At 41.2% G+C, this 137,488-nt stretch overlaps 2 protein-coding genes, 1 long non-coding RNA gene and 1 pseudogene across 4 annotated transcripts; 2 read left to right on the top strand and 2 right to left on the bottom strand.

Annotated features, from left to right (window-relative positions):
• The first annotated feature begins 13,558 nt into the window (after window positions 1–13,558).
• On the top strand, window positions 13,559–13,976 carry LOC129654254 (60S acidic ribosomal protein P1-like; annotated as a pseudogene).
• A 6,494-nt stretch (window positions 13,977–20,470) lies between these two features.
• On the bottom strand, window positions 20,471–30,553 carry DEGS1 (delta 4-desaturase, sphingolipid 1). Its single transcript, XM_055581969.1, has 3 exons — window positions 30,352–30,553; window positions 23,813–24,555; window positions 20,471–20,958 (listed from the first exon to the last, which is right to left on the bottom strand). The coding sequence occupies exons 1-3, from the start codon at window positions 30,431–30,433 to the stop codon at window positions 20,812–20,814; spliced, it is 972 nt and encodes a 323-aa protein (XP_055437944.1). The 5' UTR covers window positions 30,434–30,553; the 3' UTR covers window positions 20,471–20,811.
• Window positions 30,554–30,633: 80 nt separating this feature from the next.
• LOC129652891 (uncharacterized) lies at window positions 30,634–57,149 on the top strand. Its single transcript, XR_008714828.1, has 3 exons — window positions 30,634–30,859; window positions 56,601–56,679; window positions 56,882–57,149. It is a non-coding gene; the product is annotated as an uncharacterized LOC129652891 (long non-coding RNA).
• Window positions 57,150–58,488: 1,339 nt separating this feature from the next.
• FBXO28 (F-box protein 28) lies at window positions 58,489–86,450 on the bottom strand. Of its 2 annotated transcripts, XM_055581967.1 has the most exons (5): window positions 86,151–86,450; window positions 75,634–75,743; window positions 72,309–72,447; window positions 64,531–64,726; window positions 58,489–63,107 (listed from the first exon to the last, which is right to left on the bottom strand). In XM_055581967.1, exons 1-5 carry the CDS (start codon window positions 86,415–86,417, stop codon window positions 62,713–62,715), a joined length of 1,107 nt encoding a protein of 368 aa, XP_055437942.1. In that variant the 5' UTR covers window positions 86,418–86,450; the 3' UTR covers window positions 58,489–62,712. The 2 variants fall into 2 exon arrangements, with proteins under 2 accessions (XP_055437942.1, XP_055437943.1); XM_055581968.1 differs by lacking the exon at window positions 64,531–64,726 and having other exon boundaries at window positions 62,935–63,107.
• Window positions 86,451–137,488: the final 51,038 nt, after the last annotated feature.

Genomic DNA, 137,488 nt, shown 5'->3' with positions numbered 1-137,488 from the left:
GCAACCATTTTGCCTTTTTGCATTTCTTTTCCTTGGGGATGGTTTTGATCACCACCTCCTGTATAGTAATATGAACTTCTGTTCATAATTCTTCAGGTATGCTATCTATCAGATCTAATCCCTTGAATCTATTTGCTACTTTCACTATATAATCATAAGGGATTTTATTTAGGTCATACCTGAATGGCCTAGTGATTTTCCTTACTTTTTCAATTTAAGTCCGAATTTTACAATAGGAGTTCGTGATCTGAGCCACAGTCAGCTCCTGGTCTTGATTTTGCTGACTGTATAGAGCTTCTCCATCTTTGGCTGCAAAGAATATACTCAGTCTGATTTTGGTATTGATCATCTGGTGATGTCCATGTGTAGAGTACCAAGTACATGTATGCTTATGTACAGACATATCAAATAGAATGAGAGGTAAGTGCTGCTAAGAAAAAGGAGGGAAGGGGCAGAGCCCAGTTTGTGGGTCTGTGGGTCAATGGTTGTTTTACGTAGATGAGTGGGAACAGGAAGCAAGAGAGAGGCAGGCAGCCTTTGGGGTTAAGGGTGCTGGACCACACTGCCATTCATCAGGAGCTCCTTATTCTTCCCCATGAGGCCTCAGAACCTAAACTTCCATCAGTCAAAGGCATTTATTCCCCACTGGGCCACTGTGCCTTCACTTTCTACCTACATCTTCATTAGACCTACACACAACATAGTGACCCCTGGGCAGCCTCTTCCTGCTGGATGTGCGGCTCCTCAGATACTTTCTAGCCTCCTAACAGGCCAGGCTGGTGGTCTGGTCCTGTCTCTGTCCTCCTCACTCGCCAGTGTAGGGCATGACTGCGTTGCGGCTGTCTCAAGCTCCATCTGTGGCATCAGTGACCCCTAACCTCTGCAGGGAAGGAGGTGTGCCGAGCTGTCACACCTGGATTCCTGTGGCCTCAAGGGTCATGACCTTGAGGCTGAGGGGCAGTGAGCTGGCTGCCTTCCCAGATTTTAGCTCTTTCACTTCTCCCTGTAGCCCTGGGAGGATGGTGTGTCTATTATCCTCAGTTTGCAGATGAAGGTAATCACCCACGGCTAGAGGCAGAGTTGGGCAAGTCTTATCCATAAAGAAAATCCCTTTCTTTAGGGAAACAAAGCACAATTATAGAAAGTTCAAAGGTCTAGGGTTTAAATAACGCCCCGAGTGTAGTCACAAGGCAAAAAATGGTGACTTAGGAAAGGAGAGAGGACTTAAGTACTCTTAAATACTGCCTGTGGGTTGGCACAAAAAAGGGTTGTTTGTGAGGAGCCTAGATAGAATGACCAACTTAGGTATGGGAGAGCCATTTAATACACCTGTGGATAGCTTTGTTCATATATCTTTTTGTTGCTAAAGGAATTTGTAAAAAAAATTACAGAGAGTTATAAAAAGTCATCCAGAATCAGAAAAATGTCCACAAACTGACCACACACCCCACAACTCCCCTCCCTCACCCTCTTTATAAACCTTTCCCTTAAAAAAAAAAAACCTTTCCCTGAAAGCCTTCGAGGAGTTCAGTCCCTTTGAGCACTCGCCACCTGGACTCCTTGCTTGCCGCCTGCAATAAATGCTGCACTTTTCCTTCACCACAGCCTGGTGTCCGTAAATCGGCTTTTTTGGGTGAGTGGTCCTGAATTTGGTTCGGTAACAGTGCCATGCTCCATGTATCCCAAATGTCCTTGAAAGTCAGTTAAAAATAAGAGAGAATAGGTCCAACCAGTCAATTTACATACTTATTGTTCAAGGAAAGTTTAGTGAGCCCTGCCAGGCTCTGTTAGAGAGTTGGGGACGTGGTGGCAAATACGGCCCTTTCTCTCCCAGAGCCAACGTGATGGTTCATGACTGAAGCAAGCACGTATCTGGGTGGGACACCTGTGGTAGCAATGCGTACCTGGAAGGAAATAAGTTGGGAATGGGCGGGGGCAGGTCCCAGTTGTGGATTGTTTTGGATTTTTTTTTAAAAGATATATTTATTTACGGGCTGTGGTGGGTCTCCATTGCTGAACGAGGGCTTTGTCTAGTTGTGGTGAGGGGGCTACTCTTCGCTGTGGTCCATGGGCTTTTCAATGCAGCGGCTTCTCTTGTTGCAGAGCATGGCTTCTAGGATGTCCGGACTTGAGGAGTTGAGGCACGTGGGTTCAGTCGTGGCTCCCGGGCTTGGTTGGTCCTCTTGTGGGATCTTCCTGGACCAGGGATCGAACCGGTGTCCCTTGCATTGCAAGGCAGATTCTTAACTACTGGGCCACCAGGGAAGCCCCAGATCCCAGTTTTGTGGAGGCGGAAGCTTATCTGAGGGCCATCTTTTAGAAAAAGAATACACGAGCTATTAATTTTCCAGGGCTGTCATGAAGTATCACAAACTGGAGGCTTCAACAATAATTATCTCAGTTCTGGAGGCTAGAAATCCAAGGTCGGGTTGATTCCTTCTGAGGACTCTGAGGGCAGGTCTGTTTTAGCTCTCCTTGGCGCATCCTTGGCTTACAGATGACACACCACTCCATCCTCCACCTTCCCATGGCATTGTCCTGCACTGACATCTTCCTGTACATCTTGTTGGATTAGGAGCATGACTTTGCCTTTTGTTTTTAATTTTATATTGGAGTATAGTTAATTAATGTTGTGTTAGTTTCAACTGTACAGCAAAGTGATTCTGTTATACATATGCATGTATCTATTCTTTTTCAAATTCTTTTCCCATTTAGGGTATTATAGAATATTGAGCACATTTCCCTGAACTACACAGTAGGTCCTTGTTGGCTGTCTATTTTATACATAGTAGGGTGTACAGGAAAGCCCAAACTCCCTTTTTAATTGTGCATACCCACCCCACCCCCACCAGCATCAACTCATTTTAACTAATCACGTCCTGTGACCCTACATCCCATAAGATCCCGTTCTGAAACGGGCAGCCTTCAGCATGTCATCTGTGGGGGACAAAATTCAACCCCAACACAAGGCTAGGGCTCTTCCCAGGGCTTACAGGGCCTTGTGCCAGCGAGGGGCTCTGCAGCATAGCTTCTTCAGCGTGGCAGCAGCTGTCCCCGTGGGATGCAGGTGAGCAATGGTGTGACGGGGGTGGACGCACCATCCCTGGGGTGGAGGGGACATGGCCGACCCATCACTGCCCCTCCTGTCTTCTCCACCCTCCTTGGAGGTCCCAGTCCCTCTTTTGCAGAAGCCCTCCCTGGGTTTCTCAAGGGCTTCCTCTGTCCCCACCCTCAGCAGCCTAGAAGTGGCCCCAGGAGAAACCATCAAGCAAAGAGGGTCAGGAGTTGGTGAACATACCCCTCAGCCTCCTCCTCCCTCAGAGGGACTTTTTAAAAAATCTTTTATTGTGAGTGCAGATGCAGAAATCGAGGGCTTCATGGATTACTCTAAGGCAGACACCCCATGACCACTGGGGGACTGTTCTCAGGTGCAACCCGTCCAGTCTCAGGAGGCACCAAGGTGAGACTTTTCTGACTCACTTCTCCATTGCCTCATTGTGCTCCTGGCACCACGTTCCAAAGAAGTGGCTTGCACCAGCTTCTTGTCTCTGGATCAGTTTTTGGTGAAACGCAAAGCAGGCTGTTGGTAAGGAGAGGCTTCTTTAGAGAAATGGCATCTGCGGTGGGACCTGGCTGTTGAAAGGACATTGGCCATGCAGGAATGTGGCCAGGTGTTTCAGATATTGGTGGGGGGGGGTGCCCATGGAGGCCCCAGGAGAATGGGCCCAGGTGCCCAGGCAACAGAAAGAAGCCTGCTATGTGGCTGCGACACAGGCACAGGAGAGGCAGCAGAAGCCTGGAGATCCTGTGTGTGTGTGTCTGTGTGCGTATGTACGTATTTGAGTTGTGTGGGTGGTGGGGCAAGGGCTCTGTGGGGAGAGGCCCTGCCTCCTTCCCTACCCAGCCCCCGCCCAATCCAACCTGAACATCCACAAATGCACACACTCACCGGAAGCAGAGCTTTGAAAACCCAATTCCATTTCCCCATTCACAAGTATTTATGCAAATCAGGTCATTCGAAACCAAATCATCTCCCCATGAGCCACACTAAGTGTGAAGATACCTGAATCACCAGGATGCCGCCTCAACTGTGCTCTTCTGGCTAATGATGGAGATACGACCGTGCTTGCCCAACTGCAGCCCTGGAGCTGAGATGCCCCTTCCTGGGGGCAAGTCTCTCCAGCAAAGGGGAGTGAGTCAGTGTGTGGAGAACTGCCCCGACCTGAGGCTGGGGTGGGTGTGGCTCCCCCTCTAATGAATACCTTTCTTTGTTACTCTACTGTGAAACAGGCCTGCCATGGAGTGCTTGTCGTGTGGATTGACATGCACAGTGAAAGATTTTGCTGGAAAAAAAAAAACCACTCAAGTCAAACTCAGAGACAGAAAGTAGAATGACAGATGCTAGCGGCTGGGGGAGGGAGACTTGTTCTGTGGGTACAGACTTTCAGTTTTGTAAGGTGAAACAGTTCTGGAGACTGGTTATACAGCGTTGTGAACGTTGTTTTTCTTCAGTCTCCAAGTCATGTCTGACTCTTTCTGACCTCATAGACTGCACCTTGCCAGGTCTCCCTGTTCCTTACCATCTCTCAGAGTTTGCCCAAGTTCATGTCCATTGAATCCGTGATGCCATCCAACCGTCTAATCTGTCACCCTCTTCTCCTTGTGCCTTCAATCTTTCCCAGCATCAGAGTCTTTCCCAATGAGTGGGCTGTTCGCATCAGGTGGCCAAAATATTGGAGCTTCAGCTTCAGCATCAGTCCTTCCAATGAATATTCAGGGTTGATTTCCTTTAGGATTAGCTGATTTGATCGCCTTGCTGTCCAAGGGACTCTCAAGAGTCTCCAACACCACAGTTCAAAAGCATCAGTTTTTCAGCACTCTGCCTTCTTTATGGTCCAACTTTTACATCGATACATGACTACTGAAAAGACCGTAGCCTTGACTACACGGACCTTTGTCTGCAAAGTCCTGTTTAGGTTTGTCATACCTTTTGTTCCAAGAAGCGATCGTCTTCTAATTTCATGGCTGCAGTCACCATCGCGGTGATTTTAGAGACCAAGAGGAGGAAATCTGTACAGCTTCCACCTTTTCTCCTTCTATTTGCCATGAAGTAATGGGGCTGGATGTCATGATCTTAGGTTTTATAATACTGAATTTTAAGCCACTCTTTCCACTCTCTTCTTTCACCCTCATTAAGAGGCTCACAGTGATGTGAATGTACTTAATAATATTTAAGGATGGTTAATTTGGGGGCCTCTCGCCTTCTGAGATGGCTCACACTCTGTGGAGTGTATGTCTCTCTAAGTAAATCCACCTCTTACCTATCAAAAAAAAAAAAGACTGATTAATATGGGTAAATTTTGTTATGTGTATTTTACCACAATTAAAAAAAAAAAATTCTAGGACTTCCCTGGTGGTACAGTGGATAGGAATCCACCTGCCAATGCGGGACACAAGTTCAATCCCTGGTCCGGGAAGATCCCACAGAGATGCCATGGAGCAACTTAGCCCGTGTGCCACAACTACTGAGCCTGTGCTCTGGACCTTGGAAGCCACAACTACCGAGCCCATGTGCCGCAAGTACTGAAGCCAGCACACCCTAGAGCCCGTGCTCTGCAACAAGAGAAGCCACCACAGTGAGAAACCTGCACACTACAACTGAGAGTGGCCCCTGCTCGCCGCAACTAGAGAAAGCCTGCCCATAGCAACACGGACCCGGTGCAACCAAAAGATAAACAAATAAAAAATATTTTTCTAAAAATTCTCGGGACCTCCCTGGTGATTGAGTGGCTAAGGCTCCACGCTCCCCATTCAGGGGGCCCAGGTTCCATCCCTGGTCAGAGAACTAGATCCTACATACCCCAACTAAAAGATTCCATGCGCTGCAACTAAGACCCAGCACAGCCAAATAAATAAAAATAAATATATATTTTTTAATTCCTGAAAAAGCTCAGATATCAGACCATAGTTGAGGCAGCGGTTCTTAATTGCTCTGGGTTGGAACTTTTTTGGTTTCTGGCGCTGTTCCAGGTGGCCCATTCCAGCACCTTGATGTTCCCAGGGGCGGTAGTCATCATTCCTAGTGACAGTGCCTACATATTTAATTTCCACAATCCAGCCCAACAGTCCAAGAGGTAGATAGAAAGATAAAGAAACCAGCTCTGAGAGGTTAGTTTAACTGGCTCCAGGCACATGAAGGTCCTGTTTTCTTCCTCACTGCTGTGACTTTCCTCCAAAAGCCACAGAACATTGGTGACCCAGTCAAGATCCCTTTCCAGGTTTCCCCCTCACAGGCCCGTGCTCTGTCCTGGGCCCTGGCAACTAGGGTTTACAGCTGAGGCTTATTAAGTAGCTGACAGTTGTCCTCCTGTCAGGAAAAGGAGTCACCGTTTTAAGGAGCTCACAGCACCCAGCTGTCCACCTTCCTTTCTTGTTGGCAAATCAGGCCCAGGTTTTGCCTGCTTTTGCTGGAGCATCTAATCTGGGCTTTGTAGGACTGATTATTTAGAAAATCATAACTGCTGAGAAAGCTCTTAAAAATGTGTGGTTAAGTGTGAGCTCCAGGCCACAGGCTCCTGTTCTGACTTTTGCTTAAGTACCCTGTGACCTAGGACATGTTGAAATAGCTTGAGGAGTTTACAGGCCAAGCCTTCCCCCTCATGGCACCCTGTCACTGAGCCTGCTGCCCAAATTCCTGGGAGGGTCGAAATTGATAATATCTTAAAAAAAAAAAAAAAAAACCTTCACATGTTACACTAATTAGGACAGGGCTCTGAATTCACCAGTAATGTTCACTGTGAAGTCCAAATGCAAAAGTCACGAACTTTGATTTTTAATTTTCATTTTTTGGCCATGCTGATCAGCATGTGGGAACTTCCTTGATCAGGGATCGAATTCCCACTTTCTGGGCCTTAACCACTGAACCACCAGGGAAGCCCCAGAAGTCATGGACTTTCAATTTAGACACTGGATTCAGGCTGACTGTGGCTTTAGACAAGTTACTTATTCTTTCCTATTCATTCATTTCTTGACTGAGAAATGAGACTGATGCCAGCGTAAAGCAGAAAGTATTAAGAAGCGGTGGCAAGAATACACAGAAGAACTATACAAAAGAGATCTTCATGACCCAGATAACCACGATGGTGTGATCACTCACCTAGAGGCAGACATCCTGGACTGTGATGTCAAGTGGGCCTTAGGAAACATCACTAAAGCTAGTGGAGGTGATGTAATTCCAGCTGAGCTATTTCCAATCTTAAAAGATGATGCTGTTAAAGTACTGCACTCAATATGCCAGCAAATTTGGAAAACTCAGCAGTGGCCACAAGACTGGAAAAGGTCAATATTCATTCCAGTCCCAAAGAAAGGCAATGCCAAAGAATGCTCAAACTACCACACAATTGCACTCATCTCACACACTAGCAAAGTAATGCTCAAAATCCTTTAAGCTAGTCTTCGACAGTATGTGAACCAAGAACTTCCGGATGTACAAACTGGATTTAGAAAAGGCAGAGGAACCAGAGATCAAATTGCCAACATCTGTTGGAGCATAGAAAAAGCAAGAGAATTCCAAAAAAACATCTACTTCTGCTTTATTGACCATGCCAAAGCCTTTGACTGTGTGGATCACAACAAACTGTGGAAAATTATTCAAGAGATGGGAATACCAGACCACCTTACCTGCCTCCTGAGAAACCTGTATGCAGGTCAAGAAGCAACAGTTAGAACCAGACAAGGAACAACAGACTGGTTCCAAATTGGTAAAGGAGTATGTCAAGGCTGTATATTGTCACCCTGCTTATTTAACTTCTATGCAGAGTACATCATGTGAAATGCTGGGCTGAATGAAGCACAAGCTTGAATCAAGAATGCCAGGAGAAATATCAGTAACCTCAGATATGCAGATATGCAGCACCACCCTTATGGCACAAAATGAAGTAGAATTAAAGAGCCTCTTGATGAAGGTGAAAGGGGAGAGTGAAAAAGTTGGCTTAAAACTCAGCATTCAAAAACTAAGATGATGGCATCCAATCCCATAAGTTCATGGCAAATAAATGGGGAAACAATGTAAACAGTGAGAGACTTTATTTTCTTGGGCTCCAAAATCACGGCAGATAGTGACTGCAGCCATGAAATTAAAAGCCGATTACTCCTTGGAAGAAAAGCTATGACCAATCTAGACAGGATATTAAAAAGCAGAGACATTTGCCAACAAAGGTTCATCTAGTCAAAGCTATGGATTTTCTAGTAGTCATATGTGGATGTGAGAGCTGGACCATAAAGAAGGCTGAGCACCAAAGAACTGATGCTTTTGAACTGTGGTATTGGACAAGACTCTTGAGAGTCCTTTGAACAGCAAAGAAATCAAACCAGTCCATCCTAAAGGAAATCAGTCCTGAGTATTCATTGGAAGGACTGAGACTGAGGCTGAAGCTCCAAACTTTGACCACCTGATGTGAAGAGCTGACTCATTGGAAAAGACCCTGATGCTGGGAAAAATTGAGGGCAGGAGGAGAAGGGGACAACAGAAGATGAGATGGTTGGATGGCATCACCGACTCAATGGACATGAGTTTGAGCAAGCTCTGGAAGATGGTGAAGGACAGGGAAGCCTGACGTGCTACAGTACATGGGGTCACAAAGAGTTGGATACAACTGAGCAACTGATCAACAACAGCAACAACCAACATAAAGATTAATAGTGCATGAACAGACTGGTCCAGTGCCTGGCACGTGGCAGGAGCCTCATCAGTACTGTCAGCCCCCCAGTTAGGATTCTCTGGGAGCATGTATGCTTATGGCCCTTATATCCTTAGAAACAGTTTGGCTTCTTACCATGTAATTCTGTGAAGAGGATTAAGGTTCTTCTTACACGTTTGCTTACATAGTTTTCTCAGCAAACTTTTACGGGCCGGCCAGATCCAAATGCGTCTGGAGCAATGTCACTTTTCCCCTAGAAGGGCAACCATGGGCCTGAGTTGGTAGCAGAGACAGCTGGTGATATTGTTAGCTGTTTCTCCCTGGAATGTGGGGAGGGGATTGGGGCATGGGTGGGTTTTAGCCCTCTGTGGTGGAACATTCAGAAACTCTAGGATTCCAAACTGGATGGCACTATACCCCAACACCTTTGCTTCACATGGGAACAAACAGATATTCTTCAGAGAGAAGTTAGTAACTGAAGGGAGGGGTCCTACTGTGCTGGCAAGGGCTTGGACTGGGAGTAAGCTCATTAACATCTGGGTTGTGGGAGATCAAGCTGGCCAACCCAACCTGAAGCAAGTTACTTAACTTCTTTGATTCTCAGTTTCCTCCTCCTGTAAATGCAAGTAAGATTAGGGACTGTAATCAAGTGATTTAAAAAGAGATAATGATGCTAAATGGAAATAAGACAGTGACTATCCTAATCCGACAAAGGTCTGTCTAGTCAAAGGTATGATTTTTCCAGTAGTCATGTATGGATGTGAGAGTTGAACCATAAAGAAAGCTGAGCACTGAAGAATGGATGCTTTTGAACTGTGGTGTTGAAGAAGACTCTTGAGAGTCCCTTGGACTGCAAGGAGATCCAACCAGTCCATCCTAAAGGAAATCAGTCCTGAATATTCAGTGAAAGGATTGATGCTGAAGCTGGAGCTCCAATACTTTGGCCACCTGATGTGAAGAACAGACTCACTGGAAAAGACCCTGTTGCTGGGAAAGATTAAAGGCAGGAAGTGAAGGGGACCACAGAGGATGAGATGGTTGGATGGCATCACCGACTCAACGGACATGAGTTTGAGCAGGCTCCAGGAGTTGGTGATGGACAGGGAAGCCTGGTGTGCTGCAGTCCATGGGGTCACAAAGAGTTGGACACGACTGAGCGACTGAACTGAACTATCCTAATACATGATTACTCTTGTCTCTGATCCTTTAAGAAAGGAAATAACAAAGCTATCAAACAGATGAGTGAGACCATCAGAGCGCACTTGGGGTGGTGCCCCCACTACTTCCCAGGGAGCCTGGCCTGTGAGCTCAGGGGTGGCAGAATCCCACACATACTTGGAGAAATCTCCTGACTCTACAGAGGAAGAGACTCTAGATCAGTCAGCTAAATGCCAACTTAGTTCCCAAAGGACTACGGAGATTTTCAAAATCTGTCTTTTCCTCTGGTCAAGCCCCTCCTTCTGTTGCAAACAAACAGCTCTGGTCAAACTACTTTAAGATCCAGCTTGTTTGATGGCCCCAGGGACTCGGGCCCCAGAGGGAGTCAGGTACTCAGAAAGGAAAGAAAGAAATCTTCAGAAATTTGACGATGCTGTCATTCAGACTTGATTTTTGGTGAATTCTCTTGCTTTCACTTATCTGTTTTTGAGAAGGTAGCAGGAGATGAAAAGATTGGTTTCATGAAATTTAGGGATGGCAGAATTTCAACTGGAAACTGCAATTGTTTTCAACTCTAAAAGTCCTCAGAGTAGGGGCATCGTGGGTGAGCTACCAGGCTTATTTATGCATGTGGAGGGAAAGCAGCCACACCAGCCAGGGAGCACTTAGAGGATGGGGTGTGTGCCAAACAATGGGACATACAGGGTTTAGAAGCCTGGCTTGCTAGGCTAGCACTTCTTTGGTCAACGCTAAACCAAAAAGCAAGGAAAAGTGACATGAAAGTACTTTCACTCAAGGCTACAACAGAAAAGAATTACTTTCTCACATGTTTAAGGCCCAGCCTGGAGGGGAAACCAACTGTCATGATGTGTGTTTATTAAGTCAACTATACTCCAATAAAAATTTTAAAAATAAAATTTGCTTGCAAAATTGTGATGAAAAAAAGCTGTGTGATTATTATGGCTTATGGCTTAGATCAGACTGCCGTTTGGGGGGGGGTTGGAACCCCAACCTAACCCCCACAAAGTGCCAAAAAAAAAAAATCTCAACTACTAATTGGAAGGGAAATTTGAGGCTTAAACCACAACCAAACCAATGAATGCACCCCCCCACCCCGGCCTTTTTTTTGACTAATAAAGGGTTACTCTTGTTCTGAGGGTCTGTTCCTGCAGTCCTGGATCATAACCTCACAGGGAAGGGATATTAGTGGCCATCCTTGGATTAGCAACTTGCTGACCTATGAGGATTTAGAACCCAACATCGAGGGCAGCTCCATTCCTCCAGGTCTTTTTCACAATGCAACTATTCTGTGCCTTTGCTGAGGATTGCAAATACAGGAATGTGTGCCTAGTAACACGGAATCCACTCTTAATTCTACAAATGCTGCTTGGGTTTCTTCGGGCTCTGCTTTTCAAAGAAAGTTCTAGGTGTGTGCCCTGGATCACAGAAGGGGTCCATTACAAAGAACCCCCTCAAACCTGCTCTTTTTGATCTGTGTGTGCCAGTTCACACACAATTGTTACAGCGGCCACCTTCTGAGTGGCAGGGATACATTCTTTGTCCACATCTGAAAGCTTCCCTCTTGCTGGGTCCAGTTATTGGCCTCAGGAGCCATATGGCAATCTGGATTAAATTTAACAAAAACAAAACTCCAGTTTCAGATGACGCTCCGCATTCTTCTTCCTCTAACATGTGATTCATTTTCCAACCAAAAAGTACCTGCACGTCCCTCTGTTGTCAAATCTTACTCCTTTTCCCACTCTTTGGGTTGTCACCACACCCCTTTCTGCTAATCCCCACTGCAGACCTCGCCCACAGCCCAGTGGGGATCTCTGACTTTGATGTCTTTAGGCCTCAGTTGCCCCTTCTCCTCCACTCTGAGACCCCCCTTGCAGGTGCTACCCCTGTCCTTATCCTGTTTCAGAATCAGATACACAAAGAGGATCTCAGGGTTTTTGTGCTTTGGGGTTTCTGCGGGTACAATTTTTTTAGGACCTTCCCAGCCCAAGGATCAAACTATCCTTGCTTCATTCCAAATGACTAAGGCTTCTGGAAGGTTTCCCTAAGAAAACACTTTTTTTTTCCCTTATCCAAACAGATCTTCCAAGTCAGCTGACGAGTGGAACAGCAGCAACAGCCCTGGCTTGGACAGCTCACAGCGCTCACCTCGGGCTAATCTCTTGGAACCTCCCTGTCTTCATGGGAATTTACAAGGGATGATATTTGCCTCCCCAGGCCAATATGGATGAAAACGATAGCCTGCAGGGATGGTCTGGCAGAGTTTAGACACCTGATACTGTTGTGGACACCAGCCACATCGTGACTGTCCTATTTTTTTTTTTAATATTTATTTTTATTTATTTATGGATTTGGCTGTGCCCGGACTTCATTGTGGCATGGGGACCTCTCATCTTCATTGCAGCATTTGGGATCTTTGATCTTCCATGCGGCGTTCGAGATCATCAGTTGTGGTGTGCAGGATCTAGTTCCCCAACCAGGGATTGAACTCGTGCCCCCTGCTTTGGGAGCACAGAGTCTTAGCCACAGCCCCACCACAGAAGTCCCGTGACTCTCCTAGTTAAGGCATTGAGTTCTTTATTACTGAATTTTTTTCTTTTTTCAACTTTTATTGGAGTATAGTTGATTCACAATTTTGTTAGTTTCAGGTGTGTATAGCAAGGTGAATCAGTCATGTATATATGGATATGGATATATATATACTCATTCTCTTTCAGATTCTTTTCCTGTATAGATTATTACAGAATATGGAATAAAGTTCCCTGTGCTATACAGTAGGTCCTTGTTAGCAACCTATTGTGTATATGTTTATGTGTGTGCTCAGTCATGTCCGAGTCTTTGTGGCCCCATGGACTGTAGCCCACCAGGCTCCTCTCTGTCCATAGAATTTTCCAAGTGAGAATACTGGAGTGGGTTGCCATTTCCTACTCCAGGGAATCTTCCTGACACAGGGATTGAACCCAAATCTCTTGTGTCTCCTGCTTTGGCAGGCAGATTCTTTACCACTGTTCCATCTGGGAAGCCCCTATTTTATAATATATAATAGTGTGTATGTATTAATCCCAATCTAATTTATTACTTCCTCCTACATTTCCCCTTTGGTAACCATAGGTTTGATTTTGAGATCTGTGAGTTTGTTTCTGTTTTGTAATAAAGTTCATTTGTATTTTTTTATTAGCTTTCACATATAAGTGATATCATATGATGCTGGTCTTTCTCAGACTTACATAAGTATGATAGTTTCTAGATCTATCCCTGTTACTGCAGATGCCTCTATTACTGAATTCTGATTCATTTGCGTATCCCAGCACTAGGGCCTCAGCTCCTTAACTTGGGATATTTTGTCTTTGCGTCCTCTCTGCCTAATGTAGTGCTTAGCCAAGTACCCGTAGAATGAATGTGCTTAGTCTAATCAGTTGTGTCCGACTCTTGGCGACCCACCAGGCTCCTCTGTCTATGGGATTCTCGAATACTGGAGTGGGTTGCCATGCCCTCCTCCAGGGGATCTTTCCAACCCAGGATCTTTCCAACCCAGGGGATCTTTCCAACCCAGGGATCAAACCCAGGTCTCTGGCACTTCAGGTAGGTTCTTTACCATCTGAGCCACTAGGGAAGCCCCTAGAATGAATAAGTAAGTTCTTTTTTACTTAGGATTTAAACCAGTGTTTCATATAAGAATTTAGATGGGTTCTTTGCTCAGCTTCTGTGAAGGCAGTGTTGGAGTGAGGCCCTTGTTTCTGGTGCTCAATGCACCTGGCAGTCATCCACTTGGCATTCGCCCCTCCACGGCCTCCATCTCTGAGCTTACCTGCATCTACCCAGCCCTCATCCTGTGCAAGGATGAGTTGCCACTCACGTAGAGTATGGCCAACGCCCTCATTAGCAGCAGCCAGTGTGAATGTCAAGCCTTTCTGGCCAGGTTTGTTTGCAAAGGCCCTGGCCAATGTCAACATCGAGACTCTTATCTACAACACAGGGCTGGTGGCCCTGCCCCAACAGGAGGTTCTGCCCCTACAGAGGACAAAGTGGGAGCAGAGAAAGAAGACTGAGGAGTCTGAAGATGACATAGGGTTTGGTCTTTTGATTAAATCTCTGGTGTAATATTTCTATTTTGTAATGTTCAATCCAAAGCTGACCTCTAGAAAAAAATAAAAAAGAATTTTTGATTGTCAAAAGTCAAACCCCCTCCCAGAAATATAGCCCAAACTGCTAGCACACAGGAAGGGGTCCACCAGGCAGTGGAATGAACACACATTTGATAACACATGGGAACATGTGTTCCTTCATGCTCCCGCTGCAGGACTAGGGCTCATTAGATAAGCCCCGTGAAGCTCGGTAGAGTCTGGGTTCTCCAGTCACTGTCTCAGTCTCACATCCTGTCTCTAAGTGTGACCTTGTGCCAGTTACTTAATCTCTCTGAGGCTCAGTCTTCTCATCTATAAAATGAAGATATTAATAATGTTAACTGCTTCCCTGGTGGCTCAGATGGTAAAGAGTCTGCCTGCAATGCAGGAGACCAGGTTCGATCCCTTGGTCGGGAAGATCTCCTGGAGAAGGGAATGCCAACCCACTCCAGTATTCTTGCCTGGAGAATTTCATGGACAGAGGAGCCTGGTGGGCTACAGTCCATGAGGTTGCAAAGAGTCAGACCCAACTAACATTTTCAACTTTTTTTCTTTCCTACATCACAGCCATGTTGAGAATAAAATAATTAATTAAAAACCTTAGTTCAGGGCTAGTGAATAATAGAATTCTCAATAAATGTCCACTGTGTTCAGTATACCACATTCAAAGGTTATCCAAGTGCCCTCTATCTTTAACTTTGCCTCTGTTTTCAATGAAAAGCTTCTGAAGTTTTAATAACCTCTATTGGTCTCCATTTATCAAGCACTTCAAGCCAAGCACTGACCCTGCTAGGCTTGGGCAACAGAGAAATAAAAGATCATCCCAGCCCTTAAGTTACAGCGTCAGGGGGAAAACAAACTGTGTATTTAAATAGTACATGGTAAGCACAAATGTTGGAAGAGGGTGTTTGCTATGACCAGTGCATTCTCTTGGCAGAACTCTATTAAGCCTTTGCCCTGCTTCATTCTGTACTCCAAGGTGAAATTTGCCTGTTACTGTTATTCCAGGTGTTTCGTGGAGAAGGCAATGGCACCCCACTCCAGTACTCTTGCCTGGAAAATTCCCATGGATGGAGAAGCCTAGTAGGCTGCAGTCCGTGGGGTTGCGAAGAGTCGGACACGACTGAGCGACTTCACTTTCACTTTTCACTTTCCTGCATTGGAGAAGGAAATGGCAACCCACTCCAGTGTTCTTGCCTGGAGAATCCCAGGGACGGGGGAGCCTGGTGGGCTGCCGCCTATGGGGTCGCACAGAGTCGGACACCACTGAAGTGACTTAGCAGCAGCCAGGTGTTTCTTGACTTCCTACTTTTGCATTCCAGTCCCCTATAATGAAAAGGACATGTTTTTTGGGTGTTAATTATAGAAGGCCTTGTAGGTCTTCATAGAACTGTTCAATGTCAGCTTCTTCAGTGTTACTGGTCGGGGCATAGACTTGGATTATTGTGATATTGAATGGTGTGCCTTCGAAACGAACAGAGATCATTCTGTCATTTTTGAGATTGCATCCAAGTACTGCATTTTGGACTCTTGTGTTGACTGTGATGGCTACTCCATTTCTTCTAAGGGATTCTTGCCCACAGTAGTAGATACAATGGTCATCTGAGTTAATTTCACCCATTCCAGTTCATTTTAGTTCACTGATTCCTAAAATGTCAATGTCCACTCTTGCCATCTCCTATTTGATCACTTCCAAATTGCCTTGATTCATGGACCTAACATTCCAGGTTCCTATGCAATATTGCTCTTTACAGCATTGAACCTTGCTTCCATCACCAGTTACATCCACAACTGGGTGTTGTTTTTGCTTTGGCTCCGTCTCTTCATTCTCTCTGGAGTTATTTCTCCACTGATCTCTAGTAGCATATTTGGCACCTACCGACCTGGGGACTTCTTTCAGTGTCCTATCTTTTTGCCTTTTCATACTGTTCATGTGGTTCTCAAGGCAGGAATACCGAAGTGGTTTGCCATTCCCTTCTCCAGTGGACCACATTTTGTCAGAACTCTCCACTATGACCCGTCCATCTTGGGTGGCCCCACATGACATAGCTCATAGTTTCATTGAGTTAGACAAGGTTGTGGTCCATGTGATCATCTTGGTTAGTTTTCTGTGATTGTGGTCTGTCTGTCCTCTGATGGAGAAGGACAAGAGGCTTAAGGAAGCTTCCTGATGGGAGATCCTGACTGAGGGGGATACTGGGTCTTGTTCTGATGGGCAGGGCCATGCTCAGTGAATCTTTAATCCAATTTTTTGTTGATGGATGGAGCTGTTCCCTCTCTGCTATTTACCTGGGGCCAAACTATGGTGGAGGTAATGAATGATGACCTCCCTCAAAAGATCCCATGCATATACCGCTACAATCCATGCCCCCAACCCTGCAGCAGGCCACCACTGACCCACGCCTTCACTGGAGACTCCTGGACACCCACAGGCAAGTCCGGGATAGTCTCCTGTGGGGTCACTGTTCCTTTCTCCTGGGTTCTGGTGAACAAGGTTCTGTTGTGCCCTCCAAGAGTCTATTTCCCAGTCCTGTGTAAGTTCTGGCAGCTCTATGGTGGGGTTAATGGTGACTTCCTCCAAGAGGATTTATGCCATACTTATGCCAGGACTTATGCTCTGGTGTGGACCCAGAGCCCCTGTCCCTGCAGCAGACCACTGCCGACCCGTACCTCCACAGGAGACGCTCACACACAGTTCAGTCTCAGCGTCTCTGGGTCCTGGTGTGCGCAAGGTTTGTTTGAGCCCTCTGAGCATCTCTGGCGGGAAAGGGGTTTGATTCTAAACATGAATTCGCCCCTCCTATCATCTTGCTGGGGCTTCTGCTTTGGCCTTGGATATAGGGTATCTCCTCACAGCCACTCCAGTGCCTACCATCTGTCATAGCAAACACCCTCTTAAAACAACACAAGGGAAGACTCTACACATGGACATCACCAGACGGTAAACACTGAAATTGGATTGATTATATTCTTTGCAGCCAAAGATGGAGAAGCTCTATACAGTCAGCAAAAACAAGACCAGGAGCTGACTGTGGCTCAGATCATGAACTCCTTATTGCCAAATTCAGACTTAAATTGAAAAAAGTACGGAAAACCACTAGACCATTCAGGTATGACCTAAATCAAATCCCTAAAGGTTCTACAGTGGAAGTGAGAAATAGATTCAAGGGATTAGATCTGATAGACAGAGTGCCTGATGAACCATGGACAGAGGTTCATGACATTGTACAGGAGACAGGGATCAAGACCATCCCCAAGAAAAAGAAATGCAAAAAAGCAAAATGGCTGTCTGAGGAGGCCTTACACATAGCCGTGAAAAGAAGAGAAACAAAATGCAAAGGAGAAAAGGAAAGATATACCCATTTGAATGCAGAGTTCCAAAGAATAGCAAGGAGAGATAAGAAAGCCTTCCTAAGTGAACAAAGCAAAGAAATAAAGGAAAACAATAGAATGGGAAAGACTTGAGATCTCTTCAAGAGAATTAGAGATATCAAGGGAACATTTCATGCAAAGACGGGCTCAATAAAGGACAGAAATGGTATGGACCAAACAGAAGCAGAAGATATTAAGAAGAGGTGGCAAGAATACACAGAAGAACTGTACAAAAAAAAATCTTCACGACCCAGATAGTCATGATGGTGTGATCATTCACCTAGAGCCAGACATCCTGGAATGTGAAGTTAAGGAGGCCTTAGGAAGCATCACTACGAACAAAGCTAGTGGAGGTGATGGAATTCCAGTTGAGCTATTTCAAATCCTAAAAGATGATGCTGTGAAAGTGCTGCACTCAATATGCCAGCAAATGTGGAAAACTCAGCAGTGGCCACAGGACTGGAAAAAGTCAGTTTTCATTCCAATCCCTAGAAAGCCAATGCCAAAGAATGCTCAAACTACCACACAATTGCACTCATCTCACATGCTAGCAAAGTAATGCTCAAAATTCTCCAAGCCAGGCTTCAATAATACATGAGTCGTGAACTTCCAGATGTTCAAGCTGGTTTTAGAAAAGGCAGAGGAACCAGAGATCAAATTGCCAACATCCGCTGGATCATCGAAAAGCGTGAGAGTTCCAGAAAAACATCTATTTCTGCTTTACTGACTGTGCTAAAGCCTTTGACTGTGTGGATCACAATAAACTGTGGAAAATTCTTCAAGAGATGGGAATACCAGACCACCTGACCTGACTCTTGAGAAATCTGTATGCAGGTCAGGAAGCAAGAATTAGAACTGGACATGGAACAACAGACTGGTTCCAAATAGGAAAAGGAGTACATCAAGGCTGTATATTGTCACCGTGCTTATTTAACTGCTATGCAGAATACATCGTGAGAAACGCTGGGCTGGATGAAGCACAAGCTGGAATCAAGATTGCTGGGAGAAATATCAATAACCTCAGATATGCAGATGACACCACCCTTATGGCAGAAAATGAAGAACTAAAGAGCCTCCTGATGAAAGTGAAAGAGGAGAGTGAAAAAGTTGGCTTAAAGCTCAACATTCAGAAAACTAAGATCATGGCATCTAGTCCCATCACTTCATGGCAAATAGATGGAGAAACAGTGGAAACCGTGGCAGACTTTATTTTGGGGGACTCCAAAATCACTGCAGATGGTGACTGCAGCCATGAAATAAAGAGATGCTTACTCCCTGGAAGAAAAGTTATGACCAACCTGCTAAGTCACTTTAGTCATGTTAGACTCTGCATGACCCGGTAGACGGCAGCCCACTAGGCTCCCCCATCCCTGGGATTCTCCAGGCAAGAACACTGGAGTGGGTTGCCATTTCCTTCTCCAATATGACCAACCTAGACAGCATATTAAAAAGCAGAGACATTACTTTGCCGACAAAGGTCCATCTATTCAATCAAGGCTATGGTTTTTCCAGTAGTCATGTATGAATGTGAGAGCTGGACTATAAAGAAAGCTGAGTGCTGAAGAATTGATGCTTTTGAACTGTGGTGTTGGATAAGACTCTTGACAGTCCCCTGGACTGCAAGGAGATCCAAGCAGTCCATCCTAAAGGAAATCAGTCTTGAATGTTCATTGGAAGGACTAATGTGGAAGCTGAAACTCCAGTACTTTGGGCACCTGATGTGAAGAGCTGACTCATTTGAAAAGTCCCTGATGCCGGGAAAGATTGAAGGCGAGAGAAGGGGACGACAGAGGATGGGATGGTTGGATGGCATCATCGATTCAATGGACATGAGTTTGGGTGAACTCCAGGAGTTGGTGATGGACAGGGAGGCCTGGCGTGCTGCGGTTCATGGGGTCGCAAAGAGTCGGACACGACTGAGTGACTGAAGCACAAATGATTAGGTAAGCATTGGTTGGAGAGTCCAAAAGTGACACCTGACTTGATAGGAAGGGGGGTGGGCTACTGAATACCGGTGTGAGCCTGGTAAGGCCAGGAAGGCAGAAAGGGAATCTAAGCAGAAGGGTAAATGTGGGCAAAGCCACAGAACCTTGTCTCAGGACCTGTCCTTGTGCCTTCAAGGCTCTGCAACCCAGCCTTCCTATGCCCTCTCCCTACCCCCGACTCCTCCTCCCTTTAGAAAAGTCACTGCCAGTGACAGAAAGAATGGCCATAGTTTGCAGATGGGAGCCAGACTGGCCCAGAGATGCTAGGAGGCCGAAACCTCCACCAAGCAAGAACCAACAGGTTTGGGGAAGGACAACGAGGCACCCCCTCTCCAGACCCAGCAGAAAATGGAACCGAGAGAGGGCTGACCCAGCGGGAGATCTAGGGGCTTTCAGCACTGGTCTGGCAGCTGCAGCCAGAGTTGTACAGGCGAAGGGAGTGCAGGGTTCAGTGAGAACGTAGGGCCCACTTAGCATCAAACCTGTCGGTAGGTTTTACCAGATACTTTTACTTGACTCAGCGTGTACATGTGAATCGTAAAGTTGGTTCTGTTATGACTCTAAACTTGTACTTTGTCCCCCAAAATTAGATCTGTGAGAAACCAATACTTTTGAGGGTGAATATTGTGCTTTTCACCACCATTAGGCAAAAGTATAATACAGCTGAGATTACACAAGTAGGAATTTTATAGTATCTTGTCTTCAGTACACCGGAGGGTTGGTGTTTTGTACAAATTGTAGACTATTTGACTTCTTTGATACTGAAGATTACTTTTAAAATAGTTCACTGTATTACAATAAATATACCCGAGTGACATGTTTCAGGTCACCAGGAATACCAGCCTAACAACCCCCAATACTGGCTACTTGACACCAGCCATCTACCATCAGACCCAACCAGTTTCTGCTGAAATGAAATGACATAAAATTATCAGTAAAGCTACTTCTAATCTGAGAGTCCACGCAGAAAAGGAAGTTGAGTTGTTGGACATGACTGAATTCAATAATGTCCTTATTTATGAGTAAGCCTGTGCTGGACTCAGTAAGCTCACCCCAGTCTGTGATTATAGTGTAAAGATAGTCAATTAAAAAAAAAAGTGATAAACGCTATGTATTGTGATTAATAGCTCAGTTTATTAGCGATTTTAATAAAGTAAATCCTTATAGTGAAAACAACATACTAGAAAGAGCTTTTTAAAAGCTTTTTTTATGATATGCTTACAAAGGGTCAGACCTAAGTGAAAACATCCACCACAGTGGTAATACAATGAGTACAGCTGAACACTGCGCAGATGGACTCTTTAAAGCCCGATTAGCTTCTTGACACTATGAAGATCACACTCTGAATTTGTATGAGGGCAGCTTCTAAACATAGTTGGTCTTAATAATGCAAAAATTCCACTTTCTCAGTTATGATCAAGTTTCAGAGAGGAGTTCCTTTGGTTTTAATGACATTTACTCCTGAACCTCGTTGCCTTTCAGATGCCTCTTCATTCTCGAATAGGGACTTATTGTATCATCTGTCACAAAATCATATAGCACTTTTATCCAGGAATTGTAGTGGGGGAGGTTGTCATAGTACTCAGCAGCTATTTTCCTTACCTAGAAGGGAAAAAATACAGCAAGATGAATAATGAGTGTTAACAGAGTCCTATTAAAGATGACAGATGGATGTCTGACATGCACACTCAGAAAAGAAACTATGAGACTTTCTCCTACCTCCCTCTTAAATAAATAAGTAACAGCAGCAGCTTTGGGAATTCTAAACAGAAAGCAGTTTACATTTTGGGAATAAACCATCCTTGACCCTCTAGGATTACTGACTCTTTTCAACAAGCTCTGAGGGATTAGTTTACTTGTAAATTTACTTGTAGTTTACTAGCTTACTTGTAAATGTGGCACTTGCCATCTTTTAACAACAAATACTTTCAATCCAATCAACTTGATGTTTTTTAAATGTCATACTGAATGACTGGCATTGCAGGGTTTAAAGGCACCACTTGATGCTGCCATTAAGGAACCTGCCTGCAAATACCGATCAATTATTGTGGCATGCCAGTAAGAAATTAATCACTTATCAAACGTACAATTCAGCCACCTCACATTAAGGATGTCTTTTTAAAAAAATGACTATGGCCAGTATGATTAGCAAGCAAGACTAGTTAGGGCAGAGTAAAACACTGATTTCAACAAAATGTGATTGCAGTGATTTTTTAAGGCTCTGAACAATCTAAAAACCACTGAATTGCACATTGTAAGTGTATGAATTGTATCTATGAGTTACATTTCAATAGAGATGTTGAAAGAAACCTTGTTATGCATATCTATTAACTAACCATGTGATCGTTACATGGAACATAATTACTGCAACACAACTATTGCAGAACAAGGTACTTCTTGGCATACACAATAGAACAGGCAGGAAAGGAAGACCAGAGAACTTTGAGAATGTCTATTAGTTCAGCTATGTGTGGAATGGAGTGGGAAATAAATTCTCACTGATGAACCATGAGCAGGTAATGTTTGAGCTGACCTAAGTTTTCAGTTTACAGACTGCTCAAGAAAATTACAAGTCAAAATATGTGGCTTATGTTGGAAAAGGTGAATTATTTTGTTCAAAGGTGACCAGCTTTCTCCTTAAACCATGTCATGTCCAACTCTTTTTGCGAGCCCATGGACTGTAGCCCACCAGGCTTCTCTATCCATGGGGTTTTCCAGGCAAGAATACTGGAGAGGGTTGACATTTCCTTCTCCAGGGGATCTTCCTGACTCAGGGATCAAAACTGTGTCTCCTGCATTGCAGGCAGATTCTTTACCAGTGAGCCACCTAAGAAGCCCTAATCTCTTAAAAATACAAAAATGTACTTTCCCTAGGCAGGGAAGAGGTGAGCAAAGGTGGGCACACTCTCCAACCAAAATGACACAAAGTAGCCACACAGGCACATCACACCACGTTCAAAACTGTTTTCAGCCAGCTGTGTGGTGATTTCCCCCATTTTATTTTGAAAACACAAAACCGACAGAAAAGTTGAAAGAACAACAAAACCATCAGCCATATGCTCTTCATTTAGGTCCACCAATTAACACTATGCCACAGCTACTTTCTCTCTCTCTCTCCATATATGATATAGACCACATACTTTGCTCTTTGCTGGAAGAGAAGTTGCAGATGTTATGTGCAAACTTACCCTGAATATTTCACCCTAAATATTCAATACATATCTCCTAAAAAAAAGTTATGTCATCAGTCGTGTCTGAGTCTTTGCAACCCCATGGACTGGTGCCTGCCAGGCTCCTCTGTCCATAGGATTTTCCCAGCAAGAATACTGGGATGGCTTGCCATTTTCTCCTCCAAGGGATCCTCCCTACCCAGGGATCGAACCTGCATCTCCTGCACTTGCAAGCGGATTCTTTGCCACTTAGCCACCTGGGAAGCCCAAGAACAAGGACATTTCCCGACAAAACCATAATAGCATTCCACACCCAAGAAACTTAACACTGACACAATATTACTATTATGTGGTTCATATTCCAAACTTCCCACTAACTCAATGTCCTTTCTAGATTTTTCTTTCCTCAACTAGTAATCCAATCAATAATCAAATGTTATATTTAGTTGTCATGCTGTATGCAAGTTTGTAAACAGTCAACAGTTAAAAACTTAAGAGGAAATCTATAAAATTTGGGTGAGTAGATATGCTAGCATAAAATATCTGGTTATGGTTTCCTTAATATCACAGCTAAAAAAATAAAAAATCAAGAAAAACTGATACTACATCTCCTACAACTTCCCTTTTTTAAAATTACAGAAACATTTTTTGGTAATGGAACTGTAAAAGCTATCCATTCTGAGGATGGAAAGTCTAATAAGCTAATTCATCAGAAATATAACTGAAGTTTGGAGAGGATTATCCTTTGGGGAAGGATGAAAGTCAATATGCTGCCTTTCATTTACTCCACAAGCAGTAAGATAAAAGTCTACTGTGACGGGAAACGGATGGTCCCTGCTGTGGGATGTCTGCACCACTGGAAACTGACATTCACTTATTTTGCAGAGCAATTATACAGGGTATCTGTATTTCACAATAAACCAACACAAACTTTAGCTAAGTGTATTCAGTTTAGCAGTGATAAAGGTTATGTAAATTTTTGCTGCCTCCACAGAGGGAATTTCATTTTCCATTTCTGAATTACTTTACATGTCAGTTGATTATACAGACCCCCACCCCCCAACATTCTAAACTTCATGTGTCACCACAAAGCTTAGGGATCCAGGACAGTGAGCTCTGTAAAATTAGGCTGCCCAACTCATGACTTTTAAGACTTTTGCTGTTTTCTTTGATGAACTGCCTAGATGGACAAAATATACTACATTTCATTTTAAATGAGCAAGTCAAGACTAATTGTGATCACAGAACCATCAGAAATTAGAACATGTATAAAATCCTTTACTTACCAGGGGAAGGCTTTTTCCGGGAATGTTGGGAAAGTCGTGGTGTTCATTATGGTAACCCACATTGAAGGTGAGTAAATTCAGAGGCCCATAATATGAGTAAGTTTCATGTCCCTTTAAGAACATATAATGTTCAGCTATAAAATGTCCAGAAATTGGGTGCAAACCTAGGCCAAGTAAGGAGGCTGCCAACATGTAGACTAAAGATTTAACTCCCAAAACATAGTAAATCACGATGTCAAAAGTGATCTGGATCACAGTATTGATTATTTCCAGATAAGAGATTGGTTTGGGGTTGATGAACAGAGGTCGAAAAGCATAAAAGAGAGGCTGAAGGATGACCCATATAAACTTTCTGAAAGTAGTACAGAAGAACCAGCCTTCAAAGTCGGTTGGAATGTCCACATCGATGCCGTCGCCTCCGAGGTATCGATGATGATCCATGTGATATCTCTTAAAGGAAACTGAATATGGGACACCAATAGGGAGATTGGCAAATATTCCAAACCAACGATTCCACATAGCTTTGCAATGGCCAAAGGCACTGTTGTGGGAAACTTCATGAATAGCCAGAGTCATTGAATGATTAATGCAGCTGCCAAAGGCATATGCCCAAAACAGGACCCATTTCCAGTCTAAGTCCTTTACTAAGTAAAATGCAACAAACTGAGTGAGAACCATCATAATTACAATCCATATCAAGTTGGAATCAGGTTTCATTAAGGATTTTATCTCTGGATACTTTGCTGTAAGGAAAAACACAAACAAAAAAAATCACAGAGTGAGAAAACTGCATAACAGTTCTGCAATTAAACTAATATCATTTTACACATCAACTAATTTTTTCCAAATCATATGCTCTCTTTGAAACTATCAAATATTCATCTACTACAGGGAAGGGGTATATTCTTTTTTAAAAATAGGTATATTTTGATGTGGACTCTTTTTAATGTCTATTGAATTTGTTATAATACCACTTCTGTTTCATCTTAGCTCTCTAACTAGGGATGGAACCAACACCCCCTGCATTGGAAGTCTTTTTTTTTTTCTTTAAATAGAGTATGCATGGGTTCTAAGTCCCTTCTGACTCTTTGCAACTCTGGACTGTAGCCTGCCAGGTTCCTCTGTCCAGGGCCCAGGCAAGGATACTGGAGTGGCTTGCCATGCCCTCCTCCAGGGTGGAAGGCGAAATCTTAACCACTAGACTGCCAGGGAAGTCCCAGGAAGAAGTATATTCTAACAGTAAAGTTACTAAATATCATGTCACAACAAATTTGAGAATTTTTGTAGGAAAAAATTAGCCTCAAAATCTAGACCCTCATACATTAACAGAAAGATAGTCACAACATGAATAAATGTTATCTAGTTCCCTTTTCTGGAGAAGGCGATGGCACCCCACTCCAGTACTCTTGCCTGGAAAATCCCATGGATGGAGGAGCCTGGTAGGCTGCAGTCCATGGGGTTGCAAAGAGTCGGACACGACTGAGCGACTTCACTTTCACTTTTCACTTTCATGCATCGGAGAAGGAAATGGCAACCCACTCCAGTGTTCTTGCCTGGAGAATCCCAGGGACGGGGGAACCTGGTGGGCTGCCGTCTATGGAGTCACACAGAGTCAGACACGACTGAAGTGACTTAGCAGCAGCAGCAATTCCCTTTTCACTCTTAAAAATTTTTGTATGTTAAATTTGTAAGTTTTACATAAGTGGCAATCAGAGTCTGATAAACTGATGTATCTGATTTAGGTTTTATAATTTCCTTATACTAAGTCACTTCTGCTTGCCAGTTTGTTGTAACTTCTAACCATTTCTGTATTTTCAGATGTTTAGATGTATAAATTTCTGCCAATGTAGACTTTTAGTTATCTCAAATTAGTGTAAATTCTAAAGAACTCTATCGATTCACAATGCCTCTTTCTTTCCTTTCCTTCTGCATTAGAACTGAACAATGCTAATTTGTGTTAGATTATTATTTGTTGACTTCACACGCAAATATCTAACCAAGTATTATGGAATATGCTAGTAATTCAGGGAAGTATTGCCTAGAGGCAAATGCAGATTCTTCTCCATATCCTGCCACTCCAGGTAATGGAAGCCCAGGTACACACTTTGGTTTTGTGGGTTGGCAAGTATGTTTAACCCAGCACAGCAAAAAGAAGAGGAGCAGCTTCACCTTCTTTTCTCTAAAAGTGAAATGAAGAATTCTAGCTTAAAATACAGGACAGGAAGGTAAGTCCAGTTTCACATATATAAGGGTCGGGTTAATTCAAGGTAATTCTTCTTGTTCCTTTCCTTTCCCCTCTCCTATCCCTAACTTCTCATCTTTCTTGCTGTTAGTCCATTTCATCAGTGTTAACAATTTTGTAGGCAATGGGTCAAAAAAAGTAATCTTATGGGTTTTGAGTCTAAAACTAATTATCCTGGGATAAATTAAAAGCTCAAATAAGTCTTTCATTTAAATATGGGTACGTCCAACAGTTGTTCAAACATAAAATAACAAAGTATTCAGTTCATTGGTGAATAAGTAGTAATTCTTTTGTATTAAAATGTTATTTCTATTTAGAGCTCCAGCATTTTTAGTTTAAATAAAATTTGATTAAATGGACATATCTGATAAAAGATAGAAGATAACACACGTTTTGCAGGTGTGCTGCTGCTGCTGCTGCTAAGTCACGTCAGTTGTGTCCGACTCTAGTATATAAAAAATCAACACTAGGATGCCAATATAATTAAACAGGAAAAAGAATAGTCTTTTCAACAAATGGTGCTGGAACAACTGGTCATCCACATGTAAAAGAATAAAACTGGACCTCTCTCTTACACCATACACAAAAAGTGAGTGAGTGAAGTTGCTCAGTCGTGTCTGTGGACACATGGACTCGTGGACTGTAGCCCACCAGGCTCCTCCGTCCATGGGATTCTCCAGGCAGGAATACTGGAGTGGGGTGCCATTTCCTTCTCCAGGGGATCTTCCCGACCCAGGGATCGAACCCAGGTCTCCCACATTGCAGGCAGACACTTTAACCTCTGAGCCACCAGGGAAGTCACAAAAATTACTTAGCTACAAAAAGGAATGGAGTACTGATACATGCTGCAACATGTGTGAACCTTGAAAACGTTGTGCTATGCGAGAGAAGTCCATCACGAAAGACCAAGTATTATGACCTCATTCATAAGAAATGTCCAGAACAGTAAAATCCACAGAAACATAAAGATTAGTGTTTGCCCAGGACTGGGCAGTGTGAGTGAAGGATATACTCAATGCTAATGAATATAGGGTTTCTTCTTGGGGTGACAAGAACTTTCTAAAAATTAGATTGCAGTACCGACTTGATGGACGTGAGTTCGGGTGATCTCCAGGAGTTGGTGATGGACAGGGAGGCCTGGTGTGCTGCAATTCATGGGGTTGCAAAGAGTTGGACATGACTGAGCGACTGAACTGAACTGAACTGAATGGTTTAAAACTGTGAGTATATACATAAAAAAAAAAAAAAAAAACACCCCACTGAATTGTACACTTTAAATAGGTGAGCTTTTGGGATTTCCCTAGTGATCTAGTGGTTAAGACTCTGTACTTACAATGAAGGGGGCTCAGGTTCCATCTCTGGTCAGAAAACTAAGATCCCACATGCTGTGCAGCAAGGGCAAAAACAAAAAAGGGGAGGGGGAGGGGGAACTTTACAGTTTGTGAATTATATCTTAATAAGACAGTTTTTAAAAAAAAAAGTTTCCCAGCAGAAGTACAGCAGTAAAAGGAACATTTCTTGCAATTATATGACCTACTAATAATCATCCTTTCCCTGATAGCTCAAATGGTAAAGAATCTGCCTGCAATGCAGGAGATCCCAGTTCGATTCCTGGGTTTGAGAAGATCCGCTGGAGAAGGGATAGGCTACCCACTCCAGTATTCTTGGGCTTCCCTTGTGGCTCAGCTGGTTAAGAATCCACCTGCAATGTGGGACATCTGGGTTCGCTCCCTGGGTTGGGAAGATCCCCTGGAGAAGGGAAAGGCTACCCACTCCAGTATTCTGGCCTGGAGAATTCCATGGACTGTACAGCCCATGAGGTCCCAAAGAGTCAGACACTACTGAGACTTTTACTTTCACTTCACTTTCACTTTCTGATGGCTCAGTGGTAAAGAATCTGCCTGTCAATGCAGGAAATGCAGGTTCAATCCCTGGGTGGGGAAGATGCCCTGAAGAAGGAAATGGCAAACCACTCCAGTAAGCTTGCCTGGGAAATCCTATGCACAGAGGAGCCTGGTGGGCTACAGACCTGGTGGGGTTGCAGAGAGTGGGGCATGACTGAGCGACAAAACAATAGTAATGGTCCAACTAAACAACAATAAATGGTCCAATCAATAGCTTTCATTAGTTTTGTACATAAATTTTGTAAATTTAGTGTATGGATGTTGGCTGTTATATCCATGTTCTCTTGTGCCTCTCTCCCTGTCAAAACCTGACACATTTCAAAAATATCTCATCATTTAAGTATAATTTAAACAAATCTCCAGATTCTTATCTTTTCTGAGGTTATTCCATCTCCACCGCTGATATGGAACACTGAGCAGTATTTACACCTGCAGAGAAAATGATTGGCATCTTCATCGGGAAATACTGTAGTCCTTTTACTTTCCAAATGAAATGGTCCAGTGATAAGTTTGTGGAAAAAAGGTTCATGTTGAGATAAGCATGGACAAACACCTTTTCACTTCCTTGATTTTCTGAGTATTAAACAGATAGCTATGTTCTGGTATTCAGGCGTTGGTTTTTACAGAGTTGGAGACCAGATTATTCTTATGCATGTATTGATTAGGCATAGATTAAAATGTACTATATGCCATCTCTTATGTGTGATTTGCAAAATACACATTTCGATTAAAAATAGTAAAGAAAGCATCCACGAACCAAAGTCTCTTAAAGGGGTAGCCTTAATAGCAACTATAAATGTTCACGCTCCCAGCTTATTGATTCGATTTTTTAAAAATCCATTTCAGTAGGATCTACTAATGCTTTTTTTTTCTTTTTACAATTTATAAATTTATTTAACAGAGTCCCTAGTGTCAGAAGGATATGGGTTTAAATCTAGATTCATCCATTTATTAGTTATATGATCACGTGTTACCCAACTCAGGTTCCATTGTTTGCTAATACTTGAGAGACAAGTATTGGTTGGAAAGGAACAGCCGGCAATCTGGAGAAGGTGAACTGCTGTTCAATAGCCAACTTTGAAGAGTCTGCTCGACTGTGGAAGTTTTTAAAGGTCTAATTCCTTTCCTTTTGTGAAAATATGACATTTCTACCTTATTCCAGCGAAGAGCAGGGACTTACTTGCCTTTTCTTTTCACTTGGCGAATGGATGCTGACAAGAACAACTAGGCGGATACTCTGTATGAGAAATAATTCCTCCTATTCAACTTGCCACCCATTAGTTTCCAGATTTTCAAAACAAGAGCAAACGTTGTGGTAGAATCTAACCCAGATCAGAATGCCCCTCTAACAGTTATTCACTCCTACCACATCTTTAAAATAGGGGTAACATCGACATAGTCACTGGGAAGATTAAATTGGGTAATGTTTGTAAAGTACTCAACACAGTACCTAACACAACCCTGGGAGAGATGAGAGAATTCTCTATATAATATAGAAGCTGCAAACAGCTGAGCGCCTGACACCTCCAGAGAGTTGTTAGGGCCTAGTTTAACCTGATGTAAAGGCCCTAAATTAGCAGTCAGGGAACCAGAAGGCTAATCTTGGCAAGTCTTCCACACACAGCCTTTTTGTCCAAAAAAAACTGTGATGGATGAAAAATAAACATGAATCTGCCCCTCTCGCATCCCAGCCTTATTTGTCAGAATTCACGAGATCAGCGTGAGCACCCCAGGACCCAGGCCCTGGAAAGGTTACCCTTCCGGTCCGAAAGGCCCCTGGGGGCAAACGGGTCGGATACCATCAGCCCCCTCCCTGGGCCCAAGGCTGCAGCCGCCGGCGCCGGGATCGCTAGCGGGCGTCGGCCAGCGTCCGCGCGCCCCGCGTGTGGGCCTCTAGATGCTCCGGGACCACGCCCTGCCTCGCACACGCTCGCAGCCTGGCTTCGCCCGGGGCCGCCGGGCAGAGGAAGAAGGGAGAGGAAGAGAAAGAGGCGGGGGAGGGGGGAGACGGGGAAGGGGGAAAGGCGGAAGGGAGAAGGGAGAGGAGATTACTGCGCCCACCGGCAGCACGAGTATCTCTGGGCGAGAGGATATACTCGAGCGCGGTCTGGCCGAGGGGACCCGGCTGAAGGAAACCCCGTCCCCGAACGGACGCCCGCGCTCGGGGGCGCGCCTGTGCCTCCCCCGCCGAAGGTTCGGGTCCGCGCGGCCAGGCGGGGGCGCGCGGGGGAATCCCTCCCTCACGAGCCGGGCCGGGGCCCGGGCGGCGGCGGGACGCGGCCGGGAGCGGGCTCTTAACGGGCCTCGGGCGCGCAGGGGCCGCCGCGGGGAAGGCGCGTCCAGGTGGCGGGAGGCCGCGCACGCACATAACGGGGCGCGGGCCCGAGCCTCACCCAGGATCTCCTGGCGCCGAGTGGCGTGCGGCTGATCGGTGTAGACCCACTCGAAGTCTTCCCGCGAAACGCGATTCCCCATGGCGGCGGCTCACGGGCCAGCGGCGGGCTCTTGCTCCTACCCACTCTCCTCCCGGGCGGCGGCGAAAGCGAAGACTGCAGCTCCGCAACTCGTGTCAGCCGGCGGCGGAGGGGCGGGAGAGGAGACGCAGGCCGGGGCGGAGTCCCGAGGCCCCGCCCCCCAGCCTGCAGCTGGGTGGGGTGGGCGGGCGCCCCCTCCGCGGGGCGGGATTCCGTTGCTCCGGGGCGCTGGTTACTGCTTTTTATGTGACTCGGCGACAAGCCGGGATGCCGAGTTCCTGCAAGTCCCAGCTCCCTGAGGCCTGTCCTGCGCGGTGCTGGTGCTGGTGCCCGGGAAGAGGTGAAAAAGGCAGGAAAGGTCTCAAGTGAAATGAGACTGCGCTTTAACGCCTCGCGGGGAGGCTGGAGCTTGAGTCAAGAATCCTTGGTCAGTAATCAGTGGCAACTTGCCCAAGTTTTGTTTAATTTTGAAAAGCAAATTATTTACTGAGCTGTTTTTGGCTGCCTCCTCGAAATAATACCTCAGGAAAAAAATGCGGAGCGTGTGGTGATTAAGAGCTAATTAAGAAAAAGGAAATCACTCTCGTTGAGTGTGAAAAATCATGAGGAATTTGTTGTTCTGCCTGAATTATTCTAGTGTGACCATTTCTCTTGTAAATTCATTGCTCAACTTTACATCTATCACAGGTCGTTTGAACCACCGCCTCTTCCTGAAAGAGAGGACATTTTGTCTCAAAATTAGTTACCGCTTCTCCAATAAAAAAGAAACTGACTAAGATTACAATAAGGAAGATAACCAACAGGATATTCTCGGTAAAACACCACATCCACACATGCACAGTACAGCCAAGTGTGATCAAATACCTAGAACCAAATGCTAATGTATAGAAAATAGAACAGAGGAGCATGTTAAACTACACCACAGAGATAGAATCAGCAAGATCTTGACTGTGGGAAATTCTGTAGGGCAACATCCTGAGTACTTTAATAAATAAAATGCAAGAGAAACAAAAGAGGGAAAACCGACAGATTAAAAGGGCTGCAAAAAACGTCAATCAACTGCAATTTATTGATTTTGTATTTTAAGTCGTTTACAAACTGTATTTACAGCATTTTAGTTTGTGTGTGTGTGTGCGCGCGCGGCTGTTCTGGGTCCTCCTTACTTTGCAGGCTCTTCTCTAGTTGCAGTGAGCAGGCTTCTCATTATGGTGGCTTCTCTTGTTTCAGAGAACAGGCCCTAGGGCCCCCGCGACTTCTGTAATTGCCACTCCTCAGCTGTAGAACACAGGCTCAATACTTCTGACAAGGGCTTAGTTGCCGGAGCCATGTGGGATCTTCCTGGGTCAGAGATGGAAGCTGTGTCTCCTGCTTTGGCAGGTGGATTCTTTACCACTGAGCTCCCAGGGAAGCCCACAGCTTATTCATCTTATTTAGATTATGATTCAAATTGTGAAAAGTTTTAAAAATTGACACGTGATCATTTCATTCAGATATTGATTAGATATGTGGTGATATTGAGGAGTTGTTAATTTAACTGTGATAATAGTGCTATATTATGATTACAGTTTTTTTTTATGGTTACAGTTTTATTTATTTATTTTTTTTTAAGACCGTATCTGTTAGTGTTTCATACCAGAGGTAAAAACCTCAAACAAACTAAAACAAATAATGGTGCATGCAGTTAACCATACAATGTTATACTATGCCTCACTAAAAATAAATGAGGAAGGTCTTTGTGTGTTAATATGAACTAATCTTCAAAATACACCATTAAATGCAAAACATTGAGCAGGAATGGGGAGTGTATGCATAATGCATATATAATATGTTTTTCCTTGGATATGCACAAAATAGGTTTAGAAAGACACTCAAGAAATGATTATATTTTAGGAGAGTAAGTAGAAATCTGAGGGAAAGGGTTGGGAGGGAATATTTTCACTTAGTTCTTTTCACCTTTTATATTTGAATTGAATATGGATTTTGACATTCTAGAGAAAAGGAGAAGAACTCAGTTACAGGCTTTTTGTGGGGATTAACAATATTTTAATTACACATAGGCATGCACACGCACTCAGCAGTGGCCACAGGACTGGAAAAGATCAGTTTTCATTCCAGTCCCAAAGAAAGGCAATGCCAAAGAATGTTCAAACTACTGCACAATTGCACTCATCTCACACCCTAGCAAAGTAGTGCTCAAAATCCTTCAAGCTAGGCTGCAACAGTATGTGACCAAGAACTTCCAGATGTACAAGTTGGATTTAGAAAAAGCAGAGGAACCAGAGATCAAATTGCCGACATCCATTGGATCATTGAAAAGGCAAGGGAGTTCCGGAAAAACATCTACTTCTGCTTTATTGACTATGCCAAAGTCTGTGACTGTGTGGATCACAACAAACTGGAAAATTCTGAAAGAGATGGGAATACCAGACCACCTGACCTGACTCTTGAGAAATCTGTATTCAGGTCAGGAAGCAACAGTTAGAACTGGACATGGAACAACAGACTGGTTCCAAATAGGGAAAGGAGTATGTCAAGGCTGTATATTGTCACCCTGCTTATTTAACTTATATGCAGAGTACATTATGCAAAATGCTGGACCGGATGAGGGACAAGCTGGAATCAAGACTGCTGGGAGAAATATTAATAACCTCAGATATGCAGATGATACCACCCTTACAGAAGAAAACAAAGAAGAACTAAAGAGCCTCTTGATGAAAGTGAAAGAGGAGAGTGAAAAAGTTGGCTTAAAATTCAACATTCAGAAAACTAAGATTATGGCATCCGGTCCCATCACTTCATGGCAAATAGATGGAGAAACAATGGAAACAGTGAGAGACTATATTTTCTTGGGCTCCAAAATCACTGCAGATGGTGACTTCAGCCATGAAATTAAAAGACGCTTGCTTCTTGGAAGAAAAGCTATGATCAACCTGCTGCTGCTGCTAAGTTGCTTCAGTCGTGTCCAACTCTGTGCGACCCATGAGACAGCAGCCCACCAGGCTCCCCCGTCCCTGGGATTCTCCAGGCAAGAATACTGGAGTGGGTTGCCATTTCCTTCTCCAATGCAGGAAAGTGAAAGTGAAGTCACTCAGTCGTGTCCGGCTCTGAGCAACCCCATAGACTGCAGCCTATCAGGCTCTTCTGTCCATGGGATTTTCCAGGCAAGAGTACTGGAGTGGGGTGCCATTGCCTTCTCTGATGACCAACCTAGACGCATATTAAAAAGCAGAGACATTACTTAGCTAACAAAGGTCCGTCTAGTCAAAGCTATGGTTTTTCCAGTAGTCATGTATGGATGTGAGAGCTGGACTATAAAGAAAGCTGAGTGCTCTTTTGAACTGCAATGTTGGAGAAGACTCTTGAGAGTCTCTTGGACAGCAAGGAGATCCAACCAGTCCATCCTGAAGGAAATCAGTCCTGAGTATTCGTTGGAAGGACTGATGCTGAAGCTGAAGCTGAAACTCCAATACTTTGGCCACCTGATGTGGAGAACTGACTCACTGGAAAAGACCCTGATGCTGGCAAAGATTGAAGGCGGGAGGAGAAGGGGATGACAGAGGATGAGATGGTTGGATGGCATCATCGACTCGATGGACATGAGTTTGAGTAAGCTCTGGGAGTTGGTGATGGACAGGGAAGTCTGGTGTGCTGCAGTCTGTGGGGTCACAAAGAGTCGAAAAGGACTGAGGGACTGAACTGAACTGATGCACATACATACATGTTTCTTTAGTTTGGGCTTTTAAAAGATCTTATTGTGTTGTCTTACTTTCATATCTTTTTCTTAAAAAAAATTCTGAATATCTTTTTCTGTGGGTCGTATATTGTACACTCTTTAAAAGATTTATTTATTTTTGATTACACTGGGTCTCGGTTGCTGCACACGGGCTTTCTCTAGTTGCAGCAAGTGGGAGCTGCTCTCTGGTTGCGGTGCTCAGGCTTCTCATTGCGGTGGTTTCTTTTGTGGTGCATGAGCTCTAGACCACAGGCGCTTCAGTAGTTGCCACTCCCAGCCTCACAACTGGCTCAACAGTTGTGTCTCTTAGGCTTTGTTGCTTTGTGGCAAGTGGAATCTTCCTAGACCAGGGATTGAACTGTTGTACCCTGCATTGCAAGGTGGATTCTTAACCACTGGACCACCAGGGAAGCCCTCATTTTCTTACTCTTGCCAGGGAGTTTGTCTTAAAACAATCATACCAGACATTCTAGAAAGGCACTACTATCCAGTCTGCTCTCAGAAGTTGTGGGTAAATCCCAATAGCTTCTGATGATAATTGGGAAATGTCAGACAATGTAGTTTCAGAAGACAATAATCATATTTTTGAAATCAACCTGTTCTTCCATTTGAATTTTTCATTTTCCATTAAAAAAAATTTTAATGAGAATTCATTTTTAAACATTGAAGCATAACTGATTTACAATATTGTTAGTATATTTCAGTTTACACTATTGTTTTGTTATACAACAAAATGATTCAGCTATATATATTTATCAGACTATTTTCCCTTATAAGTTATGACAAGATATTGAATGTAGTTCCCTATGTACATTCTTTTTCTAAAAATATTTATTTATTTATTTGGCTATCCTGGGTCTTAGTTGTGGCACGAAGAATCTTTGATCTTCATTGCAACGTGCAAATTCTTCATTTCAGCAAGTGGGATCTAATTCCCTGACAAGGAAACCTGCATTGGGAGAATGGAGTCTTAGCCACTGGACCACTAGGGAAATCCCCCTTGTGTAAATTGTTGTTGAGTATCTGTTTTATATATAGTAGTATGTGTTAGGAGAAGGCAATAGCACCCCACTCCAGTGCTCTTGCCTGGAAAATCCCATGGACAGAGGAGCCTGGTGGGCTGCAGTCCATGGGGTCGCTAATAGTCGGACACGACTGAGTGACTTCACCTTCACTTTTCACTTTCATGCATTGAAGAAGGAAATGGCAACCCACTCCAGTGTTCTTGCCTGGAGAATCCCAGGGACGAGGGAGCCTGCTGGGCTGCCGTCCATGGGGTCGCACAGAGTCGGACACAACTGAAGCGACTTAGCAGCAGCAGCAGTATGTGTTAATCCCATACTCCTAATTTATCCTCCCTCCATTTTACCCTTTGGTAACCACAAATTTGTTTTCTATGCTACAAGTCTGTTTCTGTTTTGTTAATAGATTCATTTGTACTATTTTTTTAGAATCCACATGTAAGTGATATAATATTAGTCTTTCTCTTTCTGACTTACTTAGCGTGATAATCTCTTGGTCCATCATATAGCAAATGCAATATTTCATTCTTTTTTTTTTGGCTGAGTTATATCCCATTGCATATAAATACCACACCTTGTTTATCCATTTGTCTGTTAATGGATAATTTGCTTCCATGTCTTGGCTATTGTACATAGTGCTGCTGTGAACTTTGGAGTACATGTATCCTTTTGAATTAGAGCTTTCATCTTTTATGGATATATGTTCAGGAGTGGGCTTGTTGGATCAAATGGTAGCTTTATTTTTAATTTTTTTTAAGGAACCTCCACACTGTTATCCATTGTGACTGTAAAAATTTGCATTCTCACCAACAGTGTAGAAAGATTCCCTTTTCTCTACACCCTCTCCAACATTTATTATTTGTAGACTTATTGATGATAGCCATTCTGACTGGTGTGAGGTTATACTTCATTGTAGTTTTGATTTGCAATTCTCTAATAATTAGCAACGTTGAGCATTTTTTCATGTGCCTGTCTTTCATGTGCCTGACATACATTTTTTCATCTGTATGTCTTCTTTGGAGAAATACTTATTTAGGTCTTCTGCCCATTTTTGTATTGTGTGTGGTTTGGTTTTTTTAATATTGAGTTGTATGAGCTGTTTGTATATTTTGGAAATTAACCACTTATTGGTCGTATTATTTGCAAATATTTTCTCTCATTCTGTAAGTTGTCTTTTTGGTTTTTTTTTTTTTTGATGGTTTCTTTGCTTTTAAGTTTGATTAGGTTTCATTTCTTAATTTTTGTTTTTGTTTATTTGCGTTGGGAGACTGATCTAAGAAAATATTGCTATGATCTGTGTCAGAGGATGTTTTGCCTGTGTTCTCTCCTAGGAGTTTTACGGTCTTATATTTAGGTCTTTAAACTATTTTTTGGCCACCTCATGCGAAGAGTTGACTCATTGGAAAAGACTCTGATGCTGGGAGGGATTGGGGGCAGGAGGAGAAGGGGACGACAGAGGATGAGATGGCTGGATGGCATCACTGACTCGATGGACGTGAGTCTGAGTGAACTCCGGGAGTTGGTGATGGACAGGGAGGCCTGGCGTGCTTCAATTCATGGGGTCGCCAAGAGTTGGACACGACTGAGCGACTGAACTGAATTGAACTATAGTCACCATGCTGTACATTATATTCCTGTGACATTTCTTTTATAACTGGAAGCCTGTACCTTTTGACTCCCTTCAAATCTTTTGTGTTTTTATAAACAGTAACAACCAGTTAAATAATGCAGTCAAATAGAAAGATACATTTATAACATAAAAAAGGACCTAAAAGCAGAAAAAGGACCTAAAAGCAAATCTAACAAAAGATGTATAAGATCTTTAAAAGAAAATATTAACATTTTATTGAAAGACATTAAAGACAAATGGTGAAATAGGCTCATAGATTGAAAGACTAAATACAACAAAGATGTCAGTTATTCCCACTCCTACGATTGATCTACAAATTCAATGTAGTTTTATTCAAAATTAGGTTTTGGTGGAACTTGATAAATTTGTATTAAATTTATGTAGAAGAGTAAAAGCAGAGAAGGCAATGGCACCCCACTCCAGTACTCTTGCCTGGAAAATCCTATGGACAGAGGAGCCTGGTAGGCTGCAGTCCATGGGATCGCTAAGAGTCGGATATGACTGAGCGACTTCACTTTCACTTTTCACTTTCATGCATTGGAGAAGGAAATGGTAACCCACTCCAGTGTTCTTGCCTGGAGAATCCCAGGGACGAGGGAGCCTGGTGGGCTGCTGTCTATGGGGTCACACAGAGGTCAGACACGACTGAAGTGACTTAGCAGCAGCAGCAGCAGCAGAAGAGTAAAAGGGTCAAGAATAGCCAAAACATATCTATAAAAGAACAGGTAAGAGAACTTAGTTCACCAGCTGAAAAATTCTTATAAAGCTTTAATATATAGTTTGAAGATAGCATATTAATAATATAGTGTAGTATAATAGATAGCATAGTAATAATTCAGGGATAAATAATATAATAATGAGACAGAATAGAGGGTACAGAAATAAGTTCTATCAGTATATAGAAATATAAGATCAGTGAGGAAAAGGAAAGATTTTCAGTAAAAATAGTGCTGGGATAATTGGTTATCAATATGAGAAAACATGAGATTGAACTTATATTTTATACTAAAATTAGTTCAGTGTATCTTATAGACTTAAAAGTGGAAGATTAAACTAAGAAGATTTTGAATAGAAGATATTTAGGGAAGTTTAGGAAGTGATTTCTTAAAAGAAGATGCAAAAAGCACAAACCACCAAGAAAACATATTTTAAAAGTAGACTACTTCATTAACTCTAGAAACTGTTCATCAGATGTCATCATGAAGGCTTCCATGGTGGCTCAGTGGTGAAGAGTCTGCCTGCCAATGCAGGCGATGGGGCTTTGGTTCCTGATCTTTGAAGATGCCACATACCGAGGAGTAGCTAAGCCCATGCCCCACAACTACTGAGCCTTGTGTTCTAAAGCCTGGGAGCTGAAACTACAAAGCCCACGTGCTGCAACTACTGAAGTCCTCATGCCTTAGAGCCCACAACAGGAGGGGCTACTGCAGTAAGAAGCCCGTGCACCACAATTAGGAGCCCCTGCAAATCCCATGGACGGAGGAGCCTGGTGGGCTGCAGTCCTTGGGGTCGCTAAGAGTCGGACACGACTGAGCGACTTCACTTTCACTTTTCACTTTCATGCATTGGAGAAGGAAATGGCAACCCACTCCAGTGTTCTTGCCTGGAGAATCCCAGGGACGGGGGAAGCCTGGTGGGCTGCCGTCTTTGAGGTTGCACAGAGTCGGACACGACTGAAGCAACTTAGCAGCAGCAGCAGCAGCAGCTCACCACAACTAGAGAAAAGCCTGAACAGCAACGAAGACCCAGTACAGCCGAAAATAAATAATAAAGTAAACAAAACTATTTTAGAAAAGTCATCGTGAAGAGTGAAAAGACAAACCATAAACTGAGAGATTTCCAACACATACAAATAATAAAGGACTAGTATAAAATACATACTTTAATATATATAAAGAACTCTTAAGAATTAAAAAGAAAAAAAGGAGGGGAGACTATAAGATAAAGAAGTAAAAACTAAGACTTTAACAGAAAAGGAAGCAGTAGTGTTGTCTCAGAGTCTAATCTGACATGCAGATACCATGTCAAGTATTTACAGCAGAGGGAATTTAACATAGGGCACGAGTTATACAGGTGATGGAGGAGTTGGGAGGCAGAGGGAATAGGGAGGACAATGTGGGAAAGTATTCCCATTCCCGCAGCTGGAAGGAGACAAAGGCAGGAGAAAGTGTTCTAGGGCCCCAAAAGGTAATACTACACAATGGAAGCTGCAATTGCAGTGAGCATGTCTGGGAAGAGCTCAAGCCACAGTCGCAGCAGGCAAAGCCCGGGGTAGAGAAGGGAGGGGAGAACGCCTTGGCTTCACCCTTCTGCCTTCAAGTGTCCTCCCCTTGGTGTTTCCTATTAACCAAACTCAGCCAGAATCCAGTTGACATGGGAGCCCATGGAGTGAGCCCCTCTATAGTACACTGCAGGAAAACATGAGGAATGGATCTGAGGGCACACGGGCATAAACTAGCACAAATGACCCAGGATGAAGTGAAAAATGTTCAACCTTATTATATCAATGACATGCAATTAAAATCTACAGTAAGATACCATTTTAGAAGTTCTCACTCCCAGCCAAACAACTACAACTGGTGGATGTTTTAGAGAACAACAGCTATTTAAAGTCTGTGGAAATTGTCCTAAGGACATACAGCAAATAAAATATTTATTCAAAAAGATCTACTAAATTTCAGCAAAAACAGCAAATGTCTACAGCACTGGAATGATGACCTGCTTTTACTCCCGTCAACCCAATCTCAACATAACAGATGCACCTCTCCAGGCAGCTGTGGCCAAGAAGATAAGGTTCCCTATTCCCCAGCTCCCAGTAAAGGGCTATAGTGTCTTCCTAGGAGGGACAGGTTGCCAGCATTTTTCATGCTTCCACCTACTGCCTCACCACAGTTCCATGTTGCAAAGGCTAAATTCCAAGAGAAATGAAGCAGGAAGTCAAGAGTATTCATCCACTTGCCATCTCATGGAGTGGGAGCTCTACAAAAGCTGAGGCAGACTGAGAATACTGGGCTCTCAATCATCCTCACATCAACTCGTTTGTATCCCTGGAAAGGGCCTCACATTTAACTGAATCAGATTGTGGAGCAACTTATGCTCGAGGACATTGTCAATAATAAGAGAGTTATCAGCCAGCAGTTAGACAAACCTAACAGCTGGGTGTAATACCAAAAGAAGCAGCCAACACATCAGGGAAAGGTATAATCAAAAAGTGCCCTGTGGTCTTCCCTGGTGGAAGAGTGGATAAGAATTCACCCGCCAATGCAGGAAACATGGGTTCGGTCCCTGGTTCGGGAAGATCCCACATGCCATGGAGCAACTAAGCCCATGCGCCGCAATTACTGAGCCCATGCTCTAGAGCCCATGCTCTGAAACAAGAGAAACCACAGCAATGCGAAGCCTGTATACCACTACAAGGAGTAGCCCCTGCTCGCTGCAACTGGAGAAAGCCAACGCACAGCAATGAAGACCCAGTGCAGCCAAAAATGAAAAAAAAATATTTTTTTAAAAGTACCTTGCTAATCACATTCTGAAGGAGATCAGCCCTAGGATTTCTTTGGAAGGAATGATGCTAAAGCTGAAACTCCAGTACTTTGGCCACCTCATGCGAAGAGTTGACTCATTGGAAAAGACTCTGATGCTGGGAGGGATTGGGGGCAGGAGGAGAAGGGGATGACGGAAGATGAGATGGCTGGATGGCATCACTGACTCGATGGACGTGAGTCTGAGTGAACTCTGGGAATTGGTGATGGACAGGGAGGCCTGGCGTGCTGCAATTCATGGGGTTGCAAAGAGTCGGACAAGACTGAGCGACCGAACTGAACTGAATCACTGAGTGACTGCAGAACCTCAGGGAAATGCCCCATGGTGAGCAACATTAAGGCCTTCACGATGATAGAGAAATAGGATTTACTAAAATAGTCCAGCCAAGGGACTTCCTGCGTTCCCAATGTAGGGGACCTGAGTTCCATCCCATCAGGGAATTAGGTCCCACATGCTGTAACTAAGAGTTCGAATGCCACAACTGCATCTAAAATATCCCAAGTGCTGCAGCCAAGACCTGGTGCAGCCAAATAAATTAAAAAAAGAAAAAGTCCAACGAATTCACTTAACAAACAGCTACCACAACAAACTCTGAGGGATAGGGGGAGGAGAAATCAGTATTGAGAGCTCCTATAATTATATTACCCAAGCTGTCCGTTTTTCAGGATTAAAAAAAAGAGAGAAGACATGCAAAGAAACAGGAAAGTGAGTATCATCCACACAAGGGGAAAAAGCAAATGACAGAAATTGTCTGTGAGAGGGCCCAGACTAAACAACACTTCACAGCTGTGACAATAAATATGCTTAAACAACTAAAGAAAACTGTGCTTAGAGAGGAAAAGGAAGGGGTGATGAAAATATCTCATCACATAGAGAATATAAATGAAGAGATAGAAATTATAAAAAAGAACTAAAGGGAAAGTCTGAAGTTGAAAAGTTTAAGACCTAAAATGAAAACTGCACTAAAGAGGCTCAACAGTAGATTTAAACTGACAGGAGAAAAATCTGTTGAATTTATAGATAGAGATGACATGACCTGAAGAATAGAGGGGTTTTTTTTGTTTTTTTTTTGTTTTTTTTTTTAATGAAGAAAAATGAGCAGAAACAGGGCAATGCCATGTGAATGTGAAGATAGACATCTACAAGCTGAAGATAGAGTTCTAGAGCAAATCCTTCCATCAGAGCAAAAGGAATCACCCTTGCCAACAGCTTGATCTCATGGTGTTAGCCTATAGAACTGTGAGATAGTAAATTTCTGTTAAGTTTCCCAGTCAATAAGTTTGCAGTAGAAACTAATACAGGCGCCAATCTGTCATCTGCTGCTAATCTCTCCAAAGTGAGTCTGAAAAATGTTTTAGCATAAACTTTGATTCCGCAATACGAGGGAGCTTTCAGTTAAGAAAAGTGTAAAACCTGTACAGGTTGGTCTTTTTCTTTTTAATTTGTCTGTGCTGAGTCTTTGTCTTTAGTTGAGCCGTGTGGGACCAGGCTCTGACCAGGGATTGAACCCAGGCCCCCTGCATTGCAAGCATGGGGTCCAAACCACCAGATCACCAGGGAGGTCCCTCAGGTTGGTCTTTGAAGTCATGCTCCATAAGCAAAAATGCTGACCTACGAGGGGTTCATGCACAGAACATACAGAACAGAGTTGCTTGCATCTTCTTTCACCTATGACACTATTTGGAAAATAGGTAACGTGATACTTTTCTGTAGCAAAACACTTCAGAAGAAGCTACTCTTGTGGCAAAATTGCTGAAGGAGTAGACTGGAGGAAAAAATCATTGTATTTCCCAAATGTATTTCTTTCTGTCAACCCTAGAGGTATTGAAGAGACACAGACTGTAAATTATAGTAAAACATCAGCGTGTCAGGAGGCAATGTATGGGAAAGCCCTGCAAGCATGACTCTTCCTCGCATGCAAGTAGACTTTCACTTGCTTCTGCTGAAGTTGCCAGATGCCTTCACTCCTTGATAGTCTGGTGCCAAGAAAAATACACATGTGTTTTCAGTGTAAGCAGAAATCTGTGTGAAGTCTCTGCTCATCTGCAGACATGGGATCAGAGAGAGGAATTCAAACTTGTGGAACGTGTGATCGATTTTGTGAGAACCTTCTCAGGCAACAGGTTTAAAAGCATAATCCTAAGTATATTAATGTTGGATACAAATTTGACTTTTCCTTTCGTTTAGGTGTTTTATCAGAGGCTTCAAAACTGTGAACGGGAGGGGATCAGGTGCTCCATGTCAGTCATGCCCAAAGATGATGCAAACTGCAAAGACTAGAAAGAAATGTCCTGGACTTCAGACTTCTGATAAGAGATACGTCACATGCTCCCCACGTTGTTATATATGAGGAAACTAATGCCTGCTGAGGGTAAATTTTGTTATTATTAGCTTATCACCCCCCACCCAAGTGTCTGTAAGAAGAAGCAAAGAGAATAATCAAGAAAAGTAATAGAGAGGATTCCTTGGGTGGTTCTGTGGTCCAATGCAGGGGCCCAGGTTCAGTCCCTGGTCGGGGTAGATTCCACATGCTGCAACTAAAAGACCCTGAGTGACACAACTATGACCCAGCTTAATCCAGTAAATAAATTTTTTAAAAAGTAATAGAACTTCTTAAATTTCTTTTGAGTGAGTTAGTGGTGGTGGGCTGGGCTTCTCTTCTCTGGTACACGAAGCAACCACATGCTCTGCTGAAAAAAAGCATTGTCACTTTGTAAATCCTGGCCAAGTGAGGAGGGTTTCATGAAACCATCCCTAGAGCTTGACTTTTGTGTCTGGGGACACACAAGGGCTAGTCCCTGCCTCGGGACTGACAATACCCAAAGGTTAGAGGTGCTTAGGAGCTGTCTGTGGACAGAAAGTCTCTGCAGGTAGTGGCTTTGCCAGCAGAGAAATCAGGTGAAATGGGTCAGAGTATAACATTTGACAAGGGCTGGATCTGCACCTTCATGGTTGCTGGCATGGCAGAAGAAAACTACCAGTAGTGTGGGACTCTGTCCTTTTAAAAAACCTGCCTATCACCCCCTCGCCTTCTCCCACCTTCCTCACCCTCCTCTCCTCCAGGTTGCTGCTACTGCTGCTAAGTCACTTCAGTCGTGTCCAACTCTGTGCGACCCCAGAGACGGCAGCCCACCAGGCTCCCCCATCCCTGGGATTCTCTAGGCAAGAATACTGGAGTGGGTTGCCATTTCCTTCTCCAGTGCATGAAAGTGAAAAGTCAAAGTGAAGTCACTCAGTCGTGTCCAACTCTTAGCGACCCCACAGACTGCAGCCTACCAGGCTCCTCTGTCCATGGGATTTTCCAGGCAAGAGTACTGGGGTGGGGTGCCATTGCCTTCCCCCAGGTTAGATGCCAAGAATCCTGCAAGAGGGGGTAGAGGAAAAGCCAGGAAGAAATATCCTCCTCCCTGCCTTTCTCCTCTGTAAACATCTAAGCCTAAATCAGGCCTGACCAGTAGAAAGAGGAAAGAAGCTTTTAGTCTAGTGAAACAATATCATGTTTACCTGGATCAGACTGGAGTTTTAAATACCCAAATAAAGGGAATTAATTTATTAGTGACCAAGAGAAACTGAAAGGCTCTGGGCTCTGCCTGAGTCTTCATCTGAGTCAGAATTCAGCAGAACAGTATAAAGGGCAGCTAAGAAGGAAAACATACTATCTACTCCTGTCAGCACTCTTCCACGTCCAGCTCCTCTGAAAGCAGTTGCGCTCTGATGACTCTTGTATCCTCCAGTGTCTCTGGTTGATGAGAAACAAACATCATGACTCAGAACAGGGGCAAAGGGCAAAGACTCGAAAGAAACGTCCCAGACTTCAGATCCCCTGATGAGAGATATGTCACACGTTCCCCATGTTTTGTATGAGGAAGCCAATGCCTGGGAAGAGTAAGTGGTGTGTCTTAGCTCATACAGCTTACAAAATGTCAGTAGCTCAGCTGGTAAAGAATCTGCCTGCAACGCAGGAGACCCTGGTTCGATTCCTGGAAGATCTACTCCCTTTGATTCCTGGAAGATCTGTTGGGACGATCTGCTGGAGAAGGGATAGGCTACCCACTCCAGTATTCTTGGTCTTCCCTGGTGGCTCAGCTGGTAAAGAATCCACCTGCAGTGTGGGAGACCTGGGTTCGACCCCTGGGTTGGGAAGATCCCCTGGAGAAGGGAACGGCTACCCACTCCAGTATTCTGGCCTAGAGAATTCCATGGACTGTATAGTCCATGGGGTCACAAAGAGTCAGACACGACCGAGTGACTTCCACTTTCACTTTCAAGAAGGAACCAAGGCTATCTGGCTCCAAATCCCAAATGGAAAAGGGAATGATCTGGAAGGGACTTGCACTGTGAGGAAGGTGGGGCTCAGGACCCTGTGAACACCATGAACCTGAGACAGAACGGTTCACAGGGTGAAGTAGTTGCCAACCATACCCATGAGTGGAGGAAATGGTGTGTAGCTTTTATTCTTTCCGAGTCTGGATTTTGCAGACTGAGTGACTGTTTTGTATATTTGTAATAAATATACAGGGGACTTAGAGCTTTTCAATGCGTTGAATTTTCTAGAAAACAGAGGCTGTTTTCTAGGCTTTTATTGATATAAGGCATGTCCAAAATAAAACCATAAAAGGCTCATGTCTTCCTAAAAATACTATGTTTCTGGTCCGCTGATGCCTGGAGAAGCATTAGAATTGGTACAGACCATTTCAGGGGGGGGAAAAATAGGAAGAAAGAAAAAGAGGAAAGAGTTTTTACATTATTGCCCATAAAATGTAGAGAGCCTGAACATGAACATACAGAAATTATTTCTTCTGGCAGATGTGTAAAGGAGCGTCTTTACTGTTTTTAGCCACAGCACTTCTGACACCAAATGAGAGGCTTTTTTTTTTTTTTCTCCTGACATGAAAGAGGTGGTGTCTTTTCCATCATTTCTTCTTCAACTTGCTGACATGACCTACCGAGAATTAGCATCAGATTCCACAGATTTAAAGGTTCAGTCCCCTCAGTGGTCCTCCACTTCAGATGTCAATCACAAGTCCTGGGCCTCATGAATGTTTGACCAAGCCCAGCTATAAGTTGGGGGTTCCATAGCCCCTCCTCAGGTTTGATAATTTGCTAGAATAACTCACAGAACTCAGGAAAGTGCTTTACTTTTCTCTTTTTTTTGGCTGCATTGGGTCTTCGTTGTGGCTTGTGGGGGTTTCTTCTGTTGCCGAGCATACGCTCTAGAGTACTCAGGCTCTTTCATTGAGCTGCTTTCAGCTTAGTTGCTCTGTGGCATGTGGGATCTTAGTTCTCTGACCAGGGATTAAGGCTGAAAATTCTAACTCTCTAATCATGCCCTGGCCTTTCTGGTGACAAGGCCCATCCTGAAGCCATCTAGAGCCCTGCCAAGAAACACTTCATTAGGAAAAAAAAAAAATACACAGGATGACTCAAGGAATTCCAAGCCATTTAGGAGCTCTAAGTCAGGAACCAAGAATAAAGATCAAGTTTCAGTTCAGTTCAGTTCAGTCGCTCAGTCGTGTCCGACTCTTTGCGACCCCATGAACTGCAGCACACCAGGCCTCCCTGTCCATCACCAACTCCCGGAGTTCACCCAAACCCATGTCTATTGAGTTGGTGATGCCATCCAACCATTTCATCCTCTGTCGTCCCCTTCTCCTCCTGCCCTCAATCTTTCCCAGCATCAGGGTCTCTTCAAATGAATCAGCTCTTCGCATCACGTGGCCAAATATTGGAGTTTCAGCTTCAACATCAGTCCTTCCAGTGAACACCCAGGGCTGATCTCCTTTAGAATGGACAGATTGGATCTCCTTGCAGTCCAAGGGACTCTCAAGAGTCTTCTCCAACACCACAGTTCAAAAGCATCAGTTCTTCGGCACTCAGCTTTCTTCACAGTCCAACTCTCACATCCATACATGACCACTGGAAAAACCATAGCCTTGACTAGATGGACTTTTGTTGGCAAAGTAATGTCTCTGCTTTTTAATATACTGTCTAGGTTGGTCATAACTTTCCTTCCAAGGAGTAAGCGTCTTTTAATTTCATGGCTGCAATCACCATCTGCAGTGATTTTGGAGCCCAGAAAAATAAATAGGTTAGGGTTAGCTGCTCTTGCTAAAAAAAGATTCTCCACATCAAACATTTAGAGGGACATATACCCTCCCTCAGTCCTCAAAAGGATGCTATTTACCCATACCTATCAGGCTCAGGAGGTAAAAGTGCTCTAATAATTTTTAAAAAACTTTTTAATATAGCCTTCCTGCCCCAGATTATTTTACGTATGTATGTACGTATGTATTTGGCTGCATTGGGTCTTAATTGTGGCATGCAGGATCTTTATTGCATCATGCAAGATCTTTTCTGCATTTACAATGGAGAAAAGACAATCTCTTTAACAAGTGGTGCTGGGAAAACTGGTAAACTACCTGGAAAAGAATGAAACTAGAACACTTTCCAATACCATACACAAAAATAAACTCAAATGGATCAAAAAGATCTAAATGTAAGACCAGAAACTGTAAAACTCCTAGAGGAAAACATAGGCAACTCTCTAACATAGGAAAACTCTCTAACATAAATCACAGCAAGATCCTTTATGACCCACCTCCCAGAGTAATGGAAATAAAAGCAAAAATAAACAAATGGGACCTAATTAAACTTAAAAGCTTTTGCACAATGAAAGAAACTATAAGCAAGGTGAAAAAAAAGCTTTCAGAATGGAAGAAAACAATAGCAAATGAAGCAACTGACAAAGAATTAATATCCAAAATATACAAGCAGCTCATACAGCTCAATACCAGAAAAATAAATGACCCAATCAAAAAATGGGCCAAAGAGCTAAACAGACATTTCTCCAAAGAAGACATACAGATGGCTAACAAACACATGAAAAGATGCTCAACATCACTCATTGTCAGAGAAATGCAAATCAAAACCACAATGAGGTACCATCTCACACTAGTCAGAAAGGCTGCTATCAAAAAGTCTACAAACAATAAATGCTGGAAAGGATGTGGAGAAAAGGGAACCCTCTTACACTTTTGGTGGAAATGCAAACTAGTACAGCCACTATGGAGAACAGTGAGGAGATTCCTTAAAAAACTGGAAATAGAACTGCCATGTGACCCAGCAATCCCACTCCTGGGCATACACACTGAGGAAACCAGAATTAAAAGAGACATGTGTACCCCAGTGTTCATCGCAGCAGTGTTTACAATAGCCAGGACATGGAAGCAACCTAGATGTCCATCAGCAGACAAATGGATAGGAAAGTTGTGGTACATACACACAATGGAATATTACTTAGCTATTAAAAAGAATGCATTTGAGTTCTAATGAAGTGGATGAAACTGGAGGCTATTACACAGAGTGAAGTAAGTCAGAAAGAAAAACAACACCAACACAGTATATTAACGCATATATATGGAATTTAGAAAGATGGTAACGATGACCCTATGTGCAAGACAGCAAAAGAGACATGGGAATAAAGAACAGACTTTTGGACTCTGGGGGAGAAGGCAAGGGCAGGATGATTTGAGAGAATAGCATTGAAACATGTATATTATCATATGTGAAACAGATGACCAGTCTAAGTTCGATGCATGAAACAGGTGCACTGGGACAGCACAGAGGGATGGGATGGGAGTTTGGGATGGGGGGACACATGTACACCTGTGGCTGATTCATGTCAACGTATGGCAAAAACCACCACAATGTTGTAAACTAATTAGCCTCCAATTAAATAAATTAATTTACAAAACCTTTTTAAATAGCCCTCCTGCCCCAGATTATTTTATGTATGTATGTATATAAGTACGTATGTGTTTGGCTGCATTGGGTCTTAGTTGTGGCATTCAGGATCTTTATTCCATCATGCAGGATCTTTCACTGTGGCATGGGTGCTCTGTAAGTTGTGGCTCTTTGACTTAGTTGCTCTTCAGCATCAAACCCAAAGGCCCCTGTATTGGAGAGTGGATGCTTAGCCACCAGACCACCAGCGAAGTCCCTGCCCTAATAATTTTTGAATGCATTTACTGGTGACATGTTTTGAAATGACTTTGATTATAATAGGAGCTTCTCTTCATAGCCAACCAACCTATTATTTGAAAACCATGTTAAGTCTTGTGCAAAAAACTCTTTCATCATATCATCTTACAGAAAACAATTGATATAAGCAGTAATTCCTTAAAACCACAAACTTTGAGGTTCATAATCTTTGGGAACAAGAGCAGACAATGTACTCAGGCACCATTCCTTTCCCTGGGCTTGCCCTTGAAACTGTTCATCTATGCTGTGTGATCAGATAAGGGAATCAACTAACTTTATATAACCTTTGCTAATTTAAGCTGAGATTTGTCCTACTGATCAACAAAGATATTCTGGAGTGCCTGGTGAGATGAATCACCACCATTCCCAGTGGCCACTGGCTTGTATTTGTTTTGTTTTGTTTTTTTCCCTAGGCAGTTATTTTGTCAAATTATATATTTAAGCCAAAGAATTTCCCCTCCTTCCCTATGTGAACGTCCGACTAAAAAGGGAGCTGCTGTGGTTAAAGTTTAAAAGTTGACCAGCTGTAGAGACATAAAAAATAATAGATGTTAACAGAGGAAAAGGAAGAGAAGAATGGGCAGTTATTTTTGATGAGTACAGAGTCTCTGTCTGGACTGGTAAGTGGATAGCAGTGATGGCTGCATAACATTGTGTGTATACACAGGGCCACTAAATTGTACAGCTAAAGATGGCTAGAATGGCAAATTTTATGTATATTTTATGACAACAAAAGAAATGAATAGGGCCTCAGAGAAATATGGGACACCATAAGCTCATCAACATACATGTACTGGAAATACCAGAAGGGGAGGAGAAGTAGGAAAAAAAATTTTTTAAAAAGCTGAAAACTACCCAAATTTGATGAAAGACAAAGAAATCTAAGCTCAGTGGACTCCAAGCAGAATGAACACAAAGCAAAGAGATCCTGACCCAGGCACATCACAGGAAAAATGCTAAAAGACAAAGAGAAAACTTTGAAAGAGCAAGAGAAAAATCACACAAAAGGAGACCCCAAAGGATTAACAATGGACTCCTCATCAGAAACAATGGGGACTGGAAGGCGGCGGGATAGCATATTCCAAGGGCTGGCTGGGCAAAACACTGTTAAGCAAGAACTAGATCCCAGGGACTTACTTCCCTGGTGGTCCAGTGGTTGAGAATTTGCCTTGCAATGTGAGGGACGTGGATTTGGTCCCCGGTCAAGGAGTTAAGATCCCACATTGCTGTTGGTTAACTATGCCTGGTGCTGCAACCACTGAGCCCATGCATCACAACTAGAGAGTTCACGCACTGAAATGGAAGGTCCCGAGTGGCGCAACTAACATCCCACGTAGCCAAATACATACATAAATCAATCAATCAATATTAAATAAAACAGAAGGTCCCGCGCACCACACTAAGGGAACCTGTGGGTCACAGCAAAGATCAAAGACCTTTGCAACTAACACCTGGCCCAGCCAAATAAATAAATATTTAAAAAAAAAAAAAAAAAAACCAACAAACCAGATCCCACATGCAGCAGCTAAAAGTTTGCATGCCACAACTAAAAAGATTATGAATGCCACAACTAAGACCTGGCACAGCCAAATAACAAAAAGTAAATAATATTTAAAAAAAACTATCTTTCAAAAGTGAAGACATAATGTAGAGGTTTTCAGGTAAACAAAAACTGAGAGAATTGCTACTCAAAAAGCCACTTGCTAAGAAGTATGGAAAGAAGTGCTTTAGGCTAAGAGCAAACGATCTCAGAATGTAACTGAAGTCCACATGGAAAGATAAATAGCCCCAGTATATGTCAAATAATGATGAAAGACAGCATAAATGCTTATTTGTTTTCCTTGCTCCTCTTAACTGATTTTAAAAGCAATTGTGTGTGTTTGAGTGTGTGTGTGTGTGTGTGTATATATATATATATATATATATATATATATGTAAATTGTATTATTGGGCCTATAACATATAAAAATGTAAAATATTTGACAACAACAGCACAGAAGATATAATGGGAGCAAAGCTGCCTTGGATTAAGGACATGACACCAGATGATAACTCAATTCCACAGAAGCAAAGGAAGAGAACTAGAAATGGTAAATAAGGAGGCTAGTATAGCAAACTTTATATGTAGTTTCCTCTCAGTTTCTTTATAGGCATAAAATTATATAAAGTAACAATTATAAGTGTATTTTTGTAATGTATATAGATGTAACATGTAACAATAATATTAGGTTGGGGCAAACATAATTGCAGTTTTGGACCATGAATTTTAAATCACTGTAACGAGGCTCATTATAACACATCTTTATTACTCAAAATAGGAATCATTACAATCAACGCATTTTTGCCAATGAGAAATAAGTTTGTTTATTCCTGTGTCATAAAATCCATGCATTTTCTTCATCCCAGTGGTTGTGGAAGCGTTTTCCTTGCAAAAAGTTGTCAATATGCTTGAAGAAGTAGTAGTTGGTTGGCGAGAGGGCAGGTGAATATGGCAGATGAGGCAAAACTTCGTAGCGCTATTTGTTCAACTTCTGAAGCGTTGATTGTTGTGATATGAGGTCAGATTTGTTGTGGAGAAGAATTTGGCCCTTTCTGTTGACCAATGCCGGCTGCAGGTGTTGCAGTTTTCAGTATATCTCATTGATTTGCTGAGCATACTTCTCAGATGTAATGGTTTCATTGGGATTCAGAAAGCTGTAGTGGATCAGACCAGCAGCAGACCAACAAACAGTGACCATGACCTTTTTTTAGTGCAAGTTTGGCTTTGGGAAATGCTTTGGAGTTTCTTCTCAGGCCAGCCACTTAGCTGGTCATTGCTGGTTGTCGTATAAAATTCACTTTTTGTTGCATGTCACAATCTGATTGAGAAATGATTTGTTGTGGTTGTGTAGAATAAGAGAAGACGACACTTCAAAATGACAATGTTTTTAATTTGTGCTCAGCCACGAGGTACCTATTTATCAAGCTTTCTTACCTTTCTAATTTGCTTCAACTGCCAAACAACCCATTGAATGGTCAACTTTGAGTTCTTTGGCAACTTCTGGTGTAGTTTTAAGAGAATCAGCTTCAGTGATGGCTCTCAATTGGTCATTGTCAACTTCTGATGGCCAGCCACTCTGCTCCTCCTCTTCAAGGCTCTGCACTGTACGTTTGTTAGCAGTTCTTGGGCCAAATGCGTTATTGAAGTTGCAAGTTGTCTCTACTGCTTTATGACCCATTTTGAATTCAAATAAGAAAATGCCTTGAATTTGCTTTTTGTCTAATATAATTTCCATGGTTTAAAATAAATATAAAATAAACAGCAAGTAATAAATCATTAGCAAAAAAGAGAGATGCACATTAAAATGATGTATAACATAACCACATTTATTTAAGAATGTATTCCAATGTCAAAGGGCAAAGTTCAACAGTGCAAGAACTGCAATTACTTTTGCACCAACTTATCAGCATGAAATGGAGGAAAAAGAAATAGCTATATATTTCTACATCTTACTGGAATTAAATTAGAATAAATTTAAAATATTCTAATTAGTTAAGATGTATATGTTAAGTTCTAGTGCATCTACAAGAAACATAACAAAAACACACAGTGAAAAACTTAATGGAATTAAAATTTTACATAAGAAAATATTTATTTAATGCAAAAGGAAGCAATAAAAGAGGAATAGTGTGAAAAAAGAGATGGACCATACAGAAAACAAAAATTAAAAAGCAAACATAAATTCAAGCATACCAATTTTATTATTAAATGTGAATGGATTAAACAATCCAATAAAAAGGTAGAGATTGACAGATTAGATTTTTTTTTAAAAAAAGATCCAATTACATGGTGACCACAGGAGACACACTTCAGATTTAGAGATACAAATAATGAAAATAAAAGAGTGAAAAAAGATATGTGTGCAAACAGCAATCATAAGAAAGCTGGACACAATAGACTTAAAAAAATTGTTACTAGAGTTAAAAAGGGACTTTTTTTAAAATGGGACATTTTATAAGGATTGAAAGGTTAATCTATTAGGATATCCATCTAAGAACAGAGCCCCAAAATACGTGACGTGAAACTGATAAAATTGAAGGGACAAATAGAAACTCAATAATAATAGCTGATCGAGATGACAATACCCCACTTCCAATAATGGATAGAACAACTACACATATGTTCCACAAGGTAATAGAAGAACTAAAACTTCAAACCCACTTTAAACCTCAAAAGCCATAGAACACTCCATGAAAAAACAATAGAATACACATTCTTCTCAAGTGCACAAGAAACATCCTTTAAGATATACCACATTTTAGGCCATAAAGCAAGCCTCAAAATGTTTGTAAGGATTGCAACATGCTAAGTAAGTTTTCTGACCACAATCAAATGAATTAAAGTCAAAAGTAGAAATTTTGGGAATTCACATGTGTTCTGGATATTAATTCCTTATCAGATATATGCTTTGCAAGTATTTATTCCCATTCTGTGGGCTGCCTTTTTAAAAAATATTTATTTCTTTGGCTGCGTCTGGTCTCAGTTGTGGCACGAGCAGTCTTCATTGTGTCTTGTGGGATCTTTTGTTGTGGTGCAGACTCTCCAGTTGTGACACGTGGGCTCTGGAGTGTGAGGGCTCAGTAGCTGCGGAGCTCAGGCTTAATTACCCAAGGTATGTGGGATCTTAGTTCCCTGACTAGGGGTCGAACCGGAGTCCCTGGCATTGCAAGGCAGATGGTTAATCACTGGACCACCAGGGAAGTCCCCAATACTAGCATTTAGACTGATTTTTTTTTTAATTTTTATTTTATATTGGGGTTTAGTTTTACAATGTTATGTTAGTTTTGGGTGTCCAGCAAAGTGATTCAGTTATCTATCTATTTATATGTATATCCATACATATATCCATTCTTTTTCACATTCTTTTCCCATATAGATTATTACAGAATATTGAGTAGAGTTTCTGTGCTACAGAGTAGGTCCTTGTTGATTGTTATATATGGTAGTGTATACACATTAATCCCAAATCTTTTTTAAAATTTTTATTTTTATTTTTTTAACACCAAAAACATTTTGTCTTGGGTATGAATGGATACATGTATGTATGGCTGAGTCCCTTTGCTATTCACCTGAGACTATTGTTAATTGGCCATACCCCAATCCCAAACTCTCAATTTATTCCCCCACCTTTCCCTTTTGGTAACCATAAGTTTGTTTGTGAAGTCTGTGATAGACTAGTTCTTTTTTCTTTTTTTAATTTTAAAAAGTTTATTTATATTAAAAATAATTATTTATGGATTTTTGGCTGCACTGGGTCTTCGCTGCTTTGTGTGGACTTCTCATTGTGACGGCTTCTCTTGTTGTGCAGCACAAGCCCTGGGCACGAGGGCTTCGGTAGTCGCAGCTCATGAGCTCAGTAGCTGTGGAGCTTTGTTGCTCCGCAGCATGTGGAACCTTCCCGGACCAGGGATTGAACCCATGTCCCCCGCATTAGGCAGGCAGATTCTTATCCACTACACCACCAGGGAAATCCCTTTGAGCCTCTCTAAAAAAGTTATTTTAAAATGTCTGTCTAGTATATCTGCCATTAGGCCTTTTTAAGTTCTGTTGATTTATATTTTCCTCTTTAATGGGCTGTAAGTATAAGCTTACACTTATAAGTATACTTATATCCTGTTTCTTTGTATGCCTTGTGGGCTTTTGTTGTTGCTGAAAACTAGACATTTGAATCTAATAATGTGGTGACCCTGGGAATCAATTGTTTTTATATGTTTATTTTGATTGTGGTAGGCTCTTTCTGTGCTGAGGCTCTGGCTGAGGTGTAAACTTAACGTCTTTTCAGTTCTTTATTTGAGCCTTTCCCTTGGCATACCTCGTCACTTTCTAATTTTCTCTGTACATATCGAGGTTGTTAAATGTCTTAGTCTTTAAAGTGTGGCTTTTAGACAGTAACAAAGAGAAAGATGAAGGAGTGTTGGGGAAAGGAGTGCTGGCTTTTTAAATCTCAGGGCTTCCCTTGTGACTCAGATAGTAAGAATCTGCCTGCAATGCGGGAGACTGGGTTTGATTCCTGGGTCAGGAAGATGCCCTGGAGAAGGAAATAGCTACCCACTCATACTACTATTCTTGCCTGGAGAATTCCATGGACAGAGGAGCCTGGTGGGCTACAGTCTGCTGCTGCTGCTGCTGCTAAGTCGCTTCAGTCGTGTCCGACTCTGTGCGATCCCAGAGACGGCAGCCCACCAGGCTCCCCTGTCCCTGGGATTCTCCAGGCAAGAACACTGGAGTGGAGTGGGTTGCCATTTCCTTCTTCAGTGCATGAAAGTGAAAAGTAAAAGTGAAGTCGCTCAGTCGTGTCCGACCCTCAGTGACCCCATGGACTGCAGCCTTCCAGACTCCTCCGTCCATGGGATTCTCCAGGCAAGAGAACTGGAGTGGGGTGCCGTTGCCTTCTCCGGGGGAAGTTCTGAAGAGGCTCCTCTCTTTATTCTACCAGGTATAGCTCAGGTCCTCCTTCCTTTTCAGGTCCATCAGCCCAAGGTGGAGAAGGATGAGGGCTGCCAGACTGGTTTCTGTCCCATGGCTCTCAAGGAAGTACTGTTGTTGTTCAGTCACTCAGCTGTGTTTGACTCATTGTGACTTCATGGACTGCAGGACGCCAGGCTTCCCTGTCCTTCACTATCTCCTGGAGTTTGCTCAGATTCATGTCCATCGAGTCAATGATGCCATCCAACCATCTCATCCTCTGTCGTCCCCTTCTCCTGCCCTCAGTCTTTCCCAACATCAGGGTTTTTTTCCCCAGTGAGTCAGCTCTTCGCATCAGGTGGCCAAAGTATTGAAGCTTCAGCTTAAGTCCTTCCAATGAATATTCAGGATTAGTTTCTTTTGGATTGACTGGTTTGATCCCCTTTCTGTCTGTCCAAGAGACTCTCGAGAGTCTTCTCCAGCACCACAATTCAAAAGCATCAGTTCTTTGGCACTCAGTCTTCTTTATGGTACAACTCTCACATCAGTACATGACTACTGGAAAATCCATAGCTTTGACTATGTGGATCTTTGCTGGCAAAGTGATGGCACTGTGGGGCAGTGCAAAAAGTCCTGTGAAATATTAAAAATATCAAAAGCAAAAGTTTTAAAATATTAAAAATAAGCTTCTCCAGGAGGCTAGAAAGGCTGTAATAGCAAATTGTTTTCTGTGGTTAAAAAAATATATATACATACTTAAAGTAGGACTTAGAGGAAATACATGTAGCCAGTGCAATATATATTCTATACTTCTATTTCCTTAGTCATATCTATTGCTCTATATAAACCACGATTTATTATTAATTACCTGCTTATTATGCGCTGAGCACTGTTAACTCCTTGACATTCATTGCTTTATTATCCTCTTATAAGTAAGACACGGGCTTCACTGGTAGCTCAGCTGGTAAAAGAATTCACCTGCAATGCAGGACACCTTGGTTTAATTCCTGGGTGGGGAAGATGCGCTGGAGAAGGGATAGGCTACCTGTTCCGGTGTTCTGACTCAGACAGTAAAGAATCAGCCTGCAATGTGGGAGACCTGGATTGGGAAGATCCCCTGGAGGAGGGCGTGGCAACCCACTCCAGTACGCTTGCCTGGAGAATCCCCATGGACAGAGAAGCCTGGCGGGCTACAAAGAGTCAGACACGACTGAGCAACTAAGCACAGCACAAGGGAGGCACAAACTGCATTTGCTTTGGGAATGAAAGGCCACTGTTGTGGCAGCACCTAGGGTTATAGAACCTGGATATCTAAAGAGTTAAGGCACTTTCTTGAAAGCTTGCTGCAATCCTTCAAAGGAAGAACAAGCATTTTAGGTCCCCTTCCCTTCTTCCCTCACTCCATCTTCTGTTTAGCCTTGAAGTTTTAGCAGTTTTCCCTGTGTCTTAAGACAGAGAGACACACCTTAGGTCATCCCAGGAGCCAGTATTACTCGTTACACTGCTGCTTCAGATTCCAAGTAGAAACTGACTTTTGTTCAATGCAAAGAACCCAGGAAAAAAGAATCGAAGGAAATGTAAGAGTTGAGGAGATTGAAAGCTCTTTGGTTGAATATTTTTCTATGAACAAAATTGACTGAATTTGGGGGAAGTTCATCCTTGATTTGTACTCCTTTTCCAGGCGTAATTTGGACTTTGTGCTCAAACATCCACATTGTTTTTTCTCCTTACAATTTCCTATAATTTTGCTTTCAGGAAATGACTCACCAATACCAGAGCAACACAAGCAAGTTAAAATATTTTCTGGATGAAAGAATCACCTTTAATGGATCCTGTAAGTGTTGTTTCAGGAATTAACATGAGAAAGGTCATGAGTAGAGACATCCTTTTATTTTTAAAGCAACAATACTGGTGAAGTTCGTGGTTTCCCAAAATGTGCTTTCTACACAACTGAACCACCTGAGGGGTACAAAGAATTCCATCCTGATCCACCCTCCAAAGACGGGGAGATACACAAGCTGTCTTTCTTCTTCTAGGTTTCTATGGTAGCTTGATGACCAGAATGCAGTGATGGTGTTGGAGTAACTGCTAACACTGCTGTCGTCCTCATCTTTCAACATAAATTCATCTGTGATCTCTTTTCTGAACATCTAAGTTATGAACAAAGTAGGTAAAGTGTGTCTCAAAGAGTGTTTCCAGTCATGTCGTTTCTAGTAATTCCTTATCAGTTACATCTTTGTGAAACAGAGGTGAAATTGATTTGCATGGTTTTATTTCATTGAAATTTTGAATACTTAGTTTTGGAGCTGGAAGGAATTTTGAAAAGAGAACTAGTCTTCTTCCCCAGCAGGGCAAGAGAATTGGTATCACTTCTTTTGTATTGATCGGTAGCCAACTTTGTAATAAAGTGACCGTGTTAGTGGCCTCTGACCACATCTATTGCCAGGACTGCCTTATTTAAGATTATGGGTTCTCAGAAGTTGGACACGACTGAGTGACTAAGCACACACACACACACACACACACACAGAAGCCTTAAAAATATTTTTTACCCATATGCCTAATGTAAATGCATTACCAAAAAACTTCAGGACAAAAGTTGCCTCCTTAAAGCCTAGTCTTTCCATGATTTTAAGCTTTGTATATTACTCTTAACATCAGTGATTCTGGCATAGACTGTTTCTGGTTGATGTATGAAATCTATATATTTATTGAATTTGAAGAATTAATGTAATCTAGAGTCCCACAGCTCCCAGACATTTTAGAATGTAGCAGAGTGTAGCAGCGGAGAAGGCAATGGCACCCCACTCCAGTACTTTTGCCTGGAAAATCCCATGGACAAAGAAGCCTAGTGGGCTGCAGTCCATGGGGTCGCTAAGTCAGACACGACTGAGCGACTTCACTTTCACTTTTCACTTTCATGCATTGGAGAAGGAAATGCCAACCCACTCCAGTGTTCTTGCCTGGAGAATCCCAGGGACGGGGGAGCCTGGTGGGCTACCGTCTCTGGGGTCGCACAGAGTCGGACACGACTGAAGAGACTTAGCAGCAGCAGAGTATAGCAGGAATACATAAGCTTAGGAGGCAGGGTTCAAATCACACTTAGGTGACATTGTGGCTATGTTGCTTAACCTGAGTTTAACTTCCTTATAGACAGTAAAACCTGCTTTATAAAGCAGCTACTGTTTTGTGCTTACCCGCTCAGTCATGTTCAACTCTTTGTGACCCTGTGGACTATAGCCCGCCAGGCTCCTGTCCCTGGGAATTCTCCAGGCAAGAATACTGAAGTGGGTTGCCATGCCCTTCTCCAGGATATCTTCCCAACCCAGGGATCGAATCCAGATCTCCCACATTGCAGGCAGATTCTTTACCATCTGAGCCACCAGGGAAGCTCAAGAATACTGGAGTGGGTAGCCTATTCCTTCTCCAGGGGATGGATCTTCCCTACCCGGGAATCGAACTGGGGTCTCCTGCATTGCAGGTGGATTCTTTTACCAGCTGAGCTACCAGGGAAGCACTTACAAAGCGGCTGTGAGGATTAAATTAACAAAATAAACTGCTTTTAAGAGGTGGTAGCTATTAGGATGGCATTTAAGATGGCTCCGTCATCTTCCGTGTATGAAATACAAAGAAAACAGGTAGCACTGGTAACAACACATTTATTTACGTACCCTGTTGTGTGACCGGGAGGTGTTTTTCACTTTCCAGTAATTAAATTAGGTTATAACAATTAAAATTCCAGAGATAAACTACGGTAATTTATTGTTGCTCATGACCATAAGTAAACAGACATGGCACAACATAAAGGAATTTTAAACGCATCAAATTTTAGGTATAGCTTTGAATACGGACCAGTATCTACTTTGGCAATGGACCTAATGGATTACCAATATGCTTCTAAATCTCATGGTTCTCTTCAGACACAACAGGAAAAATTTCAGTTTTTGACCTTTGAATTTCAGAAATTTAACAAAGATTCTTAGGAAGCTGGAAAAGGCCATTACTTAAGCCTATCATATTTATCACAAATATAAATATATTGCTATTAAAAATAAACTCATGGTAGGCAGCAGTCAACTAATTGCTAATTTCATTTTGTAGATTATATAGTATTTCTTGAAAATAATTCACCTCAAGATGGCAGGCTACAGAGCTTTTTGAAGTAGTTCTTATTAACCTTTTGAGACTAGTGAAAGAAATTCAGATCCCAAGCCAAATCACTGCATGTACTGGATTTTACATTAGGAACAGCCATTTTTCAAGAGACTGCATCGTACAAGGCAGAATGCCTTTATTCCTGGTTTCAAATTTTACAACGTATGATTATTCTGAAGGACATTTGGTAAGTGTTAACAAATGGGTACTCATTGCTAGAGCAGTATATTAAGAATGTGCTGATCACCAAGTGTGAGATTTTAAATTAAAATTATATACTGTTGAAAATAAGACAAGATAGGGAGTTCCTAGATCCTAGAAAATATTATGGCTAAGGAAATAGAGAACTCAAAAGAGGAATCTACCTCCAAGAAACTACTTCGGTATAGTAAAATAGAATTAAGTGCCCTGTCTCAGGAAACAGTTATTAATAAGGAACAACTGGGACATCACACATCATTTCTTTGGAGATTAAAGTGCAGGCTATGAAATGGCATATAAAATAATGCATAAAATAGTGCAATCTTAAGGTGCCATTATTTTTATTACACATAGCCTATGTTCATATGTCCATTTTCTCTCAAAAATCCAGCTGTAGTGACACCTTTTAGCTTATTTATTTAGGCATTACTTATACTGTCTTACCCACCTTAGGGGCTACATAGAATATTTTAACAAGTAGAATAGCGCATATATCTTGAAACTACTAAATAGAGATTAAGGCAAGCCCCTGTAAAGTTCAGTACTCCAAAAACATGTTTTACTGAAAAAAAAAAAAAAAAAAGAAATTTGTTTCCAAAACCAGTGGCTTTAGACCTGATGGCACCCCAAGTTTTTAAAACAGTATGATTACTGATTACTCTGATTACATCTGTGTTTGCCCTTATTTCCAGGCTCTGTACATCAAAGAGGAGCTTGAAAAACAACAGGTTCTATATCCTCATGCTCTGAAATAATACATAGTTCAGAATACGTGAAAACCAAGTCAAGTCCACGTGGGAAACAAGCAGAGACTCCTGTGGGGGGCGAGCGGGCGGCAGTCCTTTCCATTTTTCATCCGCCTTTCCACATTTTATCTGTCTGTAGTGTTGTGATCAGTTTGCAAGTGGGACAACTTTAAGTATCCTCTGAAAGACTAGTCAAGGAAGATGATGGGAATACTTTATGAAATGTCCTAACATTTAACATATTAACATACAGTATTTAAATTACTGCCCTACAATCCAGAGCAGAATAGTTCTCTCTCGGGTTGCTAACTTACAATTTTCCTGTAACATATGTCAGTTTTAGGTGATGGAAATATTTTGTGATTTGTTGACACTTAAAAACCATTATACTACCCAAATGCAAGTATAACAGCTATCAAACTGGCCAAGGCAATATCCTAACATATTTTAGCTAGTTAAGATTTAAAACAACTGTAGTGCTTTATTTCCTACTGTTATGCCACATTCACCCATTAACAAGTGCAACTCATTAAATTTGTGGGCAGATGATTACAAGTATATATGGTAGAAATTTGGATTTTGAAACAGAAAATCTATCTTTTAATAGTGTGAATGTTTATTATGGAAGCCAAATATTCATGTTAACTAAGACTGTAGATACATTTAGGGTTATCTAGCTGGAGTTTAAAAAGAAACCCAGGAAACTTTAAATAACTCATTAACATTATTAAAAAAGATCATCTGAGGTTATATCCCTTTGATGCATCAAGATCATACTTTATAAACCTGTAGACATGTACTGTTACTTAAAAACATCTTCGTATTACCAGGAAAGCGAACTATTAAAGGCCATGAGCAAGTATTCCAGTAGGCCTCCTCCAAAGTTGTGAGAATATGGCTAAATCCTATGACTACACAAATGAGACCTCCTGAGAAAATGAGTTCCAGACAGGGACTTTTATGGATGATCTTGGCTGACAGATGATTTTTGGAAATTGTTTATTTTAAAATTACCTTCCCAACAAACCATGAAAACACTTGGACGTTATTTTATGGTTTTTCATTGAAAACATAACTACATAGTGAATGGAGTTTTAATGTTAGACAAAGAATTGATCAAAATCTAAGGACACTATTAAAAATGGATAAGAAGTTTCATTTGGTGAAGTTAATCTCAAGGATGCATAACCATATCATGTTGGACGGATTAAAAAAAGGTAGTGACCTTGTGCTTTTCTTCAACTAAGGTACTTACCAAAACCTTAGGTTTTATACAGGTGTCAAACTCCCACCTGGAAAGGGATAGTATTCTATATTACACCTAAGTTTACCTTAAATAACTGAAGCCCAAGGCAACAGTTGTTTAACTTAACAGTCAAATAATGACTACATAATTTAGTACATTAAAATAAAACTAGACAGTAATAGTTGACTGTTTCAAAAAATACACAACTGGGGAAAATAATCACTGTACAGGTGTTAAAGTGACCACTCAGAAGGTTGACAGTGCAAGACATGCTTTTCCAGTTACAAGCTCAAAACAGGAGTGCAAACAAAATTAAAGCTTTTGTTGAAAGTTGAAGGATAAGGAAAGCCTGAAATTAATATTAAAAAGCTTCCCTCAGGTCACCCCCCAGAAATGAAACAATCAAAATGCTTTTTCATAGTACAATTTTCTTCAATGAACAGTTTTTCAATGGCAAAACAACTGCATCCCATAAGTTGGGTTCCCTACTCACACCACTGGTCATGGCCACAATGGATCAATAAGCATACACAGTGGTGAGTCAGGAACAGTAATAGTTACCAGAGGTCTGATATCAACATAAAGAATTTGGGGTTCTGTCTTAGCCAGTGTACCTGAACCCTACAGAGAACAGCTAAAGCAGCGGGCTTTAATACTCTTATCCTGTAAAACCGGAGGACAAATGGACATACAAATACCACTCCCCCTCACCCACCAAAGCAAGCTGTTGCAGTGGAAGATGTTAAGCGCTTAAATGAACTAAGACACTGCTCTAAAAAGTGGAGAAGTATAGAGGTTCAAGATCAATACCAGTGCAAGAGCTTTTTTAAGTGAGTTGACTAGGCAATGCATGCATGCATCCATGCAAATGTAGGTCATGGCCCCAAAAGAGAACTGAAAACATGTATATAACAACTGGATAAGTCCCTTGCCAGTAGTTTATAAAAATATATAGTCAATACTGTAGAGGCCCCTTCTACAGTCAATACTATGGAAGTCCGTTTTAGTTACCCATTACTTCAATACCAAAAAGCATTTACTACTTTTCAGACATTCCAGACAAAGGTCACTTATAACAAAAAGTCAACTTTTTTTTTTTTTAAAAACAAGATACTGTCCATTTAAAAAGTAGGTCTTCTCTTTCAAGTGAACAGGACATTTTCTGTATTAAACTTAGTTTCTAGTCTGTCAAGACTGGTTTAAGATCCTTATGTAATGTGCATATATGCAGAAACAAATTTGCTTTAAACATTATCTGCACACAAAAAAAGGTTAACTTCTCAAAACATGATAGAATAGGTCTGGTTAGTACAAATCTATTGCAAAGTAAAAAGATTCTGTGCATCAGTTCAACGAGGAGAAGCAGGAAAAAAAAAAGTCCCAACCATGAGAGTTCAAGTTTAAGTTGTGTTCTGAAAGCCTAGAGCTGAGGGACACCGTGTCGCGCGGTGTCCAGATACGCAGAACTGGTCAAGCTACAAAGCCAGGTCTTCCTCTGGCGCTAGAAGCACATTCCGATTTACTTTCTATTCCGGAGACGTTTAGATTTCCTAAGACAGTCTATGGCTTCTGCGGCCTTTTTTCGTTTCCGAGGAGACTCTTCGCTCTGCCCAGACCCTGAGGAGTTTCCCACTGCACTCTCCATTACTTCTCGCAATTTGCGCTCCAGCTCTGCCAACCGTGCGTTCTGTTCACCTATGATCTGGGTCTGCTCTAGCAGTTTCTGGTCCTGGTCTTGAAGCTGTTTCTGCTGTTCTTGCACTTTGGTGCGAAGCTCAGAAATTTCACGCCTGAGAACAGTCACTCCAGCACCATTTGTCTTAACCTGCTGCTGGAGTTTGGTAACCTCTTGTCTTGAAGGGTTTTGCTTGGAGAAGAGTTGCATTGTAGTCAAGGCTGCAGACGGTCCTGGAACTATGGAGAAATGGTTTAAAATGGTCAATCACTTCAATGGCTCACCACCAGTAATAATTAATGAGACTTCTTAAAAAATGGAATGTCCTCAGTAATATCACCTCTGCAGATTTCTTCTTTGCAATCTACTTGGTCTAATGAATTAATCAAATACTTTGTATTAACTATAAATGAGTCTGAATTCTGATTCTCATGTTCATGTGGCAATATGTGGATTGCCAGCAAAAGCAAAGAGTGCCCAGGGGTGTTAACTTGGATTTAAAAATATTATAAAACTTTTTTAGAACCTAGTTAAGAAAATATAAATGTAAAACTAGAGTAGAATTACTTTCTATCTTATTACACACAAGGAAACATAAATATCTGAGTCAGACGTACAGACCTATTAGGTTCATAAGTCCTGTCTGCACTTAGTTGAATGTTTGGTGTCAACATTAGCCAAATAATTGGGATACCACCAAAAAGGGTTACATCACACTCGATGACCAGGAAGAACTTCTGACATGATGTAGGAAGGCTTTGGAACTATTCTGTTTTAGGAATAACAATGTACCATGGGCATAAAAATCACTTTTAAACCCTATCTCTGAAGCTTTTCTAAAACCCTATCAAGAACCATATGGATCCATCTGCACCCTAATGCTAATTTTCTCCTCATACATTTAAATAACCAGAATATTTTCCTTGACTGATACATTGTTTTTTCTCAGCTTACCTTTAGCCAACTAACAAGGCTCAGATCAGTTTCTCACCTCTTGTGAAGTCTCAATCAGACCAGCCAACAATGATTTTATCTTCCTTAAGATTTTTCTCTCTACTCATTTGGCATGTAAATGGACACTCCTTTAAACTATTCTCTTGCCTGCAATAATTTGAGTCATGATTATGTCTTACCCTATGAAATAATAAGATTCTTGAGAGCAGATATCATGTATTACAATTCTTTTTAGTCTTCATAGGACACAGTATAGTGCTGTCCGCATAATAGTACTCAATAAGTATTAGATATATTAATGCTGAGATGCCATAAGCTTTATTATTAAATTACAGACACCCACTCACTCTACTGAGTACTCCAGGGAGCTAACTAGTCTGAATGAAACAAATGTTTTACTAAAAATTGCTCTAACAAATTTATGCCCAGTTAAAAATTGTGGATATGTATAAAGATTCAGCCATAAGATTGTTCTTCAGTGTGGTTCAAATACTGAAAAACCTGGAGACAAATGTGCATAACAGCAGTGGATGAACTATGTAAGATATGGTCTGTAATGTAATCTGTCATTAAAAATGATGCTGCAGATACACAGTTACAGACCCAGAAAAGTTCAAGATACACAGTTAAGTGGGAGAAAAAAAAGGCAAGTTACAAACCTATGTATGAACATGATTATAAACTGAAAGTATTATAAACAAAAGATACCTGGAGGAGAGCCCATGAGTCTTCCAGATACATCTGATCCTGGCAATTTCCTCTTTAGAATTGGAACAATCTTTTCATCAAAGTATTCCATTGCCATGGAGGAAATATCCCTTAACTCTTGAAGTACTTCATGAGCTCGCTGAGGGGCTCTGGTAGAATTGACATATCTCAACACACGATAAATCTCATCAATCACCTAAAATAATGAGCTCTCATTAGCACTTTATCTTTTTTAAAGAATATAGGTAAACAAGGAGTAAGGTGACTGCTTGTTTTGCAAATTCTACAGAGATCTACAGGGTGACTTAACTGATACACTGACCAATGGTAACATTACCACCTGTAACACCTGGCTTTGGGCTTGTTATAATACTATATGTTTCATATTTATATTTATTAAGCATCTTTACTGTTCTGGGGCTAAAAAAAATTACCTAATATTTATATATAAATACAAAATGGTCAAATTACAAAATATACACTTATATACGTTAGCAGTAGTCCCTCATGTTACTAGTCTGTCACATTCTACTACAAAGAATCTGCTAGTGATAGGATATTAACCGATCCATAGTAGCGCTACATGTGTGTTGTAAGTAAGCAAAGTACTGCAACACTCCAGTATTATTTGATGTCTTCCTCAGTGCTAGTACATTCCACCTACAGGTGCAAAGTAACCCTCAGCTCTCTGACCTAAAGCAAACCCTCTCTCTCTCTGTTGCTCAGGGTTTTGCACATTATGAGCTCTTTTCTGTCATGTTCTCCCTGCATATCTCCCCTACCTTCTCCAGCCCCAAATTTCTAATTCACACTTGAGGTCTCAGTAACACTTTCTCAGAGTAAGCAGTCTTTTCTGAACCCTCTTTAAGTATGTTAACACCTTCATCAAATCCTTTATTTTTTCCTCAGAATACACATTAGAAGGTTTAAGTACTACCTCTTCCTGTTAATTTCTTTTTCCCATAACATAGTAAGCTCAATGAGAGAAGAGACCATACCTAGTTTCCACTGTCAGATCCCCACAGCCTAGCAGTATCTGGCACATGGCAGACACCCTAATCAACGTTCGTTAAATGAGTGATAAAGATGGTCAAATAACATAAACTGCCTAATACTGACACATCTAAATAAAACTGGTTAGGGACAAGCCACAAGGTTAAAGTCAATACAAGAAGATGATTTTTAGAGGCTAGATATTGTTTTGAATACAATGGTCATTGTTAACAGAATTTTTACTGAGAGGATAAATGGACCTAATAAGTTTATGTACATAAATACTGGTAGACAGAAGAATATTTACAGTATGTTTGACCTAGACTAGAAATGACTGCTACAATGACTCAAGCATGAATAAGACATACATCTTAACCTGTGCAAGATGACTTAGTGAAAGACCCATACACAGCAAAGACTAGTTCAAACTGAGTAAGTTCAATGTACAAGCAAAGCACTGTGTGAAAAAGGAAGCAGACAGGGATAAGATTTGTTTGAGCATTGAATAGGCCTGATGAAGGACTTGGCAATGAGAAGTAAGCAGAATTTCAATGAGAAGAGAAGTCTGAGCAGGAGGGTGTACATGACTAAAGAGGAGCGCTGCAGTGAGGAGCTGGCTAGGAAATCCAAATGTATGTAGTGTTACTATGTACCATGGGCTTCCCTGGTAGCTCAGTCGGTCAAGAATTTACCTGAAATGCGAGAGACCGGGGTTCGATCCCTGGGCTTGAAAGATTCCCTGGAGAAGGAAATGACAAACTACTCTAGTATTCTTGCCATGAGAATCCCATGGACAGAGGAGCCTGACAGGCTACAGTCCATGGGGTCGCAAAAAGTGAGACAAGACTGAGCAACTAACACTTTATTATGTACCATGCATTTATTCTAGGTTTTTAAAATAAATTTATTATGTAGTGAATCCTCTTCCATAACCCTGATTCTTCAGAATTAATTTCATATCAAAATATCGCATAGGGATTACTAATACTAAATGACAACTGTAAAGCAAAATGTGAAATATTCTTATCTACCGTATTCAGCCTTCTAAATACAGTGTGAAAACAAGGTGTATCTCTCTCCCTTTGCCCAAGTGTTCTATTAGGAAATTTAGTGTTTTTAAATCTTACTACATAGAGGTTATTTTAATTAAGTGGACTCATCCAATCCATGTTTTCAATAAAATTAAAAACATTTTCTTTCCTGTGTCCAAAAGTTATAAGCAAAGGACAAGGTGAAGAAAAAGACAGCATGTTAGAACCAAACCACTTCTAGCATTCAGAGTCATCAGTGGCTGAAATGGTTGTAGACATACATGTTAAGAAAAGCACAGTATTTACCTGATTTTTAAAATTTTTCATTTTCTCAATAGGTTTAATCACTTTCTGAAAATTACTTTAGCAACCAGAATGTAATGGTTTGAGTCTTATATCCAGTGTAAAGACCACAGGTCTTAGGCAGGTCATTGAAACTCTTTAATGGCTATTTATACACTTTTCAAGTAATATGCCACTGCTGAATACTAGAGATAATTAATACTTATGAAAAATATTTTTAAGTTTTAAGAAAGAATGGTAAGAAACCAAATGTGAACAACTATCACATTCCCAGCACATACAGTTTACTCTATCATGTTTATGTTTAAATTGGCAGAGTAATAAATGACATACTATGAACATCATTTAAGGCTTTCAACTATTATAGATGAGAGAATTTCTATCTTATTTAATCTACTGTTTAGCAAACAAAGTAGTGCAAGTGAGACTCTTTGGGACTCCATGGACTTCTCTAGGTCAGAATACTGGAATGAGTAGCTGTTCCCTTCTTCATGGGATCTTCCCATCCCAGGGACTGAACCCAGGTCTCCTGCATTGCAGGAGGATTCTTTAGCAGCTGAGCCACCAGGGAAGCCCAAGAATACTGGAGTGGGTAGCCTATCCTTTCTCCAGCAGGTCTTCCCGACACAGGAATCAAACCGGGGTCTCCTGCATTGCAGGCAGATTCTTTACCAGCTGAGCTACCAGAGATGCCCTTAGCAAACAAAGCTCCCATTAGAATATTGAACCTTGTATGTTCTCATTTTCTGTTTCTTTTTGTTCCACTTGCTGATGTGCTCAGCCATGGCTGACTCTTTGTGACCCCATGAACTGTAGCCCATCAGGTTCCTCTGTCCGTGGAATTTTCCAGGCAAGAATACTGGAGTGGGTTGCCATTTCCTTCTCTTTGCTCCACTTGAGATTTCCTTAATTTTCCTCTCATTTATTTTTTCTTCCATATTTGTAATTCTTTATATGGCATGTGTTTGTCTGTATTTTTCTGATTAATATTTCTCTTAGACTATTAGTCACAGTTTGTTCAAGTTTTATATCCTTGTATTGCTTTCTCAAAGGTCTTTTGTTCTCCATTTGTTTTACTTTGTGTTTCTTATTAGCCTGGTGATTCTCTACTCCTTGCTTATATTTAAAAATGCAGCACATAAAAAGCTGATCAGATCTTGTTAGCCAAACTGGTAGTAAAGGTGGAGTTTAGGGGTGTAAGAACAGGGACCTAAAAAATTCAATGAAAATAGATTAATTTTTTTTTCATTTTAAAGGTTCAATGACTGCATGTATTTCCTTGAGGACCAGCAAAATGAAAAGAGGAAATGCTTCTAAGCCAGAGTTATTTTTAAGAATGTCTTCACACTAAAACCAATTTTAAAAGAAACAAAAATACAACATTCTGGAAACATTAGATAAACTCAAATTGAAGGATATTTATTCCTCAAAATAACTTCAAAAACTTGAAGCCCAAGAAATACAAAATGTAGGGAATTATTCCACATTAAAGAGAACTAACAAATTCATGTGTGATCCTAGATTGGATTCTGGACTCAGAAATAAAAATAGCTAGGAAAACTATTATTGGGATAAGAAATGAACCTTGAATATGGACTGCTGATCAGTGTATTGGATCAATGTTAAATTCCCTAAGCTTGTTATCTGTACTGTGGTTAAGCAAGAAAATGTTCTAGTTCTTAGGGAATACACTGAAATATTTCAGAATAACGGTCACAGTATCTCCAACTTTTCTTCAAACGGTTCAGAAAAATAAAACACATATGCAGAGAGAGAACAAAAGGAAATGAGACAAAAGGTAAATAACTGCTGATCTGGATAAAAGAAATATGGGAATTCCTTGTCATATTTTTTGCAATTTTTGTGTAAATGTGAAATTGTATCAAAAGAGTGCTACCCCTCAAAAAAAGAATAAAGAATGACCATCACCAGTTCCCTCCCCCCACCGAAAACAGCATTAAAAACAAACCAGCAATACAAAATCTACAGATTTTTAAGTTCTTTCAGGGAAATCTAGCTTCATGACAATCATTTATACCATGAAACCACTGACTTTTGGAGACCACTATATTTCAATAAGCACAAAAGGTTTACTGGGGTTGTTAGTAATAATGAAGAAAAGAAATTATTCATGTCTTTTTTCATTATTATATCTCCTGGAATGATTAGTTGGCCTCTGCTCCATGTGGTTTTCAGTTTGTGTGAACTGCTGATACTGATCAAGAACTTACTATAAAAAGTTTGACTTCTGTATGTCAGTCAGAAGATTTGAGAAATATATATAGGAATAAGCCAAGAATCTATACTTGATTCTGAGAAAAGATGAATGGAACATCAATATAGTGGCCAGAGTCTGCAACTATGGCCCTAACTGACCTGTGCCTATTTCTGTAAATTAGGTTTTTATTAGAACATGAGCACACCCGTTCATTTACCACATGTAGAATCATGGCTGTTTCTCAGTTGAGAAACAGACCATGACATGACACAGACCACACGGTCCACAAAGTCAAAAATATTTATTATCTGGCCCTTTACAGAAAAGTTTGCTGATCCTTCCCAGAGCTCATAGTGGCAAACTCCCAACCAGTCTGAATTCTTTAGACAGACCTTTAAATGCCTTTGTTGTTAGTACGGTATCCTTGTCAAGAGACTCCATTTTAAACCCCTCCCATGAATAAGCCTTAGATTTTCACTGGGTAGAAGGGCAATGATTTAGCTTGTTTGGAGTTGGAGAGGGGACCTACAGATTTAAATCATTCCTAAATACAGATTCTCAACCAATCTTTTTGTTTTAGCCCCATTTTCAGAAGTGCTTTCAACTCTAGAATTTTTTAGAAGTTCAGCTGTGCATACTACATTGACTCCCAGCTTCCCCCACTGACAGGTTAGGAATTAACTTCCTCAGTTCTTCTAAGTCAGTTATCATTTGTTCATCTACTTTCCAACTTCCAAAATTCTGCTGCTACTGTCTACTCTCTTGATCTCCTTTTCATGGGGCTTTATCTTTTCTTCCTTTTAAAAATTACATCATTTACTTTACTGAGTCGAGTATGGGGAGGAGTTAAGAGGTAAACATACATTTAATCTTCTATCTTCATCCTACCATTTAATTTTACAAACGAATTTGATTGTTCTTTCAGAGAATAATTAAAAAAAAATTTTTCCCCCATCTGTTAGTTTAAAAGTCCAAAATTCTGGTATATATCAGGCAATCTAATTTAAATGAATGTTGCTATTACCCAGATTCACTTAAGTAACTTGTAAAAACTAATTTGTGAAATGAACCCAGGAGCAAGATGCTGGAGAAACCAAGAATAAACTACTATAGAAATCATATACAAAATCAAGATTATACACTAAACTGAAAGAAAAGTATTTCATAGAATATCTTCATTTACGGATGTGATATTTAATGCCATATCCTTATGTTCTGAAGACAGAATATGAAAGTTTAAGGATGAGAAAGTTCAAAAAAGAATAATGATAAAACAACCCAAATATTGCAAACTATGTTAAGTTAGCAGTTTAGACTTAGCCTAAGCTAAAAAGTACCAGTTACATAAAAATAAAAAGTATTAATCTAAGTATACAGTGTTGATTTAGGCAAAATATAAGCTATGAAGATGGCAGAAAAAACCAAAGTGATAATCAAAACAAAAATTATTTGTTTTTCCAGTTCAGACTTGTAGGAGAAAAATAAATTAGAATAAGATCTTGTGAAGAAATGGGTAATATTAAGGAAAAATGGAAGACTTTTCCACTGCAGGTAAGGTAAAGGTCTCAGTTAAGGAGCAAATGCCCAAGGGGATACACATAAGCTTCAAAACTGAAACACCCTCCACTGCTACCACCTCCATTAGTACTAGAATTAAAAGAGAAAACAAGTGGTTTCCAAAAAAAAAATAGCAAGACTCAGCTGAATTTAACCTCATTTGTTTAGACAGTAAATATCATCATTTCAATCATATGATCTTGATCAACTAGAACAACAGATAGACAACTTCTGTAAAGGCTGGTACTAAAATATCTTTGGCTTTGCAGGCCATATGGACTTTGCTGCCAACTATTCAGCTCTCATTAACAATAACTGGTTGAACTGTCTCTTGAGGTTATGAAACATAGAGAGGTGTCTTAAACATTCATAATCTTAACATTTTGAGATATGCAATAAAAACTATGAGGCTAACTATAGGAGACAACCTATTTTAGTTCAGTGAACATCACTGAATTAAGACCTATGAATTAGACCTGGATAAAATCTGGTCTAAGAATTAGAATCTAAAGTTTCTAACTGGTCACCTTTTTATAGAAAAGCATCAGTAGCTAATATGAGGAAAGTGAGCTATACCAAAGAATACTTTAAATAAGAAACAGGACTCCTCTGGCTCCCAACAAACATTATAGAATATTGAAAATGAAGAAAATAATAAAATACTGCCAATGTTAATTATCAATGGAAATAACAAAAAGAGAGCATTCAAATTTTACTAAGTATTAATTAGTTCCAACCATGTTAAGGGAACCTTTTGCCAGTAGCAGCTAAATAGCAAAATGATCTTTAATTCTATCTCCATCTCTTCCACATAAAAAGATACTGAAGTTATTTCATTCTGAATTTACACTCAATTCAGGAAGCAAGGTATCAGTGAAGGTATGAGCAGCATGTTGAATTCTGGGTCCTTTATTAACTTAGTCACAGTAAATACACCACAATAAACTTATTTCTGTGTTAAACAGCACTATTACTTAGCCCAGAGTATACTGCTATACAGTAATTATCTATTCTTGTCCAATCTGGAAGTTTTTAAGTTGTTTTCATGAAACATTTCTCAAACAAAACAAAACCAGCTTGTCTCTCCCAACTCCCCTCCCTAAAATGGTAACAATCTTGAAGGCAGAGACAATACCTATTCTTGCTCATTGCTGTATCTCTGGCATCTTTACAAAAAGTAAAAGCTTAAAAATTTTTCTTTGCGTATGAACCCTTAAAAAACTTTCCTGAAGAATTGTAGGGCTTTTATAGCATATTTCATAATCAAAAGTTTAAGTATACAGATCACATAAATGATATATATTTATATAAGTTATTGCACAGAAGCTAAACAAATCCATTCCTAGAAACCCACTCAAAGAAGTAGCAATGGGACTTCCCTGGCAATTAAGGAAGACTGCACTCCCATAGCAGGGGGCTTGGGCTGGGTCCCTGCTCAGGAAACTAAGATCCCACGTGCCTCATGTGGTGGCCAAAATTAAAAAAAAAAAAACAAAAGTCAAAAGCCCACAATTATCTATACAACTTACCCTTTAATATTGTGATTACTGAATTCACAGATGACCAAAGAAGTAGGAGTGATTCTGTCATTTAAAAAAATCACTCTATAACTTCATAGTAATTTGAAGTTTAAACAGTCCAATCCAGCTGTTACTAAGTAAGCAATTCTATTTTACCTTTCCTGGTATGAAGCAACAGAGATTGGAGTCCACATACTTCATGAAAGTCATATTTAATAATGACAGCCTTGTTTCAACAGCAGCGAGGATGTCTGCATGCCGAGCTAATGAATGGTTTCTCCTTTCTGACTCTCTCCTACCAAAAAAAAAAAAAAAAGCAACCATTAAAAGAAGTACTGTGGACTAAAATGCTAACCAAACAAAGTACCTTAATGTAAGCCTAACATTTATTTACATGTTAATTTAGAAATCTACAACTGGGTCATAATTTAACGCAACGATAAATGAATCACTATGTTTAGAAATCCTTGCTAAGGATCAATCAAATATTTATTGATAAAACATTTGAAAAAAATTATTTTTTTATGTTTTGCCCTTTTGCTATATGGATTCCTTAGTGGCTCAGTTGGTAAAGAATCTGCCTGCAATGCAGGACACTTGGGTTCAATACCTGGGTTGGGAAAATTCCCTGGAGAAAGAAATGGCAACTCACTCCAGTACTCATGCCTGGAGAATTCCATGGAGAAGCTGGGCAGGCTGCAGTCCATGGGATTGCAAAGAGTTGGACACGACTGTGCAACTAACTTTTACTTTCACTTGGGTATATCAAGCTCAAGCCTAATGGCTATTAGAATCAGAGAAATGAGATAAATGAAAGAAGTATACATGGACATAAGGACAAGAGACCATGTATTTTTGCTCCAAGATCAGCTCATTTTAACTTTTCAAAAGTTTTGAGACATAATTCACATATAATTCACTTTTCAAGGGTACCATTTAGTGATTTTTACTATATTCACACTTGTGTACCCATCACTACCATCTCATTTCAGAACATTTTCATCATCATGAAAAGAAAGCCTGTAACTATTATTAATTACTCTCATTATCCAGCCCTTGGCAACAACTAATGTACCGTTTCTATGGATTTGCCTATTCGGGACACTTCAGATAACTGGAATCATAACAGTACGTGTTTTGTGTCTATCTTCTTTCACTTGGCATGTTTTCAAGGTTCATCCATGTAGAAGGATGTCTCAGAGTTCTTCATTCCTTTTTATTGCTGAATATTATTCTATGGACATTCCATAATTTTGATTATCCATTCATCTGTTGCTGGACTCCTGGGTTGTTTCCCCTTTCTGGCTATGATGAATAATGCTGCTGTGAGTACCTGTGTACTTTGTGTAGACATAGTTTCATTTCCCCTGAGTATCTACAGCGGTGAAATGCAGTATACAGCAGTATATGCATATAAGCAGCATATGCCCGCTGCATCTTTTGTTAACTCTGTATTTCAATTTTTGAGAAACTGTTTTGTAAAGTGGCTGCAACATTTTATTATCCCACCAGTAATATGTGAAAGTTCCACTTTGTCCATCTCCCTCCCAACTTTTGTCCTTTTAAATTTTAGCCATCCATCCTGGTGGGTGTTCACTGGTATCCCATAGTATTTTGATTTGCAATGCCCTTATGACTAATGATGTTTGGCCTTTAGTACATCTTCTTTGGAGAAATTTATATCAAATTCTTTTCCCATTTTCAAATTGGGGTTATTTACCTTTTTATTGTTTATACCTTAAAAAAAATATTTTGGTCACACCAGGAAAATGTGGGATCTTAATTCCTGGACCAGGGGTGGAACCTGTGCCCCTTGCATTGGAAGGGTGGAATCTTAACCAATGGCCACCAGGGAAGTCCCCCTTTTTATTGCTGAGTAGTAAGACTCCCTAATATAATCTGGATACAAGTCCCGTAACAGATACACGGGCTGCAAACATCTTGTCCCATTCTGTGGCTGTCTTTTTATTTTCTGGATGGTGTCCTTGGAGGCATAGACATTTTAAATTTTGATGAATTCTAGTTTGTCTACTTTTTTCTTTTGTTACTTGTCCTTTTGATGTTGTATCTAAAGAACCTAATCCAAGTTAATAAAGGTTTACGACTGTTTTCTTCTCAAGGTTTTATAATATAGCACTGACATTCACACTTAAGTCTGTGGTTAATTTTCAGCTAATTTTTGTATATGGTTTGAGGAACGTCTTCAACTTCATTCTTTTGTCCCAGCATCATTTGTTGAAAACACTATTCCTTCCTCATTGAATTTTCCTGGCATTTTTGTTGAAAATCAATTGACAAAAAATGTAAAGGTCGACTTTCCGGACTCTCTTCCATTGATCTGTATGTCTATTTTTATGTTAGCACCAGACTGATTATTGTGGCTAAAGCTTTGAAACTGGGAAATGGTAGTTTTCCAACTTTGTTCTTTTTCAAGATTGTTTTGATTATTCTGAGTTTTTTGCATTTCCATAGGAATTACAGGATCAGTCTGTCAATTTCTATAAAAAGACAGCTAGGATTCTGATAGGGGTTGCTCTGTGTGCTAAGCTGCTTCAGTCACATCTGGCTCTTTGCAACCCCACTGTAGCCTGCCAAGCTCCTCTGTCCATGGGACTCTCCAGGCAAGAATACTGGAGTGGGTTGCCATGCCCTTCTCCAGGTGATCTTCCCAAACCAGGGATCAAACCTGTATCTCTTATGTCTCCTGTATTGATATCCAGGTTCTTTACCACTAGTGCCACCTGGGAAGCCCAAGGGTTGCACTGAATGTATATATATATATATATAAAAATTGGAGGAATAGTGCCATTTTAATGGGCTTCCCAGATGACTCAGTGGGTAAAGAATTTGCAATGAAGGAGACACAGTAGACGCAGATTCAATCCCTGGCCATCTTAAAATGAAATCTTCCAATCCATGATCACAGAATGCCTTTCCGTTTATTTAAGTCTTTAATAACCGTGCTTTCTGGTTTTTAATAAACAAGTTTTGTACTTCTTTTGTTATATATATATATATTACTATCAATGCTATTGTAAATGGAATTGTCTCCATTTTTGGATTGTTTATCGCTAGTGCATAGCATTATACAATTGATTTTTGTATACTAGTCTTTTATCTAGTATCCTTGCTGAACTTGTTTTTAGCTCTGATAACTAATCAGTGTATTTTATATATAATATCATGTATATACAAGATGATGTTATCTGTGAATAGAATTTTATTTCTTCCTTTCAATCTGGATGCCTTTAATTTCATTTTCTTGCCTAAATGCCCTGGCTCAAACTAAAATGTTGAACAGATATGGCCAGCGTGAACAAACCATAGTAAAATCACTTATGGTGATCTGTGTATATTTTCCTACAAAAACTTGGAAACCATTTAACATGTAAACCCTTACTTAGATTAAAAAATAATAATAATCAAGAAACAAATAAAATCCCCAGTTGTAGAATTACTGCCACTGCTAACCATAACATACCTTGGGAGTTGTGCTTTAACTTGTTTCTGACATAGATTATGGTACCTTTCCACCTTTAGAAATCCCTGATTCAACATTCTCTGGCAGACCAAGTCCATTCTTTTACAAACCTATGGGAAGACAGAATGAGAAAGAATTTTAAAAGTAAAAACTTCAGAAAATGTCTGTGGTAACCTAAATATAGAGGAAATCTAAAAAGGGGATATATACGTATATATATAACTAATTCACTTTGCTGTGCAGCAGAAACTAATACAACATTGTTAAGCAACTATACTCCAATAAAAATTAATAAAGGGACTTCCCTGGTAATCCAGTTGTTAAGACTCCATCCATGCTTCCAATGTAAGGTGTGTGGGTACAACCCTTGGTCAAGGAACTAAGATCTCAGATGCTGTATGGTGCAGCCAAAAAAGTATATAAAAATTAATTAAAAACAAATTGATAACAATTAACTTAGACTCATTAACTGATGGTTCAAAGTTCTCTGTGCTAGAATCGTTCTCCAGTTTGCTATCTGAATCTTTAAATCAGTATATGTGAATTCCTCCTTGTAACCTGCAATACTACATTTAAAAATTAATATTATATGTAAGCAAGGAATAATTTACTCTTTTTTAAAAAAGAGAATATATATGTTTCCTTGTTTATTTATATATTTGACTTTTTCTTGGTTGTGTGACATGGCTTGCAGGATCTTAGTTCCCTGACCAGGGATCAAACGCATGGCTCATGCAGTGGAAGCTCAGAGCCCCACTTGATTCTTCACTTTAGGTATCTGTTGAAATGTTCTGAATGTATCCCCACTATTATGCTCAAAGTCTATAATTCTGAAGATCATTAAAACAAAATATTTGAAGGCTTTTAATGGTTTGAAACAAGAAAATTCTTCTCTGGCCAAAAATACATATTCAAACTTGAGTCTAACCCCTCACAAAGTTTTTATCATTACCAGAATGAAAGTTTTAAATCATTTCTTCTAGTGGCTTGGATGAAGTATGACAGTTTATAATGGCCAAAGCCTCTACTAGATACTGTCATATCCTTCAAAATATTTTAACATGTATAGCAGACACTTAACTTTAAAAATGGTATCTTTATACAATAAAAGCATAGGATCTGAAGTCAGAACACCTAAATTTGAGTCCAGCCATTTTATGTCCTTGGGCAAATCAGTTTCTTTTTGAAAGCCTGAATCAGACATCTGTAAAATATGGATAGTACCTCATACACAGGGATATCATTAGGATTAAAAGAAATAGACATTAAATCACGGTAAACTATAAATTGCTATATAAAAATTGTTTAAACAATTTTGTTAACAATTTTAACTTTACCACTAATTTGAAAACTTTGCTTTATATACTTAGCTCTTATATTTCTGAAATATCCCAGTATCTTTCTTATCTTAATGAAACCTACTACACAAAATATGTTTGTTGTTTGTTTCCTGAGTATTTTGCATTGACTCAGAGGTATCAACCTGGACCTCAATTCTCACTGTATAGGTGTGGATGTTGAGAGCACAATGCTGAGATAAAATTGAGATAAATCTACATCAAGACTAAGTTGATTAGACAATGGCTGTCTTAACGCTTCTTTCTATCCCTCACAGCACCCAAATACAAATGCTTGAAAAATACTTGCTAAAACCAAATACTGATGAAACTCAAAAGTAGCTTTCTCCTGAGATTATACAGACAAAAGTTCCGGTAAACTGGGCTGAGCTGATAAAGGTTTTGATACCCTAATACTAAATACTAGCCATTCCCTACATAGTAGTACGCCAGATGAAAGGTATGAAGGTAAACAGTTCTTTTCAATTTCAAAGTAGATGAAAACATAATAAAGTACTGATACTTTACTGATAAATCATATTTTAAAATACAGTGGAATCTATTTCTAACTGAATAAGTTATAAACATTTGTTCAGTGTCCATTGAAAAAATAATAAACCCAATATGTACTGATATAAATGTTTCTAAAACAAAATATTTAATGAGTACATCTACAAATCTCTTTAATTTAGTTTAGGTCTAGTAGTTTAATAGAAATAAGTGAATTTTCATATCTGCTTCTTTTGCATTAATCTACTGAGGTATTCTTACCTAAGAAAATTCTAGAAAACACAATATACAAGTGCACATTTCATTAGCTGTATGATGGTACCATCACATATCACAGAACTACTGGAAAACTCCACTGGACCTTTGTGAAAGAATGAGAGTAAAAAATGCAAACAATACCTTAGTACAGTAATGAAAATATTTTAGATTATATAGACTCCCTGAGTCTTGGGAATCCTTCTGGTAAACCTGGACTGCATTTGAGAACCACATTGCCATAAACAATGGTACTGAACTTCGTGTGAGGAAAAAAGAAACTTTTATCATGTTACTGGAGGAAGAAAAAGAAAGTATGTCTTTGTATGTGTGATGAGGGGATATAAAGCTGGCTAAATTCTAATCTGTCATAGGAGAAAGTCAGTTCAGTCACTCAGTTGTGTCTGAAAGTCAACAGACATTATCAAGTAGGAAAAAAAAAAACCCCACCCAAAGACTTCAAAATGAACTCTGAGGAATAAAAATTGGGGATTTCATTGTTGTTAAAACTATTTAATGTGAGGCATCCCCTAAGACAACTTTGTAGAAAAATACTCTTTTGTTCTGTGGACTCTATAACCTCTTTGATAATTTCTGAGTTGAATAATGGAACTAAATCCACTGTGGTAATGATTTCCTAATTTTTTTTAAGTCAAATCATTATTTCGTACATCTTAAACTTATACAGTGCCATCTCTATAAAACTGAAAAAAAATGTTTATTTACAAAGTAAAAAATTAAGTCAGGAGGGGCTCAGTCACAAAGAATCCGCTTGCAATGCAGCAGGCACATGAGCAGCAGGTTCAGTCCCTGGGTTGGGAAGATTTCCTGGAGGAGGGCATGACAACGCACTCTAGTATTCTTGTTTGGAGGATCCCATGGACAGCGGAGCCTGGAAGGCAACAGTCCACAGTGCTGCACAGAGTAGGACATGACTGAAGTGATTTAGCACACCGCACACTGCTGTAATAACTTCCAAGGTACTTTCTAAATTATTTCATTATTCTAAAACTTTGCTGCACTAAATCTAGCTAAATACTCAATTTAGAAATCTTTTAATGATCTAGTAATGCAATGGAATGAGTACTGACTCGTATGAGCATACAATCGGCTGAGTAATTTGTGATAAATAAATAACCAGGTAAGGTCAACCAAGGAAGACTTAACGTGATCCTAGGCTTTAAAAGAAGAAAGGACAGGACTGCTAAGTTAATGCTGATGGGACAAAGGCACAAAGCCTGGAATGAATAAACCATTAGCAAACTACTTCCGAAGACAGATCAGATACGCAAGCAAGGCTGAGAAGAATAAAAGCTCCCGTGTTTTGATCAGGAAAATCAGACAGTAATGAGAAATAAATTGAAAAGGAAAAAGAGCATCCATTTTGGGAGAGACCTGGTATTGGGACAGTTGACTGGTCATTTTCCATAAGCAACTATACTGTTACAACTAAAGATAAGGTTCTGGAGATCTCACACGAAGAGAGCTGAAACCACCGCAGATGAATCCCAAATAAAGAGGTAAAAGACAAGAAAAAAGATTTATCAATGAGTCTTAACTCATCATTCTAATTAAAAGCTGGCAAAAAGATCAGAAAATATACATCTGAAACAAATACTGTAAATCAACCATACTTCAACTAAAAAAAATTAGAAAATAGGAGGTAACAAAAGCAAACTAGAATAGCACCACAAAAACCAAAAAGATCTGAAGCATTAGTTGATATTATAAGAACAGTATTTAATGTAACATTCTTCCTTTCATAAATGTTTTATAAGCACTGACTGACCAATAAAATAAAAACAAAGACACCATAGAGCATATAACTCTCTTTCATTCAGAATTCAGAAGGAAGCAAAGTGACCTCTGAAAAAACAGAAATATATTAATTGTCCCCAAGGTGAGCAGTATAATTATAACTGCTATCAATGCATATTCACTTGCAAAACAAAATTACCTTATTTAAGTGTAGCTCTAAATTTGGGGTTACTTTAATTATTTCCCAAGATTACAGAAAAGAAATATCATTTCCCCAGTTATTAAAACAAAACAAAAATCCTAGCAGTTTGGCAATTTACTCAGGACAGAAAAATTCTAGAATCTAATATACAAAGATGATGACTATGTCAAAAACGATCAATGTATTTAGAGATTAGGAAAATACATACTATATAAACAAAAGGTAACTAATGGAATAAGTATACAATAGAGACATTTAACTTGCCCCTCTGTTATCTGCTGTTCTAGTATGAAGAACAGATTTGTTTTCTTTGTTAATTATTTCAAGATTTAAAATGCCATGTTTATTTTTTTCTCAAATGAACTGAACAGTCAATGCATGCATGCTAAGTCGCTTCAGTCGTGTCCGACTCTTTGTGACCCCGTGGACTGTAGCCCACCAGGCTCCTCTGTCCATGGGATTCTCCAGGCAAGAATATTGGAGTGGGTTTGCCACGCCCTCCTCCAGCGGATCTTCCTGCCCAGGAATCAAACCTGCGTCTCTTATGTCTTCTGCATTGGCATGAGGGTTCTTTACCACTAGTGCCACCTGGAAAGCCAATAGTTTCCCCCAATTAATAAGGAAGCTATTATCAAAGATTAGGCTGCTTAGACCCTTGACCTGAAAGGGACAGAAGACACCAGAATCTACCCTTTCTTTTTACAATGAGAAAACTGAGGCCTTAGGAACTTATATAACTTGTTCAAGGTCATAATCATTAAGTGCAAAAAGTGAAATTAAGAATTTGGGTCTTCCAGCAAATAGTGATTCACACACACACACACACACGTTTACTCTCAGTTTCCTCATTTTTTCATACTGGCTACACATTTCAAGGGTTAGCAAAGCACCTAGGACGGCACCTCAATAAAAATCAAGCTATGTTGGGGGCGGGGAGGGGAGGGAACAATCCAGGTCTTTTGATCTGTGTATTCCCTCCCCTAATTTTGTTTATTTCTTTTTGGCTGTGCTAGGTTGCACCAGCTTTTCTCCAGTTGCAGCAAGCAGGGGATACTCTTTTGTTGGGGAGCATGGGCTTCAGGGTGCTTGGACTTCAGTAGGTGCAGTTCCTGGGCTCTAGAGCACAGGCTCAGTAGTTGTGGTGCAAGGGCTCAGCTGCTCCGAGGCATGTGGGATCTTTCTGGACTAGGGGTTGAACCTGTGTCTCCTGCACTGGTGGGCGGATTCTCTACCACTGAGCCACCAGGGAAGCCCTGATTTGTGTCTTGTTAAATTTAGTGATCAGTAGCTATGTAGACTGAAATGTTTATCCTAATTATTCTCAATTGATTAGGGTCTCTAATACTCTCCTGTTATAGAAACTGCTGGCACGAGTCTAGAAAGCAGGACTTCAGTGGGTGGGGGTTTTTTGCCACACCACTGAAGTTTTGCGATGGAGCTAGACCAAGATCTTCCTATAATCCTCTCAATTAGACAAATCTGTGCAGAATATTTGACAGCCATCTGGGCTGGATTCTTTACAAAGTCATGAAAGAATGAAAACAGTGAAAAGGCGGGAGAAATGTTCCAGATTAAAGAGACTAATGCTTTATTAGATTTAAGAACCTTAACTACCTCCCCAACCCCTCTCCAAGCTATCAAAACACATTTTGGTGACAACTGAGAAACCTGAATATAAAATGTAATATTAAATACCTTGGAAGTGATGATATTGTGTTTATATAGAAGTATTTTAGGGGTAAAATGTCATTGTATTTGCACCTTACTTTCATATGGTGAATGAGCGTACAAGATAAAGTAAATGTGGCAAAAAGTTAATGACGGGTACATGCATGCTCAGCCGTGTCCAACTCTATGTGATCCCACGGACAGAGGTGATAAAATCATTTAAAAAATGAACAATGAATGAGCCAGTCCTATACAACTTTCCATCTCTTTCACAAGAACACTTTAATCTTTTATAAGAAAGAATTCTATCCTCTTGGTATGGACCATTTAAGATATAATACTATATAGAGAGACAGAGTTAATTCTCAATTGTCTGTTGGTAAAATTACAACAAATTAAAAATTCCCTGTGTGTCCCTCCTAAATATGCACTTGGAAAGAAAATGTAAATTTAATATTAGCCTGAACAAAACAATTAGGATAATTACATATCTTTTTTTTTTCCTACTGGGAATGTTCTTCCATTTTTACTGACTGGATAAAAATTCATGACCCTGAGGAAGCCTCTGCTGATCAACCTCAACACTCTTGTATTTACTACTCTGCATTTGTTATCCTGATTCTTTGTAAATGTGCTCAAGGAAGGTGTGTACATTCTGTCTCAGAGATGATATTGTGGACAGGGTTACTGATTAGACACCTTTGAGAATCTGCCGGAGTGAAGTATTCCCAAAATATAATTTCTTACCTATACTTAAGAACTTGTTAATAAAATAAATAACCTGATGATGACATGGTAGGGGAGAAAAACCCCAGCAGTATAGACAGTGTATTTTCTATAATACAGCGATACAGAGCAATGGTTCTCAAACTGTGGTTGAGGGACCCTTGGGGTTCCCAAGACCCTTTCGAGAGTTTCTGAAGCTAAATCATTTTCATAAAACCAAGATATTATTTGCCATTTTCATGCTTATTCTCTCACAAGACACAGCAGAACGTGTGTGGCAACATGACATGTGATGACAGCTAATGGAATTATGCACTGTGCATTCTTGTGTATTTTAGAATCTTCAAAGGTAAGCAAATTGGGTCCTCAATAACTTTTAAGAATGTAAAGGTGTCCTGAGACAAAATTGAGAACTACTGATATAGAGAAAGAGATATAAGGAAAACATCTTGCCTACTTAAAAAAAAAAGGTAATACTTTCCCATTTTCCTTCATATTTTCTACCAGTCAACTCTCTCTACAACTGAACTTTTCAAACACATTTGAAGAAAAGATGTGAAAGGAACTATAAATGAGTTAACCAGCTAGAGTGCACCAGAGAAATATCTTGGGACAAAAACATAGATTTACGTATTTTGCTGTCAAATGGAAAATTTCATTCCAGATAATAAGCATGACACTTGAATTGAACTTTTAATCAAATCTGTCCTGAACCACTAATAGGATTCCATTAAATTTACAGGAGCTCCACTAGAACCACAGAGGAAAAATCTATAGGAGATTTTATATATCTCTTTATAAAAGTGGCAGTCCACTGGGCTGCCAGGGAATTCTCTAAGACAACTTTTAAAAAGCCTTGCATACTTTTTTTTCCCAGTGAGAATTCTGTACTCACAAGTCAACGTTATATGTTCCAACTTGGCTGTGATGTGCTCTGCAACTAGGTGCAGGACCTTCCTTAACCTTTGCCACTTGTTTCAAAAACTCTCATACCTATGAAGGGGGCCTTATGTGACAGACTAATGCTGCATCAGCACAAATTTATGTGATTTACTGGAAAACAACTCAAAGTACACATTTTGTCATTTCAAAAGGTATCTTCATCCAAATAATTTTAAATATATTAGAGCCGGGTACATTCTGGGAGCAATAGTCAACGGTAGAAAAAAACAAAACAAAATCCAGTTCAATAAGGGATCTGGACATTCCTTTGGAAATAACCAGACTGGAGAGTCAAATTTCAATTATTCATGGTGAGAGGAAGCAAAAATAATTGGAAAATGTTATTTTAGCAATGTGGGACAAACTGTATAAAGAAAATATAGAGCAGTAAGTACATGGACCCTGCACCTGTCCTCTAATTTAGGTGTTAACAATAGTTATGACTGAGGCCTTAATGTGTGTGCTCAGTTGTGTCCGACTCTTTGCTACCCTTTAGACTGTAGCCCGCCAGGCTCTTCTGTCCATGGGGTTTTTTGGGCAAGAACACTGGCTGCTACTGCTGCTAAGTCGCTTCAGTCGTGTCCGACTCTGTGAGACCCCAAAGACGGCAGCCCACGAGGCTCCCCCGTCCCTGGGACTCTCCAGGCAAGAACACTGGAGTGGTTGCTATTTCCTCCTCCAGAATATCGTCCATGACCCAGGGATTGAACCTGAGTCTCCTGTGTCTCCTGCATTGCAGGTGGATTCTGTACCCCTGAGCCATCTGGGAAGCCCAAGGTTCTAAAAGGGCAAGTAAGCTGAAGGAAGAAAAAAATATGCACTTGACAAATATGTAAACTAGCTCATTAACTACTGAATGGTTGACATTTAGCTTTATGGAAACTAATTCTGTTCTTAATTAATATCACTCTTTTCTAAGTACACCCAACCTTAACTCTACTCAAAAAAATACTTGACAATAAAAGAAACTATGTAATTTATATGCCAGTTAGCAGCATACACACTGGTATTGATTTTCTCGCAAACAGTCTGTTAGGTACAAACGGTCACTTACATTAGGAAAGGCTTTACATACTACGCACTATCGCTAGACTGCCAATTTCATTAATGATCATAATTAAATTAATGCTGACACCTAGTGGCAAGAATCTTTCATGTTACTTGAATTGCACCTTATGACATATGAACCAAAGAATTTAAAACCAAAGACACTTCCAAATCGCCACAAAAGGTTACCCACTTAAATCTAAGAATTATCCATTAACCTTAAGTAAAGAAAGGAATAAGAAATAGTTCCCCATTACTAAAACAGAGAAAAAACCATCTTTAAGAAGTAAAACTGGGAGCTGAATCTTTTTAGGGGGGTGGTAAGGGACTCCTTATGATAAAAATCTCTGAAACTACAAATTTGTATCTTTAAAATACTAGAATAGATAACTGCTTAAAAATAAGAATGCAGCTGAGTATTTCAGTTGAAAGAGATGTCATTTACTAATAAACTGTGGGATGTGTTTTTAACTCTGTCCCCTAGGATAGGCTGGTTTTCTCCCCTTTAAGAATGTTTTTAATTTTTAAAGAAGTAAATTGACCAACAAAATGAACACCACCACCCCCCCCCACACACACACACAGTTTTTCTCAATACTTATAAAGCAGAAGGTGAACATTCCAAGCTTTACAAAGGCATTGTCTGGCTGAAAGGCTCAATTCAAATGTCATGTCCAATTTCCAGGCAACAAGAATGTATACCATGAATTCTGATCAAATATCATTCTTTATCAAAAATCGAAGGAATAGTTAGGATTCTACAAGAAATTCTAGGATAACACGTTTTGGAAATTCAATCATTTAAGGGACAATCATTTTAAAATATTACTTTTCAAATGAATTTTTCTATCCTGCAGACTGGCATGGTTGATTGTGCTGTGTTGACAAGAAAATAAATGGTTCACCAGTTTGAATATTTAATAGCCTCCTTTAAAAAATATGCTTGCATCTCAAAAATACAATTATAATCAATTTTAAATTGAAGGTGTAAATCTAAAATAGGGTTTATTGATTATTAAGAAAACGCTATACACAGCACATTCAGATACGTCTTTGTCCTCTTAAAAAAAAACCCCGACCACATATTTAGCTTCTACACAGAAACGGTTTGTAATCATTTCAAAATGTCCACCTCCTTCAATTTCCTTCCCACTTAAAGATAAATTCACTGAGGAAGCAAAATAACTGACTGACTGAACTAAGACAGTCATTGAACCTTCAGTGAAGCCTCTGGGATGAAGAAAATCCCAAAGGCAAATTCATTTATTTTCATTAATCATGGACAGAATAACTGTGATTTTAAGGTATAAAACGTCTCCTAAAGCTGGCGGGTGGGCGTAAATCACTAGTTAGAAAATGAAATATAGGAGAGGAAAAAAACCTTCTCAAGGGGCAAGGTGCTTCACGATGGGGTGGCAACTGTCAGGGGTGAGGGAAAGCCCGATAGCCACTTCTCAGGATTGCCTTCACTGGTCAACCAAGGCGCTGGGGTTGAGGTTACCAAAACGAGTTTGAATTCCTCCAAACCTCGACTGGCTTTTGGGAGGACGGACCGATCCGACTTTTATCTTTTGCAACAAGGAAACTTGGGTGGTAGGGGGAACAATACGTTATTCTCACAGACAAACCAAACCTAGCCGGGATAATCTCGCCTACTTCGAAGTGCTCGCCCCCAACTCCAGCCTGGGGTTAGAAGGTGATATACAAAAGGCAGGTGGTGAGACCCCTCCGGCGTACACGCTCAGGCCGGACAGAGGTTGGAAGCCCAGCTCTTGCTGCCCCCGCCCGTGGCCCCGCTTCCGGATCGGGGGCACAGAGCCCCCGAGCCCCACAGACCCTCAAAGCCAAGTTCCTGCAGGCAGTCGCCCCCACTCCCCAAGCAAGGGCGGAATCTGGACAAGCCCCGCGGGCCAGCCCCAAGAGAGACTTTGGGGCGGGAGGGGTGCGCTTGGTGCTTTAGCTGCAGCTGCAGCTCGCCAGGGGCTCCCTCCCCGGGGAACGCTCTTCCCTTTGGGGCCCTCCCCAGACCTCGGCTCTCGGAGTGGGCGGCAAGGGTCCCCAGGGGGCCTCACCAGACGGAGCTGGCTAATTTCGTCGTAGGACATAAAGCTGAGGATGTTCTCGATGGCTACGATGGGCAGCGCCACCAGCGTGTTGTTTTGAGGCAGCTGGTCCGGAGCCAGCGCCGGGGCTGGGGGCGCCTGGGACCCCGGCTGCGGGGGCTGGGGCGGGGGCGGTGGGGGCAGTCGCTGGGTAGAGGCGATGGCCGAAGGGGAGCCGCCGTCGCCGTGACCGCCGCCTCCTTCCTCAGCCATCCGCTCCTCCGACGCCGCCGCCATCTTGGGGGTTTGATTCCTTCCCCCCTCTGCAAGGGGAACAGGGACACTTCCGGTGCGTCACTTCCTTCTCTTGAGCTGCCGGGAGGGGCACCTGGAGGAGAGGGAGGAGCCTATGGGGTGACAGGCAGAGAGAGACACTGATGCTAGTTCAAGTGGGAAGGAGAGAAGATCACGTAAACTCCTGAAAAGGTGGTCACTGTAAGACCTTTCATCTAAGATTGGAAACGACTTGAGGGCAGAGGAACCGTGTGTGAAATTGACTTCACAGTGCAATTTTTCCTAAAGTGCTTCCCTGATAAAGGGAGATAAAAATAATGTTAACTAGTAAGTGAAGTAAGATCATGGCACCTGGTCCCATCACTTCATGGCAAATACATGGAGAGACAATGGAAACAGTGACAGACTTTATTTTCTTGGGCTCCAAAATCACTGAGGGCAGTGACTGCAACCATGAAATTAAAAGACACTTGCTCCTTGGAAGAATCAGTTCAGTTCAGTTGCTCAGTCGTGTCCGACTCTTTGCCACCCATGAATTGCAGCACGCCAGGCCTCCATGTCCATCACCAACTCCCGGAGTTCACTCAGACTCACGTCCATCAAGTCAGTGATGCCATCCAGCCATCTCATCCTCTGGCGTCCCCTTCTCCTCCTGCCCCCAATCCCTCCCAGCATCAGTCTTTTCCACTGAGTCAACTCTTCTCATGAGGTGGCCAAAGTACTGGAGTTTCAGCTTTAGCATCATTCCTTCCAAAGAAATCCCAGGGCTGATCTCCTTCAGAATGGACTGGTTGGATCTCCTTGCAGTCCAAGGGACTCTCAAGAGTCTTCTCCAACACCACAGTTCAAAAGCATCAATTCTTCGGCGCTCAGCCTTCTTCACAGTCCAACTCTCACATCCATACATGACCACAGGAAAAACCATAGCCTTGACTAGACGGACCTTTGTTGGCAAAGTAATGTCTCTGCTTTTGAATATGCTATCTAGGTTGGTCATAACTTTCCTTCCAAGGAGTAAGCGTCTTTTAATTTCATGGCTGCAGTCACCATCTGCAGTGATTTTGGAGCCCCAAAAAATAAAGTCTGACACTGTTTCCACTGTTTCCCCATCTATTTCCCATGAAGTGATGGGACCGGATGTCATGATCTTAGTTTTCTGAATGTTGAGTTTTAAGCCAACTTTTTCACTCTCCACTTTCACTTTCATCAAGAGGCTTTTAGTTCCTCTTCACTTTCTGCCATAAGGGTCATCTGCATATCTGAGGTTGATATTTCTCCCGGCAATCTTGATTCCAGCTTGTGTTTCTTCCAGTCCAGCGTTTCTCATGATGTACTCTGCATATAAGTTAAATGAGCAGGGTCACAATGTACAGCCTTGACGTACTCCTTTTCCTATTTGGAACCAGTCTGTTGTTCCACGTCCAGTTCTAACTGTTGCTTCCTGACCTGCATACAGATTTCTCAAGAGGCAGGTCAGGTGGTCTGGTATTCCCATCTCTTTCAGAATTTTCCACAGTTTATTGTGATCCACACAGTCAAAGGCTCTGGCATAGTCAATAAAGCAGAACTAGATGTTTTTCTGGAACTCTCTTGCTTTTTCCATGATCCAGCGGATGTTGGCAATTTGATCTCTAGTTCTTCTGCCTTTTCTAAAACCAGCTTGAACATCAGGAAGTTCACGGTTCATGTATTGCTGAAACCTGGCTTGGAGAATTTTGAGCATTACTTTACTAGCATGTGAGATGAGTACAATTGTGCAGTAGTTTGAGCATTCTTTGGCATTGCCTTTCTTTGGGATTGGAATGAAAACTGACCTTTTCCAGTCCTGTGGCTACTGCTGAGTTTTCCAAATTTGCTGGCATAGTGAGTGCAGCATTTTCACAGCATCATCTTCACCTTGGAAGAATAAGTGTGACAAAACCAGACAGTGTGTTAAAAAGCAGAGTCAGACTTTGCTGACAAAGGTCCGTATAGTCAAAGCTGTGGTTTTTGTGGTAGTCATGTAGGGATGTGAGAGTTGGACCATAAAGGAGGCTGAGTGCTGAAGAATTGATGCCTTTGAACTGTGGTGTTGGAGAAGACTCTTGACAGTCCCTTGCACTGCAAGGAGATCAAACCAGTCAATTCTAAAGGAAATCAACCCCAGATATTCAGTGGAAGGACTGATGCTGAAGCTGAAGCTCCAATACTTTGGCCACCTGATGTGAAGACCTGACTTATTAGAAAAGACCCTGATGCTGGGAAAGATTGAAGGCAGGAGAAGAAGGAGGAGACAGAGGACAAGATGTTTGGATGGCATCATGGACTCAGTGAACATGAATTTGAGCAAACTCAGGGAGATAGTGAAGGACAGGGAAGCCTAGTGTGCTGCAGTCCATTGGGTCACAAAGAGTTGGACATGACTGAGCAACTGAACAACAACAGTAGTAAGTGTAGATGAAACAATGTAGAATATCATCATTTTCCAAGAACCATACTAATGATTGATTTACCAGGCTCCTCAGCCCATGGGATTTTCCAGGCAAGAATACTGGAGTGGAGTGCCATTGCCTTCTCCGAAAAAGGAATGTAGGATTGATTAAAACTGCCATATGAATGAGCCTTAAAAATGTTTTCAATTAAAGAAGCAAGACCCAAAGGACCACATATTGTATGAATCCATTGATATGAGATGCCTGAAATAGCCAAAACAATAAAGACAGAAAGTAGATTACTGGTTCTGAGAGGCTGGAAACAGCAGAGGAAAGGGGAACGACTGCTAAGGGGTATAGGGTTTTTTTCTGGGGCGATGAAAATGTTATGGAATTAGACAATGGTGATGGGTACACCTCTGAACCCTACACTTTAAAATAGTGAATTTTGGGACTTCCTTGGTGGACCAGTGGTTAAGAATGCACCTTCCAATGCAGACAATTCGGGTTCCATCCCTGGTCAGGGAACTAAGATCCTACATGCTTGGGCAACTAAGCCTGTGTGTGGCAATTATGGAGCTTGTGCACTCTGACTACATGCCACAACTAAAGCCCAGGGCCACAATGAAAGAGCTTGTGTTCTAACAACCCAGCCAAATAAAGGAAAAAATAAAAATTTTTTAAAATAGTGAACTTTATAGTATGTGAATTATATCTCCATAAAAAATTGATTTAGGCAAGAATCATCAAAAGATGCTAAAATGAGAAAATAAGAGTGTGATCTGGAAAATAATATTTACATAGATTCAAAATAACCCCCACAAATTAATTATCAATTACAAGATAAAAAAAAGTTTGCAATAGAGAGATTTGGTGGACACCACCATAACCAAATGATCAAAATTAACTTCACGAGTTATGAGTGGAATTGACATCATGTAGCTCCTGATATGATAGCTTGAAAAGGACATAGCATAATGTGGTATTCCTACCAAAAATGCATAACCTGTATTTGAGGTAGACAAATCTAGGTACTACCCCATAATTTTTTTTAATTTTTATTTATTTATTTTTATTTTTGGCTGTGCTGGGTCTTTGTTGCTGCTCACGGGATTTCTCTAGTTGTGACAGATGGGGACTACTCTTTAGTTGAGGTGTGAGGGCTTCTCATTGAGTTGGCTTTTATTGCAGAACACAGACTCTAAAGCTCGAGGGCTTCAGTAGTTGCCCCATGATGGAATGTGGAATCTTCCCGGACCAAAGATTGCAACCATGTCCTCTGCATTGGCAGGCGGATTCTTAACCACCAGACTACCAGGTAAGTTGCCCCATAATCTAAAAAATGATTACTGTCATGAAAGACAAAGACTATGAATTTGTAACAGATTAAAAGAGACTAAAGCAACAAGACAACTAAATGCAAGGGTAATCCTGGACTGGATCATGGATTAGAAAGAATGTAGTGAGAACACTACTGTGAGAATTAGCAAAATTTGTAATTTTTAATTGTATTTAAATTTAAATTGTTATCATATTGTGTTTAAATTGTAATCATATTAAGTTTCATTTCATATTACTATGAAACTTAATGTAATCATATTAAGTTTCTTGATTTGGATCATTTTATTGTGGTCTTGTGGAGAAGGCAATGGCACCCCACTCCAGTACTCTTGCCTGGAGGATCCCATGGACGGAGGAGCCTGGAAGGCTGCAGTCCATGGGGTCGCTGAGGGTTGGACATGACTGAGCGACTTCACTTTCACTTTTCACTTTCATGCATTGGAGAAGAAAATGGCAACCCACTCCAGTGTTCTTGCCTGGAGAATCCCAGGGACGGGGGAGCCTGGTGGGCTGCCATCCATTGGGTCGCACAGAGTCGGACACGACTGAAGCGACTTGGCAGCAGCAGCAGCATTGTGGTCTTGTAAGAGAATGTCCTTCTTCTTAGGAAATACACATTGAAATATTTGGGGTCATAAATGGGTCATGATGTCTCTGTTTGCTCTTCAGTGGTTCAATATGTAGACAGAGAATGAGATGAGTAAAGCAAATATGATAAACGTTAACACTTGGTGAATCCGGATGAAGAGCATACGAGAGTTTGTACTATCTTTTTTTTTTTTTACCTTCCAATTTTCTGGAGATATAGTTGTTATACATCACTGTATAAGTTTAATGTGTACAGCATAATGACTTGACTTACATACATCATGAAATGATAATCACAATAAATTTAGTGAACATCCATCATCTCATGTAGGTACAAAATGAAAGAAACAGAAAATTTTTTTTCCTGTGGTGAGAACTCTTAGGATTTACTCTCCTAACAACTTTCATATATAACCTACGTGCCTGCTCAATTGCTTCAGTCGTGTCTGGCTCTTTGTGACCCTATGGACTGTAGCCCGCCAGGCTCCTCTGTCCAAGGGATTCTCTGTGAGTGAAAGTCACTCAGTCGTGTCCGACTCTTTGTGACCCCATGGACTATACAGTCCATGGAATTCTCCAGGCCAGAATACTGGAATGGGTAGTCTTTCCCTTCTCCAGGGGATCTTCCCAACCCAGGGATTGAACCCTGGTCTCCCACATTGCAGGTGGATTCTTTACGAGCTGAGCCACGAGGGAAGCCCAAGAGTACTGGAGTGGGTAGCCTATCCCTCCTCCAGGGGATCTTCCTGACCCAGGGATCGAACGCCCGTCTCCTACATTAGCAGGCAGATTCTTTACTACTGAGCCACCTTGGAAGCCCATCCTTATAATAGCCTATGACAAAGATAAAGGTGCAAAAATCACTGAATTTTGAAGCTTTCTCTTTTTTTTTGGAGGGGGGGGGTCTTAATCTTAAAATCTCCAATATATCTTTTGGTTTTCAGCTTTGGTTTGGAATCTAATTGTTGCATGGTAGAAACTGCAGAGAAAGCCAGGCATGACTAAGGGCTGAGGAAAAGCAGGTAACAACTAAAGCAAGGAAATGAACTGGAAGTGCTGTGGGTAGCTTATTAGAGTTGGCATCTTTTCTTCACTCATGGGTCTGTAAACTGTTGGTAATTTTACCTATCATTGTTTCACATCATAAAATTCTTTGAAGTCATTGAACCCAGGTTTCCCGCCTTGCAGGCAGATTCTTTACCAGCTGAACCACCAGGGAAGCTATATCTTCATAGAACCTGTTTCAATTTGATCTGAAATGAATTCACTTTTTACCTTGTTTTATTGGAGTTAGATACTTTCTTGGTAGATTGGATTGAAATTGAACTTCTGTAAATGGAATCATGCTTTTTCATTATAAAGGAAACCCGTAGAAAATCTTTTAAAAAGTGAATCATCACTGCCTTCATCTATTCGGTGAATCCACTAGTTATGTGCAGTTTTGTTTGGCTTGAAATGGACGTGGGGAAAGCCTTCCTGCTCCCTTATCTCTCCACATGTGGTCAACTAGTTAACATCTAGGGCAGGCTGACCCCTGAGCTAAACAGAAAATAAAACTTTGGAAACAATTTAAACCACTTCCTGCCAGTAAGCCCACTTAAATTATCCTCTGTTTATGTATATTGGATCTGTGCCCCTATATTTCTTACACATCTTTTTTTTTAAGTGAACATTTTAAAATAAATGATTGCTTCGTTTCAATTATTGAAACAAATGCTTGTTTTGGAGACATTTCCTGATCAAAACAAATACTTGTAACTAAAACAAATATTTGAAATTTTAGGAGTTCTGAGTTGTAAGAGTGGTTTTACACCATCAGCAGGATTTTTACACCGTTGCAGGATGATGATCTCAAGTACAGGATGGACCTATGCATTTTTAGATCTCTGTGTTTCTAGTTTCATTATTTATACCTTCCTTCTTTATCTCACAAAGTTAATCTGAGGCTGACGGGAGACAGCAAATGGGTGAGCTTTTGATTCCCTAGATTAAAGACATTCAAGTCAATTTAACGTGAGACAGTTACTGTATAGACAGCATATTAAAAAGCAGAGACATTACTTTGTCAACCAAGGTCCACCTAGTCAAGGCTATGGTTTCCCTGGTAGTCATGTATAGGTGTGAGAGTTGGACTATAAAGAAAGCTGAGCGCTGAAGAATTGATGCTTTCGAACTGTGGTGTTAGAGAAGACTTTTGAAAGTCCCTTGGGCTGCAAGGAGATCCAACCACCTAAAGGAAATCAGTGCTGAATATTCATTGGAAGGACTGATGTTGAAGCTGAAACTCCAATACTTTGGCCACCTGATGCGAAGAGCTGACTCATTTGAAAAGACCCTGATGCTGGGAAAGATAAGGGCAGGAGGAGAAGGGGACAAGAGAGGATGAGATGGTTGGATGGCATCACCGACTCAATGGACATGAGTTTGGGTAGACTCTGGGAGTTGGTGATGGACAGGGAGGCCTGGCGTGCTGCGGTTCATGAGGTCGCAAAGAGTCGGACATGACTGAGCGACTGAACTGAACTGAACTGATCCTGGGCCCCGTTATCCGTCTGCCCTCCTGGTTAGGGTGTGTGTTGGGGGGATAGGATTGGGTTGGGTGCAGTGAAGTAAGGTAGGGGCTAAGCTATTTAATGGTACCTTCACAAGATGGACTTTACAATGAAAAGAGTATATTAAACCCAGACATTGTATTTACTGTTAGCAGATTTGCAACTTATAAAATAGACTAAATAAAAAGAGGTTTGAGAGTTTCAATGGATTCTGATTACCATACATACTTTTTCCTTTTTATGCAGAAAAAAACATATAACACAAAACTTAGCACCTTCAGTTCAGTTCAGTTGCTCAGTCGTGTCCGACTCTTTGCCACCCATGAATTGCAGCACGCCAGGCCTCCATGTCCATCACCAACTCCCGGAGTTCACTCAGACTCACGTCCATCAAGTCAGTGATGCCATCCAGCCATCTCATCCTCTGGCGTCCCCTTCTCCTCCTGCCCCCAATCCCTCCCAGCATCAGAGTCTTTTCCAATGAGTCAACTCTTCGCATCAGGTGGCCAAAGTACTAGAGTTTCAGCTTTAGCATCATTCCTTCCAGAGAAATCCCAGGGCTGATCTCCTTCAGAATGGACTGGTTGGATCTCCTTGCAGTCCAAGGGACTCTCAAGAGTCTTCTCCAACACCACAGTTCAAAAGCATCAATTCTTCGGCGCTCAGCCTTCTTCACAGTTCAACTCTCACATCCATACATGACCACAGGAAAAACCATAGCCTTGACTAGACGAACCTTTGTTGGCAAAGTAATGTCTCTGCTTTTGAATATGCTATCTAGGTTGGTCATAACTTTCCTTCCAAGGAGTAAGCGTCTTTTAATTTCATGGCTGCAGTCACCATCTGTAGTGATTTTGGAGTCCAAAAAAATTAAGTCTGACACTGTTTCCACTGTTTCTCCATCTATTTCCCATGAAGTGATGGGACCGGATGCCATGAGCTTCATTTTCTGAACGTTGAGCTTTAAGCCTACTTTTTCACTCTCCTCTTTCACCTTCCTCAAGAGGCTTTTTAGTTCCTCTTCACTTTCTGCCATAAGGGTCATCTGCATATCTGAGGTTATTGATATTTCTCCCGGCAATCTTGATTCCAGCTTGTGTTTCTTCCAGCCCAGTGTTTCTCATGATGTACTCTGCATATAAGTTAAATAAACAGGGTGACAATATACAGCCTTGACATACTCCTTTTCCTATTTGGAATCAGTCTGTTGTTCCATGTCCAGTTCTAACTGTTGCTTCCTGACCTGCATACAGATTTCTCAAGAGGCAGGTCAGGTGGTCTGGTATTCCCATCTCTTTCAGAATTTTCCACAGTTTATTGTGATCCACACAGTCAAAGGCTCTGGCATAGTCAATAAAGCAGAACTAGATGTTTTTCTGGAACTCTCTTGCTTTTTCCATGATCCAGCGGATGTTGGCAATTTGATCTCTAGTTCTTCTGCCTTTTCTAAAACCAGCTTGAACATCAGGAAGTTCACGGTTCATGTATTGCTGAAGCCTGGCTTGGAGAATTTTGAGCATTACTTTACTAGCATGTGAGATGAGTGAAATTGTGCAGTAGTTTGAGCATTCTTTGGCATTGCCTTTCTTTGAGATTGGAATGAAAACTGACCTTTTCCAGTCCTGTGGCCACTGCTGAGTTTTCCAAATTTGCTGGCATATTGAGTGCAGCACTTTCACAGCATCATCTTTCAGGATTTGGAATAGCTCAACTGGAATTCCATCACCTCCACTAGCTTTGTTCGTAGTGATGCTTTCTAAGGCCCACTTGACTTCACATTCTCTAAAAGTATAGTTCAGTAATGTTAAGTATAGTAACATTGCTGTGCAATCGATCTCTGGAAAGTTTTCATCCTGCAAAACTGAAACCCTGTGTTCATTAAACACCAACTACTCATTCCTCCCTGCCCTCAGCCCTTCGCAGCCTCCATGCTACTTTCTATTTCAATGAATTTGACTACTTATATAATGGAATTATTCCATTTATCTTTTTGTGACTAGTTTATCTCACTTAAGATAATGTCCTCAAGTTTCATCCATGTTGTAGCATGTGTCAGAATTTCTTTCCTTTTAAGACTGTATAATATTCTATCATATGTATGTACTCGATTTTGTTTATCCATCACTGGACACTTCAGTTGCTTCCACCTCTTGGCTATTGTGAATAATGTGGCTATAAACAGGGGTGTGCAAATATTTCTTCATGATCCTGCTCCCAGTTCTTGATATATGCTCAGAGATGGGATTGCTGGATCATATGGTATTTTCATTTTAACTTTTTGAGAAACTACCATACTGTTTTCCATAGCAGCAACACTATTTTGCATCACCAACAACAGTGCACGGGGGTTTCAATTTCTCCACACTTTTGCCAACACTTGTAATTTTCTGTTTTTTTGATAGTAGCCACCCTAATGAGTGTGAGGTGATATCTCCTCAGGGTTTTATTTTTCATTTCCCTAATTATTACTCATATCAAGCATATGCTTGTTGACTATTTGTAGATCATTCCTGGAGAAATGTCTATTCAAGTCATTGCTCAGTTTTTTTAATTGTTTTTGTTGTTGAGTTGTTGGAGTTCTTTTTATTCTGGATATTAGCAACATGCAAATAGTTTCTCCCATTCTATTGGTTGTCTTTTCACTATGTAGATTGTGTCCTTAGATGCCCAAAGGTTTTTAAGTTTGATGTAGTCCCCTTTATTTATTTTTTTCTTTTGTTGCCTGTGTTTTTAGTGTCATATACAAGAAATGATTGCCAGCCAAATCCAGTGTCACGAAGCTATTGTCTATGTTTTTTTTAAAGGAGAGATACAATTTTAGAACTTACGTTTAGGTCTATGATCTATTCAGAGTTAATTTGAACTTCTTTGGTGGCTCAATCCATAAAGAGTTGGCCAGCAATTCAAGAGACCCCGGTTCAATGCCTGGGTCAGGAAGATTTCCTGGAGAAGGAAACTGCTACCCTCTCCATGGGAAATTCCATGGACAGAGGACTGGCTATAGTCCATGGGGTCATAAGAGTCGGACATAACTTTAGCAACTAACCCACCAGAAAGTAAGGGTCAACCTTCTCTGCATAGATCCTTTGCCTAGATACCCAGTTTCCCTAGTATCATTTTTGAAGAGCCTGTCCTTTCTCCATTAAATGATCTTGGCATCCTTGTCATAGATTTTTTGATCACATATAATAAGTGGGCTTATTTTTGGACTGTCTAGTCTATTCCTTTGGTCTATATACCTGCCTTTATGCTAGTAACACCCAGTTTTGATTACTATAACTTTATAATAAATTTTGAAATCAAAAAGTGCAATACCTCCAACATTACTCTTCTTTAACTATGTCTTTTAAGACACATTTTAAGACTAAATGAGCAGTTTCCTGTCACAACTCGTGTCTGAAATTCTATCATTAGAGGTATTCTTTAAATTTAAAACTTTGAGTATAGGGAAAGATAGCTCACTAAACTTTCAGTTCAGCAAGTGTTTATTGGTTGCTAGATGGATAAGGCACTAGGGAGATACTAAGATAAATGTTTCACATCCTTGAGAGAATGTGAATCTGACTGCAATATTGGTTACCACATAGATCTGCTGAACTGATTCCATTGGCCTGGCTGACTGGACCAGTGTCTCTTTATTTCTTCATATATAGTCTTTCTAAAGTTATCTAGGTCTTCCCAGGTGGCACTAGAGGTAAAGAACCTACCTTCCAATGCAGAAGATGTAAGAGATGCAGATTCAGTCCCTGGGTGGGGAAGATCCCTGGAAGGAGGGCATGGCAACCCACTCCAGTATTCTTGCCTGGAGAATCTGGTTGACAGAGGAGCCTGGCAGGCTACGGTCCATAGGAAAGCAAAGAGTCAGACACAACTGAAGTGATTTAGCACAAAGTTGTATATTTGGAAAGAAAAGGTAGATTTCATGGAATATTTTTGATACAAAGTGATTCAGCTAATTGTGTTCTCTCCTGCCATTAGAAAAGTATATAAACAAAAATTATGGGAACATGTAAGTAGTAGTTGCTGCTGCTACTGCTGCTAAGTCACTTCAGTCGTGTCCGACTCTGTGCGACCCCATAGATGGCAGCCCACCAGGCTCCCCCGTCCCTGGGATTCTCCAGGCAAGAATACTGGAGTGAGTTGCCATTTCCTTCTCCAATGCATGAAAGTGAAAAGTGAAAGTGAAAGTGAAGTCGTGTCCGATTCTTAGCGACCCCATGGACTGCATGCAGCCCACCAGGCTCCTCCATCCATGGGATTTTCCAGGCAAGAGTACTGGAGTGGGGTGCCATTGCCTTCTCCGAAGTAGTAGTTAATCCAACTTAAAGAATCAAGGAAAGCTTCACAAAGGTTACATTTCACCTTTACCTAGAAAGATGGGGGTATTGGGATACTTGTGGAAGCTTTCTAAATTAAAAAGTGAAGGAAGTTATATTGTTGTTCAGTTGCTAAGTCGTGTCCAACTCTTTGCAACCCCATGGACTACAGTACGCCAGGCTCCCTTCTCCATCACTGTCTCCCAGAGGTTGCTCAAATTCATGTCCATGGAGTTGGTGATGTTATCTATCTCATCCTCTGCTGCCCCCTTCTCCTTTTGCCTTCAGTCTTTCCCATCAGGGTCTTTTCCAGGTTCTTCACATCAGGTGGCCAAAGTAGTGGAGCTTCAGCTTCAGCATCAGTCCCTCCAATGAATATTCAGGGTTGATCTCCTTTAGGATTGACTGGTTTGACCTCCTTGCAGTCAGTCCAAGGGACTCTCAAGAGTCTTCTCCAGCACCACAGTTTTAAAGCATCAGTTCTTCAGCACTCAGTCTATTTTATGGTCCAACTCTCATATCCGTACATGACTACTGGAAAAACCAAAGCTTTGACTATTCAGACCTTTGTCAGCAAAGTCATATCTGTGCTTTTTAATATACTGTCTAGGTTTGTTATTGGTTTCCTTCCAAGGAAAGGAGCAAGCGTCTTTTAATTTCATGGCTGCAGTCACCATCCACACTGATTTTGGAGCCCAAGAAAATAAAATCTGAACATGCATGTTTAGTGAGTTTGACTCTTTGTGACCCCATGGACTGTAGCCCATCAGGCTCCTCTGCTCACGGGATTTCCCAGACAAGAATACTGGAGTGGATTGCCATTTCCTTCTCTGGGGATCTTCTGGGGGGGGGTCTTCCTGACCCAGGGATTGAACCCACATCTCCTGAGTCTCCTGCGTTGGCAGGTGAATTCTTTACCACTTGAGTCACCTGGGAAGAGTGAAGAATGGCACGAGGACATTTCAAACAAGAGGAACAGTAAGAGCAAATAAATGAACTATGTAAACACCCAGAAGATCGGAAAAATGCAGGTGGGTACAGGATTTTGAACTTTAATTCTGTAGACCAGTGAGGATTCTTTTTGTTCTTAATTCTTTTAAAATTCTTGTGTCAGTTATCAATTTATTGCCTCTGAGCTCTAAATTCACTCTTTTTGCCTGCCCTGTGAATATGTTTTCCTTCCTGGAGAGATGTTGCAGCAGAAAAGGGTTTTCTTGCTGGTTCCTGTGAGCTTGCTTGACAGGCTCCTACAGTAAGCATGTGGGTGGCTTCTCCTTCACCAGCTCCTAAATGGTGTTAGGAGCAGCACCCTGTGATCAGCAGCTCTCCCTGGCACCTCCTCCTCCCTTGGTGGTTTTGTATTAAAGTGCCTCTGGTCTCCCTCCTGGAGAACAGTTTTCTCTTTCAGTAAGTTCTAGAGGGTGGGTTATTTCCAGCAACTTTTGTCAGCACAGTACGACACAACAGCAACTTTCCTGCTGTCCTATGAACCACAGCTCTGCTCTCCCACAAAATCAGGGTCTCAGCCTTGAGGAGCCTCTTCCTTCAATGTTGTATCTTAGTTCAAAGAATGTGGCTGCTCCTTATATTTGCCATCTCTGTATTCTTTAGAGTTCTCTTTATTGCTTACTAGCCAACCTCTCATTGTTCAATCTGCTACTATATTCAATCCTGATATTAAAGTTTTCATGTTCAAATTACTATATGGTTTCTCTCTCTTGATTGGACCCAGACTGATAAAGTAGTGAAATTGATTTTTTACGATGGATATCTTTCAAGACTCCTAATACAGAGAACAGATAAAGGCAGATCTTTTCTAATTAAAGCCAAGTGGGAAGATCCAAGACTCATCTCATTCAATATTTCTTTTGTTCCCTGAGGAAATTTATCAAAATATACTATTCTACAAATATTTGAAAACTATTGCTGTGGGCAACTGGGAGCCATCTTGAGTTGGAGAAAAGACTTGATCAGTGGTGTGTTTCAGGAAAATGATTCTAGTAATAATAGAGAGACTACATTAGAAGGCAGAGAGTTGGTAGGTAGTGATGCCTATTAGGAGGATAGAGTGGTAGTTACAGAAAAATAAGATTTGGGGACTGAAATAGAGCAGAGACTTTTAGGATGGAAAAGAGAAATGCACAGAAACTGTAAAATTGCCAAAAATGAAAAAAAAATGGACACTACTTAATGACTGGATGTTGGAAATCAGGTACTGGAAAAAGAGTTAAAAGGTGACACTCTTACACAAATTCACCAATGGGGTGACCGGATGGGCCGTTAATGAACATTAGGACTATCAGAAAGGCTCAGGTTGGGGGTGGGAGGAGAGAAAATGAGTTTGATTTGGGGCCTAGTGAGATTAAATGCCAATGAGGCACCCAGAGAATGATAACAGCTCTAATTCTTTGAATACTTACCATGTGCCAATGACTCTTGCAAGTGTTCTCATTTTCTTTATGCTCTATTTTTAAATGTATCCAGGATTTTGTTTTCATCAGGTATAATGTAAGATGACAAGAGTCAAAGACAACTACTTTGAAAGGAGAGTTTATCACTTACAATTCCCAAGAGGAAGAGGCACGCCACACACACACAGTCCTCTCTCCCCCACTCCACGTGAAGTCACGTGGGGAAGAACCACGGTTCTTCCCCACGTGCAAGGAACAGAGAGGAAGGTATGGCTGCAGCCTTTATTGTGTTTTTTATAGGACAGAATGGGTGAAGCAAGGGAGGCAAGTTGACTAAGTTTAGGATTGGATAGCTTGAATAATTTCAGCAGACTCTAGGCTCCTGGGTTATCTCTGGTTCCACTGTACTTTTCTCTGGCATGGTTTATGGCAAGGGTTTAGTGTTCCAAACTACCAGAGGCTGATAAAAGGAGTTGGTTGGACTCTGAATTGGTCAGTGTGCATATCAAAGGCATGTTCAAAGACCAGTTGTTTTCTGGGGGAGAATGGATACGTGTATATGTCTGGCTGAGTCCCATCACAGTTCACCTGAAACTATCACAACATTGTTAATTGACTATACCCCAATACAAAATAAAAAGCTTAAAGTTTGGAGAGGAAAAAAAAAAAAAAAAGACAAGTTGTTTGCTATCTCAGGGAATATGCTAACCCTGGGAGGACCAGTCCTTCCCCAGGTTGAAATGCCCCGAGATGTCAAAGCATTGTAAGATACAGAAAATAAAAAACATGATCAATACATTCTCTCTAATCTCTCTTCTTTTCCCAGTGATCTTATCTTCCATTCTATCACAGCTACTTACTCTCATAGTCATGTAGTAGACCATGTCATTATCAGTGACTGCAATTTTTTCTACCTGTTTCAAACATCCCAATCTCTGGCCATCTCTTCCTGTCTTTGCAGCTCACTGCCTCTAATACCTTATTGTTAAGAATCCTCTGAACCCACTGGGACCTACCTCCATTGATCACACTAGTTTTTTCCTGTTCCTCATCCTTCTCATAACATCTCTTCCTGCCTAACTCTGCTAAAATTCCACTGATAGTCATGATCTTTACTCCCTTGTAGAAATCCTCTACTCGCTTGCCCTTTCTTGCTTTATTATGTGTGCTTGTGCATGCTCAGTCACTTCAGTCATGTCTGACTCTTTGAGACCTTATGGACTGTAGACCTGCCAGACTTCTCTGTCCATGGTATTCTCTAGGCAAGAATACTGAAGTAGATTGCCATGCCCTCTTCCAGTGCTTTATCATACTTCTGGATAAACTATGGTTTCAGTTCAGTTCATTCGCTCAGTCATGTCTGACTCTTTATGACCCATGGACTGCAGCATGTGAGTCCTCCCTGTCTATTTCCAACCCCCAGACTTTACCCAAACTCATGTCCATTGAGTTTCTCATCCTCTGTCGTCCCCTTCTCCTCTCGCCTTCAGTCTTTCCCAATACCAGGCTCTTTTCAAATGAGTCAGTTCTTCGCATCAGGTGGCCAAAGTATTGGAGCTTTAGCTTCAGCATCAGTCTTTCCAATGAATATTCAGGACTGATTTCCTTTAGGATGGACTGGTTGGATCTCCTTGCAGTCCAAGGGACTCTCAAGAGTCTTCTCCAACACCACAGTTCAAAAGCATCAATTCTTTGGTGCTCAGCTTTCTTTATAGTCCAACTCTCACATCCATACATGACTACTGGAAAAACCAAAGCCTTGACTAGATGGACCTTTGTTGGCAAAGTAATGTCTCTGCTTTTGAATATGTTGTCTAGGTTGGTCATAACTTTCCTTTCAAGGAGTAAGCATCTTTTAATTTCTTGGCTGCAGTCACCATCTGCAGTGATTTTAGAGCCCCCCAAAATAAAGTCTGCCACTGTTTCCACTGTTTCCCCATCTATTGGCCATGAAGTGAAGGGACCAGATGCCATGATCTTAGTTTTCTGAATGTTGAGCTTTAAGACATCTTTTTCACTCTTCCTCTTTCACTTTCATTAAGAAGCTCTTTAGTTCTTCATCACTTTCTGCCATAAGGGTGGTGTCATCTGCATATCTGAGGTTACTGATATTTCTCCCGGCAATCTTGAATCCAGCTTGTGCTTCATCCAGCCCAGCATTTCTCATGATATACTCTGCATATAAGTTAAATTAGCAGGGTGACAGTTTATAATATGGTTAAAGTATGATTAGGTGCAGTTCTCTACTTACTCCTGCCTGTATTAGAGAACTGAATGTGACTGCCAAAAACAAAAACAAAAACCCCAAAAAACTAAACCATGCTGATTGTTCTTACTTTAAATTCATGATCATGACTCTCAAATGTACCTTACTGCCACTCTGCAATCACTGTACACTTTCCAAGTTCATTTCCTCTACTGTTTTTCTAATGATTATTTCACACCATCTTCTCTCTTCTCTAACTTTAAATATTTTTCCATCTCCCCATCTACATTCAGTTATTGATCTGACTTCTAATTGCTTCAGTGACAAAGAGGACGAAATCAGAAGAGGACTTCTACAAGCTCCTCATTTCACATGTACTCACTGACCTGTACCTACCCATGAACTCTGACTTTCTTTTGTTACTTTGGATGAATTTTCTGTCTTTTTATTTTTTATTATTTAGCCATGCTGCATGGCATGTGAAATCTTAGTTCCCTGACCAGGAGCCAAACCCATGCCCCCTACATTGGAATCAGGGAGTCTTAACCACTGGACAACCAGGGCAGTTCCTGGATGAATTTTCTAGTTCCCAGCGAGGGCTAACCTTTCTGCATGTGCAGTAGATGCCGTCTTCCCTCCTCTATTCAAGGAATCACTCCAGCAATTTCTCTTTCTATTAAAAGTTCTCTCTTTACTTGGTATTTCTCCTCACCATACATAAATGCCATTAGTTTTCCCATCTTAAGGAAAAAACAAACAAAAACTCTTGACCTCACATTAACTTGAGGTAACTTGACCTTCCAGTTACTACTCCATCTCTCCCCTTCCTTTCACAGTAAAACTTCCCTAAAGATTTGGCCCCATTTGCTACCTCTAATTTCTCTTCTCTTATTCTGTCTTGATTCCCCTGTAATCAGGCTTTTACCCTGGCCACATCTTCAATATTGCTCTTAATAAGGTCTCTGGGAGCTGCTCATTGCTAAATCTAATGGCCAGTTGTTAGTTCCCATCTTATTTGACTTGTCAGGGACATTTGTGACAGTTAGTCATTCTATCCTTTTTAAAATACTTTCTGCATCTGGCTCTCAGCTTGTGTGTCATCCTGATTTTTCTTCTATCCAACCAGTCTCTTCTTTTGTTCTCTCTTCATTTCCCTGATCTCCTAACATTGTGATGCCCTAGGGCTCAGCCCTTGACCATCTCTTTATTCTTATATTCGCTCCCTAGGTAGTCTCAGCTAGTGCCTTTTTTTAAAAAAGTATATATTTGGCTGCACTGGTCTTATTTTTATTTGTTTGGCTTGCAGCATGTGAACTCTTAATTGTGGCTTGTGGGTTCTAATTCCCTGATCAGGGATCAAACTTGGGCCCCCTGCCTTGGGGACATGGAGTCTTAGCCACTGGACCACCAGGGAAGCCCCTGGATGGTCCCTTGTTGTATCCTCAGATGGTGGAGAGCAGAGAGAGTTAGCTATCTTGTTCCCCTCATAAGAAAACAAGTCTCATCATGGGACTCCACATTCTTGACTTCATAGTTCACCTCTTCACATAAGTGGATTTGCCATAAAGCAAAGGAAGTTTAAATGTCAGGCTCTTTCACTTCCTATAGTCCCTTTATCTCACATTCAGATGATGTTTTAATGAAGGATGGTGAGAGATGGTGAGTTGATAGCAGGGCAGCTGGATATTTGAATCTCAGTGTTCCAATTAAGTGTTGGGACAGCTAGGCATGATCTGCCCCCATCTCTTGTTGCTATGGATCAGCATGTCTCAGAAATGGGGCCAGAAACTTGCATCTGAAGAATCTGGAGCATTTGTTAAAAATGACGTTTCTTAGGCCTTATGCAAAATCTACCAAATCAGAACCTCTGAAAATCTTCATTGTAAATAAACTCCACAGCTATTCCTTAGACATGGTATGCTGCTGCTGCTGCTAAGTCGCTTCAGTCGTGTCCGACTCTTAGCGACCCCATGGACTGCAGCCTACCAGGCTCCTCCTTCCATGGGATTTTCCAGGCAAGAGTACTGGAGTGGGGTGCCTTTGGCTTTTCTCTGTTTGTGTGTTTCCCCATTCCTTCTCCCATGGCACAGTCTATGAGGAAGCTGGTATTTTTAGATTGCTTAATTGTGTACTAAAGTTCATAGTATTGTTAGAACTCAGATTTTCTCATCAGTTAACTATTTTAGAATTTTTCTTTTCTCTTGCTTTCAGGCACTGGCCCAAAAATGTGATTTTCATTTGTGCAGAATAGGTCATCCTACTTTTTTGATAAATAAATACTTTTGATTTTTTTCCCCCATAAATTTGGATTTGTGATTCTTTTCAAACATATTGACTCATGTATGCCTTGAATAGCTAGAATCGTGCATTAGCAGAGTAGATGTGAGCAAATATCCAGTGAACAAGATTAGATGACCATGAGGCACAGTAGAGGGATGTTTACATTTATTAGTCTTTGAAATGAAATTGGGGGTCAGCTCTTGAAGGTCTGTGGGGGTTGGGCAGTGGTAGAGGCATTGTCATCCACATTGTGAGCCACAGGAGTCTGACATTTGAAGGAAATTATTCCCCCAGGCAGATTCTCATCTACAAAACTTCAGGATCGAAAGTGGTTCTGATTCAAGACTAAACAGAGACTCCTGCCTACAGAGGCTTCAAAAGAAATGATGGTCCATGACTCAATAACTGGTCAATAACTGCTTCATATTTTCCTAGGCTTCATTGAAATGTCACCATGGTTTGGAGTCCCAAACCCTAAGCAGCAAGCTAAAATGTTTCTGAAGCTTAACAACAACAACAAAAAAGCTGGCAACCTTTGGATGGAAACACCACATACAGCAGTTCAAATGTCTTGATTGTCCTCTGGTCATTGTCCCATACCCACGTGTGAGGGGGCACGTGTGAGGGCGTAGGTATGGTGGACAGTTGTGCAGCAGAGCCAGATTAGGAAGTGAGGGTAGAGTTAAGGAGCAAAGCCAATGTACTGCCTGTCAGAAAAGAAGATGCCAAAAGCTATGGCAGAATTGGAGGCACAGAATGGTAGTCAACAGTCAAGAACTTACCAAACAAAATGAGATGGCAAGAGCTGCAGACTAGGGGTGCCTGACATGTTTCTGAGTCTGGTGGGGTCTGAACTAACAGTTGCGGTTCAGATCCCATCTGCTTGATTCAAGTACATCTCAGACAGCAGAAGACCGGTGAGAAGGGCTTTTTTTTTTAAGAAGTGGATTTATTTAGAGAGAAATACACTCCACAGACAGAGTATGGGCCATATCAGAAGGTGAGAGTGGCCAGAGGGACTTTTTAAACAAAAATGATTAAAGTAGAGTTGATTTATGATGTTGTATGAGTTTCTGTTCTACAGCAAAATGATTCAGTTATACATATGCATATGTATACATATGTTCCTTTTCATATTCTTTTCTATTATGGTTTATCATGGGATATTGAATATCTTGGGCTATATAGTAGGACCTTGTTGTTTATCCATCCTATATACAATAGTTTGTATCTGCTAAGTCCAAACTCGCAATCCATCCCTCCCCTCACCTCCTCCTCAGCCCTCTAGTCTATTCTGTATGTCTGTGAGTCTGTTTATATCTTGTAGATAGGTTCATTTGTGTCATATTTTAGATTCCACAAGTAAGTGATATCGTAAGATACTTGCCTTTCTCTCTCTGACTTACTTAGTATGATAAACTCTAGGTCCAACCATGTTGCTGCAAATGGCATTATTTCATTCTTTTAAAATTTCTGTATAGTATTTCGCTGTATATATGTGTCCTATCTTCTTTTTTTTAATTTATTTATTTTTTAATTGAAGGATAATTGCTTTACAGAATTTTGTTGATTTCTGCCAAACCTCAACATGAATCAGCCATAGGTATACATACATCGCCTACCTGTCCTGGGTCCTATCTTCTTTATCCACTCATCTGTCAATGGACACTTAGGTTGTTCCCACATCCTGGCTATTGTAAATAGCGCTGCTATGAACATTGGAGTGCATGTGTCTCTTCTAAGTATGGTTTTCTCCCGATATATGTCTGAGAGTGAGATTGCAGGATCATATGGCAACTCTTTTTTAAATTTTTTGAGGAACTGTCATATTGTTTTCCAGTTGGCTGCACCAACTTACATTCCCACTAACAATATAGGAGGGTTCCCCTTTCTCTACACCCTGAGAAGGGGTTTTAAAGAACTGGATTCTTGCCCTCCTGCTCAAATTCTGAGCTTCGTTGTCTCTGAAGGAATTAAGAAATTGTTATCTCTTTGAAAGTTTCTTTATCATTGCCCTGTTACAAAATGTCAAGTGCATGCTGGTAACTAAAGTCCTTGAGCATCATTCGGATGTCCTTTGTGTATTGGTCATCTCTTAGGTTGACCCAAGTATAGTGTCAGGGGCTGGGATGAAGGATAAAGGGCTTAGGAGAAACTGCCCCCAAGGATGAGTGGTCAGGAATCCACTATCTCAAGAGGCTTGGCAAACTGGGCCACAACACTCTTATCAGAGGATATTTTGTCTGGTGAGTTGGGGCAATATTTGGCAGAACTAAGAAGTAGTTTTAAGTTCTGGGATGTCATCTCAGAGAGCAGGAGGTGAGGGAGGAGGCTGGTGAGAGGAAAGCTCATGTTGGAATCTCTAATTGAGCTAATAATGTTCTAAGCTGGACTCTGACACTAAGTTCGAACTTGCAGAATTAAATGTGAAACCATGGCAGACAGGGACCTAATCTTATAGGTGGGACCAGCATTGTGAACAGTAGGAGGAGGCTCTTGTTCAGTCCAGCAAAGAGCATTTAGGAACTCTGCTGCCGTCACCATCAGCATTGGGCTATTATCTAAGAGAGTCTGCTCCATTCAAGGACCCCGCCCCTGAGCCATTTGACTTATTTTGGCCTTTGTTTTCTTCTTTCTTTCTTTTTTTTGGCTGTGCTGTGTCTTGGTTGCTACACTCGGGATTTTTGTGGTTACAGCAAGTGGGGACTATTCTCTAGTTGCAATTGGTGGACTTCTCATTGTGGTGGCTCCTCTTGTCGCAGAGCATGGGCTCAAGGGCATGAGGGCTGCGGTAGTTGCCCCACGGCGTGTGGAATCTTCCAGGACTAGGGATCAAACCCATGTCCCCTGCATTGGCACGTGGTTTCTTATCCACTGTGCCACCAGGAAAGTCCCTGTCCTTGGTTCTTTCTCCTGACTCCCTTGTTATACATCCATAGTTCACTTGGCAAGCTCTTGAGACACCCTTCCACACTGTCACATGTTGAGAATGAGTATATGAACACACCATCCCCCTTGGGAACATCTTCCCAGCATTTAGCCTAGTAAAACTTGAGCTGGGTCCTTGGATAGGATCTGCACCACCTGGGCCTCTCACCCTTACCCTGGGCCAGGGGTGGGGAGGAAATGAGAAACAGGGGCACAAAGGAAGGTCTATTTTGTGTTCCTCTCTCTTTCCTCCTTGTGTTATTACCCTCTCCTTAAACTACCATCACAATCACTTAATACCTTAAAAAAAATAGCTTCCTTTTCTCTGTTGTCAGATCTCACAAACAATATGGTGGTCTGCTTTCTACCTGTAATTCCCTGAGGACTCCAAGTCAGCCTCCACGTTTCTTTTCTGTTACCATGTATTGCTTGAGAACATTGCTGCTTTGCGAGCTCTCAGAAAGTAGGTTGGGAGGCTAATTAAGATGGTTCACTGAGGTTCTTTAATAAGAGGGAATTCAGAGGAACGAGAAACATATACTTAAGGATAGGAGCAAAACCAATTGGAGGGCTGAAATGACATTTAATCTTTCAGGTCACAATGATGTCATTTGCTGCCCTAAATTAGTGGTTATCAGATCATCGGTGCTTGTTAAAAATAAGGGTTCCTGGGCACCTCCTCTGGCAATTTGGAGTCAGTGGACCTGGGATGGGTCCTGGGTATCTTCCTTAACAAGAATGCTGAGAAATTCTTGGATGCCAGCAAGTTTGGAAGCCCTGTCTTCAAGTATCTATTACTGAACAGTCCCAGAGGATCTGAGAGTACACATGATTTTATTTTGTATAAAAATTTTCTCATGAAACTTATTGATTCAACCTTAAAGAAAAGTTTGGAAACATAAACTATCTCTATTTCTGTTATTCAAATACGGTAGTTTCACCGCCTCAATTCCTTGTGTACTGCACTCACATTTCACATACTTGTAAACAAAAAACAAAGTACAGAAAGTTTTATTCGGCTGTTTTTTAGCAAAACATATCAGAAACATTCTTTTTCTTGATGTTATAGAAGGTTGGTAGTTATAATGTGAAATATCTATAATTTATCTACTCATTTACCAAGTATTGCCCATTTCAGTTGCTTCTAACTTTTTATTTACATTATAGGTGATATAGAAACATTTAGTGGATATAGCTTTTATTTTCTAAAAAAAACTTTAGGATAGTTTCTTAAAGATATTATTGAATTTAAGTGTGGATATTTTAAGGTCTACTGCTGCTAAGTCACTTCAGTCGTGTCCGACTCTGTGCGACCCCAGAGACGGCAGCCCACCAGGCTCCCCCGTCCCTGCAATTCTCCAGGTGAGAACACTGGAGTGGGTTGCCATTTCCTTCTCCAATGCATGAAAGTGAAAAGTGAAAGGGAAGTCGCTTAGTCGTGTCCGACTCTTCGTGACCCCATGAACTGCAGCCTACCAGGCTCCTCTGTCCATGGGATTTTCCAGGCAAGAGTACTGGAGTGGGTTGTCATTTCCTTCTCCAATGCATGAAAGTGAAAAGTCAAAGTGAAGTCACTCAGTCGTGTCTGACTCTTAGTGACCCCATGGACTGCAGCCTACCAGGCTCCTCCATCCATGGGATTTTCCAGGCAAGAGTACTGGAGTGGGGTGCCATTGCCTTCTTCTATTTTAAGGTCAAAGGGTTGCATATTGGAATATAAAATAGTTCCTCATTGGTAGAAACTGGTTAACTAGTTTCATGTTTAAAATGCTTGTAAACTTATGTCTCCACCTCTTTCTAATTAAAAGTAAATTTTCCTCTATTTGTATAATAACTGTTTAGTGTGCACTTCCTATATAGCAGTTACTGTTCTAATCACAAGGCCATGGGGAGCAAGGCAGAAAGGTGGGGTAAGATAGACAGTAAACGTACAAATAAGGAGACAAGGTAACCTTAGACGGCAATGACACAGAGTGTGACAAGATGCATGTGAAGTGTAATTGGGATTGATGAGTTCAGCTGGGTCTGGGTGGCAATGGGGAAGTGAGGTTGAGTCATGACCTGAGAGGCAAGACTGTGCTAACCAAGCGAAGGATGCAAGTGAGAGAATGTCAGGCGGGAGAACTGCAAATGCAAATGGCCCGGGGCGGAAGGAACTCTGTGGTTCTGACAGAAATCCAGGTGGGCGGGTGATAGTGAGAAGGACAGTGACAAGTTGAGGAAAGATCACGTAGACTCTTCTGGACCATTGGAACAAGACTGGATTTTATTCTAAGGGCTCCAGGAAGCTACTGTAGTCTTTTCAGCGGGAAGTAACATGTTCTGATTTGAAAAGGTCACTGCCTGCTGTGTGGAGATTGAATGAGAGGGGATTTAGTGATGTGGGTGGAAAAGTCAGGAGCTATTTTAATGTCATCCTTGTTAAATAGTTTTTTTTTTGTTTTTTTTTTTTTAAGGAAACTACTGGGGAGTTTTGAGCTAGGAGGTCATATGAGCGGCTATATTGTAAATGGATCATTCTGGCTTCAGGGAAGCTCCAGGAAGCTACTGTAGTCTTTTCAGGGAAGAGAATAGTCATAGTTATAAGATCTGGCAGAAGTGGAGTGGGGGCAGGGGATGGAAGCATGGAGACCAGTTAGGAGGGTCTCACATCAGGCAAGAGATGGTGGGGCTTGGACCAGGGTGGAAGAAGGGAAGGTGGCGAGAAGGGATCAGATTTTGGATATCCTTACAGTGTAGATGAGACCAAAGAAAATACAGATAAAATACAGAGTAAAGTTAAAGATGTCAGCAAAATCCAAACAAATGAAAGAATGAAGCTATTTCCTGAGATGGGGAACACTGGGAGGAAGGTTAGGGTGAAAAGAATTAAGAGTTCTGTTTTGAACCTACTAAGTTTTCTTTTAAAATCAGCTTTACAGAGGTATGATTTGCATATGGTAAAGTGCACACATTTTTAAAAATGTAAATATGATAGCATAGTTTTATTTCCAAATGTTAAACAAATCTTGAAACAAACCAAAATTTTTGTGATATAACATCCTTTTACCTAGATTCAAGCAATTTATATTTTATTTAGGTTTTAAATTTTTATTTATTTATTTATTTATTTTAATCGGAGGCTAATTACTTTACAATATTGTGGTGGTTTTTGCCATACATCGACATGAATCCGTCATGGGTGTACATGTGTCCCCCCATCAGGAACCCCCCTGCCACCTCCCTCCTCCCTTCATCCCTCTGGGTTGTCCCAGAGCACCAACTTTGAGTGCCCTGCTTCATGCATTGAACTTGCACTGGTCATCTATTTTACATATGGTAATATACATGTTTCAATGCTGTTCTCTCATATCGTGCCACCCTTGCCTTCTCCCACATAGTCCAAAAGTCTGTTAGTTACATCTGTGTCTCTTTTGCTGTCTTGCATATAGGATCGCTGTTACTGTCTTTCTAAATTCCATATATATGCATTAATATACTGTTTTGGTGTTTCTCTTTCTGATTTACTTCACTCTGTATTGTAGGCTCCAGTTTCATCCACCTCATTAGAATTGCTGCTGCTGCTGCTAAGTCGCTTCAGTCATGTCCGACTCTATGCGACCCCACAGATGGCAGCCCACCAGGCTCCGCCGTCCCTGGGATTCTCCAGGCAAGAACACTGGAGTGGGTTGCCATTTCCTTCTCCAATGTATGAAAGTGAAAAGTGAAAGTGAAGTTGCTCAGTAAGTGTCCGACTCTTCGTGACCCCATGGACTGCAGCCTACCAGGCTCCTCCATCCATGGGATATTCCAGGCAAGAGTACTGGAGTGGGTTGCCATTGCCTTCTCCATCATTAGAACTGACTCAAATGCATTTTTTTTAATAGCTGAGAAATATTCCATTGTGTATATGTACCACAACTTTGTTATCCATTCGTCTGCTGATGGACATCTAGATTGCTTCCATATCCTAGCTATTGTAAACAGTGCTGCAATGTCTCTTTCAGTTCTGGTTTCCTCAGTATGTATGCCCAGCAGTGGGACTGCTGGGTCATATGGCAGTTCTATTTCCAGTTTTTTAAGGAATCTCCACACTGTTCTCCATAGGGCTGTACTAGTTTGCATTCCCACCAACAGTGTAAGAGGGTTCCCTTCTCTCCTCTCCTTCACCAGAATTTATTGTTTGTAGACTTTTTAATGGCAGCCATTCTGAAATGGTACCTCATTGTGGTTTTGATTTGCATTTCTCTGATAATGAGTGATGTTGAACATCTTTTCACGTGTTTGCTAGCCATCTGTATGTCTTCTTTGGAGAAATGTCTATTTAGTTCTTTGGCCCATTTTTTGATTGGGTTGTTTATTTTTCTGGTATTGAGCTGCATGATCTGCTTGTATGTTTTGGAGATTAATTGTCAGTTGTTTCATTTGCTATTATTTTCTTCCTTTCTGAAGGCTGCCTTTTCACCTTGCTTATAGTTTCCTTCATGGTACAAAAGCTTTTAAGTTTAAATAGGTCCCATTTGTTTATTTTTGCTTTTATTTGCATTACTCTGGGAGGTGGGTCATAAAGGATCTTGCTGTGATTTATGTCAGAGAGTGTTCTGCCTTTGTTTTCCTCTAAGAGTTTTATAGTTTCTGGTCTTACATTTAGATCTTTAATCCATTTTGAGTTTACTTTTGTGTGTGGTGTTAGAAAGTGTTCTAGTTTCATTCTTTTCCAGGTAGTTTACCAGTTTTCCCAGCACCACTTGCTGAAGAGATTGTCTTTTCTCCATTGTATATTTTTGCCTCTTTTGTCAAAGATAAGGTGTCCATAGGTGTGTGGATTTATCTCTGGGCTTTCTATTTTGTTCCATTGATCTATATTTCTGTCTTTGTGCCAGTACCATACTGTCTTGATGACTGTAGCTTTGTAGTATAGTATGAAGTCAGGCAGGTTGATAAGTGCACACATTTTTAAAAACATTTATTTTTATTTATTTGGCTCCTCCAGGTCCTTCGTTGCAGCATGCACGAAGGGATCAAATCTGGGCCCCTGCATTGGGAGTGAGGAGTCTTAGCCACTAGACCACCAGAGGAGTCCCAGAGTGCACACATTTTGATGAGTTATGTCAAACGTACAGGCTCATGCAAGCACTACCACAATCAAGATATAGAATATTTTCTGAAATTTCATATAAAAATACTGTACTTTAAACTGATTTTCTCTCCAAAATGGTATAACTTCTTAGAAATGATTTTAAAACTTAAAAATTAAAAGTTATTTCAGAACACCAAAAAGTCAGGACAAAGATATAACAGAATTGGCAAGTTTATAATTACATAAGATATATTTGGTTTATAATGTTTTTGTAGTGTTTAGCTTTCAAGCATTTATTTCACACTCATTTGTATTAAGTGCATACGCCTGGGACTGCTGATCAAGATCCACAGGTTTCCTGCCTTCGTTAGTCTTATGGTCAAGCAGGAAAGAGAGAACTACCAAAAAAGTTTTCTAAATATAACTTTAGGGGAAGTAGGTGATGTAAGTAAAAAGGGGAAAAACACCCTGAAACAAAAAAGCAAGCGTGTGTTTATACTAATTAAGAAATAAATTTGACCTGACACCATAAAGTATCTAGAAGAAAACAGAGAATTAAGCTCTTGTGACATCAGTCTTGGCAATGATTTTTTGGATTTGACACCAAAAGCAAGCACAACAAAAGCAGGGGGGAAAAAGTGGGACTACATCAAACTGCAAAGTTCCCGCACAGCAAAGGAAAGTGAAAGTGAAAGTTGCTCAGTTGTGCAGAATTCTCCAGGCCAGAATACTGTGGTGGGTAGGCTTTCCCCTCTCCAGGGGATCTTCCCAACCCAGGTCTCCAGCATTGCAGGCAGATTCTTCACCAGCTGAGCCACAAGGGAAGCCCAAGAATACTGGAGCCTATCCCTTCTTCAGTGAATCTTCCCGACTCAGGAATCGAACTGGGGTCTCGTGCGTTGCAGGCGGATTCTTTACCAACTGAGCTATCGGGCAGGCCCCACAGCAAAGGAAAGCATCTACAAAATGAAAAGACAACCCATCGAGTGGGAGAAAATCTTTGCAAATCATACATCTGTTCTTGCTGTTCAGCAGCTAAGTCGTGTCTGACTCTTTGCAACCCCATGGACTGCAGCACCAGAAGCAGAAGATATTAAGAAGAGGTGGCAAGGATACACAGAACTATATCAAAAAGATCTTCATGACCCAGATAATCATGATGCTGTGATCACTCACCTAAAGCCAGACATCCTGGAATGTGAAGTCAAGTGGACCTTAGGAAGCATCACTATGAACAAAGCTAGTGGAGGTGATGGAATTCCAGTTGAGCTATTTCAAATCCTAAAAGATGATGCTGTGAAAGTGCTACACTCAATATGCCAGCAAATTTGGAAAACTCAGCAGTGGCCACACGACTGGAAAAGGTCAGTTTTCATTCCTAATCCCAAAGAAAGGCAATGCCCAAGAATGCTCAGACTACTGCACAATTGCACTCATCTCACATGCTGGTAAAGTAATGCTCAAAATTCTCCAAGCCAGGCTTCAACAATACATGAATTGTGAACTTGCAGATGTTCAAGCTGGATTTAGAAAAGGTAGAGGAACCAGAGATCAAATTGCCAATACCCACTGGATCATCAAAAAAGGAAGAGTTACAGAAAAACATCTATTTTTGCTTTATTAACTATGCCAAAGCCTTTGACTGTGTGGATCACAACAAACTGTGGAAAATTCTTCAAGAGATGGGAATACCATACCACCTGACCTGCCTCTTGAGAAATCCGTATGCAGGTCAAGAATCAACAGTTAGAACTGGACATGGAACAACAGACTGGTTCCAAATAGGGAAAGGAGTACATCAAGGTTGTATATTGTCACCCTGCTTATTTAACGTGTATGCAGAGTACATCATGAGAAATGCTGGGCTGGATGAAGCACAAGATGGGATCAAGATTGCCAGGAGAAATATCAATAACCTAAGATATGCAGATGACACCACCGTTATGGCAGAAAGCGAAGAAGAACTAAAGAGCCTCTTGATGAAAGTGAAAGATGAGAGTGAAAAAGTTGTCTTAAAACTCAACATTCAGAAAACTAAGATCATGGCATCTGGTCCCATCATTTCATGGCAAGTACATGAGGAAACAGTGGAAACACAGGCAGACTTTTTTGGGGGGGCTCTAAAACCACTGCAGATGGTGACTGCAGCCATGACATTAAAAGATGCTTGCTCCTTGGAAGAAAAGTTGTGACCAACCTTGACAGTATCTTGAAAAGCAGAGACATTACTTTGCCAACAAGGTCCATCTAGTCAAGGCTTTGGTTTTTCCAGCAGTCATGTATGGATGTGAGAGTTGAACTATAAAGAAAGCTGAGTGCCAAAGAACTGATGCTTTTGCACTGTGGTGTTGGAGAAGACTCATGAGAGTCCTTTGGACTGCAAGGAGATCCAACCACTTCATCCTAAAGGAAATCAGTGCTGAATGTTCATTGGAAGGACTGATGCTGAAGCTGAAGCTCCAGTACTTTGGCTACCTGATGTGAAGAACTGATTCATTGGAAAAGACCCTGATGCTGGGCAAGATTGAAGATGGGAGGAGAAGGGGATAACAGAGGATGAGATGATTTGATGACATCGTCGACTCAATGGACATGAGTTTGAGCAAGCTCCGGGAGATGGTGAAGAACAGGGAAGCCTGGTGTGATGCAGTCCATGGGGTCACAGAGAGTTGGACATGACTGAGCGACTGAACAACAAGAACAACAGCCTTCTTTATGGTCAAACTCTCACATCCATGCATGACTACTGGAAAAACCATAGCTTTGATTAGATGGACCTTTGTAAAGTAGTGTCATTGCTTTGTAATACACTGTCTAGGTTTGTTATAGCTTTTCTTCCAAGAAGCAAGCATCTTTTAATTTCATGGCTGCAATCACTGTCTTCAGAGATTTTGGAGCCCAAGAAAATAATGTCTGTCACTGTCTCCATTGTCTCCCCGTTTAAATGCATGAATTGATGGGACCAGATGCCATGAGCTTTGTTTTTGAATGTTGAGTTTTAAGCCAGCTTTTTCACTCTCCTCTTTCACTTTCATCAAGAGGCTCTTTAGTTCCTCTTCGCTTTCTGCTATAAGGGTGGTGTCATCTGCATATCAGAGAAGGCAATGGCACCCCACTCCAGTACTCTTGCCTGGCAAATCCCATGGACAGAGGAGCCTGGTAGGCTGCAGTCCATGGGGTAGCTAGGAGTTGAACACTACTGAGCGACTTCCCTTTCACTTTTCACTTTCAAGCATTGGAGAAGGAAATGGCAACCCACTCCAGTGTTCTTGCCTGGAGAATCCCAGGGACGGGGGAGCCTGGTGGGCTGCCATCTATGGGGTCGCACAGCGTCGGACACGACTGAAGCAACTTAGCAGCAGCAGCATCTGCACATCTGAGGTTATTGATATTTCTGGCAATCTTAATTTCAGGTTTTGTTTCATCCAGCCTGGCATGTCACATGATGTACTCTGCATATAAGTTAAATAAACAGGGTGACAATATAGAACCTTGATATACTCCTTTCCCTATTTTGAACAGGAAGTTTGTTCATAATCTGATAAGGGGTTAATATTCCAAGTATATAAAGAGTTCATACAACTCAGTAGCAAAAATAGTATATAAAGAATTCATACAAATCAATAGAAAAAAAAATCCAATTAAAAAATGGGCAGAGTAAATGATTAGGCTTTTATTTTTTGCCCAAAGAAGACATCAGTTCAGTTTAGCTCGGTCCAAGCTCATGAGTTCATCAGTTCAGTTCAGCTCATGTCTGACTCTTTGCGACCCCATGGACTGCAGCATGCTAGGCTTCCCTGTCCATAGATGACCTATAGGTACAGGAAAAGATGCTCAACATCACTAACCGTCAGAGAAATATGAATCAAAACCACAATGCGATGCCACCTCACACCTGTCAGAATAGCCATCATCAAAAAGACAAGAAGTAACAAGTGTGGGTGAGGATATGGAGAAAAGTGAACTCTCCTGCACCGTTGGTGGGAATGTAACTTGATGCAGCCACTATGAAAAACAGTATGGAGGTTCCTCAAAGCATTAAATATAGAACTATCCTATATATTGTCACCCTGTTTATTTAACTTACATGCAGAGTACATCATGAGAAACACTGGGCTGGAAGAAGCACAAGCGGGAATCAAGATTGCCGGGAGAAATACCAATAACCTCAGATATGCAGATGACACCATCCTTATGGCAGAAAGTGAAGAGGAACTCAAAAGCCTCTTGATGAAAGTGAAAGTGGAGAGTGAAAAAGTTGGCTTAAAGCTCAACATTCAGAAAACGAAGATCATGGCATCTGGTCCCATCACTTCATGGGAAATAGATGGGGAAACAGTGGAAACAGTGTCAGACTTTATTTTTCTGGGCTCCAAAATCACTGCAGATGGTGACTGCAGCCATGAAATTAAAAGATGCTTACTCCTTGGAAGGAAAGTTATGACCAACCTAGATAGCATATTCAAAAGCAGAGACATTACTTTGCCAACAAAGGTCCGTCTAGTCAAGGCTATGGTTTTTCCTGTGGTCATGTATGGATGTGAGAGTTGGACTGTGAAGAAGGCTGAGTGCTGAAGAATTGATGCTTTTGAACTGTGGTTTGGAGAAGACTCTTGAGAATCCCTTGGACTGCAAAGAGATCCAACCAGTCCATTCTGAAGGAGATCAGCCCTGGGATTTCTTTGGAAGGAATGAGGCTAAAGCTGAAACTCCAGTACTTTGGCCACCTCATGCAAAGAATTGACTCATTGGAAAAGACTCTGATGCTGGGAGAGATTGGGGGCAGGAGGAGAAGGGGACGCCAGAGGATGAGATGGCTGGATGGCATCACTGACTCAATGGACGTGAGTCTGAGTGAACTCCAGGAGTTGGTGATGGACAGGTAGGCCTGGCGTGCTGCGATTCATGGGGTCACAAATAGTCGGACACGACTGAGTGACTGATCTGATCTGATCTGATCCTATAATTCAGCAATTTCACTTCTGACTGTTCAGCCAAAGAAAATGAAAATACTAGTTCAAAATTATATATCCTCTCCCATGTTTTTTGCAGCTATTTTTATTTTAAACAATAGCCAAGATAAGGAATACCAGTGTCTACTGATGAAGTGTTGTTAGTTGCTCAGTATGTCCAACTCTTTGTGACCCCCATGGATTGTAGCTCACCACACCCCTCATTCCATGGGATTCTCCAGAAAGTAATACTGGATTGGGTTGCCGTGCCCTTCTCCAGGCAGTCTTCCTGACCCAGGGATCAAACCTAGGTCTCCTGCTTTGCTGCCAGATTCTTTACCATGTACGTCATCAGGGAAGCCTTACTGATAAATGAATGGATTAAAAAAAATGTGGTACAGGAATACCTTGTTTTATTGGACTTTATTGGACTTTATTGCTTTATTGCGCTTCACAGATACTGCATTTTTTCTGTAAATTGAAAGTTTGTGGCAACTCTGCATTGTCAGATGATGGTTAGCATTTTTGATCAGTGAGCTATTTTTGTTTGTTTGTTCGTTTATTTATTTGGCCAGATGTTAGTTGGGATATGCAGGATCTTTTTTTTTTTTTTCATATTTGCAGCATGTGGCATCTTTAGTTGAAGGTCAGGGATTGAACCTGGGCCCCCTGCATCGGCAGCATGAAGTCATAGCCACTGGACCACCAGGGAAGTCCCAGCGAAGTATTTTTAAAGTAAGAAAGGTACTGAACATTTTCATCACCCCCAAAGATTCCCTGGTGCCCCTTCCCAGTCAATCCCCACTCCTCATGCCCCTTGCTCTAGGCAATCACTGAGATTGCATTCTGTCATGACACATTGGATTTTTCTTTTTGTCCTGTCAGTTCAGTTCAGTTGCTCAGTCATGTCCGACTCTTTGCGACCCGATGAATCGCAGCACGCCAGGCCTACCTGTCCATCACCATCTCCCGGAGTTCACTCAGATTCACGTCCATCAAGTCAGTGATGCCATCCAGCCATCTCATCCTCTGTCGTCCCCTTCTCCTCCTGCCCCCAGTCCCTCCCAGCATCAGGGTCTTTTCCAATGAGTCAACTCTTTGCATGAGGTAGCCAAAGTACTGGAGTTTCAGCTTTAGCATCATTCCTTCCAAAGAAATCCCAGGGCTGATCTCCTTCAGAATGGACTGGTTGGATCTCTTTGCAGTCCAAGGGATTCTCAAGGGTCTTCTCCAACACCACAGTTCAAAAGCATCAATTCTTTGGCGCTCAGCCTTCTTCACAGTCCAACTCTCACATCCATACACGACCACAGGAAAAACCATAGCCTTGACTAGACGGACCTTTGTTGGCAAAGTAATGTCTCTGCTTTTGAATATGCTATCTAGATTGGTCATAACTTTCCTTCCAAGGAGTAAGCATCTTTTAATTTCATGGCTGCAGTCACCATCTGCAGTGATTTTGGAGCCCAGAAAAATAAAGTCTGACACTGTTTCCACTGTTTCCCCATCTATTTGCCATGAAGTGATGGGACCAGATGCCATGATCTTTGTTTTCTGAATGTTGAGCTTTAAGCCAACTTTTTCACTCTCCACTTTCACTTTCATCAAGAGGCTTTTGAGTTCCTCTTCACTTTCTGCCATAAGGATGGTGTCATCTGCATATCTGAGGTTATTGGTATTTCTCCCGGCAATCTTGATTCCCGCTTGTGCTTCTTCCAGCCCAGCGTTTCTCATGATGTACTCTGCATGTAAGTTAAATAAGCAGGGTGACAATATACAGCCTTGATGTACTCCTTTTCCTATTTGTCCTGTAGGTTTGTGTAAATGGAATCATAAGTGCCGGGCACAGGAAGATGAATCAGACATGGTCCACTGTCTGACACAAGGTTTCTCAACTTTTAAGCCTGTGTCCTCTTTGATAACGATGGAAATCTCAGATCCTGTCCTGATTTACACGGTAAGTCTATAGCGAGGCATGACCCCCTGTCTCCTGCTTTCTTAAGACTTTGACAAACGCTGCTTCTTTGTATTCTCTGCAGCCAAGAAGATCTTGTTGAACATTATTTTCAGATGTATCGAAAATGTATCAAAAAGGAAAAACTTTCCTTTTTTCCAGTATAAAATTATATTACAACATTATAATGTGATTTCAAATTACATAGTTCACATCTCCAAATTTTGAGAAATTCCCATCTTGGGGGTGAGGGTAGGAGAAGGGAATGGCCCTTACCTTTGAGAATTACTTGTCTATTCTTTTTTTTTTTCCTGGCTATGGGGTCAGCTTGTAGGATCTTAGTTCCTCAACCAGAGATTGAACCCAGTCCACGGCAGTGGGCTTCTCAGATGGTGCTACTTACCAAGAACCCACCTGCCAACGTAGGAGATGTAAGAGATACAGGTTCAATCCCTGGGTCAGGAATGGCAACCCACTCTTGAATACTCTCCAGTATTCTTGCTTGAAGAATCCCATGAACAAAGGAGTCTGGCAAGCTACAGTCCATAGTGTTGCAAAGAGTCGGACACAACTGAGGCGACCTGGCATGCATGCATGCACAGCAGTGAAAGCCAGAGTCCTACCTGCTTGACTGACAGAGAAGTCCCATCACTTGTCTGTTCTAACAATCACATGGAAATCAGATGACTAACCATTGGCATTGATCTGCCAGAGGACATTCTGGGAAGAGTTGTACAGCCTTTTGCCTCATCCTGCCTCATTTAAAGAGCTTGGCCTTTTACGGGTGCCAAACATTTAACGATCACAGACCAAAGCAATTACTCATGTCTTTGTTTTATAGCCTTTGGCTTCCTGATATTATTTTTAATAGTTCTTCCATAATCACGTAATAGCTCATTTATAAGGTCATTGGGATCCAGGAAATAATGAGCATTCAAATAGGTTTACCAGAGATTTCAGGTAGTTATACAGGCAGGGCATTCCCAGCTGGGCTGTTGTGGGATTTAGTTTTTACAGCAAAGAAATTACAAAGTATCATATTGCAGCTGCAGAAGAAGAATGTATTCCTCTTGGAATCTAATGTGTTCTAATAGAACATTGAAATTCTGACTAGTGGGAGGGCAGCATACAGGGCAGTAGCTGTGGAGGAGGGTTAGTTTGTCAGAAGGAAAGAAGCAGTTGATTTATTTAGGGAATAAGTAAATGTTGTTTAGGAACACCCTCCTTTTCTTCCTCCTCCTCCTCTTTATGACAGTAATTGTCAGAATGACTTTGTACTAGGTTTTCATCTTCAGCCCAAGATTTTATAGCTTTTCCACTAATGTTAAAATACCAAAGAGCAGGTATTAGAGTAGGAGGAATAAGAAATATATATTGAGAAAGGAAAAAAAGAGAAAGAAGCTAGACATTGATTTGTTTTTCTAGTTACTATAAAATCTGTGCCTGTGTTGAGCCATCAGCAGGGAGCTGGATAACATTATTTTAGTTCCTATAGATGTTTTTGTGGCTGTTGATGACTATATCACACACTATTTCCTTTCTGAGAGCTTGCAGGAAAAACTTTTTCTCCGGTTTTTACTGGGAACGGTTGTTCTTTTCCTGTGCAACAGATTGCCTTAAATTTCTGAGAGTCCTGTGCATCATGTAATTGATCATATTTTTTTTTCCATTCTAGAATCTTGAGTTCAGAATTTGTGACTCTCAGTGGCTCTACCCAGTAAATAAGCCCTCCTAGCCTCCTTCTCCTTTTTCTACCCTGATTGTCTCTTCATTCTGATTTCCTCACTTGATTTTATTTTATTACAGGGTATTGTAGGAGTATTGAGACACGCTGTATCCTTTTTGAAAACAAGGGCATATAAGTAAACAGTAATTAAAAACCCGAGGAGGAGAAATGCTTTGCTAGTAAGGGACCTTGGGCAGTTGTCTTGTGGTTTTGCAGTTTGAGTTTTTTTTGGAAGTGTTAGGGCTTTAAGCCACCGATTCTGGACTCTGGCCACTGGGGTACTTCCTGCTTGATCTAAGGGCAGTCATTTAACTTCTTCATGCCAGTAGTTCTCTGCTTAAGCTGATTCATCTAATTTTTTTTTTCATTTACCATTATTATTCAGGAATCCATTTGTTTGCTTTAATCTTCTAGGTTCTCTGTGTCTAGGGCATCACTGTCTTTTAGTCACAACATAGTCAGTGTATCAGTTATTTCCATTCTGTGTAACAAATTACCCCCAAATTTAGCAAATTAAAGCAATACATATTTATTATGTCATAGTTACTAAGAATCTGGAATCTCTGATGGACTTAACTGGTCCTCTGCTTCAGAGTTTCTTACAAGGCAGAAATCAGGGTGTTATCTGAAGGCTCAACTGGGGAGGCATCAGGTTCCAATCTCACACACATGGTTGTTGTTCTTTTGGGCTTTTCTAAAAAACTGAAGGATAACTGATCTACAATTTTGCATCAGTTTCAGGTGTGCAGCAAAGTGATTATGATCATATATATATCTATGTCTATCTGTCTATTATTTCTTTTTATTCTTTTCCATTATAGGTTGTTACTGAGTATAGTACCCTGTGCTATATGGTAAATCCTCGTGGTTTATTTTATATATGGTAGTATGTATCTGCCAATCCCATACTCATAATTTATCCCTTCCCCTCTTTCCCCTTTGGTAACCATAAGTTTGTTTTCTATGTCTGTGAGTCTGTCTGTTTCTGTTTGTAAATAAGTTCAGTTAAATTATTTTTTAGAGTTCACATGTAAGTGATATCATATAGTATTTGTCCAACTCTGTCTGATTTGCTTTAGTTAGTATGATACTCTCTAGACCCATCCATGTTGCTGCAAATGGCATTATTTCATTCTCTTGTATGGCCTAGTAATATTCCATTATATACATATGTACACATTTTCTTAAGCCAGTCGTATGTTGATGGGCACTTGAATTGTTTCTATGTCTTGAATATTGTGAATGATGCTGCTGTGAACATTGAGGTGCAAGTATCCTTCCGAATTAGAGTTGTAGTCTTTTCTAGATATACCTTCAGGAGTGGGATTGCTTACTCATATGGTAGCTCTATTTTTAGTTTCTTAAGAAACCTTCATACTATTTTCCATAGTGGCTGTACCAATTTACATTCCTCCCAACACTGTAGGGAGGGTTCCCTTTTCTCCACACCCTCTCCAAGTCTACATTTATTATCTGTAGACTTTTTGATGATGGCCATGGCTCACTGTAGTTTTGATTTGCACTTCTCTAATAATTTGGATTCTGTGATTATGGTTTGTGTGTCTGCCCTCTGATGCCTCTCGCAACACCTACTGTCTTATTTGGGTTTCTCTTACCTTGGACATGGGGTATCTCTTCAGGGCTGCTCCAGCAAAGCACAGCTGCTGCTCCTTACCTTGGATGAAGGATATCTCCTCACAGCCGCCCCTCCTGACCTTGAACGTGGAGTAGCTCCTCTCGACCCTCCTGCGCCCGCGCAGCCACTGCTCCTTGGACGTGGGGTTGCTCCTCTCGGCCGCCGCCCTGACCCCTGAACTAAGATCATGGCATCTGGTCCCATCACTTCATGGGAAATAGGTGGGGAAACAGTGTCAGACTTTATTTTTGGGGGCTCCAAAATCACTGCAGATGGTGATTGCAGCCATGAAATTAAAAGATGCTTACTCCTTGGAAGAAAAGTTATGACCAACCTAGATAGCATATTCAAAAGCACAGACATTACTTTGCCAACAAAGGTCCGTCTAGTCAAGGCTAAACAAAGGTCCGTCTAGTCAAGGCTATGGTTTTTCCTGTGGTCATGTATGGATGTGAGAGTTGGACTGTGAAGAAAGCTGAGTGCCAAAGAATTGATGCTTTTGAACTGTGGTGTTGGAGAAGACTCTTGAGAGTCCCTTGGACTGCAAGCAGATCTAACTAGTCCATTCTAAAGGAGATCAGTCCTGGGATTTCTTTGGAAGGACTGGTACTAAAGCTGGAACTCCAATACTTTGGCCACCTCATGCGAAGAGTTGACTCATTGGAAAAGACTCTGATGCTGGGAGGGATTGGGGGCAGGAGGAGAAGTGGATGACAGAGGATGAGATGGCTGGATGGCATCACCGACTTGATGGACATGAGTTTGGGCGAACTCCGGGAGTTGCTGATGGACAGGGAGGCCTGGAGTGCTGCAATTCATGGGGTCGCAGAGTCGGACACAACTGAGTGACTGAACTGAACTGAACTGAACAATTTGGATTCAGTTCTTTAAGGGTTGTTGGACCGACGCCTCCCTCAGTACTTTGCCATTTGCTTCGTTGAAATCAATAATAGGGAATTCCGTGGTGGTCCAGTGGCTAAGATTTTGCACTCCCAATGCAGGAGGCCTAGGTTCAATCCCTGGTCAGGGAACTAGATCGCACATGCTGCAACAAAGAGTTTGCATGCCCCAACTGAAGATCCTGCCTGCCACAACTAAAAATAAAAAAGGATCCTGCATGCCACAGTGAAGGTCATAGATCCCATGTGCTGCAACTAAGACCCAGTACAGCTAAATAAATACTTTTTGAAAAACCCAGTAATAGAGTTGTTCTGCTAGCAAGATGAAAGTCACAATCTTTTGTAACCTAATGTATAATACTCTGTCTGATCTTTGTTCCTGTTTCCTGGAAGATAACCTCTAAAGCCTTGGAATTTCCTGAGTTATAGGAATGTCTTTGTTATTCATGGTGGGACCCTCGACCATACCTGAGTTCATGAGGTGACTCAGGATGGAAAGTCAGATTAGAGGGTTCGAATTTTCAGCTCAACCTCTAGGGAGAGAAAGGGGTTGGAAACTGAGTTCAGCCAATGATTAGATCAACCCAGCACAGGGGTAAAAACTTTGGCAACTGAAGCTCAGTGAGCTTCCTTGTTAGTGAACACCTTGATGAACCAAGAGGTTGCTGTGTCCTGATTCTATAGAGAGAGCACATGAGAACTCTGCATCTGGGACCCTTCCCTAACTTTGCTCTGTATGTCTCTCCATTTGCCTGGTCCTCATTTGTATGCTTTGCAGTAAAACTGTAAAAGTAGAGCACGTCCCTGAGTGATGTGAGTTGTTCTAATGAACTGTTGAACCTAAGAGGGTCTTGGTGAATCCTAGGATCTGGAGCCAGTTGCTCAGAAGGACCAGTGGCTTGGGGATGCCCAAACTTGTGACTGGTATCTTAAGTGTAGGCAATCTCATTGGGGTCTGTGCCCTTAAATCTGTGGACTCTGTAGTCACTCCAGGTGGTTAGTGTCAGATTGCATTGCAGTATTGCACCTAATCATGAAATGACATCCCATCACTTTTGCTGTATTCTGTTGTTTAGAAGCAGTCGGAAGGTTCAGCCCACACTGGAAGGGAGAGGGCTGGATAAGCATGTGATCTCCAGGAGGCAGAGAACATTGGCAGTCTTGCCAGAAGTTTTTGATCACAGTCAGTGTAGCCTACAAAGTAAGGTTACTTGTCTTAGAACATCTTGATTGATTAGATGCACATGAGGTCATGGATTGTGAAATGTTAATGCTGGAAAGGATCTTAGGTATTGTCTAGTCTAGTTCAACCCTTTTGTTTTACAGATGAGAAAAATCAGGCTTAGTGTGCGTAGGTGTCTTGCTTGAGAGCATGCAATGAGCCAGTGTCAAGGTCAGGACAAGAACTCAATGCTCTTTTCCCAATACCATGCTAAATTGTTTAATCTAGCCAATATGTAAATCAAAACTGCTATAGATAAATGTGTGTGCTTAGTCACCCTGACATGTCCAACTCTTTGTGACCACATAAACTGTAGCTCTCCAGGCTCATCTGTCCATGGAATTTTCTAGGCAAGAATACAGGAGTGGGTTGCCATTTCCTCCTTCAGGGCTATCGATAAATAGTTACATTGATTAAAACACATTCACAGAGTTTATGGACTCCTTAGCCGAGACAGAAAACTCCAAGGATGAGAAGATTCAGGTAGGGTCAAAGATTTTGCAAAAGGCAAAGATTTTATGACAGAAAATTGAAAAAACTCTTTGTTTCCAGGACATGAATCTGTGATTTTTTTTTTTTAATTTAGACAGTTGAATTAAGAAGGAGGCAAACAAAATGTAGAAGCAAAAGAAAATTAAGCTTCAGACTCACAGTTCACAGTATTAGTCATGCTCTCTAGACTGGTCCATACATGAATTCAGCTTCTTGATTAGTGTCGTGATCAGTGGCAGGGGAGTTCTAGAACCTGTACTGAAACAAATGTTGCACCCTCACAACATGCCAGCAGAAATTGTATGATATCCTGAAGTGGTTTGACTTTAAATAAGATGGGCAGAAAAAAATGCTATTAGGACATAATAAAGAAGCTAATTGTGGTTTCTGTAATTGGGTTTACAAAATAGCTTCAATTCTGACCTCTGATCAGGTTGCCAGGAAACAGCAGATTTTGGTATTGCAGGATTTGGAGAGAGTGGGCAGGAAGCAATGGTCTGCTTCATTTTCAGCAAAGGCAGAGGGCAACTCGCACAGTCAAGGTAAAATTCAAACAATAATTCAGGACTAACAGGGGCTTTGGCTTCCAAAGGCATTTTTGGAAGAAAGGACTTCTTATAGCAGAGTGTAGTCCTGTCACTGATCATAAACAATGTTACTAACCATAAACAATGTCACTAACCCTATCATCTTTACCAATAAGACTGTGCCCTTTGGTGTGTAATTCACAACTGATACTCCCAGCAGTGTTATCTCTCTTACCACACTCAAAGTGAATCCTTTGTTCCATTCCAATAAAGTTACTCAGAGTTCCTCAGTCAGGGAACCCAGCCTCCTATGGGGTTCACCTATGGCGGTTGTTCCCAACCTCAGGGCCTTAGACCAGTACCTCCTGTCAGATTGGTGGCAGCATTAGATTAGAAATAAAGTGCAAAATAAATGTAATGAGCTTGAATCATCCTGAAACCAGCCCTCTCATCCCCAGTCCATGGAAAAATTGTCTTCCATGAAATTGGTTCCTGGTGCCAAAAAGGTTGGGGACCACTGACCTATGACTGCTATGTCACCTATGACATTTTTGCCCTTATGTCGAATCCTCTTACAATGCAGGAGTTCAATTCCTGGGTCGGGAAGATTCACTTGAGAAAGGATAGTCTACCCACTCCAGTACTCTTGGGCTTCCCTTGTGGCTCAGCTGGTGAAGAATCCGCCTGCAATACAGGAGACCAGGGTTGGGAAGATCCCCTGGAGAGGGGAAAGGCTACCCACTCCAGTGTTCTGGCCTGGAGAATTCTGTGGACTGTATAATCCATGGGGTCACAAAGAGTCAGACACAACTGAGCGACTTTTACTTTCACATTCCCTATTCCATCTAAGTCTTCCTCATTTTTCTGGACCAGGTAAAGTCTCCTCCTCTCTGGGAAAACTTCACATATGACTCCACTTTATCACTGAACAAAAGGCTAGCATTGTGCTGCTGCTGCTGCTAAGTTGCTTCAGTCATGTCCTACTCTGTGCGATCCCATAGACAGCAGCCCAGCAGGCTCCCCTGTCCCTGGGATTCTCCAGGCAAGAACACTGGAGTGGGTTGCCATTTCCTTCTCCAATGCATGAAAGGGAAAAGGGAAAGTGACAGGACTCTTAGCGACCCCATGGACTGCAGCCTTCTAGACTCCTCCGTCCATGGGATTTTCTAGGCAAGAGTACTGGAGTGGGGCGCCAGTGTGCTAAGTGCTTTATAAATATTAATTCAATCCTTACAGCAGCTTTCAGAGGTAAATCCTATTGTTTCTGTCAAATGAAGGCCCAGGGAGAGGAGCATTTCGAAAAGGAAAGAAAAAATTCACTTACAAAGAATGCAGGAGAGGCAAACTTAAGCAGGTCTGGCTCAGCAAACCCAAACACAGGATTTAAAGGGATAAAACCTAAAAGTTACCAAGGTTACCAAGATTACATATCTGTTGACTATATAAAAACAACTTTCTCACATGATTATCGTATTCTCAAAAGTGATGATCTCTCTTCAGACAACAGCATTGCATGAAATGAGAGATAATATCACTTTTTTAAAGGGAGTTTATGGAAACTATTCAAGATTTTGTTATTTGGAGGGAAGAATCAGACTTATTTTTGGTTTATCTCAGATTCAAAGTAGTTTTTGTTCATCTGAGTATGGAATGTAAAGTACAGAATCATGTTGAAAATAAGGTGAATTATAAATTTTTTGCTTCTGCATTATCCCCCATCCCAACCTTGGCTCATTGCAGATTAGGAAACTGAGGCAAACAGAGGTAAAGTCACATGTTTCCGGTTGTAGGGGTGGCCGATGGGGGAGTGGATTTGAATACAGGTGGCCAGGTTCCACCGGGTAACGATACCTGCCCATTCTCAAGGGTACCTCCTTCCTTGGAAATTTACTAGCTACTTCCTGCCTGTCATTTAATGATGCATGCGTGTGTTAGTCCCTCAGTCGTGTCTGACTTTGCAACTGCATGCGGTGTAGCATGCCAGGTTCCTCCATCCATGGGATTTTTCCAGGTAAGGATATTGGAGTGGGTAGCCATTTTTTTCTTTGGGGGATCATCCTGACCCAGGGATTGAACCTGGGTCTCCTGAATTGCAGGCAGATTCTTTACCGTCTGAACCACCAGGCAAGCCCTTAATGATGCATGACCCTAGACTCTTATTTCATTTTGCATATGTGATTGTCCTCTTTCTCCACCGGCCTGAAGGACCCTTACTAGCTGGGATTTTGTGATGCTGGCATTTGATAGCGCTAAGCACACACAGCTGTTGCTCTATAAATATTCAGGAATGGGTGAATGACCTCTGGGCCCATTTCCACTTGTAAAAACTGGTGGGTGACTGCTCATTATTTATCAAACCTATTCATGCTCAGGGTTTTTGAAAATACATGTAGCATTATTTTTAACAAATAATTTGAGCAAAATTTTGAAAATTTGAGCAAAATGTTGAAAATTGAGATTTCTGTGAGGATCCAGAAAGATCTGCCCTAGGCTTGGGAATGCTGAAATTCAAGTTATTTTTCTTCCCATTTCATTGAAATACTCACCAGGACTTCTGAAATGTCACTGAAGGTCAAAATTTGAGGTGCCACAGAGAGCTCCTGCCATCCAGGGACATGGTTTCAGCCAGTACCCATAGCAGTGACCGAGGAAAAATGGCTTAATCTTCCTAGTCTCTCATTTCCTATAACACAAGCTTAAGAACCCATCAGTATAATGATCTCCCCAAAGAGCTGAGAAGAGAAATGTCAGAAATAAGCTTTCCAAGAGAAAGAGATTCACAATAATAAACTTTTGCTAAAAAGCCTTCAATATACTTAGCAGGCTAGAAAAAGAACCATCTTTTCTTTTCCAGTGAAAAATAACATTTTCTTAGCATTATCAAGAGCTGATTGCTGGTTAGTTGTTCCCTATTCATGGGTTATTTTATGACGGGATTTTAAACTCTTGTAATAAATGGTTTCTATCAAAAAGCTTGGCACATCCTCATATCACAGTTATCGCCAATGGGGCAACCTTCATCTCTGTAGCTGAAAAAAAAATCTAACTTCCTCTAAGTGTTTACATAGTGCATAGTATTCTTTACTTTGCCAAATGTTGGCTTCAAAATGCATACTTTGGATGTCATTCTTTTGACGCAGAGAATTTCATAAAGTTATTTTAACATACTAGGGTATGGTATTCCTTTTCCCCTTGGATAATTTTTTTCGCTAGTCAGTAGAAAGCACTTTCTATGAGAAGTAAAGAAAACCACACACACTGTTTAGTTTCTCTCTGAACATATTATAGGAGCATGCTACCTAATATTTTTAATAAGCCAGATTCTAAGTAATATACAACCAAATGAAAAGGAAACTAGTTATGGTACAAGAATGACCTCTCTAAGGAAGCCACAAAAACACGCCATTATTCTTCTTTGGGTAAGTCAAGAGCTGTGTCATTGTCAGCCCGTGAAAGAGTCGTTCTAGCCTTGGGCAGTTACTGAATTGTTCCGCTTTGCTACTGACTGTTGGTTTTGGCTTTTATTTTTCTTTATTTTTCCTCTTTCTCTTCGTCTAGTTCAACTTCAAAGGAACTATTTCATGTTCCTCTATCCCATGATCAAAAATTCCTCCAAATGTTCTTGGAACTAGGGTCTTTCGAGGCTGGGTTTTTGGCTGCCTTCGGTCCTAGCTTGTTGAGTGTCTAGGCTCTGTTCAGTTTTACCACCGGCCATTCGATTATGGCTCGGGCCGCTCCATGGACAAGGTCTGATGAGCCAGGACACCTCACACAGTGGGACACAGCATGAGCACCTGCAGTGAAGTTCAGTGGCAGGTGTGGCTCTGAGAGCACTGCTGTCCTTTCTGTCTCCTAGTAGCACATCCAGGCCTGGCCTAATCTCTGGCCACAAAAACTCGGCCTTGGCCAGAGTACTTTCATCCTTTGTTCAGGGATCGGTATACATCTCAAGCAAGGATAACTGGAGTCTTTCCCAGGATTCTTCTCTTGAGCCAGGAACGAAGACTTATCCCTTATTTTGAATCCCAGTGTGGAGAAACCTCCTCCTATAGTAGGAGAGAATAAGACCAACTCACAGAGGGAATCTGCAGATAGAGGAAGAGGATGAGAGTTGAGAACTCTGTCTATAGTTGAGATCTATTCCACTCTTGGGCACCTGTCAGCCAATAAATCCCCATTTCTGCTAGCTGATTGGAACTGGAAACCTATCATTTGCAACAAATTGAGTCATGATCAGATCAGATCAGTCGCTCAGTCGTGTCTGACTCTTTGCGACCCCATGAATCGAGGCACGCCAGGCCTCCCTGTCCGTCACCAACTCCCGGAGTTCACTCAGACTCACGTCCATCGAGTCAGTGATGCCATCCAGCCATCTCATCCTCTGTCGTCCCCTTCTCCTCCTGTCCCCAATCCCTCCCAGCATCAGGGTCTTTTCCAATGAGTCAACTCTTCACATGAGGTGGCCAAAGAACTGGAGTTTCAGCTTTAGCATCATTCCTTCCAAAGAAATCCCAGGGCTGATCTCCTTCAGAATGGACTGGTTGGATCTCTTTGCAGTCCAAGGGACTTTCAAGAGTCTTCTCCAACACCACAGTTCAAAAGCATCAATTCTTCGGCGCTCAGCCTTCTTCACAGTCCAACTCTCACATCCATACATGACCACGGGAAAAACCATAGCCTTGACTAGACGAACCTTTGTGGGCAAAGTAATGTCTGTGCTTTTGAATTATGCTATCTAGGTTAGTCATAACTTTCCTTCCAAGGAGTAAGCATCTTTTAATTTCATGGCTGCAGTCACCATCTGTAGTGATTTTGGAGCCCAGAAAAATAAAGTCTGACACTGTTTCCACTGTTTCCCCATCTATTTCCCATGAAGTGGTGGGACCAGATGCCATGATCTTCATTTTCTGAATGTTGAGCTTTAAGCCAACTTTTTCACTCTCCACTTTCACTTTCGAGAGGCTTTTGAGTTCCTCTTCACTTTCTGCCATAAGGATGGTGTCATCTGCATATCTGAGGTTATTGGTAACCTCAATTATCTTGATTGGCACTCTTGATTCCAGCCTGTGTTTCTTCCAGTCCAGCGTTTCTCATGATGTACTCTGCATATAAGTTAAATAAACAGGGTGACAATATACAGCCTTGACAAACTCCTTTTCCTATTTGGAACCAGTCTGTTGTTCCATGTCCAGTTCTAACTGTTGCTTCCTGACCTGCATACAAATTTCTCAAGAGGCAGATCAGGTGCTATGGTATTCCCATCTCTTGAAGAATTTTCCACAGTTTATTGTGATCCACACAGTCAAAGGCCTTGGCATAGTCAATAAAGCAGAACTAGATGTTTTTCTGGAACTCTCTTGCTTTTTCTATGATCCAGTGGATGTTGGCAATTTGAGCTCTGGTTCCTCTGCCTTTTCTAAAACCAGCTTGAACATCAGGAAGTCAATAAAGCAGAAATAGATGTTTTTCTGGAACTCTCTTGCTTTTTCTATGATCCAGCGGATGTTGGCAATTTGATCTCTGGTTCCTCTGCCTTTTCTAAAACCAGCTTGCACATCAAGAAGTTCACAGTTCACATATTGCTGAAGCCTGGCTTGGAGACTTTTGAGCATTACTTTACTAGCCTGTGAGATGAGTGCAATTGCGCAGTAGTTTGAGCATTCTTTGGCATTGCCTTTCTTTGGGATTGGAATGAAAACTGACCTTTTCCAGTCCTGTGGCCACTGCTGAGTTTTCCAAATTTGCTGGCATATTGAGTGCAGCACTTTCACAGCATCATCTTTCAGGATTTGGAATAGCTCAACTGGATTTCCATCACCTCCACTAGCTTTGTTTGTAGTGATGCTTTCTAAGGCCCACTTGACTTCACAGTCCAGGATGTCTGGCTCTAGGTCAGTGATCACACCATCGTGATTATCTGGGTCATGAAGATCTTTTTTGTACAGTTCTTCTGTGTATTCTTGCCATCTCTTCTTAATATCTTCTGCTTCTGTTGGGTCCATACCATTTCTGTCCTTTATCAAGCTCATCTTTGCATGAAATGTTCCTTTGGTATCTCTGATTTTCTTGAAGAGATCCCTAGTCTTTCCCATTCTGTTGTTTTCCTCTATTTCTTTGCATTGATCGCTGAAGAAGGTTTTCTTATCTCTTCTTGCTGTTCTTTGGAACTCTGCATTCAGATATTTATATCTTTCCTTTTCTCCTTTGCTTTTCGCTTCTCTTCTTTTCACAGCTATTTGTAAGGCCTCCCCAGAGCTTTTTTGCATTTCTTTTCTATGGAATGGTCTTGATCCCTGTCTCCTGTACAATGTCACGAACCTCATTCCATAGTTCATCAGGCAGTCTATCTATCAGATCTAGGCCCTTAAATCTATTTCTCACTTCCACTGTATAATCATAAGGGATTTGATGAATGGGGGAATTAAGACAGATATTGTCTCAGCTTTGGTAGAGCTTACTGTCTAGTGGGAGAGTTCTAGAAATTGGAGTACATGTGTTGAATGCTTCAACGGTGTGTGAGAGGAACTCCCAGTAGGGGAAACCACACTGGTGTAGGAGGTCAGGGGGTGTTTTACACAACCACATCCTGAAGCATGTGCAGGAATTAGGCAGGGGAAAAGGGGCAAGAGTGTGAAAGCTCAGTGGAGAGACAGCAGGGTAAAATGGAGACAATGTACCATGTTCATGTGGAGGGAAATGAAGCTGAAGAGGCTGTTGAAAAATATATAGTTCCTATCAGATTACTTGGTATTTTGCTGAAACAATGAAAGGCCATTAAAACATGTCATCAGGGCAATGATCTGATCAGACTTCTAGCTTAGAAAGGGCCATGCAGCCGCTCTATAGAGGGTAGATTAGAAGAGACTAAAGCTGGAGGCAGGAAGGCTGTTGCAGAAGCCTGGGAGCGTGAAGCAGGTTGTCTTGTTTGGACAGCAGGAATGGGGTTGGATAAAAGTGAATAAAATCAAGAAGGTGAAATTGACCATCCTTGGTGACTGACCTCTGTCCTCTTTCTTCCAAATCCAATTATATGTTGAAGTGGTGGTCCTTAGTCCTTTGCTTCACTTCTGGTTCCTTTCCACTTGGCTTTGAAGTATTGGATGAGTTCTGTTCCCTTTTCACTCATCATCGAAGGATTTTCTTAGCAAGGCTAAATGGCTTTTTCAATTCCTTTTTTTCCCCCTTCATTAATTCATTCTGATTTCAAGTAGTTTTTATTTTTATTACAATTTTTGTGCACATAAAGAATCAATTCTTCAGGGCTTGTGACAAAAAATACTGCTTTCTTCTGCATCCTGTTTCTTTCCTTAGAGGCAATAACTTTCAAATCTTTAAGCTGATTCTTTTAATATATATCTTCCTATCTCTACATGTTGTCATTTGAGATACTGTTTATATTGTTATTTCTTGGTATTTCCATTTTAGACATTATCTGTTGACTCCTTCCATGAAAGGTAAAGATATAATTCACTTTCACCACTGCCCTCTGCTACCATATATATATAGGTGTGTACATATATATATATATACACATACACACACACATACTTACATATATACATGTATATCTCATCACCTCATCCCATCTTGGATAGAGGATGATTCCGTGTGTTCACTATTATAACTACATAAATACTATTCAGAAATGGACCAGGTAGCATACTGTGATTATTTACCCTTTCTTGCAGAACTTTTTTTATTTCCCCTGAGGTTAATGATTGTCTTTTAAAAAATTGTTGTTGTTCCTTGATTTTCTTTATACTTATAATAAATCAACCACAAACTTTCCACAATTGTCTAAACGCTTCTCTTAACGCTTGCAACCTCATCTGTCACTTTTATCTTCTTGAAGAATTCTTTCCCTGAGCTTTCCAACTTGCTCCTGTCTGACTTGACTGCTCTCTGTGCTGGCTGCATGGTGGTCTTCCTGGATTATCTCTGCACCATCATTCTAGGGAGATCCTTTGCTTTCCTCTTGAGTTGGAACTTCTGTTTCTTGTGACTTTCTCTCCCATGCTTGGCTCCTTGTTTTGGTGGTGTGCATTCCTTCAGGAGCTTCCTGAGAAACTGTAAATAGGAAGGAAAATGTGGGGGCCATTCATGTCTAAAAATATCTTCATTTTATCTTTACATGTAATTGATACATGAGATAGAATTTGGGGTTGAAAATCATTTTCCTTCTGAATTTTGAAAGCAATGCTCCATTTTCTTCTGTTTTCTAGACATTCTGATTCCTGATTATATATGGCCTGTTTTATGAGATCTTTTATGAGTTCTCTTTGTCACTAGTGAACTGAAATGTCCTATTGATTTGTTTTTCTGTGGTTCTGTTTTCAGATATTGTGCTGGATATTGGATGAATGCTTTCCATCTAAAAACTTAAGCCTTTCAGTTCCAGGAAATTTTCTTGAATTATTTCTTTGATGATTCCCTCTCTTCCATTTCCCCTACCCCCATTCTTTCTTTATAGAAACTCTTACTATTCAAATATTAGACATTCTTGAATGATCTTTTTTATTTTCTTATCTCTACACTCATGTTTCCCATCTTTTGATCATTTTCCTCTACTTTTTGAGAAATTTCTTTAACTTGATCTTCTAAACCTTTCATTGAGATTTTCATTTCTGCTAATGGTCTCTAAATATTCTTATTTCATGAATGCAATATCTTCTTAACTTTCTGAGGTTACTAATTATTGTTTTGCAATGTTTTATCTCAGCAACTTTTGTTTCCTTTAAGTTTTATGTGTGTGTGTTTGTTGTGATCTGTTTTTCATGCTGGGGATTTTCCTCAGATGTGTGGTGAGCCTTAAAAGTCTTCTTATATTTTAGAGAGGCACCCTTGCAGGCAGTTGGGAAGTCCTGAGTATGTGGGTGGGACTTGCTTGTGGACTTCACCTATGATGACCTAGCTGAGGCATGTCTTTGAGGAACACAAGTCTGAATTCTTGGGTCTTTCCTCTTGGACTGGTTGGATTCTTTTGAGAAGAAGCTGTTTACATTTTGTCTATAAGAATGATAAAATGAAAATGATGCTGAGCTGAAAATATTCCCTTTAATCCTCTGAAAACAGTATACCAACCTTAGATGGTGCCTTATGTCCAGATAATATATCTCGTACTAATAGGGTGGGAAAGGGGCAATCTATGAAAGCTAGATAGCAACTTTCATCCAATCAGCTGTTTGGGCCCACCTTCCTCCCCACTTCCAGTAGAACCTCAAGCCATCAATTCCGGAACTTTTTAGGACTCTGGGAGTACACATCAAACTGCATCTTTCCCACTGCTGACTCAGGATCTAGCTTTCTCTGATGCCCTGAACTACCGCTTGTCCATCAGCTTTCAGATGCCAAAATTTTATTACTGTCATGGCCTCTCCATTCTCTTTATCTTTAAGAGTTTGTGGCTTAAACCCCAAATCCCTATTTTGTTGATTTATTGGGGTTTTAAGAGGCAGTAAAAGTAAACACAGGGTTCAGTCTGCTCTCTTAATGTTGAAGTCACTGAACTAGGCTTCCTAGTTAACTCTGCTTCACAGGGCCTATTTCCTGTTTCATTTCCTTGAAGGTCCATTACTGATCCCTTTAGCCTTGAGATTTGCTATAGAATCTTTCAACACTAACTAGATGAAAGACAGCAGAGGTAAACTTTAAGATTCTTCCTTAGAATAAAAATCCTAATTAAACATGAACTCCAAGAGGTGTTGCTTAATGCCCATGCACATGAAAAAGACTATAAGATCAGTGTAATTCAATAATGTGATGTGACGGTTCTTCAAATGCTTATTGATATGTGGGCTGCATTAACAGAAGTAGAATGCTCATAATAAGAGAGAGGAGATGCTCCTTCTCTCTTTGGTATTCATCTGTGGATGCTCTCATGTCCTCTACCGTATCCTTGGAGAAAGATGACGACAGCACAGAACAGAATAAGACAAGAGTGAAACGCGTGGAGACGGGACTTGAAATCTCAGTGAACAAGGAATGCGTGAAACAAACAATGCTTTGCTTGAAACAGAGAATGTAAGAAGGGAAATGCAAAGAGCTGTCATGCGAATGCAGATTCAATTTGGATTATGGGAACTTCCCTGGTGGTCCAGTGGCTAAGACTCCGAGTTTCCAATGCAGGGGGTCTGGGTTGGATCCCTGGTCAGTTCTGTTAGTTAGTTCATTCACGTAGTCACATCCGACTCTTTGCATCCCCATGGACTTCAGCACACCAGGCTTCCCTGTCCATCACCAACTCCCAGAGCCTACTCAAACTCATGTCCATCGAGACAGGGATGCCATCCAACCATCTCATCCTCTGTTGTCCCCTTCTCCTCCCACCTTCAATCTTTCCCAGCATCAGGGTCATTTCCAGTGAGTCAATTCTTTGCATCAGGTGGCTAAAATATTGGAGCTTCAGCTTCAGCATCAGTCCTTTCAATGAATATTCAGGATTGATTTCCTTTAGGATTGACTGGTTTGATCTCCTTGCAGTCCAAGAGACTCTCAAGAGTCTTCTCCAACACCACAGTTCAAAAGCATCAATCCTTTGGTGCTCAGCTTTTTTTGTAATCCAACTCTCACATCCATACATGACTACTGGAGAAACTATAGTTTTGACGAGATGGACCTTTGTTGGCAAAGTAATGTCTCTGCTTTTTAATACACTGTCTAGGTTGGTCATAGCTTTTCTTCCAAGAACCAAGCGTCTTTTAATTTCATGGCTGCAATCACCATCTGCAGTGATTTTGGAGCCCAAGAAAATGAAGTCTCTCACTGTTTCCATTGTGTCTCCATCTATTTCCCATGAAGTGATGGGACCAGATGCCATGATCTTAGTTTTCTGAATGTTGAATTTTAAGCCTACTTTTTCACTCTCCTCTTTCACTTTTATCAAGAGGCTCTTTAGTTCTTCTTTGCTATCTGTCATAAGGGTGGTATCATCTGCATATCTGAGCTTATTGATAATTCTCCCAGCAATCTTGACTCTACCTTGTGCTTCATCCAGCCTGGCATTCCAAATGATGTACTCTGCATTATATAAGTTAAATAAGCAGGGTGACAATAGACAGCCTTGTCGTACTCCTTTCTCAATTTGGAACCAGCTTGTTGTTCTATGTCCAGTTCTAACTGTTGCTTCCTGACCTGCATCCAGATTTCTCAGGAGGCAGGTCAAGTGGTCTGGTATTCCCATCTCTTGAAGAATTTTCCACAGTTTGTTGTGATCCACACAGTCAAAGGCTTTGGCAAAGTCAATAAAGCAGAAGTAGATGTTTTTCTGGAGCTCGCTTGCTTTTCTATGATCCGATGGATGTTGGCAATTTGATCTCTTGTTCCTTTGCCTTTTCTAAATCCAGCTTGGACATCTGGAAGTTCATGGTTCATGTACTGTTGAAGCCTGGCTTGGAGAATTTTGAGCATTACTTTCCTAACATGTGAGATGAGTGCAATTGTGCAGTCGTTTGAGCATTCTTTGGCATTGCCTTTCTTTGAGATTGGAATGAAAACTGACCTTTTCCAGTCCTGTGGCCACTGCTGAGTTTTCTAAACTCCAAACTCTCATCCCTCGTCAGGGAACTAGATCCCACA

This window comes from Bubalus kerabau, chromosome 5 (assembly GCF_029407905.1).
Source record: "Bubalus kerabau isolate K-KA32 ecotype Philippines breed swamp buffalo chromosome 5, PCC_UOA_SB_1v2, whole genome shotgun sequence".
Taxonomy (NCBI): domain Eukaryota; kingdom Metazoa; phylum Chordata; class Mammalia; order Artiodactyla; family Bovidae; genus Bubalus; species Bubalus kerabau.
The sequence above is the reverse complement of the archived record's forward strand: the minus strand, read 5'-3'. Positions and strand labels throughout refer to the sequence as shown.

What these genes read in the sequence shown, in the direction of transcription:
- DEGS1 (XM_055581969.1), bottom strand. Translation starts at nt 30,433, where the DNA reads ATGGGGAATCGCGTTTCGCGGGAAGACTTCGAGTGGGTCTACACCGAT. An exon ending in TCGGCGCCAGGAGATCCTGG is followed by an intron (nt 24,556 to 30,351) that starts GTGAGGCTCGGG and finishes TTTTCCTTACAG; the next exon opens with CAAAGTATCCAGAGATAAAA. An exon ending in CCGGAAAAAGCCTTCCCCTG is followed by an intron (nt 20,959 to 23,812) that starts GTAAGTAAAGGA and finishes TTTCCCTTCTAG; the next exon opens with GTAAGGAAAATAGCTGCTGA.
- FBXO28 (XM_055581967.1), bottom strand. Translation starts at nt 86,417, where the DNA reads ATGGCGGCGGCGTCGGAGGAGCGGATGGCTGAGGAAGGAGGCGGCGGT. An exon ending in AAATTAGCCAGCTCCGTCTG is followed by an intron (nt 75,744 to 86,150) that starts GTGAGGCCCCCT and finishes GTCTTCCCATAG; the next exon opens with GTTTGTAAAAGAATGGACTT. An exon ending in ACTCATGGGCTCTCCTCCAG is followed by an intron (nt 63,108 to 64,530) that starts GTATCTTTTGTT and finishes ATTTCTCCATAG; the next exon opens with TTCCAGGACCGTCTGCAGCC.